Here is a 144,179-nt window from a genome sequence, read left to right on the forward strand (position 1 = left end):
TGAAGCCTTTGCAGTCTTGCATACCAAACTTCTTCAGGCAATCTTTGAGATACTTCTCTTGGGATATGAAGATGCCGTTGCGTTGTTGTCGTATTTGAAGACCGAGGAAGAACTTCAGCTCCCCCATCATGGACATCTGATATTGCTCTTGCATCATATATCTAAACTCTTCACTGTACTTCTAATTGGTGCAACCGAAGATAATGTCATCCACATATATTTGGCACACAAACAGTTTACCATCATATGTCTTCGTGAAGAGAGTGGGGTCTAAGGAACCAGGTATGAAGCCTTTGCTCTTCAGGAAGTATTTGAGTGTGTCATACCAGGCCCGAGGGGCTTGTTTGAGGCCATACAGTGCCTTGTTGAGCTTGTATACCATGTCAGGATGTTTTGGATCTTCAAAGCCAGGCGGTTGTGCAACATACACTTCTTCTTCAATCTTGCCATTGAGAAAAGCACTCTTCACATCCATTTGATATAGAAGTATGTTATGATGATTTGCATAGGCCAGTAGTATGTGTATGGCTTCAAGTCTATCCACATGAGCAAATGTTTCATCGAAGTCAATGCCTTCCACTTGAGTATATCCTTGAGCAACGAGACGAGCTTTGTTTCTGACAACTTGACCATGCTCATCTTGCTTGTTGCGGTATATCCATTTGGTGCCTATTATATTGTGCTTCCATGGATCAGGACGCTTAACTAGTTCCCATACATTATTCAGCTCAAACTGTTGAAGCTCTTCTTGCATAGCTTGAATCCATTCAGGTTCCATGAAGGCTTCTTCAACTTTCTTGGGTTCTGTTATTGAGACGAATGCGAAGTGCCCACAGAAATTTGCTAGCTGAGTTGCCCTTGAATGAGTGAGTGGACCGGGTGCATTGATGCTATCAATTATTCTTTCAATCTGCACTTCATTGGCAACGCGAGGATGTACAGGGCGAAGATTTTGCTCTTGCTGATCATTGTCGTTGTTAAAAGGAATGTCTTCAGGCTGAGCATTGTCTTCATGTTGATCAGGTGCTGAGATGATAAGTTCTTCTTCAGGATGAGCTTCAGGAGGTATAATTTCTCCAATTCCCATTAGCTTGATTGATTCACTAGATGGAACTTCATCTAGCACATTTGGCAGTTGCTCTCTTTGTGAACCGTTGGTCTCATCGAACCGCACATCCACTATTTCAACCACTTTGTAATGAAAGAGATTGAAGACTCTGTAGGAGTGTGAATCCTTTCCATATCCAAGCATAAAACCCTCATGTGCTTTTGGTGCAAACTTTGAGGTGTGATGTGGGTCCTTGAGCCAGCACCTTGAGCCAAATACTCTGAAGTAACTGACATTTGGCTTCTTGCCAGTAAGGAGCTCATAAGATGTCTTGTTCAGAAGCTTGTGAAGATAAACACGATTGTTTGTATGGCATGCAGTATCAATGGCTTCAGGCCAGAATTTTCTTGGGGTCTTGTATTCATCTAGCATCGTTCTGGCCATCTCAATGAGTGTTCTGTTCTTGCGTTCGACGACGCCATTCTGCTGTGGCGTGTACGGGGCTGTGGATTCATGTGTGATGCCCAAGGTATCAAGATATGTATCAAGGCCAGTGTTCTTGAATTCAGTGCCATTGTCACTTCTGATGTGCTTTATCTTGGCGCCATAATTGTTCATAGCTCGATTTGCGAAGCGTCTGAAGACATCCTGCACTTCAGTCTTGTAAAGGATTATGTGCACCCAAGTATATCTAGAATAATCATCAACAATAACGAAGCCATAGAGGCAAGTAGTAGTAGTAAGAGTTGAGTAATGAGTGGGACCGAAAAGATCCATGTGAAGTAGTTCGAAGGGTCGAGTAGTGGTCATGATTGTCTTCGAGGCATGTTTGGCCCTCGTCATCTTCCCTGCTTCACAGGCACCGCATAAGTGATCTTTCTTGAACTTGACGCCCTCGATGCCTATGACATGCTTCTTCTTTGCCAGGGTGTGGAGGTTCCTCATGCCAGCATGCCCAAGCCTCTGATGCCAGAGCCAGCATTCTGAAGCTTTTGCTAGAAGACATACGGCAAGCTGTGGTCCTGCTGAGAAATCTACTACGTACAGATCATCTTTTCGATACCCTTCAAACACTAGAGACTTGTCAGATTCCATTAGTACAAGGCAACGATATTTTCCAAATATTACGATCATGTTCAAATCACAAAGCATTGAGACAGACATTAAGTTGAAGTCAAGGGATTCAACAAGCATGACTTTATCCATGTGTTGATCCCTTGAGATTGCAACTCTACCTAGACCCAATACCTTACTTTTACCAGTGTCAGCAAATGTAATGTGGCTCTTGTCGGATGGACGTAAGGTTGAGTCCATAAGAAGACTTCTTTTGCCAGTCATGTGATTTGTACACCAACTATCAATAATCCATTCTGAAGACGCTGGTGTCGTACCCTACAGTGCAGTTAGGGGGATAGGCTTCACCAAGAGCATTGTGAAGCAAAATCATTTGACGAACCAATGGGTTATGAAAGCTTAGATCTAGATTAGGACTAATAGGGAGAGTAGCAAGCGATTCAGGAACGAAGTACATAGTAAGACCATTCGGGCATTTGATCTTGTGCCCTACAAGATGTTTAAGGTCCCCAGCAATGGCGTCAGACGATTTTGGTTTTCTGCTGGAGACCTTTCCCTGCAAAAGAGAGTTAAGCTTTCTTAGCCACCCACATCTTCAAGGGTGGCTGAGAAGCAATAAGTCTAAGTGCAGCATCTGAGAATTTTGGCTTTGGAGCCCTAGCAAACAGTCTTGTAGGCGGACAATAGTACTCATAAGAATAAGCAGAATAGTTCTTGGTCTTATGAACATGGCGGTTTGATGAACCGCTCTCATATTCATATGCCTGAGTATGGTTTCCCTGCAAAACATTTGCGTTAGTGTGACTCAGGTGAGTCCTCTGTCTGTATGAAGCCTTTGGACCATATGAAGCCTTTGGTCTGAGTTTTGTCTTCTTCACGTGAGGTGTCATGATGACATTCACAGGAAGATTCTCCAGACACCTTTTCGGAACCCAGATCTTCTTCATAGGCGGTCCATTCCTGCAGTTAGTGCCAATGTACCTGGCAAACACTTCACCATTTTGATTCTTAAACAGTATATAGTTTGCATCAAAGGATTCATCAATGATAATGGGGTTAGCACAAGTGAAGCCAGATAGATTGGATGGGTCTTCTGAAGGTTCCTTTGCAGCAACCCACATGGTTTTGGGGTACTGCTCAGGTTTCCAGTAAGAGCCATCAGCATTCATTTTCCTTACGAACCCAACACCCTCTTTCCTCGGGTTTCGGTTCAATATCTGCTTTTTGAGGACATCACATAGTGAATGATGCCCTTTAAGACTTTTGTACATCCCTGTTTCAAGCAATGTCTTCAACCTAGCATTCTCATCAGCAATAGCAGTGGTATCCTCAGCAGAGGGGTTAGTTACCACATCAACAGTTGAAGATATTGCAACAGTAGTAGCAGTAGAACATTCAGCAAAAGAAGTAGCATTATCACGTTCAATGCATTTAAGACATGGTGGTTCAAATCCTTCCTGAGCGGGACTGATCTGTTTGGCGCGAAGTGACTTGTTTTCCTTTTGAAGATCTTCATGAACCACTCTCAATTTCTCAAGATCTTGTTTCCTTTGAAGATAATCATAGGAAAGCTTTTCATGAGTTGTTGAGAGAGTTTCATGACGACTTTCAAGTTCCTGATACTTAACGTGAAGATTTTTTATGTCTTCAATTAAGGATTCAGATCGAGTCATTTCAGCACCTAACAGATCATCGCTTCTGTCTAACAGTTTTTGAATATGTTCCATAGCTTTCTGTTGTTCAGTTGCAATTTTAGCAAGTGTTTTGTAGCTGGGTTTTGAATCACAATCAGAGTCATCGTCACTAGATGTTTGATAGTGAGTAGTGCGTGTGTTTACCTTGGCACCGCGTGCCATGAAGCAGTAGGTAGAAGCGGAGTAGTCCTTGTCATTTGCATCGGTGTCGGTGACGAGGTCATTGTCTTCAGTATTGAAGATGGACTTGGCAACGTATGCTGTAGCCAGACTTGCGACGCCTGAATCGGACTCCTCCTCAGACTCCACCTCCGCCTCCTCAGAAGCGAACTCCTCCTCTGAATCCATTTCCTTGCCAACAAACGCACGTGCCTTGCCAGATGAGCTCTTCTTGTGTGATGAAGACTTTGAGGAAGACTTGGAAGAAGACTTTGAGTATTTCTTCTTCTTCTTGTCGTCAGAGTCATATTCCTTGCTCTTATTCTTCTTTTTGTTCTCATTGTCCCACTGTGGACACTCAGAGATGAAGTGGCCAAGTTTCTTGCACTTGTGACATGTTTTCTTCTTGTAGTCATGAGCAGAAGCTTCATCATTCCTTGAGCTTGATCGGGAAGACCTTCTTAAACCTTTCTTCTTGGTGAATTTTTGGAACTTCTTCACAAGCATAGCAAGTTCCCTTCCAATGTCTTCGGGATCATCAGAACTGCTGTCAGATTCTTCTTCAGATGAGGAGACAACTTTTGCCTTCAAGGCACGAGTTCGCCCATAGTTTGGACCGTAGATATCTCTTTTCTCAGAAAGCTGAAACTCATGTGTGTTGGGCCTCTCAAGTATGTCAGATGGATCGAGTGTCTTGAAATCAGGACGTTCTTGAATCATCAGGGCTAGGATGTCAAACGAACTATCAAGTGATCTCAGTAGTGTCTTGACGACTTCATGTTTGGTGATCTCAGTAGCGCCGAGGGCTTGAAGCTCATTTGTGATGTTAGTGAGTCGGTCAAATGTGTGCTGGACATTCTCATTGTCATTTCGCTTGAAGCGGTTGAAGAGGTTGCGAAGGACACTGATTCTCTGATCTCTCTGGGTTGAGATGCCTTCATTGACCTTGGAGAGCCAGTCCCAGACCAGCTTAGATGTCTTCAAAGCACTCACACGGCCATACTGTCCTTTGGTCAGGTGACCACAGATGATATTCTTGGCAGTAGAGTCCAGTTGAACAAATTTCTTGACATCAGCAGCAGTGACACCTTCTCCAGCCTTGGGGACGCCGTTTTCGACGACATACCATAGGTCGACATCAATGGCTTCAAGATGCATGCGCATCTTATTCTTCCAGTAGGGATATTCAGTTCCATCGAAGACGGGGCACGCAGCGGAGACTTTAATTATCCCTGTAGTCGACATAGCTAAAACTCCAGGTGGTTAAACCGAATCACACAGAACAAGGCAGCACCTTGCTCTGATACCAATTGAAAGTGCGTTATATTGACTAGAGGGGGGTGAATAGGTGATTTTTATGAAAGTCTTCAAAACATGGGAGTTATGAAAACAAACGATAGAAATAAACCTAATACCCTGCAGCGGAAGGTAGACTACACTAGGCAAGCCATAGTCAAGTATTCAATAGAGTGAGAGCACAATGACTAATAGCAGCAATGTAGTAAGGATCAGGTAGGAAGATATTGTGAAGCCAGACAGAACACGCAGTCACTCAGTGAAGACAAAAGATAGTGCAAACATACAATGACTTCACAAGGAGTAACAGTAAGTAAAGGGAAGGGAAGATGAAACCAGTGACTCGTTGAAGACAATGATTTGTTGGACCAGTTCCAGTTGCTGTGACAAATGTACGTCTGGTTGGGGCGGCTAGGTATTTAAACCTTAGGACACACAGTCCCGGACACCCAGTCCTGAACACGCAGCTCAGGACACCCAGTCCTCACCGTATTCCCCTTGAGCTAAGGTCACACAGACCTCGCCCAATCACTCTAGTAAGTCTTCAAGGTATACTCCCAAACCTTCACAGACTTCATTCACCGGCAAACCATAATGTCTCTTGGATGCTCAGAACGCGACGCCTAACCGGCTGGAGGATGCACAGTCCTCAAGTGTAATAAGTCTTCAGATCACACAAACAAGAAGACTTAAGTGATGCCCAATTCTCTTTGGCTATGGGTGGTTAGGGCTTTATCCTCGCAAGGAATTCTCTCTCAAAGGCTTCGAGGTGGGTTGCTCTCAAACGACAAAAGTCGTACTCTCAATCTAAGCAGCCAACCGTTTATGGTTGTAGGGGGTGGGCTATTTATAGCCACTTGGCAACCCGACCTGATTTGTCCGAAATGACCCTGGGTCACTAAGGAACTGACACGTGTTCCAATGGTCAGATTTCAAACTCACACGGCAACTTTACTTGGGCTGCAAGCAAAGCTGACTTGTCCGACTCTGGACAAGATTCGCTCTCATAGTCTTCAATCGAAGACATAGGTTTTGGTTAGGCATCACTTCAGTCATTCTGACTGGTTCTCTTGGACCCCACTTAACAGTACGGTGGTTCCTATGACTCAACACAAAAGAAAAAGAACTACGAAAGATCTAAGTCTTCGAGCTCCATAGGCTTCATGTGGTGTCTTCTCTTGTCATAGTCTTCAATGTGAATATCTTCATATACCACCTTTGACTTCAATGTCTTCATACATTTTTAGGGGTCATCTCTGGTAGGAAAACCGAATCAATGAGGGACTTCTACCTGTGTTATCCTGCAATTCTCACAAACACATTAGTCCCTCAACTAGGTTTGTCGTCAATACTCCAAAACCAACTAGGGGTGGCACTAGATGCACTTACACTTATGTTCTATTACGGGCTGGATTTCCATGATCTGGCCCCGGACTCCCTTCTTCACATCTCGTCATTTATTGTCGTCTGTGAGGCCTTCCTCCACATTACCCCTCACTTCGGCTTGTGGCTCAAGACCTTCGATGTGAAGCCGAAGATGGTCGAGGGACAGTACGCAGCGTGCAGAGGTGCTTTAATAAGCAAAATTGTTGATGCTCCGTGGCCAAAGGGTTCCTTTCCAGAGGTGTCTGGATTATGGCAACGGGAGTGGTTCTACGTCACAGCTCCCCGAAGTGCCAAGTGGGTGGCCGCCCCCACCTTTCGCTCAGGCCCTCCACCACAAATGATGTCATGGATCAGCAGGGGGCTGAGCTAGGGTCCATCCAAGGACGTGCCGATATTGCAGAGCCGCATCCGAGATCTCTTCAAGGGAGATTTCAGTTTGGTTATGGTAATGCAAGTCATGCTGGTTCGTCGAGTCCAGCCTTGCAAACGCCGGCCCCTCCGCATGTGGGAATTCAACCCAGAAGGACCGCGCACCATTCAGAATTTCTTCGGCCTGACGCACGAGGAGATGTACAAATCGTTCTTCGGACCTCAAATAGAGTGTCCGGACACTACCGAGGATGTGGGCCTGAGCAGAAACCACACCGCGGCCCAAGTAAGTAATCCCATGGCCGAACACACTGTCCTTTTTATTTATCATGACATCATTCTGAAGAATCGCTCTTTGACCAGGACTGGATAACAAAGGCAAAGATGATCCGGTGTCCGGCCCCCCTTCCTGAAGGCTTGGACAATCCGGTGCTGGAAAAGATGCTCAAGCTAGCACCTTGCCTGGTGCCCTCAAAGGAAGATGAAGGGGGGAATAAAGAGGGCGAAAGCGGGCCTCCACCGCTACCTATTCCAACCGAGGGAATGAGCGCCTCCCTGAAGGAGGATAACCCAGGGGAAGAATCTGACATTCGCTCGCCCCGGGGAAGGAAGAGAACTACCTCTGAAGATTTGGAAACCAAGGTTTCCAAGCGGGAGAAGAAATCTCCACTAGAGGGTCCCGCCTCGGAGGGTACTTTAACCGTACAATGCCTGCGCGGGGATCAGCCCTCTAACGAGCTGTAAGTAATCAAAAAGTACTTGATAGTGAAGATATCCTACCTTACTTCTGAGGAAAATAACCGAAGCATTTACCTTGCAGTTTGGATCTTAGCCCTTCTCAGCTAAGCTCGTCTTCAGGGGATCTTCTTCTGGAGATGATGGAGAGCGAAACGCCTCCCCCGGACTCCCCAGCTCAAGAAGCGGGCGACCTTGAAGTGTCGTCACGGAAAGTTTCTCATGATCCGGTAAGGCCAGAAGGTAATCCTATGACCACCTGAAGTCCCCAGTATCCGGCTCTTGAAGAGAGCAATCAAAAGAGTCCGACACCATCTGGTATGCGGTCAGATGTATGGAGGGGTCTGCTGGAGAGGGCGGTTATCTCAGAAGAGCACCGCACCTTGATGGGTACGGTTATTGAAAGGATTTCGTCCGCTGAAAGCGGGCTGCATGAAGCCTTTATGAGTCTACTGACGGGTTTTGAGGTACGTGAAATGATGTATATTTTTTTGAAAGTACCGCACATTTTTAGATGTGCCCTATGTAGATAGTAGCCCCTAAGACTCTGGTTGTCGTTGAAAACGGCGGCAAACAGATGATCATAGTCTCAGGCAATTACCAGACTGCCTTTATGTGCAGGTGGTGGAGGCGTCGGTGGCTAGCCGGACTGATAGGGTTGCCGAACTAAAGCAGCAACTGGATGCGGCCGATGCCGACATCGTGCTTGTTAACAAGCGGCTTGACGAGGTGCAGGGTAGGTGAATTTTCTGGAGAAGTCACATAGTAAGAGCAGCATGATGCCAGTATCTTTAATATGTTGTGACTGTAGATGGAGCTGCCGCCGTGGAGATCCTTCGGGCGGAGCTTGCCCTAGCCAAGGAGAAAGCGAGGAGTAGTAATGCGGCCGCTTTAAAGGCGGCCAAAGAGTTAAGAGCCAAAAAGGCCGCGCATTGCGAGAGCAAAGAGAAAATGGCCAAGATGGCTGTAAAGTTAAAATACACTGCCGACCGTTGGCAGCTTCTTGAAGAGGAAAACCTGGAGAAGGCGATGGACCTGGAAAAGGCCACGACGGCGACCAAAGACGCTCGCTCTGTGATGAGAGCGAAGAAGGAGGAGCTGCGTCAAGCTGGGGATATCGCGGCTGGGAAACCCTTCCTGCTGCGGAGAAAGTTTGGAGTTCCTCAGTATGCCCCTCTGGACCGGCAGTGGAGTTCAGCGGACGCATATATGGACTTGGCGGCGAGTGCTCTCGATGCGGCCGAATACTTCTGAGACCAAACAGATCGTGAAGTGGACAAGCTATTCTGGTCACAATTTCATGTTCCAGAGCATCCGCTTCCATTGGCTGATCGGCTTGCCGAATGGGCCAAGCTGAATAAATTGTCCGGACTTGCCATGAGGTCTGTTGTGGATCACCTGTGGCCGGAAAGGCCAAAGCCTAACAACTATTTTAGTTTAGTGCAGCGGTTCCTTGGTGTGGTGCCGTGCATTAATGTGATGAAGAGGTCGGCGTGCATAGAAGGCTCGCAGATGGCCCTTGCCCGTGTCAAAACATACTGGGCGGAGATGGATGCCACAACTGTCGCGGCGCAGGGTTCGGCCATAGGCCGAGTGGCTGCCGAGCACTATTTTGAAGAAGTTCTTGAAGGCGCTCGTTCGATAGAGGCCCAGTGCTCGAAGAATATTATGTTTGAATGACATGCATTCCCATTGTAAAAACAATGTTTTATTAAGTTTATCAAGGCTGTATTTATACTTTTGCCCGAAAGTATTATGATGCCTCTTGTGCGGCCGTTTATGTATATATGTATATAACCTGAAAGATTGCAGTCGTCGGCTTCAGCCCCCACGCATATAATGCGGGGGTGTTCGCAGAAGACGCATTTTCACACTTAACCCAACGTCTTGGTCCATTAAGGAGGTGATAGCGCAGCGAACGAGGCAACCGGACTATAATGCTTTAACACTTTCACTTAGCCAGAGGAGTTTGACAGTGGGGCTACTATATAGCCCCTGGTGGCTCCGCACTCATCCGAATTCGGGGTGCGTACATGCCTGGTCGGGAAGCGGCCCTTTGTTAAGGCGGAGGAATCTCGAAGATTCCGATGGGTCATCGAGTGGTTGAACAGTCTCACGCTATATCATGACAGTCAGTTTTCGGCTTTCTCTACTGAGGTGCTCGTCCGGATGAACCAGGGCACAATTGCAGTAGTTCTCCTGGTGCCGCCTTAGCCGATAGAGCGGAACGTAAGGCAGCAAAACGCAGGAGCCGGGCAAACCCAACATTTGACCAAAGACATGATTCAGATCTGATGCATATAAGGCCAAACTCGCGACGCCGAACACTCCCTAAGGTATTCGGTCTTTATGGTGTAAACCGGGCCTAAACAGTGCCCTTTGTAATAAGCCCCTGGTGTCCAGGTATGTGCGTCATTCTGACGTGGCCACATGCCAAGACTCCAGCATCCTTCTCAGTTGTACTGAGAATCCGAGGGATGTGTATCAACAAGAGACAGTAAAAAAGGTTTTCGCATGGTCTTAATCTAAAAAGAATCCTTGGAACGGGTCCCTGCTGCACGTATGCGCCTGTGTCTCCATTGTGCCGTATTCTGGATGGGTGTAGCACGATGGTCATCTGAAAAAGAGAGGAACTTTAATTGAAAAGTTGCCATGCAAAAGGTAAATTATACTAAATAAACAATATATAGTTCAAAATGAGTAAGATTGAGCCTAATTGCCACTTGTTTGCGCACGTTGAGCCCCTTGTATTGTACTAGGGGTATGGCCATCAAACCTGTATTAATTACATAGAGTTGCGCCGGACTCGTCTAACCGCGTCTGTGGTCTTAACGACCTGTCAAATGCTTTAGTTGGTGAGGCCGTTTGGTGTGCGGCTGCCAAGGCGGCCGCGTTGTCTTCGGCGCGCAAGGAGCGCTCAATATTTCCATTGACTGTAATGATGCCGCGTGGACCAGGCATCTTAAGCACGAGGGAAGCATAATGCGGTATTGCGTTAAAGCGAGCGAAAGCTTCGCGTCCGAGTAGTGGTTGATAGCCACTTTGGAACGGAGCGATTTGGAAGGTTAAATTTTCGCTACAGAAGTTATCAGGGAAGCTGAATATAACCTCTAGTAATAGGGAGCCCGTGCAATGAGCCTCTGGGCCTGGCGTTACTCTTTTAAAGGAAGTATTGCTATGGCTAATTTTTGTTGGGTCTATCCCCATCTTGCGTACTGTGTCCTGATATATCAGGTTTAAACTGCTGCCGCCGTCCATCAGAATTCGTGTGAAGTGGTGTCCGTCAATTATTGGGTCTAATACCAAGGCAGCCCATCCTGCCCGCCGGACACTTGCTGAGTAATCCCGATGGTCAAAAGTGATCGGTTGGGACGACCAGTGGCAAAACTCTATGGTGATAGGCCCTGGGGCATATTTCTCTAGGGGTGCCGCTTTGTTTCTCCCCTTTATCATGTGTAACACGTTTACTGTTTTGACTTCTAGTGGGAATTTCTTCTGTTCCCCAGTGCTTTGCTTGCGAGACTCGTCCTCGTCTTCGCTTGGTGACTCCTACCCCTTGTGTTCGGCGTTGAGCTTGCCGGACTGCTTGAAGAACCAACATTATCTGTGGGTATGATTGGCAGGTTTACCGGGGGTGCTATGGATCTGACATGTTTGGTCCAGAATTTTGTTTAGGCTGGACAGTTCGTCTCTGTTGCCTTTGGAGGGCGACTTTTGCTGACCCGGCCGAGAGCTTCTTAATCCGGCATTTACCGCCGTGCTCTTCGGGTTGTCTTCTTTATTCCGGCGCTTATTTTTGCTGTGTCATGATTTCCCGTTTCCATCCCTGACTTCGGATGTACTTGGGTCGCTGGTGCTGCATCGGGCTAACCAGCTATCCTCGCCCGCATAAAAGCGGGTCATGAGTCTTGTTAATGCTGCCATTGTTCTCGGCTTTTCTTGGCCGAGGTGTCTGGTGACCCATTCGTCGCGAACGCTATGCTTGAAAGCTGCTAAGGCTTCGGCGTCCGGACAGTCGACTATTTGGTTCTTTTTAGTAAGAAACCTGTTCCAAAGCTTTCGGGCTGACTCTCCGGGCTGTTGAGTTATATGACTCAAATCTTCTGCATCCGGTGGTCGAACATAAGTCCCTTGAAAATTTGCCCGAAAAGCGTCTTCAAGCTCTTCCCAGCTTCCAATGGAGTTTTCGGGGAGGCTTTTAAGCCAGTGCCGAGCTGGCCCTTTGAGCTTGAGGGGTAAGTACTTGACGGCATGGAGATCGTCTCCTCGAGCCATATGGATATGGAGGATGTAGTCCTCAATCCAGACCCCAGGGTCTGTTATTCCGTCATACGCCTCTATGTTTACGGGTTTGAATCCCTCTGGAAATTCATGGTCCAGCACCTCGTCGGTGAAACATATAGGGGGTGTGCGGCACCCCTGTATTTGGGTGTGCTGTGGTGTTCGGATGTTTGTTGTGTTGCAGTGTATGTTGGAGCACGCTTGCGTGGTCCATAGATGAATCTGGTTGCGCCATCCTTTTGATGCGAGCCCTTACGCGGATCACGTACTGGTTTATGTGCGGCGTCGTTTGCCACTTTATGTTGGCTATGAGGTCGTCTATCCGACCAGATGGCCGTTTTATTTTTTAATTGCGGAGGATCTAAGGCCTCCTCATCGAATTCAGGTAGCAACTTTCGCTTCGGATAGCTCTTGGTGTGGCGATTACTGCCGTACTTTGCTGCAGTGTCGAGTACTTCACTCCATCTGATTTTGAGTGTGTCTTGTGCAGCCCTGAGCCTTTGCTTCTACTTTTTCAAACTCCTCGCAGTGGCAACTAGCCTTTGATGGGCATTCTGTTGCTCCGGGTGCCTGTCCGGTGTGATGTCGTCCGGACTGTTATCTTCAACGGGGTTGGGTTGTTCGGCTTGATTTTCCTTGTTGCCGTGGTTGGGCGATGGTTCACCCTGCTCTAATGCTGGGTCTATATGATCGTTGTTTCTGCCGAGGAGGGATTTGGAGCGGCGTTTACGCTGCTGCTTTGACTGCTTCTCGAGGGAACAACCCTTCGCTGCGTCCTTCCGTTCCTCGTCGTCGTTTTCTTTGGGTGTGTCCACCATGTATACATCATATGATGAAGTGGGCGTCCAGTGCCTTGTGGGCAGTGGTTCTTGTTCGTCTCCTGCATCGTCGTCCATATCGTCGATGTCTTCAGAGTCAAGGTCCAGCATGTCGGTTACGTCGTCGACTGTGGCTATTAAGTGGGTGGTGGGTGGGCGGTGAGCTTCTTCGTCATCCGCATCCCAATCCTGCCGAACGTAGTTCGACTAGGTTTCTCCTGACAAGGAGAGAGACCTTAATGAGTTCACTATGTCGCCAAGGGGCGAGTGCTGAAAAATATCCGCGGAGGTAAACTCTATGATCGGCACCGAGCCGGATTCGATAGGCACGGGCGCAGGCAGTTCAGAGTCCGTGGCCAGAGAAGGATCTGGTAGTTCGGCAACACGGCTCTCGTGGAAGGTAAGGTCGATCCTCGGCTCGATCACCGTTGAGAGTGCGGCCTCCATGGCGGAGTCTATCCGCCCGTCTATGGATAGCGCGATTGGCTCCAAATTGAGGGCCGGAGCGGTTGCCGGTGCGATATCCTGAGCACTGTCCGACGGCAGAGCTAAATCATGCTCATCAAGACCGTGCAACGCACTTGGTAGGGGCTCGAATCCATCGAAGATCAAGTCTCCGCGGATATCAGTCGTGTAGTTTAAGCTTCCAAACCTGACCTAGTGGCCACGGGCGTAACTTTTGATCTGCTCCAGATGGCCAAGTGAGTTGGCCCGCGGTGCGAAGCCGCCGAATACGAAGATCCGTCCTGGGAGAAAGGCCTCACCCTGGACCGCATCGCTATCGATGATTAAAGGAGCCATCAAGCCTAATGGCGACGACACAAAGGAACTCTCAATGAAAGCACCAATGTCGGTGTCAAAACCGGTGGATCTCGGGTAGGGGGTCCCGAACTATGCGTCTAAGGCGGATGGTAACAGGAGGCAGGGGACACGATGTTTTACCCAGGTTCGGGCCCTCTTGATGGAGGTAAAACCTTACGTCCTGCTTGATTTATTCTTGATGATATGAGTATTACAAGAGTTGATCTACCACGAGATTGGAGAGGCTAAACCCTAGAAGCTAGCCTATGGTATGATTGTATGTTGTCCTACGGACTAAACCCTCTGGTTTATATAGACACCGGAGGGGGCTAGGGTTACACAAGGTTGGTTACAAAGGAGGAGATATACATATCCGTACTGCCTAGCTTGCCTTCTACGCCAAGTAGAGTCCCATCCGGACACGGGACGAAGTCTTCAATCTTGTATCTTCATAGTCCAACAGTCCGGCCAAAGGATATAGTCCGGCTGTCCAGAGACCCCTAATCCAGGACTCCCTCAGATACCCTAAAAGAATTGAACAAGATTCACAAAGAGCTAACACTAGTGCACCTAGTCCTGCTAGAAAGAAAAAGAAAAAGAAAAATGATAGGACTTTGCACACTTCTAGTGAACCTGAAATAGAAAAACCTCCTGACAATGAAAATGAAACGTCTATCTCTAATGCTGAAACCCAATATGGTAATGAAAACTCACCTAGTAATAATGAAAAAGATAATGATGAGGTTCATGAAGACTCTCAACCAACCGATGATAAAGAACCAAATAATGATGTTGAGATAGAACCACATGTTGATCTTGATAACCCATAACCTAAAAATAAATTTTTTTGACAAAAGAGACTTTGTTGCTAGAAAACACGGTAAAGAAAGAGAACTGTGGGTTCAAAAATCTATGCATTTTCCACCCAATTCAACTGAAAAGAATGATGATGAAGAATTTGAGCGCTTTGCTGAAATGCTACGGCCAGTCTTTTTGCGTACTCGCTTGACTGATATCTTGAAAATGCCTCCTTATGCAAAGTATATGAAAGACATCATCACAAATAAGAGAAAAATACCGGAAGCGGAAATCTCCACTATGCTTGCTAAAAAACTTGGAGATCCGGGAATACCAACTATACCTTGCTCTATCAAAAAGAATTATGTGAAAACTGCTTTGTGTGATTTAGGAGCTGGTGTTAGTGTTATACCTTTCTCTTTATATAAAAGACTTGACTTGAATAAACTCACACCTACTGAAATATCTTTGCAAATGGCTAACAAATCAATTGCCATACCTATCGGTATCTGTGAGGATGTGCCCATTGTTGTTGCTAATGTTACTATTTTGACTGACTTTGTTATACTTGAGATGCCCGAGGACAACAACATGTCGATTATCCTTGGTAGACCCTTCTTGAATACTGCAGGGGTTGTTATTGATTGCAATAAAAGCAAGGTCACTTTTCATATCAATGGTAATGAGCATACGGTGCATTTTCCAAAGAAACAATTCCAAATGAATGGTATTAATGTTATAAAATCTCCGACAATCACTATTGGATGTTTTCAAATACCTCTACCTACTGTCAAAAAGAAATATGAAATACTTATTGTTGGAGAAATGCAAATCCCCATTGAGGCAACTTAGTAATTTACGAATGTTCTTCGGTTTCATACTAATCGAAAGTGGTTGTTAATAAGACTTGATCAACCTTATTAATAAATCATTTTTGAAAGGTATGAAGTTGATGAATTTAGTAAGCACTACTTTCTATCCCTATTTGTTATTCTCTGTTTTTATTAGTTTAATAAAAGGCCATGTTTTGTCTGTTTTCTGAATTTCCCGTGCAATAAAAAATGACCCAAAAATAAAAGTTCTCAGACTGCCCTGAAAATTTTATATGATTTTTTCCTGAATATTTAAGAATTTTTGGTGTAAAAATAACCAGAGGGGGGTGCACCAGGTGGGCACAAACCACCTGGGCGCGCTAACACCCCCTGGCGCGCCCTGGGGGGTTGTGGTCCCCACATGGGCCCCCTCACTTATCTCTTCGTCCCACATTGTCACCTACCTCCAGAAAAAAATACTCTCCTTCTCTCTCCTGAGTTCTTGCTCATTTTGCTGCCAAATTCGATCTCTTTGCTCGAAGCTCCATTTCCGAAACTGTTTCGGGAGATTGTTGCTTGGTATGTGACTCCACCATTTGTCCAATTAGTTTTTGTTTTAGTGGATTATACTTTGAATAATTAGCTACTCTTGGTTCTACTATAGATGTGCTTGCATGTTGAATTCTTAGTGTTCTAAGTTGTTTGAATGCTTGCTATGGCCTCTATGTATCCCTATGAGTAGTTGCTATTAGTTTTGTGAAGTTTTGTTGGAAATTTTTTGTGAACTAAAAATTCAGATTTTTGTTCATAGAAAAAATTGTACGCGGACATGATGAACCTTTTTGGAAGGATTTCTTTGAGGAGACGATCCTCAGGGACATCCTCTAGTGATAGTTCTGCCCGCCGGTCTTACGTTGAAGCAAGTGAAAGTTCCACGTGGGATGCAGCCACCAAAACATGCTTATGGCCTTGCGATGAATATATGATGCAGGTGGGCATTAAGGAGGAATTTGAGAAATATGTTCACAATGCCGGTCTCGGTCCCTACCTATCAGATAAGTGTGCACAACACCATCTTCTCACTGAATCATTTGTCAAAGGATTATATTTTCCACGTGAGTCTAGGGTGTCGTTTATGCTTTATGATGAACCATATACCATTTCACTAGAGAACTTTGCTTACCATTGCAAACTTCCATTTTGGGGTTCGCTTGATGAGTCAGCAAAGGCTGAGTATGAGACCTTCTTAACTAGCCTTTGCTACGGTGAAAATAGGGGAGTAAGGCAAGGAAGAATAAATAGCATTCACTTTCCCGCAATTCAGTACCTTGCATTATTTAATGGGAAATGCATAGTAGGCAAGCAAGATTGTAGCATACTTTGTTCGCCAGACTTGAGCCTCATTCACACCGCTCTCACTGGTGAAAGGAATTATAACCTTGGAGCGATTGTTGCACGTAGACTTCAAAATAACTCCAAAAGTGGTTTGTTCTATGGTGGAATTTATGCCACACATTTAACACGAGGACTGGGTGTTTCACCTTTGCCCTTTGACCCTGACTTACCCACTAGATATTTAGATTTTGATGCTCTAAAAGAGCATAAGATTCTCTCGGGAAGGGTTAATAATTTCACTTATAATTTGTTGTTTAACCAATCACATGTTGTGGACACATATTTGCCTGCGCCTGCTCTCTTTGGTTGTCACAGCAAGGGGAGATATTTTGTTCTTGAGAGCGAGGACCGAGCCCACAACGCAGTAGTGGTGGCAGCCCGGCAGGCCGAGGCATCCGCACCAAGAGCCTTCATGAGCTACCACGCTGACTACTACCCTCCAGGCTACTAATTCACTACCAAGTTAGGCCAAAAGCCTAAGCTTGGGGGAGTACGTATTTCTCACCGACATTATATTCATGTTCACATATCATTCCATTTGTCGGTGTTGACACTTTTTCATTGTATTATCCATGCTTAGATTTATTTTTCTTGCTTTCTTCTTGTGTGGTTGAAAAACTTTAGAAAAACCAAAAAAAATTAGTTGTAGTAATTTACTTTCTATGCATGCTTAGTAGTAGCACTAAAAAGAAAACCCAAAAAGATTTCTTTGTTCTTCTTTTGCTTGTTGGGAGCTTTCCCGTGTAAATAGTTTTTCTCATTTTTGCTTATTATTTGCTTGTTGAATAAAAACCAAAAACTCCAAAAATATTTCAGTGTGTTCCTCTGAATTTCTTTTCTTGTATTCGAGTTATACCGAGGAGAAGACCACGATGAAAATGTTGAGTGGCTCTCACATGAATAACTGTTAAACTAATAAGAGCCCATTTTTACATTGTCTTCTCCTGTTGAATAAAATGTTTGCAGATTCTAGCTTAGTCCATGGCACAATTGCACTATTATTATTTTCATATCATTCGGTCGTGCAAGTGAAAGGCAATAATGACGATATTCGATGAGCTGGCCGTGTCAAAGAGAAACTGGTATGAACTCAACTTGTCTTGTCTGTGTAAATATGTTTAACCTAGTGCCCATGCTTCAGCCCATTATGATTAAACATGTTTGCAATGACAATTAGAGATTATAGTTTCTCATACCATGCATAAGTAGCTGGGAGCTAATAATGATTTATCTTGGATATCAACATAGCGTTAAAATGATTGTGATGTGGTATGATGATATGGTATCCTCCTCTGAATGTTCGAGTGGCTTGACTTGGTCCATGTTCATGCATGTAGTTGAATCAAAACCAACATAGCCTCTATAATGTTTATGTTCATGGTGTTCATATCCTACTCATGCTATGTCCAATGTTACTTATGCATAATGCCTGGTCATGATCGTTGTTGCTCTCTAGCTGGCCGCTTCCCAATCTTAAATTGCTAGCCTTCACCTGTACTAAGTGGGGATTCTGCTTGTACATCAAAAACCCTGAACCTAAAGTTATTCCAGATGAGTCAACCATACCTACCTATATAAGGTATTACCCTGCCGTCCTAAGTAAATTTGCATGTGCCACCTCTAAGAACTTCTAAAAAATATCCGTTTTGTGTGCCTGGATCGTTCATGGAACGACAGGAGGTGGTCGATATCTTCCGTGCTAAGCATGTTATCCTCAGGTCGAGTGTTTATTCACTTGCCATCGCACGAGGAAATGGGCGGTAATAAGGATGCCTAGTCCAAAACTGCAAAATACAAAAAGAGTTCATCTCTTACATAATCAAACAAGAACTCCCAATGGAGTCAAAACCTTTACTTTCCACTTGGGGACCGTCACTAGCGTGCTTAGCATGGAAGATGTTGATAACTGATGGTCGTGAAGTGAATGAGAAAGGTGCATGTCTCAAAATATCATCTATCTCTATTTTAAAAACTGAGCTCTCGCACCTCTGCAAATCACTGCTTCCCTCTGCAAAGGGACTTTCTATTTACTTTTATGTTGTGTCATCACCTTCTATAAACAAGCGCCAGAAACTAAGTAGAGCACAACAGTCACGATTTATGCATTGTGTATAGCTAATGTTGGGTGCATCATGATTGGATCTTTTCTACCATGAATTACAATGTTTAGTCGTTGCTTGAACTTCGGAGGTGCTCTGCATTTATGTTTTGCGATCTCAGAAAGGGCTAGCGAGATACCATTATTGTCATATTATATCATGATTGTTTTGACAACGTGTTGCTGTTTGAGATATCTTATTATTGCTCGCTAGTTGATTATGTCATTGATATGAATCATTATAATCTTTAAGAGTTATTGTCGACATGGTTAGTTATAATGTTGGCTGAAAACCCGGGTGTTGTTTAAGCTTATTTATGCAAATGAGTTCGTAAAAGTTTTTTTTTCTCACTTTCAATTTATCAACTGAATTGCTTGAGGACAAGCAAAGGTTTAAGCTTGGGGGATTTGATACGTCTCCAACGTATCTACTTTTTCTCACACTTTTCCTCTTGTTTTGGACTCTAATTTGCATGATTTGAATGAAACTAACCCCGGACTGACGCTGTTTTCAGCAGAACTACCATGGTGTTGTTTTTGTGCAGAAATAAAAGTTCTCGAAATGGAACGAAACTTTTTGAGGATTTTGTATACCAATAATAAGAATTTCTGGAGAGGGGCCCCTGGGTGGGCACAACCCACCAGGGTGCACCCCCTCTCCTGGCGCGCCCAGGTGGGTTGTACCCACTTGGTGGCCCCGCTGATGACCCCCCTGATACTGTAAATTCACATTATTCCAGAAAAAAATCAGGGAGAAAAATTATCGCGATCCACGAGATGGAGCCGCCGCCAAGCCCTGTTCTTCCTCTGGAGGGCAGATCTAGAGTCCGTTTGGGGCTCCGAAGAGGGGGATCTTCGATCTTCGTCATCACCAACCTATCTCCATCACCAATTCCATGATGCTCCCCACCGGGAGTGAGTAATTCCTTCGTAGGCTCGCTGGTTGGTGAGGAGTTGGATGAGATTCACCATGTAATCGAGTTAGTTTTGTTAGCGCCTGATCCCTAGTATCCACTATGTTCTTAGATTGATGTTGCTATGACTTTGCCATGCTTAATGCTTGTCACTTTAGGCCCGGGTGCCATGATTTCAGATCTGAACCGTTTATGAATTCATCATTATATCCATGTTTTAGATCCAATCTTGCAAGTTATAGTCACCTACTACGGTGATGATCCGGCAACCCCGGAGTGACAACAACCGGGCCCACTCCCGGTGATGACCATAATTTGAGGAGTTCATGTATTCACCATGTGTTAATGCTTTGTTCCGGTTCTCTATTAAAAGGAGGTCTTAATATCCCTTAGTTTTCAATATGGACCCCGCTACCATGGGAGGGTAGGACAAAAGATGTCATGCAAGTTCTTTTAATAAAGCACGTATGACCATTTACGAAGTACATGCCTACATTATATCGATGAACTGGAGCTAGTACCGTATCGCCCTAGGTTATAATTGTCTCATGATGAATATCATCCAACAAGTCACCGATCCAATGCCTACGAATTTATCCTTATTGATCTTGCTGCGTTACTATGGCTATCATCACTGTTACACTTGCTACAAATTACTGCTATCACCGTTACTGTTGTCACTACTATCAAAACTATCAAACTACTTTGCTACGGATCATATTGCTGCAGATAATTAATCTCCAGGTGTAGTTGAATTGACAACTTAGCTGCTAATACCTTCAAATATTCTTTGGCTCCCCTTGTGTCAAATCTATAAATTTGGGTTGAATACTCTACCCTCAAAAACTGTTGCGATCCCCTATACTTGTGGGTTATCACACTTGGATGCTCAGAACCGACACTTCACTGTCTACTGGATGCATAAACCACAATGAATAATAGGTTAAATTAAGCCACGATCTAGTTCTTAAGTGGTGCTCAATCACTTGGTAGTTTTTAGGCTATGGTTTTTTTTCCTCTCTTTGGATTCTCACAATATTTTCAAGAGGATGTACTACTACAGGATGCTGCTAACGCGACACTACAATCAGAGACCCTTCGAGAAACTGTGTGCGATGCAATAATCGCGAACGGTGGTGTAGGAAAACCGTCAGAAATGTATACAATATTTGCGATGACGGATGCATCAAACACGGTTCAGGTTTTAGTTGTGTGTGCGATGAAGGGCATACAGTTTAGTTCAATTAACCGTTTGCTATGAGGAGGAACAGAAGAAATGGGAAGCCAGATGAAGGTGTGTGCGATGTACATCATACGGTTCACTTGGATGAACTGTTTGTGATTAGGCAACACAAAAGAAATGGACAGCCTGTTCAAGGTGTGTGCGATGTACAACATACGATTCACTCGGATGAACTGTTTGTGATTAGGCAAGAGAACAGAAATGGTTCAATATAACAAGATGTGTGTGATATGCGGCAAACAGATCTGTAATCAGAAATGTGTGTGAAGACCGATAATAACACGGACGATTGCTTCTAATAAGACATATGTGATATGCTCTGTCTACACAACATATATTGGCCATTGTGGGACGGGCGGTCATCCGGATACGTGGCATACAGTTGATCCATCCGACCTATTTGTGATGGAATAGGCCGTGTGTGTTGTGGGCAAACACTTGCTAGTATTCAACCATTTGGGATTGATGAATTCATCACCGATGGGATCCCTAGTGTGGTCCGTGTTCCTCTGATCATCATCTACTTCTTGTGCTAGCTCAATGCTAAGTTTTCATTAATTGATGGCGTTTTATGAACACGCCATAGTTTCCCACCATTTCCTCACCTGTTTCTCGCCACCCTGCTATATTGCGCATAGGGGGGCGCGACGCACGGAGGCGACAAGCGCAGCCTATAGCACATCCACCTTTTCCAAGCATGCCAACCCACCATAGCGTCGCCTCTGCCATCAACCTCGTTGACGAGGAAAACGAGCAGGCGCCACGGCCCGTCGAGGCTGAGGCGCTCCCCGGCAATGCGATGGACGACGCTGTGATGCGCGTCATCGCCAGGGTTGAGCAAACCTTTGGCGCATGGCGCTTGAGCGCCACGGATCAAGATAGGCATGTTAGCGCCGACACGCTGCAGCTCGCCGCACAACATGATCGATGGCGCGCCGCAGAGAAAGTTAGGCACGTCCACGCCGATAGGCTGCAGCTCGCGGCACGGCGAGACCGTTGGAGCACCGCAGAGCGAGAGGCGCGGCGCGCCGCATAGCAAGAGCAGATCCATCGGCGCTTGCCTGTTGTCGACACGGCGTCGCAGCTGGGTACACATCCCGTCAGTACCCCCATTCCTTGCCAGGAGTGGGCAGAGGCCCTCATCGCCGTACTTGCACCAGATGTCGGCCACGTCGTACTTGCACCGAACGCCCGCCACGCCGTTCGCATGGGTGCCGCCGTCCGCCTTGTCCGCGACCCACTGGATGCCAACGCGTTGGTCCGTAGGCTCGACCGCTCCTTGGCCCAGGTGTCCACCTGGGCGCAATAGAGGAACATGGCCGTTGCATCCTTGAGCTGGTGATCTCCGATGAGATAGCCAACTTGGAGCTCCAGATCGCGCTCCAGATGTACCGCGAGTGTGTCGACCACTTGGATGAACGCCTGCACAAGTTTAGGAAGAGCCAAGAGCTACCCTAGGCAAGGGCTGCTGGTCATGGTCTCTTGGATGCGTTTTATTTTGAAAAAATTGTTTTGACGTGGATAGCTTTGTATTCACAGTAATCATAGTATTGCTCTGTTTCAATATGTGTATATACGCTTTCCATTTTGTATATATGGATGATAACAACTAGATTCAAATTAGTATACAAAAATAGATAGAAAACGGGATTATTAGTTTTAGTTGTTCATTAGATCATCACAAAATATATATATATAATATCATCACATATACGTGATGATACTTAACTACTAGGTACAATGCATAAAATTGAAAACGAACAATACTAAAATTAATAATCCCACCCGGGGCCAGTATTCCGGCAGCCCCTCGCCAGCATCTCCCTGGTGCGCGGCATCTTCCCAGTGCGGAGGCAGTACTCCGACTCCTCCACCTCGCAGCACTTGACGTACCGATCTGCCTCTTGCTGGCGGACACGCGCGGCCGATCTTGCCATTTCGTTGGGCGCCCACCGGCTCCTCGTCGGTGGCACGCTGGAGCTTATTGACCCACTTCCACGCAGCGACGAGGCGCCCATCGCCTATGACCTTCCTTGCGAAGTAACCGTCTTCGTACACCTCCTCGGCACGACGACACGCCCACCCCCAAAGCTCCGCCGCCTCCTTTTTCCAGGCGGCATCACGGGCTTCACAGGCCGCCTGGTACCTGGCTTCCTCATCCGCCATCTCCTTCTTGAACGCCACTTGCTTGGCTTTCTCAGCCGGTGGCAGCGACTTCCACAGACAAAGATTGTACTGGCCCCAAAACCAATCCAAAGTTGGGGGGTCCGGCGCAACCTCGTCAAGCGACGCGTAGGGGTCCTCGTCGCTGCTAATCGAGTGAGCATCCTCGGGGGGCGGCGACTCCTTGTCGGCGTGTGGGCAGACCGACGGCGCCATGGCAGAGATTTGAGAGAGAGAGAGAGAGGGCGAGCGAGGGGAGGATGTAGAAGAGAATGCAGGCGGGACAACATGAGCAAGGTAGTATTTATTGGTGACCGGAATATAGATTGACGGGGACGGTACAAACGCCGGTCACCGGAATTTATGAGTACTGTAGTTTAAATTACACACGATTTCCGCAGCAAAATCCGTGTGTGAACATAATAGCCAAAATCCGTGTGTGAACATAATAGATGACCGTTTCCTATGCAGAACCGTGTATGATTAATGATCCCCGCCATTCACCTACCAAACCTCGAGCTGCGAGATAGACTGTCAATCATGTGGGGGCCGGTTGTCTTGCCAGATCTCTACATTTTCTTTTTTGAACACCAGATATTTACATCATCTGATGATTTTTTAACTCATACACAAGTAGACAAAAAATGATTTTTCAAACCATTTATGTTAGGCGTTGCATGTAGATGTAGTTCAAATTTGATTTATGGTCATTAAATGGTTATAAAATCACTTAAATGTCTTTAAAAGGTCAAATGACCCCTGCAAATTTTCAAATTTTCACATGACAGTTGTATTAGTGCACATTAAATGTAGGAAAAAACTTGAAGGCCATAAGAGGAAGCTATCTCCCGTTGATACGTCTCCAACGTATATATAATTTTTGATTGCTCCATGCTATATTATCTACTGTTTTGGACATCATTGGGCTTTATTATCCACTTTTATATTATTTTTGGGACTAACCTATTAACCGGAGGCCCAGCCCAAAATTGCTGTTTTTTGCCTGTTTTAGGGTTTCGAAGAAAAGGAATATCAAACGGAGTCCAAACGGAATGAAACCTTCGGGAGCGTGATTTTCTCACCGAGCACAACTCAGGAGACTTGGACCCTACGTCAAGACACATAACAGGAGGCCACGAGGTATGCGGGCGCACCTACCCCCCCCCCAGGCGCGCCCTCCACCCTCGTGGCCCCCCTGTTGCTCCACCGACGTACTTCTTCCTCCTATATATACCCACGTACCCCCAAACGATCGAGGCAGGAGCCAAAAACCTAATTCCACCGCCACAACTTTCTGTATCCACGAGATCCCATCTTGGGGCCTATTCCGGAGCTCCGCCAGAGGGGGCATCGATCACGGAGGGCTTCTACATCAACACCCTAGCCCTCCGATGAAGTGTGAGTAGTTTACCTCAGACCTACGGGTCCATAGTTAGTAGCTTGATGGCTTATTCTCTCTTTTTGGATCTCAATACAATGTTCTCCCCCTCTCTTGTGGAGAACTATTCGATGTAATCTTCTTTTTGCGGTGTGTTTGTTGAGACCGATGAATTGTGGGTTTATGATCAAGTCTATCTATGAACAATATTTGAATCTTCTCTTAATTCTTCTATGTATGATTGGTTATCTTTGCAAGTCTCTTTGAATTATCAGTTTGGTTTGGCCTACTAGATTGATCTTTCTTGTAATGGGAGAAGTGCTTAGCTTTGGGTTCAATCTTGCGGTGTCCTTTCCCGGTGACAGTAAGGGCAGCAAGGCACGTATTGTATTGTTGCCATCGAGGATAACAAGATGGGGTTTTCTTCATATTGCATGAGTCTATCCCTCTACATCATGTCATCTTGCTTGAGGCATTACTCTGTTTTTAACTTAATACTCTAGATGCATGTTGGATAGCGGTCGATGAGTGGAGTAATAGTAGTAGATGCGGGCAGGAGTCGGTCTACTTGTCTCAGACGTGATGCCTATATACATGATCATACCTAGATATTCTCATAACTATGCTCAATTCTGTCAATTTCTCAACATTAATTTGTTCACCCACTGTAGAATACTTATGCTCTTGAGATAAGCCACAAGTGAAACCTATGGCCCCCGGGTCTATCTTTATCATATCAATCTCCTACTACTTTATTATTTACTTTACCTTTATTTTACTTTGCATCTTTATCATAAAAAATACCAAAAATATTATCTTATCATATCTATCAGATCTCAGTCTCGTAAGTGGCCCTATAGGGATTGACAACCCCTATTTGCGTTGGTTGCGAGGATTTATTTGTTTTGTGCAGGTGCGAGGGACTCGCGCGTAGCCTCCTACTGGATTGATACCTTGGTTCTCAAAAACTGAGGGAAATACTTACGCTACTTTACTGCATCATCCCTTCCTCTTCGGGGAAAACCAACGCAGTGCTAAAAGAGGTAGCACCTGTTCGTCGGCAAACATGCATTGTTCCCTCTCGGAACCACGAACCTTCTAGTGAGTTGCTCTGGTTTGTGAGGGGTGTGTGTCCAAACTTTCGTCAAACAGGCCAATTTTTTACCACATCATCTTGGTGGCATGACATTAAATTAAGCAAGGTTTCATGTTTTTCCAATTATTTTAATTTTTTGGAATTAAAATGCCATGGCATGCACTCCATGCATGTGCCCATGCCTTAACATCAATATGTTTGAAAATTCATTCGAATTTACTGCACATGGAATTAACTCGCACACAAGTACACAAAAATATGATTTTTCAAACCATTTTGGTTAGGCGTTGCATGTAGATGTAGTTCAAATTTGAATTACGGTCATTAAATGGTTAGAAAAATCACTTAAATGTCTTTAGAAGGTCAAACGACCCCTGAAATTTACCAATTTTCACATGACAGTTGTATTAGTGCACGTTAAGCGTAGGGAAAAATTGAAGGCCGTAAGAGGAAGCTATCTCCCGTTCGTCATCAAACATACATTGTTCCCTCTCGGAACCACGAACCTTCTAGCAAGTTGCTCCGGTTTGTGAGGGGCGTGTGTCCAAACGTTCGTCAAACATGCCAATTTCTTTACCACATCATCTTGGTGGCCTGACATTACATCAACCAAGGTTTCATGTGTTTCTGATTATTTTTCTATTTTTTGGAATTAAAATGCCATGTCACTCCATGCATACGTATGCATGTGTCCATGTCGTGAGACCAATATGTTTGAAAATTCCTTCTAATTTACTGCACATGGAATTAACTCGCACACAAGTACACAAAAATATGATTTTTCAAACCGTTATGGTTAGGCGTTGCATGTAGATGTAGTTCAAATTTGAATTACGGTCATTAAATGGTTAGAAAATCACTTAAATGTCTTTGAAAGGTCAAATGACCCTTAGAATTTTCCAAAACTTCACATTACAGTTGTAGTAGTGCACTTTAGACGTTGAAAAATTTTGAAGGCCGTAAGAGGAAGCTATCTCCCGTTTGTCATCAAACATGCATTGTTCCCTCTCGGAACCACGAACCTTCTAGCGAGTTGCTCCGATTTGTGAGGGGTGTGTGTCCAAATTTTTGTCAAACATGCCAATTTCTTTGCCACATCATCTTGGTGGCATGAAATTAAATCAAGCAAGGTTTCATGTTTTTCTGATCATTTTTTAATTTTTTTGGAATTAAAATGCCATGGCATGCACCCCATGCATGTGCCCATACCTTGATACCAATATGTTTGAAAATTACTTCGAATTTACTGCACATGGAATTAACTCGCACACAAGTACACAAAAATATGAATTTTTTTTCAAACCGTTATGGTTAGGCGTTGCATGTAGATGTAGATCAAATTTGAATTACTGTCATTAAATGATTAGAAAATCACTTAAATGTCTTTAAAAGGTCAAATGACCCTTGAAATTTACCAAATTTTCACATGACGGTTGTATTAGTGCACGTTAAATGTAGGAAAAAAATTTGAAGGTTGTAAGAGAAAGCTATCTCCCGTTCGTCATCAAACATGCATTGTTCCCTTTCGGAACCATGAACCTTCTAGCGACTTGCTCCGGTTTATGAGCGGTGTGTGTCCAAACGTCTGTCAAACATGCCAATTTCTTTACCACATCATCTTGGTGGTATGGCATTACATTAACCAAGGTTTCATGTGTTTCTCATCATTTTTCTATTTTTTGAATTAAAATGCCATGTCACTCCATGCATACGTATGAATGTGTCCTTGTCGTGAGACCAATATTTTTGAAAATTCCTTCTAATTTACTGCACATGGAATTAACCCGCACACAAGTACACATATATGATTTTTCAAAATGTTTTGGTTAGGCGTTGCATGTAGATGTAGTTCAAATTTGAATTGCGGTCATTAAATGGTTAGAAAATCATTTAAATGTCTTTAAAAGGTCAAGTGACCCCTAGAATTTTCCAAAATTGCACATTACAGTTGTAGTAGTTCACGTCAGACATAGAAAAATTTGAAGGCCGTAAGAGGAAGCTATCTCCCGTTCGTCATCAAACATGCATTGTTTCCTCTCGGCACCACGAACCTTCTAGCGAGTTGCTCCGGTTTGTGAGGGGTGTGTGTCCAAACTTTCGTCAAACATGCCAATTTCTTTACCACATCATCTTGGTGGCATGACATTACATCAACCAAGGTTTCATGTGTTTCTCATCATTTTTCTATTTTTTTAATTAAAATGCCATGTCACTCCATGCATAGGTATGCATGTGACCATGTCGTGAGACCAATATTTTTGAAAATTCCTTCTAATTTACTGCACATGGAATTAACTCGCACACAAGTACACATATATGATTTTTCAAAATGTTTTGGTTAGGCGTTGCATGTAGATGTAGTTCAAATTTGAATTACGGTCATTAAATGGTTAGAAAATCATTTAAATGTCTTTAAAAGGTCAAGTGACCCCTAGAATTTTCCAAATTTTCACATTACAGTTGTTGTAGTGCACGTCAGACATAGAAAAATTTGAAGGCCATAAGAGGAAGCTATCTCCCGTTCGTCATCAAACATGCATTGTTCCCTCTCGGAACCACGAACCTTCTAGCGAATTGCTCCAGTTTGTGAGGGGTGTGTGTCCAAACGTTCGTCAAACATGCCAATTTCTTTACCACATAATCTTGGTGGCATGACATTACATCAACCAAGGTTTCATGTGTTTCTGATTTTTTTTGGAATTAAAATGTCATGCCACTCCATGCGTACGTATTCATGCATATGTGTACATGTCGTGATACAAATATGTTTGAAAATTCCTTTTAGTTTACTGCACATGGAATTAACTTGCACACAAATACACAAATATGATTTTCAAACTGTTTCGGTTATGCGTTGCATGTAGATGCAGTTCAAATTTGAATTACGGTCATTAAATGGATAGAAAATCACTTAAATGTCTTTAAAAGGTCAAATGACCCCTAGAATTTTCAAAAAAATTCATATTACAGTTGTAGTAGTGCACGTTAGACGTAGAAATAAATTTGAAGGCCGTAAGAGGAAGCTATCTCCTGTTCGTCATCAAACATGCATTGTTCCCTCTCGGAACCACGAGCCTTCTGGTGAGTTGCTCCGGTTTGTGAGGGGTGTGTGTCCAAACTTTGGTCAAACATGCCAATTTTTTACCACATCATCTTGGTGGCATGACATTACATCAACCAAGTTTTCATGTGTTTCTGATTTTTTTGGAATTTAAATGTCATGTCACACCGTGCTTAATTGTGTCATAGCTGTTAGACCAATATGTTTGAAAATTCCTTCCAATTTACTGCACATGGAATTAAATCGCACACAAGTACACGAAATATGAGTTTTTAAACCATTATGGTTAGCTGTTGCATGTACATGTAGTTCATTTTTCAATTACGGTCATTAAATGGCTAAAAAATCACTTAAATGCCTTAGAAGGTCAAATGACCCTTGAAATTTTCCAAAATTTGCCATGACAGTTGTATTAGTACTATAAAATTTCTCATTCATTTAAAACACCATCTGTTGGCACTTTATTCCAAATTCGTCTTTCACAGCTAATAAAAAATAACAACATCACACACAGTTGTTTTCTAGGAACCGTTTGCGGTGAAAATATCTAGGTCTATTTAAGTCTCCCTCCTTAAGCTTCACCGACTCGTCTGCTCTAGTGCCGGCAACCTCCGAATCCACGAATCCTGATCCCCAATGCCACACCCGCTTCTTGCAAAGATGAAGCCATGGAAACACTTCGTGAAGGCCCGTACAATGGTCGCGTCCCCCCAAGCGCCGCCGCCTGCGCCGAGAGCGCGACCGCCTACGCCGAGAGTGTCGCCGCATCCACATTGAGTGTGGCCGCTTCCACCGAGAGGGCGTATGCGGAAGCCGACAGGGCAGCTGCAGCAGCTGAGACGGCTACAGCTACTGCTGCGATGATGGCTGCAAACGCCGAGAGCGCTCGAGCTGCCGTCCGTGCCGCTGATGTCGCCCTGGCCCGGGTCGAGGCCATCCATGCCAAGATCGAGGATGCACACGCCAAGATATTCCAGGCCACCTCGGACTCCAACATGCAACCCACGTCTGAAAAGGCGGCGGTGGCCATGGAGCACGTGCTTCCTCATGAGGTCGCCGAGCGGGAGCTAGAGATGCAGGAGGCGGTGGAGATCGAGGAGCGCCGGGAGGAGGAGTTGCGCGTGGCCGAGGTCGAGGTAGAGAAGAGTCTGTCTGTCGAGGAATCGGCGGTGGAGTACCAACGCGAGCTCTATCGCAACCACTACTACGAGACTACAACCTTGAGGCGGCGCCGAGGACGAGGACGAGGACGTGGTTGACTTCAACAGGGGGGGCGTGGAGTCCACCAACGGTGGCATGTCGCCAGGACAAGTCATCGATGTCTCATCTCACACCGGCGATGCATAGGCCGGCGTGGCGGTGGATTTTTAATTATGCGTACTTAGGCTTTGTTTTTAATGCTGTTTTTTTTTGGTAGAGCAATTTAGGTCAACTGGCTCTGTGTAATTACTGAAATTGCTCGATTTAGTAAGTGTGGTCTGTCTACTGTACGCTCTTTTGTGTGCCGAAATTAGCAAGCGATGTTAAATTATGCAATGACGTACCTGGGGAAATTTCTACCAAAATTTGAATTATCAAATTCATCCCATGCGCGTAAAGCAGAAGAATCGTTTGGTACACACAATCATTCAAAGTGAATGGTCCGGCGGCACCGCGCACGTTCAAAGTGAATGTGCCCATACCTTGAGACCAAAATTTGAATTATCAAACTCATCCCATACGCGTAAAGCAGAAGAATCGTTTGCGATGCACACAATCATTCAAAGTGAATGGCCCGGCGGCACCGCGTGGAAAGTTTGCCTCCACATTTCCAAAATTTTGGCCTACCGCCAAAATATCTACCCCCGCCCACTTCCCGACCCTCTTTTCTCCCCGACCACAAGTCACATTTCCCCTATTTCCTCCTTCCTTCCTTCCTTGCTAAGCTATAGCCGCTTCCTCGCTCTCGCTGTCTCGCATCCTACCGCCGGGGTCACCATGGTCTTCTTCAAAGACATCTCCAGCGGTTCCTCCTCCGGCGACTACCCCTTCACCACCCGTATATGCCTCTCTTCTCTCTCTCGGGCTATGACTTGGAATGAAGTATTTTTACCCGGAGGTCGATTTGAGTCATTTCTTCCTGTTATAGCTCCCTAAGACCATCAGTGGCAACGAATGGAGCGGGGTGGCTAAAGATCTATCTGCTCGTTGTCACCATCAATCTCCATGCGTGAAGCTACTTGCGTTTGATTCTGTGGACACTGGGAGGAAGTTTCTGGCATGTGTAGAGAAGGTTAGACCCTCTTCCGTTGTTACAAATCATTTGTTAGATGTGATTCAGACACTGTCACGGTCCCAACCCATTCATACCACACCTTCAACCAAACGCATCCTAATACAGTGTCACAGTTTGTACCTAGTATCTTAAATTGTTGCCATCTCATTAGCAGTGCCATTAGAAAATTATTTGACACCGCTTCAGCAGTTTGTGCAGCCAACTTTGGTCCACACATCCGAGCAGCCAAGCAATAAAATACTAAATCTTTATGGCATGAAGGAACTGGGCATCGGAGCAACTACATGCTCCGGAGTCCGGGTCCCTGGTTTTTTTCTGCTGCATCGAATCGCCAGTTCAGGGCATCGGTGCGAGATGTAGCAACAGTTGTCTTTACACCAGTTTTGGCATACATAGTGGATGGCCTTAGTGCTATTAGTTCTATATTACTAAATTTGTGCATGTACACACCTGTTAGTATCGATTTGTTGTCATCCAAACACTATCGCTATGCTGTTGCAGTTATATTTACCTTCCTCATAAAATGTTCAATTTGTTATTTATTGTACATGAGTAAGAACTTGTAGCATCGTTGTAGTTAATTATAGCTTCTGATGTTCCAGAATTTGGTTGTTGTCTCAGTACCAATTATTTCATTTGCACATTGATCTTTTTGAGAAGATATGTCATAATTAACATGTTTCTTCAGTTTTTCAAAATAAGCATTGATGATTTTCTATGTTGCTATAAACCCATTTCCCGTACAATTGTTACTGATCTAGTTTTAAATATTATAGCATGATTGGAAGTGTTCTTACTTGGAGTGGGTTGATCAAGAGTGGCCACAGTCTTTCAAGATGTGCCTAACGAAGCTCTGGAGCATGTATGAGGAAGTGAACACAGCTAGGCTTAAAGAAAGTCTTGTCAACGCTGAAGCATATTTCAAGATGCAGGATAAAAATTTGAAGATGGAGAATGAGCTCAGATTTTTTTTAAAGATTTTGCTAAGATGGTGTTGGCGAAGAAGGAGGCACTTTCCCAGTTGGCCCGTGCAAAACAGGTTCTTACTTAAACTGAAAGCAGAGGTGGATAAGACGAGTCTGGATGATCTCGATTAGGAAAATGAATATATTGTTCTTATGAAGTTGAACTAGCTATATGTTGTACTGTATTGTTTTCATGTAGCTACCGTACTGTGATGTTATAATATATTTATGTGCCTGATATGAAATTGGCAAACAGCTGTTTGATATAAAATGTGAATTTGCGTAATGCTGGAATTATTAATTGTAAACTAATAAACCTACTAAATGTGTCATGAACCTTTGCAAACGGTTCTAGCAGTAAAAGCGGTTGTGATGGATAGCGCAATGCCACACAATTTTCTTCATCAAATCGTGTGTGATATAGTTGATAAAATCAAATAGTTAACCAAGGAAGACCGTGTGTGATAGTTACACCTTTCACACACGAGCGTACACATAAAACTGTGTGGGATTTACGTCCGAACGGAAACGTTTTCCCTAGATTGACTGTATGGGATGTACATAAGAACGGAAACGTATTCCTTGGATTGACTGTGTGATATACATATGAACGGAAATGTTTTTCTGGGATTCACCGTGTGGGATGTACATACCTACATAAATGATTTTATCGGATTACCGTGTGGGATGTACATACCTACGGAAATGATTTCTGGGATTTACCGTGTGGGATGTACATACCTACGGAAATGATTTCCGGGATTCACCGTGTGGGATGTACATACCTACGGAAATGATTGGGTTTCGATGCCTCGCCCGATCGCACACGGCCCCAGCTTGGGTCCCACGAGGGCCTATCCCCGATGATTTCTGGGTCGTGTGGGAAGGACATCCTATCGCACATGCTCACTTAGCGACGATTCCAAATGCTGTCGCGGAAAGGGGTAAAAAACGTTTGTTTAGGACCGATGCGCACCAGTGATAGTTGCTCAAACAAACTCTTGCCTTCTAAGGTCGAAGTTGGTTGGTTATTTATAAACGGGAGCAACCCCGAGGGCTGGTATGATCATTGGAGGAACTGGCCAAGCAACGAGCGCATGAAGCATGGTGCAATGGTCATATTTCAAAAGCAACCAATGGACTGACTTGTGAAACAAGTCATCTGACTCTTATGCGAGGAATTTCACCAATGGTGTCTTGAAAAAATATTTGTATCGGACACCCAAGAGAAATGAACCATATCAAAGATATTTCAAAGTCTTCGCTTGAAGAAGTAGGTTTTGGATTGAGCACACACCAGAGACCTAAATATCAACTTTCACTTAGACCCCTCTAAATATCTACTTCCACTCAAAAGCAAAATAACTTAGAAAAAACGAAGTCTTCACCACCGCTTCGTTTTCCTCGAAAAAAGTCTTCACCACGGCTCCATTTTCCTCGTTGCGAGTTGATTATTCCTTGAAGAGGCATTCCGAAGATATTCATTGACACCACAATTTTTAGGATCATAACCCTAATATTAGACAAAATCATGAGGGACTTTCACGTGTGTATACTCACAAACACATTGGTCCCCTCGATTTTTTGTCATTAATCTTCCAATCTCCTTTAGGGCGCAGTAGATGCAGTTAGAGTAGATCACCCTTAGATTAGCATAAGAGTTCACCATGGTAAAGATCGTTAGAGAATGGAGGAATAGGCTCTACCCATCCAGGCGGCAAGAGGAGAATAAAACCCTGTCGAAAGGGAAAATATGAACCCATGTGTTAGAGAACTCTTGCTTACTTCCCCTTCCGCAAACTAACCCGATCATAGGATGCAACACATATATAATAAACAATTTAAAGTGTGATAACCCCCCTCCTCATGCAAACCTACCGCATGCCATTTGTTACGATTGCTTTGAACCCATGTACGATCGATCAATCAATCTGCACATCTTATGTTCCTTCCTAGAAGATACCAAAATCGATGGCATATGACATATAGTTCCAAGAGTAGTAACGAGATGAATGAAACGGGTACAAATTGTGTATACTTCAAATTACTTACCCATAACAACATACACTGGCATGCGTTGACCGATGAGCGACCTAACTAAAATGTTCCTAATGGAGTATGCTTCTTGTCGCAGCGGTTCCTATTTGACGCATATTCCGCCAAGAAGTCGGCTATTCACATATGGGAGCGAAAAGCAGAGTAGAGTAGGTCGACCCATTTAGTGCTAGGTAGATTGGGTGCTGGTTCTGGTGTTCCTGCCGGATGTACCAGTTCTGCGAGCCTTTTAGAAGGTTTTTGTTGCTATTCTTTTTTGCTTTTATTGTTTTTCTCTTTGGTTTCTTTTCTTTCTTAAAAATATTAATCAACTTCAAAATTTATTCCAAATTTAAAAAAAAAATCTATTTCTAATCAATGTTACAAATTTAAATATTTTTAGAAAAAACTATTCACAAAAGTTCAGATTTAAAAAAAGTGTCCATGTCTTTCAAAAAGAAATGTTCACAATGTTAAAAAAATTTCACAATTTAGAAACAAAAAATGTTGGCAGTTTTTTTAAATGTTTTTGGATGTTTTTAAAAATCACTTTAAAATAACCATATCGTGTTTTGAAAATGACTCAAACTAAAGAAACCAATTACCTACAAAACTAAAAAACTGTAAAAAGCCAAGCCAATAGGAAAAAAGTCGCTTGTACAAGATGGGCCAGCCCAGCCATTGCATGCCATGCGCGAGTGCCCTCCTATTTAGTGCAGTAATAAGCGTCAAACAGGAAGTCCCCTACCGGGAAACCCTAACACTCTCGTGGCATGTCGAGTACTCCTGGCGCAATACCTTTCATATGGGCCGACCCAATGTTTCTCTTTTTTCCATTGGTTCTTGGAAGGTTCTAGAACCTTCTTTGACCAGTTAATTTATCTATGTTTTTCTTTTGGTTATCTTCTTGTTTGTTGTTTTTCCTTTTTTCATTCCATTTTTAGTTTTGTGAGCATGTTTTGAAATCAAGTAGTGTTTTCTAAACTTCGGGAACATTATTCAAATTCAGGAAAAAAATTAATAATTCAGAAAGATTTCTGAAATCCCAAAACACTTTTTGAACATATGTTTTTAATTCATGAACATATTTTAAATTCATGGAATGTTTATAAAATTCATGAAGATTTTTTGAAATTCAGGAGCATTATTTAAATTCGCGAATATACATATAAATTTATGAATAATCTTTAAATTCTTTGAAAGTCCTGAACTTGTTTTAAAATTCAGAAAGTATTTCAGTAGAAAACCTCCGAAATTAAAGAAAAATCACCAGCACCAAGTATCGGCATATGGGCTGGCCCACACGGGCGTTGCGCGCCGTGCAGGGTGAGCGATTGGCACTTACCAAGCGCGTTTTTTTAGCATCAATATAGACACAAGCGGTCATATACATGCGCATACACTCACTTCTATGAACACACACGCACACTCTACCCTTATGAGCACCTACGAGAGCATCGTCGGAAAATCTTGAAATAAATTCAAAAATAATGCGAGCACCAGAATTTGAACCCTGATGAGTTGAGAATACCACTGTCCATCTAACCATTTTAATTATAGGTTGGTTCGCTTACCCAACGCATTACGGGCGCGCCGTAACGCGCGCTGTAGGAGATCCCGGTCGTGTACCAGACGTAAATCCCGTAGGTAACGCGCGCTATGCATGAGCGTGATAATAACAGTTCAAAAGAGAAACCTACGTCCCCTCAAAAAAAAGAGAGAGAAACCTACGTCCAACTATAATAAAAAAATAAAGAGAGAAACCTACGTGATAACTGGAGATGAGACGAAGCGGATACGGAGATTCAGCTTCAGGCCGACCGAGCAAGCAAGCGGATACGTGATTAACTACTGTATACGCACGTGCCAAACTAGCAGACCAACCAAAGCGAAGGAAATTTAGTAGACCAACCAATTGAGATCTTGGTCGAGGTGGGATCGATGGCCGACGTCGAGCAGCAGCTGGAGCTGGAGCAGGTGATCGCGGAGGCCGACGAGCGTAGCAGGTGGGCATTCACGTGCCTTTTGGGCAGCGCCGGTGTCTCGCTTTTCTGCATATCCTGCATCCTGCTTCGAAAATCTGGAGACGTTGACGCAAGCTTACCGCCTAACGTCGCATTCACCCTTGGGTTTCTGCTATCCTTTCCGGCCGTCTTCCTTTTCGTCTTTGCTGCAATCGTGGTTACTGAGTGGTACTGCGGCAATTTTAATCCAGGGGACCAAAAGTTTGTGGATACATTGTTGTCGCTCTGAATACATAGTTCATTAATCTATATATCTATCTTCTATGTATATCTAAATAATATTATTAATCGTACATGCGGTGATTCAAATAGATCAGTTTTTTTTTGAACACTTCAAATAGATCAGTTGATCGGTGTGTATGTATGTTCTTTCTTTTCTAAGTAATGTTATTAATTGTATATATACGGTGGTTGAAATACATGAGAAAAGTATACCTTTCATCCCTGAACTTTTGTTGTGCTCCTCGCCCCCCTTCGCTCCCGCGGGCGGCGGCTGGGCGAAACCCTAGACCCAGCCAACCCCCTCCCTCCCTCGTCTCCTTCCTCCTCGCCGCCGCTGGGCAAAGCCCGGGCGGCGTCGGCGGCGGCGGGGCCTCTCTTCCCCCTCGGATGCAGGCCTCAACGCAGGCTGCGGCGTTGTCTTGGGGGCGCGACGGTGGCGAGGCGCGCGGCTGTGGCGGAGGCTAGGGCGCGTGATGGAGCTGCGGCGGCTGCGTGGGGTGGGGCACGCAGGGGTGTGGTGTGGTGTTGCCTTGGCGGTGGATCTGGATCCCGGCGGCGCGGGCCGCGGGCGGCGAGGGTGGCGGCTGGGGTCCGGCTCCGGTTCCTGGCGGCTATGGGGTCCTTCCCCGTCGCGGGCGCGCGGCGGAGCTTCTCGGGCGGCGGCGGTTCCAGCAGCAGCGCGCTACATCGGGTGGCGCGACTCTGGGTGGTGAGGAGGTGGTGGCACGACCACTTGGCTGCGGGCTGCTACGGAGGCCGGCGGCAGCACCCTCCTGGCCCAGATCTTGGCCCTTTGGGGCCCCATCTGGGTCTGGGCGGGCCTGGCTCGGCTTCGCTTGCGACGGCTCTGGCGGACAGAGGTGCGACTCGTGCGAGGGGTTGCGAAGACAGCGGCGCGCCCACTGTAGCGCGGCGACGGGAGCTTCACGAGCCATTCACGCTTGCCCGAGCCAATGTGTCTGGTGTGCTCCCCTTGCCGCATCTGGTCGGTGACCGTCGCTGGCGGTGGAGGTTGTCCCCCCCTCCCCGCGTGGCTGCTGACGCTGCCGCTCCTCGTTCCCGGCTACTCCCTCTCGGACCCGCCGGTCCCGCTTCGATCTCTGTGGTGAGACGGCGGTGGTAACCCCAATACCGTGGTGGCGCATGTTGGCGGGCGGCAAGTGTGGTGTAGCGCGACGGGTCGGTCGGGATGGCAGGTGTGTGGCGCACGGGAGAAATCCCTGTTGGCTTGGCCGACACTGACGCGACGACGCCCGTGGGCGCCATCGTTCCTTCTTGAAGGGCGTCGGGTATCCCCCTCACCCATGCCCTTCCGCGTACCGGGGGAAACCCTAGGACCAGTCCGGGCAGCAGCGTCGTCATCGTCGCGTTCCTTCATGAAGGTGTTGCTTGTTATGCGGTGATCTGAAGTGCCAGGAGTCTAATGAAAATCTCTGGAAGGCACGGATTATCATCGTTTTCGTCGATCCGACTCTATTGTCATTAGTCTTTTTCCTTTTTTTATTTCTTTTTGCGTGTTTGTGTTGTCTGCCCCAGCAATGGATTCTGAGATGTACCAAGTCGTTGCTATATCTATATAGTAGGGTGAAAGCCTATTTCAAAAACTTTTGTTATGCTTGAAATAAATCAACCCATCATTATTATGTATGCGTCTATCGTTTTGCAGAGCCATATGCACGTCTTATTAATTGTGAAATTTTCAAAAATCCCTACTTATAAATTTATGAAACTTTTAAGTATTTTGTTAACAAATGAATGGAGGCAACAAAGCGCGCCTCCGATGATTTAGTAATTTCAGGAAGTCATATCTCTGCCTCCCTCTCTCTCATCATACGCAGTTGGCCAGCTCAAAAAAGCAAACAGTTTATCTAATTCACATCTAGATGTTTTTTTAAGGATATCGCATCTAAACTCCCATAAATATATAATGCATCAATAAGAAACAAAGAAAACTAGGACAAAAAAATAGATCACAAACAGAGTGGAAATTAGCTTAAATGTGACATAACTATGTGACATAACCATGTCATATCTAGATATGTCCTAGACAGACCCCAAAAAAAATACACACAGTTGAACACGAAAAAGAATTAATATGGCGAGTGGGTGATGGGTCTCTGATCCGTACTTGGAGAGACCCATGGATTCCTCGTGGTAAAGGCTGTCGTCCTATTACTCTTAAGCGAAACTGCCGATTTAATTGGGTTACGGATTTCCTAGACGAATATGGTGCCTGGAACATGCAACGGCTCCAAGAACATTTTTGGCATATGGTTATACTGGAAATTGTAAAAATCAGAACCTCCCCTAGAAACCGGCAGGATTTCTTGGCTTGGTTCCTTGAGAGGAACGGTTGTTTCACTGTTAAGAGTGCGTATAAACTAGCATTTGCTGAACATGATGATCTATTTGTTGGGGGCGCATCGAGCAATTTTCCAGAGGGAGACCGCTCTTTATGGCGCTGCATTTGGAGTTCATCAGTACCACAAAAAATGAAAAAAATGGCGTGGAAAACTGTTTCAGGGGCGCTGGCAACAAATCAATGCAAATCCTACCGGCACTTGCCCGTGCGTAGTTCATGTCCGATGTGTGCTCTGGAGGTGGAGACATCATTCCACGCGCTTGTTACATGCAATCACGCTGCAGTACTATGGGACTTAATGCATAGGATCTGGCCGCTGCCCGGCCGTGACTTGTTGATTGATACGGGAAGAGATTGGCTTCTGAGTTTGCTTTCTTCATGCAACGGCACCGTTCGGGATATGATAATCATGTTGATTTGGAGGATCTGGAACTTACGTACAGACATGGTTCATGGTAAAGAAGCTCCTCCATCTCAAACATCTGTTGATTTTCTGCAGAGTTACTTTAATTCGTTGCGGCTGTTGAGGATATATACTATAGAGGAAATCATTAAGGGGAAAATGACATGTGAAGATTTACTTTCATCTCCTGTGATCAAAGTCTCACCGCCGCCCCCGCCATGGCCACAACCCCCTGTAGATCATGTGGCCCTCTCGATGGACGGAGCACTTTCAGAGGCCGACGGGTCGGCGGCCGCCGGTATGGTCCTATGAAGACATGATGGAAGTGTTATTTTCACGGCATACAGGTTCTTATTTAACTGTAATGATGCGTTGGAGCACGAGATTCACGCTTTGATGCAAGGTATGGCACTAGCGAAACAACACTCTGAAGGCCCGATCATTGTGCAGTCTGATTCCTCGACAGCATTAGCTTCTCTCAAAGGCGATAATCTGGACCACTCTACGTATGGTCATCTAATTGCTGAGATAAAGTTTTTGATGATTGATAGGGAGTTTATTTCCCAGAAAATTTCCCGTGAACCAAATATGGTAGTAGATCGTTTGGCTAGTTATAGTCGATATGAATGTACTACTGCTATATGGCTACACCATGGTCCTCCGTGTATTGATGCACTACTGCCACTGGACTGTAACCCTATCATTATGGAATAAAACTCCTGTACTATTCCAAATCTGATTCGGACGGGCGCAAGCCGCAGGCCATATCGGAATCCACCGAGGGCGCGTCGAGTAATAAATGCACCCGAGCCTGGCTGCGTTGATTACAATTTACTCCACAAACAAGCCAGCTCGTTTCGAAAGAAGTGCGACAGGGGTTTTGCAAGGAAGAATAAGAACACGATAAGACCCACAAAAGAAAAGAAAAAAGGAAGAACACGAGAATAACCGCGATGGATCGTCAGTCGGAGTGGATCAATCTGCGGCGCGTGCACGCGTTCATCAAATCGAGGGGCCTCAAGGCGACGGCCTACGAGGTGGAGGAGGAGGCGCGGCTCAAGTTGGACTACCCCGCGTGCGCGGCCTGCTGTCGCGCGGCCGCTGGCGGGCGGCAGACGTCTACGTGTCGTCGTTCCTGGGGGATAGCCTCACGCCTGAGGCATCCGACACGCTGTTCGTCATAAGGTTCGAGTGCTTCGTCCGCGCACTCAAGAGGGGCGACAGGGCATGGGCCGCGCGCTATTACGACCGCAGCGTGAGGCCCCTGCTGGCGAACCACCCTTACAAGACCACAGTGATCACCGACGTCCTCAATGCTCTGCTCGCAAGCGCTAGATCGCTCCGCCGGGACCACCCGGACAACGCCTGGTACAGGGAACGATGCGTTATCAAATTCATGTGCCGCATCCACTGCAACAAGCAGCTCCACCGTTGCAAGAAAAGTTTCCTTCACGATAGATTTATGCGCTACAAGATGAAGGGAGCCCTTGGCTTGCGCCGGCACGCGCCAAGAAGATCCACGGCCAGATAGACGGGACCAGCTCAGAGCATCTCCAGCAGTGGTTGGCGGCCGCGGCGGCGGAGGCGGTGGCTCGGTGATGCGGCATAGACCCCTCGCTATAAAAGGGGAATTCAAGTGTTCTTTTATCATCGAACATTTATTAATCAAGGGGTGTATCGGAGTGTGTGTTTTGGCGAACTATTGAAAAAGAGAGCTGCAAAGATACTATTTTTTTTGCATGGTTGCGGAGATGCTTTTATCCGTGTCACCAATCCATACCAGTTTAACTGTCATATTTTCCACTAAATAAAAATCAACTAAGGTGTAGTGTTCTCTACGAATATGATCACCCCCTGTATGTATCATAAAGTATTTAGTTCCCCAATTACTTATGAGGGGAAGAAAAGAAAAAGTAGCTAGGGACCTTGGCTGCAGTGGCCAACACATGTTGCTCGGAGCTCTCGCGAGTCTAGCCCCTCCTCTTACCTGTGTATACTCACAAACACATTAGTTCCCTCATTTTTTTGACATTAATCTTCCAAACTCCTTTAGGGCACGTTAGATGCACTCACAGCAGATCACCCCTAGATTAGCATAAGAGATCACCATGGTAAAGATCGTTAGAGAATCGGGGAATAGGCTCTACACCGTCCAGGCAGGAGAGGAGAATAAAACCCCGCCGAGAAGGAAAATTGGAACCCATGTGTTAGAGAACTCTTTCTTACTTCACCTTTCGCAAACTAGCCCGATCATAGGATGCAACACATATATAATAAACAACTTAAAGTGTGATGAGTCCCCACCTCATGCACACCTACTCCATGCCATATGTTACTATTGCCTTTGGACCCATGTACAATTGATCGATCGATCTGCACATCTTATGTTCCTTCATAGAAGATGCCAAAATCAATGGCATATGTCATATAGTTTCAAGAGTAGTAATGAGATTGAACGAAACGGGTACAAATTGTGTATACTCCAAGTTGCTTACCCATAACAACACACACTGGCTTGCGTTGATCGATGTGCAACCTAACTAAAATGTTCCTAATGGACTATGCTTCTTGTCGTAGCGGTTCCTATTTGACGCATATTGCGCCAAATAGTCGGCTATTTACATATGGGAGCGAAAAGCAGAGTAGACTAGGTAAAATGATTGTAAAACATCTAAAAATGATAATATAACAGCATGAATACTTCGTAAATTATAGATACGTTGGAGACGTATCAGTTAGCATTTCTTGCTTCGCAACGAATGTTACCGTTGTGCTAAATTTCTGACCGTTGGAATCGTGTCGTTCGGCCATTGGCTGGTCCGCATGTTCAATTGTTCATTTCCCATGAAGGAAGGCTGCCTCTATAAATAGCCACCCCACTCCAACATTGTCCATTTGCCGTGAAGTTTCACGTAAGATTTCTGAGAAGATCGATTGAGCATCCCCTCTCTGAGAGATTTGAGTTTAAAATCCACTGAGAGAAAAAACAAGAGCCGAAACTTAGACAGTGGTTGATCATAATAGTAGTTCTAAACTAGGGTTCTTGTACCTATTACTCTTGAGAGCTGCACATTCTCTAGATGGGTAGGTGTCGGTTTGAGTGACGAAGAGTAATTGTCTTCACCAAGCAAAGTCTTCAGCAACCAAGAGTTGTTGTGGTTCATGAAGAAGTTTGTCGAAGGTTTGGAGATCGCCGACAAGTATCTACCACATGTGAAATCAACTAGAGTTTGATCAGCTCCCAGTTGAAGGAGAATAGGATGGAGACATGTTTGCTCCTGTGTTCAATTAGACGTAGTCCTTTGGTAGAAGGGCGAACTGGTCTACCAAATCCATCTGTCGCCATCGAGCACCACTGGTTCACCTTTCTTTACTACAATTCATTTAGTAGTTTACTTCCGTGCTCTGTGTCGATTGCTTCATCTGATCCATTAACACATCTGTTTAGTCTGTGTATTTTCAGTGTGTTCGTATTTATCTTTTCGCTCATATATCTACTATCTCGTCTTCCCGTGCTACTTCATTGGATAGCTTACAACATCACCATTGTTATCATTAAGCCTATGATCTATTATGCTCGAATAATTATATCATATTTCCTCGAAAGATTTGCTCATCACTGAAGTGCTCGTTTATTATTCTCTCATCCAAATGTTTTCCGCATTCAGTTCAAATCATTCGCAAGAATTTTTGAATCTCCCATTCACCCCCTCTAGTCGATACACTCTCAATCCTAACAATTGGTATCAGAGCAGGTTATTCCTCTCTGTTTATTAAAGGTCTAGCAACCTTGGAGTTTTGAGTATGTCGTATGCAGGTAGATTCCCGCGCTCTGATTGATATACTATCGGGCCTAACACTATTACTACAGTGCAACCCAATCCTCCTAGTGTCTCCTTCCTCATGTTCAGAAAACGGAGAGCACACCGTGTCGCCCATCCACGGCGCCATGACGATGTCTGGCAGGTACAGGAGTCTGAGGAGAGGATAAGGCCACCCTGTTGGTGTCCTGGACTAGTGGACTAGGGGGTGCTTGCCACTTCGGTCCGCCCGTTATGGGCCAGGTCGAGGACCCACCGAAGACTGGTGAATGGGCCATGCCAGCCATGGTGCTCGATGTAATCAATATGAAGATCTCCTGTAGGCTTGGCGTACACTTCAAGCATATTTGAAATATTAGCGTTTTATCCCTAAATTGTAACTAGCCATGTGTAAACCCTAGGTACCCCCGACGTCTATATAAGCAGTGGGGTTTAGTCTGTAGAGACACATTCGCAAGGTTTAGAGTTTAGACCATCTTCATACCATCTCGAGATAGATCATCTTGTACCTTGTACCCCATCACAATCAATATATAAGAAGTAGGAAATAGGGTTTTACCGCATCAAGAGGGCCCAAACCTAGGGAAAACATCGTGTCCCTACTTCCCCTGTTACCATCTAGCTCAGATCACCAAGCTTAGGACCCCCTACCCTAGATCTGTTGGGGAACGTAGTAATTTCAAAAAAATTCTTACGCACACACAAGATCATGGTGATGCATAACAACGAGAGGGGAGAGTGTTGTCCACGTACCCTCGTAGACCGAAAGCGGAAGCTAAGGATGGCAATTTTATCCATGGACATGGATATCCAACCCGAATGGATAGGGTTTGGATATGCTTTTGTATCCATGGGCGACGCCCAAACCTGACCGATTGTTCGTGGATAGGGCATGGATATAATCTTGTACCCATGGATATACCCAAACCCGACCCGATAGTATGACTTAATGAGGGAAAATCTGCTATCCTTGCCCCACGGTCATATGTCCCACAAAAATTTTACACTTTTTTTTATCTAAAACATGCATAAGAAATTACACAATCCCCATCGTAACTTTTTTAGTTGACATTCAATCCCCTCTGTAACATAATCCAACACCCCTTCCCTTATTTTTACCTCCTCCTTAAATGACTCGTCATTCTCATCCATTAGAAAAATACTAAATGATCTTAGGTTGTTAGTGGATGTTGATTTACCATAAGTGAAGCCTAGCCTACCATGAGGTGAAGAATGGAAGAGTTTATGTTAATATTGTGTTATGTCTTATTTATATGTCTCGAGAGGACCCAATGGATATCCAATGGGTATGGATATCCATCGGATTTGGACATGGACACAATTTTTCACCCATGGATTTTTTCATGGGCGGGAAAAAACTATATTCATGGACATGGATATGGATTTGAGATTATTCAACCCGATCCAAACCCGACCCATTGCCATCCTTAGCGGAAGCGTTAGCACAACGCGGTTGATGTAGTCGTACGTCTTCACGATCCGACCGATCAAGTACCGGACGTACGACACCTCCGAGTTCAGCACATGTTCAGCCCGATGACGTTCCTCGAACTCCGATCCAGCCGAGTGTTGAGGGAGAGTTTCGTCAGCACGACGGCATGGTGACGATGATGATGTTCTACCGACGCAGGGCTTCACCTAAGCACCGCTACAGTATTATCGAGGTGGACTATGGTGGAGGGGGGCACCGCACACGGCTAAAAGATCAAACGATCAATTGTTGTGTCTCTAGGGTGCCCCCTACCCCCGTATATAAAGGAGCAAGGGGGGAGGTGTGGCCGGCTAGGAGGGGCACGCCAGGAGGAGTCCTACTCCCACCGGGAGTAGGACTCCCTCCCTTTTCCTTGTTGGATTAGGAGTGGAGGGGGAAAGAGGAGGGAGAGAGGAAGGAAAGGGGGGGTGCCGCCCCCCTCTCCTTGTCCTATTCTGACTAGGGGGGAGGGGCGTGCGGCCCTGCACTGGCCACCTCTCCTCTTCTCCACAAAGGCCCACTATGGCCCATTAAGCCCCCCCGGGGGGGGGGTTCCGGTAACCCCTCAGCACTCCGGTGAAATCCCGATTTCACCCGGAACACTTCTGATATCCAAATATAGGTTTCTAATATATCAATATTCATGTCTTGACCATTTCGAGACTCCTCGTCATGTCCGTGATCACATCCGGAACTCCGAACAACCTTCGGTACATCAAAACTCATAAACTCACAATATAACTGTCATCGAAACTTTAAGCGTGCGGACCCTACGGGTTCGAGAACTATGTAGACATGACCGAGACACGTCTCCGGTCAATAACCAATAGCGGAACCTGGATGCTCATATTGGCTCCCACATATTCTACGAAGATCTTTATCGGTCAGACCGCATAACAACATACGTTGTTCCCTTTGTCATCGGTATGTTACTTGCCCGAGATTCGATCATCGGTATCTCAATACCTAGTTCAATCTCGTTACCGGCAAGTCTCTTTACTCATTCTGTAATACATCATCCCGCAACTAACTCATTAGTTGCAATGCTTGCATGGCTTAAGTGATGTGCATTACCGAGAGGGCCCAGAGATACCTCTCCGACAATCGGAGTGACAAATCCTAATCTCAAAATACGCAACCCAACAAGTACCTTCGGAGACACCTGTAGAGCACCTTTATAATCACCGAGTTACGTTGTGATGTTTGGTAGCACACAAAGCGTTCCTCCGGTAAAAGAGAGTTGCATAGTCATAGGAACATGTATAAGTCATGAAGAAAGCAATAGCAACATACTAAACGATCGAGTGCTAAGCTAACGGAATGGGTCAAGTCAATCACATCATTCTCCTAATGATGTGATCCCGTTAATAAAATGACAACTCATGTCAATGGCTAGTTAACATAACCATCTTTGATCAACGAGCTAGTCAAGTAGAGGCATACTAGTGACACTCTGTTTGTCTATGTATTTACACAAGTATTATGTTTCCGGTCAATACAATTCTAGCATGAATAATAAACATTTATCATGATATAAGGAAATAAATAATAACTTTATTATTGCCTCTAGGGCATATTTCCTTCAGTCTCCCACTTGCACTAGAGTCAATAATCTAGATTACACAGTAATGATTCTAACACCCATGCAGCTTTGGTGCTGATCATGTTTTGCTCGTGGAAGAGGCTTAGTCAACGGGTCTGCAACATTCAGATCCATATGTATCTTGCAAATTTCTATATCTCGCACCTGGACTAGATCCCGGATGGAATTGAAGCATCTCTTGATGTGCTTGGTTCTCTTATGAAATCTGGATTCCTTCGCCAAGGCAATTGCACCAGTATTGTCACAAAAGATTTTCATTGGACCCGATGCACTAGGTATGACACCTAGATCGGATATGAACTCCTTCATCCAGACTCCTTCATTTGCTACTTCCAAAGCAGCTATGTACTCCGATTCACACATAGATCCCGCCACGACGCTTTGTTTAGAACTGCACCAACTGACAGCTCCACCGTTCAATGTAAACACGTATCCGGTTTGCGATTTAGAATCATCCGGATCAGTGTCAAAGCTTGCATCGATGTAACCATTTACGACTAGCTCTTTGTCACCTCCATAAACGAGAAACATATCCTTAGTCCTTTTCAGGTATTTCAGGATGTTCTTGACCGCTGTCCAGTGATCCACTCCTGGATTACTTTGGTACCTCCCTGCTAAACTTATAGCAAGGCACACATCAGGTCAGGTAAACAGCATTGCATACATGATAGAGCCTATGGCTGAAGAATAGGGAACATCTTTCATCTTCTCTCTATCTTCTGCAGTGGTTGGGCATTGAGTTTTACTCAACTTCACACCTTGTAACACAGGCAAGAACCCTTTCTTTGCTTGATCCATTTTAAACTTCTTCAAAACTTTGTCAAGGTATGTGCTTTGTGAAAGTCCAATTAAGCGTCTTGATCTATCTCTATAGATCTTGATGCCCAATATATAAGCAGCTTCACCGAGGTCTTTCACTGAAAAACTCTTATTCAAGTATCCCTTTATGCTATCCAAAAATTCTATATCATTTCCAATCAACAATATTCCATCCACATATAATATCAGAAATGCTACAGAGCTCCCACTCACTTTCTTGTAAATACAGGCTTCTCCAAAAGTCTGTATAAAACCAAATGCTTTGATCACACTATCAAAGCGTTTATTCGAACTCCGAGAGGCTTGCACCAGTCCATAAATGGATCGCTGGAGCTTGCACACTTTGTTAGCTCCCTTTGGATCGACAAAACCTTCTGGTTGCATCATATACAACTCTTCTTCCAGAAATCCATTCAGGAATGCAGTTTTCACATCCATTTGCCAAATTTCATAATCATAAAATGCGGCAATTGCTAACATGATTCGAACAGACTTAAGCATCGCTACGGGTGAGAAAGTCTCATCGTAGTCAATCCCTTGAACTTGTCGAAAACCTTTTGCAACAAGTCGAGCTTTATAGACAGTAATATTACCGTCAGCGTCAGTCTTCTTCTTGAAGATCCATTTATTCTCAATGGCTTGCCAATCATTGGGAAAGTCAACCAAAGTCCACACTTTGTTCTCATACATGGATCCCATCTCAGATTTCATGGCCTCAAGCCATTTTGCGGAATCTGGGCTCACCATCGCTTCTTCATAGTTCGTAGGTTCGTCATGGTCTAGTAACATAACCTCCAGAACAGGATTACTGTACCACTCTGGTGCGGATCTTACTCTGGTTGACCTACGAGGTTCAGTAACAACTTGAACTGAAGTTCCATGATCATCATCATTAACTTCCTCACTAATTGGTGTAGGCGTTACAGGAACCGGTTTCTGTGATGAACTACTTTCCAATAAGGGAGCAGGTACAGTTACCTCATCAAGTTCTACTTTCCTCCCACTCACTTCTTTCGAGAGAAACTCCTTCTCTAGAAAGGATCCATTCTTAGCAACGAATGTCTTGCCTTCGGATCTGTTATAGAAGGTGTACCCAACAGTTTCCTTTGGGTATCCTATGAAGACACATTTCTCCGATTTGGGTTCGAGCTTATCAGGTTGAAGCTTTTTCACATAAGCATCGCAGCCCCAAACTTTAAGAAACGACAACTTTGGTTTCTTGCCAAACCACAGCTCATAAGGTGTCATCTCAACGGATTTAGATGGTGCCCTATTTAACGTGAATGCAACTATCTCTAAAGCATAACCCCAAAATGATAGCGGTAAATTAGTAAGAGACATCATAGACCGTACCATATCTAGTAAAGTACGATTACGACGTTCGGACACACCATTACGCTATGGTGTTCCAGGTGGCGTGAGTTGCGAAACTATTCCGCATTGTTTCAAATGTAGACCAAACTCGTAACTCAAATATTCTCCTCCACGATCAGATCGTAGAAACTTTATTTTCTTGTTACGATGATTTTCAACTTCACTCTGAAATTCTTTGAACTTTTCAAATGTTTCAGACTTACGTTTCATTAAGTAGATATACCCATATCTGCTTAAATCATCTGTGAAGGTGAGAAAATAACGATACCCGCCGCAAGCCTCAATATTCATTGGTCCACATACATCAGTATGTATGATCTCCAATAAATCAGTTGCTTGCTCCATAGTTCCGGAGAATGGCGTTTTAGTCATCTTGCCCATGAGGCACGGTTCGTGAGTACCGAGTGATTCATAATCAAGTGGTTCCAAAAGTCCATCAGTATGGAGTTTCTTCATGCGCTTTACACCGATATGACCTAAACGGCAGTGCCACAAATAAGTTGCACTATCATTATCAACTCTGCATCTTTTGGCTTCAACATTATGAATATGTGTATCACTACTATCGAGATTCATCAAAAATAGACCACTCTTCAAGGGTGCATGACCATAAAAGATATTACTCATATAAATAGAACAACCATTATTCTCTGATTTAAATGAACAACCGTCTCGTATCAAACAAGATCCAGATATCATGTTCATGCTCAACGCTGGCACCAAATAACAATTATTTAGGTCTAAAACTAATCCCGAAGGTAGATGTAGAGGTAGCGTGCCGACGGCGATCACATCGACTTTGGAACCGTTTCCCACGCGCATCGTAACCTCGTCCTTGGCCAGTGTTTGCTTAATCCGTAGTCCCTGTTTTGAGTTGCAAATATTAGCAACAAAACCAGTATCAAATACCCAGGTGCTACTGCGAGCTCTGGTAAGGTACACATCAATAACATTTATATCACATATACCTTTGTTCACCTTGCCATCCTTCTTATCCGCCAAATACTTGGGGCAGTTCCGCTTCCAGTGACCAGTCTACTTGCAGTAGAAGCACTCCATCTCAGGCTTAGGTCCAGACTTGGGTTTCTTCTCTTGAACAACAACTTGTTTGCTGTTCTTCTTAAAGTTCCCCTTCTTTTTCCCTTTGCCCTTTTTCTTAAAACTGGTGGTCTTATTGACCATCAACACTTGATGCTCCTTCTTGATTTCTACCTCCGCGGCCTTTAGCATTGCGAAGAGCTCGGGAATCGTTTATCCATCCCTTGCATGTTATAGTTCATCACGAAGCTTTTATAGCTTGGTGGCAGTGATTGAAGAATTCTGTCAATGACGCTATCATCCGGAAGATTAACTCCCAGTTGAATCAAGTGATTGCAGTACCTAGACATCTTGAGTATATGCTCACTGACAGAACTATTCTCCTCCATCTTGCAGCTGTTGAACTTATTGGAGACTTCATATCTCTCAATCCGGGCATTCTTTTGAAATATTAACTTCAACTCCTGGAACATCTCATATGCTCCATGACGTTCAAAACGTCGTTGAAGTCCTGGTTCTAAGCCGTAAAGCATGGCACACTGAACTATCGAGTAGTCATCAGCTTTGCTCTGCCAGACGTTCATAACATCTGGTGTTGCTCCTGCAGCAGGTTTGGCACCTAGCGGTGCTTCCAGGACGTAATTCTTTTGTGCAGCAATGAGGATAATCCTCAAGTTACGGACCCAGTCCGTGTAATTGCTACCATCATCTTTCAACTTTGCTTTCTCAAGGAATGCATTAAAATTCAACAGAACAACAGCACGGGCCATCTATCTACAAATAACATAGACAAGCAAGATACTATCAGGCACTAAGTTCATGATAAATTTAAGTTCGATTAATCATATTACTTAAGAACTTCCACTTAGGTAGAAATCTCTCTAATCCTCTAAGTGATCACGTGATCCATATCAACTAAACCATAACCGATCATCACGTGAAATGGAGTAGCTTTCAATGGTGAACATCACTATGTTGATCATATCTACTATATGATTCACGCTCGACCTTTCGGTCTCAGTGTTCCGAGGCCATATCTCCATATGCTAGGCTCGTCAAGTTTAACCTGAGTATTCTGCGTGTGCAAAACTGGCTTGCACCCGTTGTAGATGGACGTAGAGCTTATCACACTCGATCATCACGTGGTGTCTGGGCACGACGAACTTTGGCAACGGTGCATACTCAGGGAGAACACTTTTATCTTGAAATTTAGTGAGAGATCATCTTATAATGCTACCGTCAATCAAAGCAAGATAAGATGCATAAAAGATAAACCTCACATGCGATCAGTATAAGTTATATGATATGGCCATCATCATCTTGTGCTTGTGATCTCCATCTCCGAAGCACCGTCATGATCACCATCGTTACCGGCGCGACACCTTGATCTCCATCGTAGCATCGTTGTCGTCTCGCCAATCTTATGCTTCTACGACTATTGCTACCGCTTAGTGATAAAGTAAAGCATTACAGGGCGATTGCATTGCATACAATAAAGCGACAACCATATGGCTCATGCCAGTTGCCGATAACTCGGTTACAAAACATGATCATCTCATACAATAAAATTTAGCATCATGCTTCGACCATATCACATCACAACATGCCCTGCAAAAACAAGTTAGACGTCCTCTACTTTGTTGTTGCAAGTTTTACGTGGCTACTACGGGCTGAGCAAGAACCGTTCTTACCTACGCATCAAAACCACAACGATAGTTTGTCAAGTTCGTGTTGTTTTAACCTTCGCAAGGACCGGGCGTAGCCACACTCGGTTCAACTAAAGTTGGAGAAACTGACACCCGCCAACCACCTATGTGCAAAGCACGTTGGTAGAACCAGTCTCGCGTAAGCGTACGCGTAATGTCGGTCCGGGACGCCTCATCCAAAAATACCGCCGAACCAAAGTATGACATGCTGGTAAGCAGTATGACTTATATTGCCCACAACTCACTTGTGTTCTACTCGTGCATACGACATTGATACGTCTCCAACGTATCTATAATTTTTGATTGCTCCATGCTATATTATTTACTATTTTGAATGTTTATGGGCTTTATTATACACTTTTATACCATTTTTGGGACTAATCTATTAACCCAGAGCCCAGTGCCAGTTTCTGTTTTTACCCTGTTTTAGGGTTTTGAAGAAAAGGAAAACCAAACGGAGTCCAATTGAACTGAAACTTGACGGAACTCATTTTTGGAAGGAAAGAAGCCCAGAAGACTTGGAGTGCATGTCGGGGGATCTGCGAGGAGGTCACGAGGCAGGGGGGCGCGCCCTCCACCCTCGTGAGCCCCTCGTGGCCCCCCTGACGTACTTCTTCCGCCTATATATCTCCATATACCCTAAAAACATCCGACAGCACAATAGATCGGGAGTTCCGCCGCCAGAAGCCTCTGTAGCCACCGAAAACCAATCTAGACCCGTTCCGGCACCCTGCCGGAGGGGGAATCCTTCTCCGGTGGCCATCTTCATCATCCCGGTGCTCTCCATGACGAGGAGGGAGTAGTTCTCCTTCGGGGCTGAGGGTATGTACAAGTAGCTATGTGTTTGATCTCTCTCTCTCTCTCGTGTTCTTGAGGTGATACGATCTTGATGTATCGCGAGCTTTGCTATTATATTTGGATCCTATGATGTTTCTTCCCCCCCCTCTACTCTCTTGTAATGAATTGAGTTTCCCCTTTGAAGTTATCTTATCGGATTGAGTCTTTAAAGATTTGAGAACACTTGATGTATGTCTTGCCGTGGATATCTGTGGTGACAATGGGATATCACGTGATTCACTTGATGTATGTTTTGGTGATCAACTTGCGGGTTCTGCCCATGAACCTATGCATAGGGGTTGACACACATTTTCGTCGTGATTCTCCGGTAGAACTTTGGGGCACTCTTTGAGGTCCTTTGTGTTGGTTGAATAGATGAATCTGAGATTGTGTGATGCATATCGTATAATCATACCCACGGATACTTGAGGTGACATTGGAGTATCTAGGTGACATTAGGGTTTTGGTTAATTTGTGTCTTAAGGTGTTATTCTAGTACGAACTCTAGGGCTGTTTGTGACACTTATAGGAATAGCCCAACGGATTGATTGGAAAGAATAACTTTGAGGTGGTTTCGTACCCTACCATAATCTCTTCGTTCGTTCTCCGCTATTAGTGACTTTGGAGTGACTCTTTGTTGCATGTTGAGGGATAGTTATATGATCCAATTATGTTATTATTGTTGAGGGAACTTACACTAGCGAAAGTATGAACCCTAGGCCTTGTTTCAACGCATTGCAATACCGTTTACGCTCACTTTTATCACTTGCTACCTTGCTGTTTTTATTATTTCAGATTACAAATACCTTTATCTACTATCCATATTGCACTTGTATCACCATCTCTTCGCCGAACTAGTGCACCTATACAATTTACCATTGTATTGGGTGTGTTGGGGTCACAATAGACTCTATGTTATTTGGTTGTAGGGTTTCTTGAGAGAGACCATCTTCATCCTACGCCTCCTACGGATTGATAAACCTTAGGTCATCCACTTGAGGGAAATTTGCTACTGTCCTACAAACCTCTGCACTTGGAGGCCCAACAAAGTCTACAAGAAGAAGGTTGTGTAGTAGACATCAAGCTCTTTTCTGGCGCCGTTGCCGGGGAGGTTAGCGCTTGAAGGTATATCTTTAGATCTTGCAATCAAATCTTTTTGTTTCTTGTTTTATCACTAGTTTAGTTTATAAAAGAAAATTACAAAAAAATGGAATTGAGTTTGTCTCATACGCTTCACCTTCTTAATATCTTTCGTGAGTATGATGGAAAGGATAATTGTGCTCATGTGCTAGAAGAAGAAATCTATAAAATGTTTGGCACTAAATATTTGAATGATGAGCATGATTGCAATGTTGTTAGTATGAATTCCTTGAATATCCATGATGCTAATGATATGCAAAGCCACAAGCTTGGGGAAGCTATGTTTGATGAAGATGATATTTTTTGTCCCCCAAGTTTTGATGAGCAAATCTATTATGATGAAAGCATGCCTCCTATTTATGTTGATTATATTGATGAAAGTGGATTTGGAGAAGTCATGACTTTATTTTGTGATGAATCCACTATTCCGGAAGAGGTTCCAATTGATTATGAGAACAAAGTTGCTATCTATGATGATTATTGTGATGACTTGTAAGCTATTAAAAATAATGATATCCATGAAACTTGTCATCATGATTTTAGTTTTCAATTGGATTATGCCTCACATGATAATTATTTTGTTGAGTTTGCTCCCACTATTATTCATGAGAAGAATTTTGCTTATGTGGAGAGTAATAAAATTTCTATGCTTGTAGATCATGAAAAGAATGCTTTAGGTGCCGGTTATATTGTTGAATTCATTCATGATGCTACTAAAAATTATTATGAGGGAGGAATATATGCTTGTAGGAATTGCAATAATACCAAGTTTCCTCTCTATGTGCTTAAAGTTTTGATGTTATGCTTGTTTTACCTTTCTATGCTAGTTGATTATTGTTCTCACAAGTTGTTTGCTCACAAAATACCTATTGAAAGTGCAACTATCCCTAGGTGGTTTTGGTAATTCATAACAACATATAGATCATTGAGCTAATGCTATTCCAAGATGATTATTTCAGGAAAGCTCAATGATTGGCATGGCATGGATGTGAAAGTGGAACCCTCAAAATGCTAAGGACAAAGGATTGGCTCAAGCTCAAAAGCTCAAGACTCTTCATTTTATATTTTAGTGATCCAAGATCACATTGAGTCTTTAGGAAAAGCCAATACTATCAAGGAGGGATGAGGTGTTGCTTAATGAGACTCTTGCTTCATGTGCTTAGTGATATGCTCCCAAAACCCTCAACTACTTTCCCATATCCACATATGACCTAAACCCTAAGCCAAACTCGGTCCTACCGATTCTTCCTATCCGGCGCCACCGAGTTTCACTTGTCATTAGCCACTGCCAAACCCTAGCAATTCGGTCGTACCGATAGGGATCTCGGTCTCACCGAGATGGGGTTGCAAACTCTCTGTTTCCCTTTCGTAACTTTTCGGTCTCACCGAAAGAGCGAATCGGTCCCACCGAGATTGCAATGTAAACTCAGTGTTTCCCCTTAGTAACTTTTCGGTCTCACCGAGTTCCACTCGGTCTCACCGAAAGAGAAAATCGGTCCCACCGAGTTTGCCTGACCAACTCTCTGGTTAGCTAATTACCAAATTTGGTCTCACCGAGTTTGTGTAATCGGTCTCACCGAGATTACGTTATGCCCAAACCCTAACCATATCGGTCCTACCGAGTTGCATGTCAGTCACACCGAAAATCTGTAACGGTCAGTAGGTTTACATTTTCTGTCCGACCGAGTTTATTGATTCGGTCCCACCGAGATTGGAAAACTGTGTAACGGTTGGATTTTAAGTGGAGGCTATATATACCCCTCCACCTCCTTCTCATTCGAAGAGAGAGCCATCAGAACACATACACCATTCCAACTCATATGTTCTGAGAGAGAACCACCTACTCATGTGTTGAGACCAAGACATTCCATTCCTACCATATGAATCTTGATCTCTAGCCTTCCCAAGTTGCTTTCCACTCAAATCTTCTTTCCACCAAATACAAATCCTATGAGAGAGAGTTGAGTGTTGGGGAGACTATCATTTGAAGCACAAGAGCAAGGAGTTCATTACCTACACACCATTTGTTACTTCTTGGAGAGTGGTGTCTCCTAGATTGGCTAGGTGTCACTTGGGAGCCTCCGACAAGATTGTGGAGTTGAACCAAGGAGTTTGTAAGGGCAAGGAGATCGCCTACTTCGTGAAGATCTACCGCTAGTGAGGCAAGTCCTGTGTGGGCGATGGCCATGGTGGGATAGACAAGGTCGCTTCTTCGTGGACCCTTTGTGGGTGGTTGCTTCTTCGTGGACCCTTCGTGGGTGGAGCCCTGTGTGGACTCGCGCAACCGTTACCCTTGGGTGGAGCCCTGTGTGGACTCGCGCAACCATTACCCTTCGTGGGTTGAAGTCTCCATCAACGTGGATGTAGGATAGCACCACCTATCCGAACCACGGGAAAAACATCCGTGTCTCCAATTGCGTTTGATTTCTCCAAACCCTTCCCTTTACATTCTTGCAAGTTGCATGCTTTACTTTCCGCTGCCTATATACTCTTTGCATGCTTGCTTGAATTATGTGATGATTGCTTGACTTGTCCTAAATTAGCTAAAATCTGCCAAGAACTAAAATTGGGAAAAGGTTAAGTTTTTATTTGGTCAAGTAGTCTAATCACCCCCTCTAGACATACTTTCGATGCTACAAGTGGTATCAGAGCTTTGGTCTCCATTTGCTTGATCTCCATAGCTTTTGGTGGTCATAGCCTTGGTTTCACAACCTAGGAGAGTATGGCATCTAGCGAGGGAAATTATCACCGTAGAGGTCCTTACTTTGATGGTACTAATTTTGCTAGTTGGAAGCATAAAATGAAAATGCATATTCTTGGGCATAACCCCGCCGTTTGGGCTATTGTGTGTGTTGGTTTGCAAGGTGACTTCTTTGATGGGAGAGAACCAAACCGTGAAGCTACCGCGGATGAGTTGAAGATGTTGCAATACAATGCTCAAGCTTGTGATATTCTCTTCAACGGATTGTGCCCCAAAGAATTCAACAAAATCAGCCGTCTTGAGAATGCAAAGGAAATTTGGGACACTTTGATTGATATGCACGAAGGTACCGACTCCGTCAAGGAATCCAAGTTGGATGTGCTTCAAAGCCAACTTGACAAGTTCAAGATGAAGGATGGTGAAGGTGTTGCTGAAATGTACTCTAGGCTTTCTCTCATCACAAATGAGATTGCCGGCTTAGGAAGTGAAGAGATGACCGATAGATTCATCATCAAGAAGATTCTAAGAGCCTTGGATGGAAAATATGATACCGTGTGCACATTGATCCAAATGATGCCCAATTACAAAGATCTCAAGCCAACGGAGGTGATTGGAAGAATTGTTGCTCATGAGATGTCACTTAAGGATAAAGAGGAACTTCACAACAAATCAAGTCGTGCCTATAAAGCCTCATGTGAAGCCCCTACATCATCAAGTGAGAAACAAGACTTCAATGAAGAATTGAGCTTAATGGTGAAGAACTTCAACAAGTTCTACAAGAGTAGAAGCAAAGATAGAAGCTTCAAGTCAAGGTCCTACAATGACAAAAGATCTTCTAGTCGAGAGCGAAACTGCTACAATTGTGGAAGACCCGGACACTATTCCAATGAGTGTATGGCTCCCTACAAGAGAAGAGAAGATTCTCCAAGAAGAAGAAGCAAAGAATCACCACCAAGAGAGAGAAGGAGTAGAGATGATCGTTATGAATGAAGATACTCACGGAGAAGCAAGGATTTGGAAAGGAAGGAAAAATCATCAAGGAGCTACACGAGACGAAGACATCAAGCTCATGTTGGTGAATGGGTATCCGGCTCTGACTCCGACAGCCACTCCGAGAGAAGTTATCACTCCGACTCCGAAGATACTCAAGATGAAGGTGTTGCCGGTCTAGCACTTGTGTCAACCAACTCCTATGACATATTTGACTCACCAAATGAAGGAATTGGAAGATGCTTCATGGCCAAAGGTCCTAAGGTAACACACCCCGAGTATGTTGATTTCAATAGTGATGAAGATGACTTGTTAGGTGATGATTTGCTTGTTGACAACTCTAGTGATGAATACTACGATGAAACATCAATTAATCATGCTAATCAAGATAAAACGAATGACAATGATAAGGAGAAAATTGAGGCTCTAACTAAAGAACTAAACACTCTTAAGTTAGCTCATGAAACTATCTTCGAAGATCATCGAGAACTTTTAAGAGTTCATGAGAAATTACGCTTTGAAAAGCTCAATCTTGAGCAAGAGCATGAGTTCTTAAAGGCAATCAATGATGATCTCCGCAAGAAAAGTTCTTCTTACATTGCCAAGCGTTTACTCTTATCCACTTACATGCCTCAAGTCAAGTCTAGTAACAAGAACAAGAAAGATTCTTCCTCTAGCAGTAACAATGATCATGTTAAATCCAATATTTTTGCTTCTAGTAGTTCTCTTGATTCCACTAATGGTTCTCTTAGCCAAGTTACACTTGAGCAAGAAAATAGTTTATTGAAGGAATTATAGAGAAAGGAGTGTACAAAAGCCTTGCCGGGAGTAAGCAATTCGAGGAAATTGTGCGCAAGCAAGGAATGCACCGGAAGAATCAAGGCGTTGGTTTTGAACGAAAGTTCAATGCCAATGGAGTTGAGTGGGAAGAAGATCAATACCCCAAGACAAAGTTTGTTCCTCAACAAGAGAAGTATGATACTTCTTTCAAGGGGACACAAGCTCAATATGATCTTCCACCACAAGACTACAAGGAAAAAGGTAAGGACAAGCTTCAAGAGGAGATTGACGCATTTGAAGAAGATCCTAAGACCTTAGTCAAGTGGATTCCCAAGACTACTTAAAGTTCCACTTCATCAAGTACGACTACAACTCCAAGGATTCCCATCAAGATGATGTGGATCCAAAAGAAGAAGAACTAGAGAGTTCTTGAGGGTGACTCCGCCAACATACTTCACTCTTATCATTTTGGCAAGGACAAGTGCAATCAACTTCCACATCTTGCACTAGTTCAAGGAGTCACAAACCCTCTTGTTGGTAAGACAAGGGACAAGGTAACCTAAAAGTTTTCATGGACATCATCTTGCGTGTGCATCACTCTATGTCTATGGATATCCTTGTTTGTTCCTTGTGGGACTAACCCATGTAGGTATTGAAAGTGCAATTCACTCAAATGGATAGCTCCAAGTGATCTACATCAACATTGAGCATCCACATCTTCGACATCTACATGAAGTTATCATCGACAAAACCCAAGGTTAGTTCATCCCTCTTAGGGGGGATATCACATCTAGGGGGAGCTTTACTCTAAGACCTGAGCTAAAGCAACTCTAAAGATGTGAACAAAACAATGCTTTATGTAAAAGTGGTAACCCCACTTGAGCTTAAACGATGAGTATGACCTATGATCAAGTGTTCTCACTTGACTCCTAAGTCAATATACTCATATATAGATGACCCAGTCATCGCAAATTGCTTGATAGATGCTAGAATTGGTTGTGCATGCCTTGTCACATATTTCATTTGCCATCTTATTGTGTGAGCATGCTGGTTGCATATTTTACTCATTCGAGGACATCCACTTGTTGTTTTGATTGTTCGGCTTTATTTCTTTTTGCCAAGTGGATGGACAAGAATGCCTAAGAACCTCCTCTAGCTATCTATGCTTTTCTTGTCTCAAATTCTATTCATGCTGCATCACAAAATTTGATCAAGTCAGATTCGAACCACTCTGTGTGAGGAGCGCTCGGAGTCCCCGATTCGTCATAGACTTAAACTTCCAAAACCTCTTTATGATTCTCGGTCTGACCGATACTCCACTTTCGGTCCTACCGAGATCATTAAGTTGATCTAGGTTTTCGATCTCGGTGCAACCGATTTGAACCTTTCGGTCACACCGAGTTTCAGTAACTGCCTGCAGTTATGAATCTCGGTGCCACCGAGTTGTTCCACTCGGTCACACCGACAGGGTCGGGCTATATATAGTCACGGGCAAAATTTTGGAAATTTCTCCGAACCCCTTCGCCCGCGCGATAGCCTGCTCTGCCCTTGTGGTCTCCGGATCGTCTTCTCGCCGCCAGCCGCCTCCAGTAGCTGGTCTCCGTCGCCGTCAACGGGAATTCTGCCCCGCCGTTGCCGCCGTAGCAAGTCCCCGCCGAACTAGGGTATGGACTTGGTCTTTATGCTATTCTCCAATCTGATTCCTAGCACATTGTGTTCTTCATGATTCTTGCCACGATTGAAACACTCCTATCCAGTCAAAACGCCCGTAGATTAGCTTTGATTCGAAAATTTTAGGGTTAGGTTTCCGCCGAAACCATCTTGGACCCACCGAGTTGAAAAACTCGGTCCCACCGATTTGGCTTATGCCATTGCACAAGTGAGACTCGGTCTGACCGAGAATTACTTATCGGTGTGACCGATTTTGGAACTCTGTGAAACCCTAGCAGTCTCGGTGCCACCGAACTGTGACTCGGTCCAACCGAGTTCACCAGTTCAGGTGCCAAAACTGCTTCGGTATCACCGAGTTTGAAAATCGGTAGATCCGAGATGATTTCAGTGGGAAACTAAAACTAAGTTTTTGGATCATTCTTTTGCAAAAATCTTTGCATTTTGTGATGCTCATCCTTTCTACCTCATCTATAATCTGTTCACAGGGTCAGCAGTCAGAGTGCAGCATGTCAGACCAAAGTGATAGCCAGAACATGTCAGAGCAGCAGGTGCACATGAGTGAGGGCACTAGTCCCTCCAGTTCTTCTGATGAAGGCAGCAGGAGCACTCCTAGCAACCTTCCAAAAGCTGCCATGAGACAGAGGAAGAAGAGGACTTCAGATTCCGAAGATGAAGACTATGTGGCAGAGGAAGAGGCCACTTCCAAGAGAGTTGAGCCAGCTCAAGGCACTAAGCCAGGCCTGAAAATCAAAAGGCCAGCAGGCAGGCAGCCAATGTCAAAGTCCAGAATGTCAACTGAGAAGCCCATAGAGCCAGTTGCAGCTGAGGGCAAGAAAAGAAAGGAAAGGGTGAAGAAGACTGTGGCTAGAGTGCTTGGCAAAGCTTCCATCATGGAAGAGGAAGAAGAAGAAGAGGTAGCTGCACCAGCACCCAAGGCACCCAAGCTAATGGGAGATGCCATAAAATCAGGGGGAGATGCTTCCAAGGCCAAGCCAGCTCCAAAGCCAAAGCCAAAGAGGAACACAAGAAGCATCCCAGCTGCTGAAAAGAACAAGGCCCCAGTGCCTGAAGCTGCAGAAGAAGAGGAAGAGAATGTCCTAAGGAAGCTAAAGCCCAAGATCCCAGACCACAACGATGCTCATCCTGTGGCTGAGGATATGAAGCTCAGGAGAGATTCAGGGCTGAGGAAGTGGAGAGAAGCAGACCCATATGCTTCAAGGAGGAGGACTGCTGTGGACTACAGATTTCACACCAAGGAGCAGCAGGATTTTTATGAGACAGTGCTGCTAGATAAGAAGCCCATTGTCTGTGATATGCGATGGGTTGATTGGAAATACATTAAGGACAATGAGGAGCACTATCCTGGAGTGCAAGACAGCTTCATAGCTTGTGGAGTAGCTGACTTTGTTGGGCAAAAGCTCACAAAGTGGAACGAGGAGCTTATCATGCAGTTCTACTCCACGGCACACTTCTACCCAGATGGAAGGATCACATGGATGTCTGAGGGTACAAGGTACCAATCCACAGTTGCTGAGTGGGCACAGATCATTAATGCCCTAGAGGAGCAAGATGATGACTTGGATATCTATGCCAAGAAGAAGATGAACCACAACTCAATGTCAAATATGTACAAGGAGATCCCAAATGAAGCACTTGATACCTTCAAGTTTGGCTCAGTACATTACCTTCTGTCAGGGCTCCCGACTATCAATTGGATCTTGAGGCACACCATATTGCCCAAGTCAGGTGATCACAAGATGATCAGAGGCCATGCTATCAACTTGCTACATGTGTTTGATGTGCCTCAGAAGTTCAAAGTGATGAGCCTCATAGTGGAAACCATCAAAAGGACTGCAGCAGATCAGAAGAGGAGTTGCGGATATGCCCCTCAGATCCAGGAGCTCATTAACTGCAAGATGGGCACGGGCATATACTTATTGGACAAGGAAAATTTGCCCATCCTCCAGATTTTGAGGACAATGAAGTTGTCATGACTGAGAACGAGCCATCATCTGCCCAAGCATACGTGAAGAAGGAGAAGGCAAGGAAGGAGAAAGCTGCCAAGATGCCAACTCAAGAGGAGGCATCTGAATATTTCTTGAAGACCAAACAAGAGCAGCTTGGTTATCTGATTGCATCCACCCTGCGGATTAAGAAAGGACTAGCCACCCTAACTCAAAACCAGGCAAGCCTAGAGAGAATCATGGAACAAAAGTTCTATGACTTGGATGTCAAGGTAACGGAGATTCAGACTGCAGTGGAGCAGCTCCAAGATGACATGCAGGAGAGGAGAGGCAGGACTACCACTGCCTTTGCCAGAGTGCCAAGAGGTCCGAGGTCGTCTGTCGTGCCAGTTGCTGACACAAGAGCCACCACCTCAGCACCAGCCACAGCCTCAGTTCCACCAGCTCCAGCGTCTACTTCAGCTCCAACTCCAGCGTCTACTTCAGCATCTACCGAAGCCTTCGTCCTTGGAGTGATCCGGACTCCTCCACCACCTGAAGATCAAGCCTGAGCGTCGATCTAGTGCTATGCATTTTCTAGGAACTTTTTGGTAACTTGTTGCCAAAGGGGGAGAAGATGTATAGATCATAGGCTTCGAGAGAGAGTGTGTTGCTTTTGAGTGCTTGAGATACTACGTCATTATTTGTGAGACATTGATGATCATGTGTTTGATCATAAGCTACACTTAATGCTTGATGAATGCTATTATCTTATCTATCTTATGTGATCTTTCACTTTTCTTGGTGATGAGTGCATGTATTTCATTCTTATCATTTTAAGTGCTCCACCAAGATGTATGTGACATGGAAGAGTAACCCATGACTCTAACTCTTTGTGCATTTGTAGTCCAAAGCAAATTTTAAATATGCACAAATTTAGGGTGAGCTCTTACTTATCACATACTTCTCAAAGCGACGATATATTTCATGCTTATTATCATTTGTCGAAGCTTTGATCTATATGTTGTCATCAATTACCAAAAAGGGGGAGATTGAAAGTGCAACTATCCCTAGGTGGTTTTGGTAATTCATAACAACATATAGCTCATTGAGCTAATGCTATTCCAAGATGATTATTTCAGGAAAGCTCAATGATTGGCATGGCATGGATGTGAAAGTGGAACCCTCAAAATGCTAAGGACAAAGGATTGGCTCAAGCTTAAAAGCTCAAGACTCTTCATTTTATATTTTAGTGATCCAAGATCACATTGAGTCTTTAGGAAAAGCCAATACTATCAAGGAGGGATGAGGTGTTGCTTAATGAGCCTCTTGCTTCATGTGCTTAGTGATATGCTCCAAAAACCCTCAACTACTTTCCCATATCCACATATGACCTAAACCCTAAGCCAAACTCGGTCCTACCGATTCTTCCTATCCGGCGCCACCGAGTTTCACTTGTCATTAGCCACTGCCAAACCCTAGCAATTCGGTCGTACCGATAGGGATCTCGGTCTCACCGAGATGGGGTTGCAAACTCTCTGTTTCCCTTTCGTAACTTTTCGGTCTCACCGAAAGAGCGAATCGGTCCCACCGAGATTGCAATGTAAACTCAGTGTTTCCCCTTTGTAACTTTTCGGTCTCACCGAGTTCCACTCGGTCTCACCGAAAGAGAAAATCGGTCCCACCGAGTTTGCCTGACCAACTCTCTGGTTAGCTAATTACCAAATTTGGTCTCACCGAGTTTGTGTAATTGGTCTCACCGAGATTACGTTATGCCCAAACCCTAACCATATCGGTCCTACCGAGTTGCATGTCAGTCACACCGAAAATCTGTAACGGTCAGTAGGTTTACATTTTCTGTCCGACCGAGTTTATTGATTCGGTCCCACCGAGATTGGAAAACTGTGTAACGGTTGGATTTTAAGTGGAGGCTATATATACCCCTCCACCTCCTTCTCATTCGAAGAGAGAGCCATCAGAACACATACACCATTCCAACTCATATGTTCTGAGAGAGAACCACCTACTCATGTGTTGAGACCAAGACATTCCATTCCTACCATATGAATCTTGATCTCTAGCCTTCCCAAGTTGCTTTCCACTCAAATCTTCTTTCCACCAAATCCAAATCCTATGAGAGAGAGTTGAGTGTTGGGGAGACTATCATTTGAAGCACAAGAGCAAGGAGTTCATTACCTACACACCATTTGTTACTTCTTGGAGAGTGGTGTCTCCTAGATTGGCCAGGTGTCACTTGGGAGCCTCCGACAAGATTGTGGAGTTGAACCAAGGAGTTTGTAAGGGCAAGGAGATCGCCTACTTCGTGAAGATCTACCGCTAGTGAGGCAAGTCCTGTGTGGGCGATGGCCATGGTGGGATAGACAAGGTCGCTTCTTCGTGGACCCTTTGTGGGTGGTTGCTTCTTCGTGGACCCTTCGTGGGTGGAGCCCTGTGTGGACTCGCGCAACCGTTACCCTTGGGTGGAGCCCTGTGTGGACTCGCGCAACCGTTACCCTTCGTGGGTTGAAGTCTCCATCAACGTGGATGTAGGATAGCACCACCTATCCGAACCACGGGAAAAACATCCGTGTCTCCAATTGCGTTTGATTTCTCCAAACCCTTCCCTTTACATTCTTGCAAGTTGCATGCTTTACTTTCCGCTGCCTATATACTCTTTGCATGCTTGCTTGAATTATGTGATGATTGCTTGACTTGTCCTAAATTAGCTAAAATCTGCCAAGAACTAAAATTGGGAAAAGGTTAAGTTTTTATTTGGTCAAGTAGTCTAATCACCCCCTCTAGACATACTTTCGATCCTACACCTATGCATAGTAAGAGGGTTAGACTTAAATGTGCTAGTCATATTCTTTATGATGCTCTCTTTAAGTTACAATTCTTATCCTTCATGTGAGCATCATTGAAATCATCGTGCCTAGCTAGGGGCGTTAAAACGATAGCGCTTGTTGGGAGGCAACCCAATTTTATTTTTATTCCTTGCTTTTTGCTCCTGTTTAGTAATAAATAATTCATCTAGCCTTTGTTTAGATGTGGTTTTATGCTTTTAATTAGTGTTTGTGCCAAGTAGAACCTTTGGGAAGACTTGGGGAAAGTCTTGTTGATCATGCTGTGAAAAACAGAAACTTTAGCGCTCACGAGAATTCCTGCCATTTTTATTTGGAGAGTTCTGTTTAGTTAATTATTTTTGCAGATGATTAATAGATAAATTCCTCACGTCCAGCAATTTATTTTAGAATTTTTGGGGTTCCAGATCTTGCGCTAGCTACAGATTACTACAGACTGTTCTGTTTTTGACAGATTCTATTTTTCGTGTGTTGTTTGCTTATTTTGATGAATCTATGGCTAGTAAATTAGTTTATAAACCATAGAGAAGTTGGAATAAAGTTGGTATAACACCCGTATAAATAAAGAATGAGTTCATTACAGTACCTTGAAGTGGTCTTTTGTTTTCTTTCGCTAACGGAGCTTACAAGTTTTCTGTTAAGTTTTGTGTTGTGAAGTTTTCAAGTTTTGGGTAAAGATTCGATGGACTATGGAATAAGGAGTGGAAAGAGCCTAAGCTTGGGGATTCCCGTGGCACCCCAATGTAATATTCAAGGACAACCAAGAGCCTAAGCTTGGGGATGCCCCGGAAGGCATCCCCTCTTTCGTCTTCGCTCATCGGTAACTTTATTTGAAGCTATATTTTTATTCACCACATGATATGTGTTTTGCTTGGAGTGTCAATTTATTTTGTTAGGATTTTCTTGCTGTTATTTAGAACAATGTTTTGTATATTTTATTTCAATAAAAGTGGCATTGATAGCCTTTACTATGCCTATGTTACAAGTATACATGTCGCTGTTTGAAAACAGAAAGTTTACCGCTGTTGCAATAATTTCCTAGAAAAGTCAGAATTTGATAAAATGTTGAAACATTTTGCATATTAAGCTCTGATAAATTTACTACAGTGGGAATTTTCTTTCATAGTTTTTGGAGCTAGGGAAGTATGGATGTTGCAGCATTCTTTACAGACTATCCTGTTTAGGCAGATTGCTGTTATGTTTGCATTGTTTGCATATGTTTGCTTCTTTAATAATTCTATTTGAGGATAGGACTATTAAATATGCAGAGGCATTTAGTATGCAATGTTGAATAATAATTTTAGTGATTTGCTACAGTAGAGTATGATAAGGTTTTTGCAATGGTTTATACTAACTTATCTCACGAGTCCTTGTTGAGTTTTGTGTGGATGAAGCTTTTGAGATTTAGGGAGACCATGATATGAGAGGAATTAAGGAGACACAAAAGCTCAAGCTTGGGGATGCCCAAGGCACCCCAAGATAATATTTCCAGAAGTCTCAAGCATCTAAGCTTGGGGATGCCCCGGTTGGCATCCCACCTTTCTTCTTCAACAACTATCGGTTAGTACCGGTTGATCCTAAGTTTTTGCTTCTTCACATGATGTTTGCTATTCTTAGATGTCATTTTATTTTGCTTTGCTTGCTGTTTGAATAAATTACCAAGATCTTAAATTATTAAATGTTAGAGAGTCTTCACATAGTTGCATAATTATTCGACTACTCATTGATCTTCACTTATATCTTTCGGAGTAGTTTGTCATTTCCTCTAGTGCTTCACTTATATCCTTTTAGAGCACGGTGGTGGTTTTATTTTATAGAAATAGATGAACTCTCATGCTTCACTTAGATTATTTTGAGAGTCTTAAATAGCATGGTAATTTTCTTAAAATCCTAATATGCTAGGTATTCAAGAATAATAAAATTCTCTTATGAGTGTGTTGAATACTAAGAGAAGTTTGATACTTGATGATTGTTTTGAGATATGAGGATGGTAATATTAGAGTCATGCTAGTTGAGTAGTTGTGAATTTGAGAAATACTTGTGTTGAAGTTTGTGATTCCCGTAGCATGCACGTATGGTGAATGCTACGTCTTGAGCTTGCGTTGGTTTTCCCCGAAGAGGAAGGGATGATGCAGCAGAGTAGCATAAGTATTTCCCTCAGTTTTTGAGAACCAAGGTATCAATCCAGTAGGAGGCCACGCTAAAGTCCCTCGTACCTACACAAAGCGATAGCTACTCGCAACCAACACGATTAGGGGTTGTCAAGCCCTTCACGGTTACTTACAAGAGTGAGATCTGATAGATAGAATATTTTTGGTATTTTTGATATAAAGATGCAAAGTAAAAAGTAAAAGCAAAGTAAATAGCAAAGCAATATTAAAGTGATGGATATTGATATGACAAGAATAGACCCGGGGGGCATAGGTTTCACTAGTGGCTTCTCTCAAGAGCATAAGTATTCTACGGTGGTTGAACAAATTACTGTTGAGCAATTGATAGAATTGTGCATAATTATGAGAATATCTAGGCATGATCATGCATATAGGCATCACGTCCGTGACAAGTAGATCGAAACGATTCTGCATTTACTACTATTACTCCACTCATCGACTGCTATCCAGCATGCATCTAGAGTATTAAGTTAAAAACAGAGTAACGCCTTAAGCAAGATGACATGATGTAGAGAGATAAATTCATGCAATATGAAATAAACCCCATCTTGTTATCCTCGATGGCAACGATACAATACGTGCCTTGCTGCCCCTTCTGTCACTGGGTAAGGACACCGCAAGATCGAACCCAAAGCCAAGCACTTCTCCCATGGCAAGAACTACCAATCTAGGTTGCCAAACCAAACGGATAATTCGAAGAGACTTGCAAAGATAACCAATCATGCATAAAAGAATTCAGAGAAGATTCAAATATTATTCATAGATTGGCTTGATCATAAACCCACAATTCATCGGTCTCAACAAACACACCGCAAAAAGAAGATTACATCGAATAGATCTCCACAAGAGAGGGGGAGAACTTTGTATTGAGATTCAAAGAGAGAGAAGAAGCCATCTAGCTACTAAATATGGACCCGAAGGTCTGAGGTAAACTACTCACACTTCATCGGAGAGGCTATGGTGATGTAGAAGCCCTCCGTGATGACGGCCCTCTTCCGGCGGAGCTTCGGAATAGGCCCCAAGATGGGATCTCGTGGATACAGAAAGTTGCGGCGGTGGAATTAGGTTTTTGGCTCTTGTTCTGATCGTTTGGGGGTACGTGTGTATATATAGGAGGAAGAAGTACGCCGGAGGAGCAACGAGGGGCCCACGAGGCAGGGGGCACGCCCTAGGGGGGCTCCCCCCACCCTCGTGACCGCCTCTTTTGTTCCTTGGAGCAGGGTCCATGTCTCCTGGATCACGTTCGGTGAGAAAATCACGTTCCCGAAGATTTTATTCCGTTTGGACTCCGTTTGATATTCCATTTCTTCGAAACACTGAAATAGGCAAAAAACAGCAATTCTGGGCTGGGCCTCCGGTTAATAGGTTAGTCCCAAAAATAATATGAAAGTGGAAAATAAAGCCCAATATAGTCCAAAACAGTAGATAATATAGCATGGAGCAATCAAAAATTATAGATACGTTGGAGACATATCAGGCATCCCCAAGCTTAATTCCTACTCGTCCTCGAGTAGGTAAATGACAAAAAGAGAATTTTTGATGCGGAGTGCTACTTGGCATAATTTCAATGCAAATCTTCTTAATTGTGGTATGAATATTCAGATTAGAAAGATTCAAGACAAAAGTTTATATTGACATAGAAAATAATAATACTTCAAGCATACTAACAAAGCAATTATGTCTTCTCAAAATAACATGGCTAAAGAAAGTTATCCCTACAAAATCATATAGTCTGGCTATGCTCCATCTTCCCCACACAAAGTATTTAAATCATGCACAACCCCGATGACAAGCCAAGCAATTGTTTCATACTCTAACTTTTTCAAAACTTTTTCAATCTTCACACAATACATGAGCGTGAGCCATGGATATAGCACTATGGGTGGAATAGAATGGTGTTTGTGGAGAAGACAAAAAGGGAGAAGATAGTCTCACATCAACTAGGCGTATCAACGGGCTATGGAGATGCCCATCAATAGATATCAATGTGAGTGAGTAGGGATTTCCATGCAACGGATGCACTAGAGCTATAAGTATATGAAAGCTCAAAAAGAAACTAAGTGGGTGTGCATCCAACTTGCTTGCTCATGAAGACCTAGGGCAATTTGAGGAAGCTCATCATTGGAATACAAAAGCCAAGTTCTATAATGAAAAATTCCCACTAGTATATGAAAGTGATAACATGAGAGACTCTCTACTATGAAGATCATGCTGCTACTTTGAAGCACAAGTGTGGTAAAAGGATAGTAACATTGTCCCTTCTCTCCTTTTCTCTCATTTTTTATATGGCCTTTCTTCTTTTTTATGGCTTTTCTCTTTTTTTATTTGGGCTTCTTTGGCCTCTTTTTTTTCGTCCGAGTCTCATCCCGACTTGTGGGGGAATCATAGTCTCCATCATTCTTTCCTCACTGGGACAATGCTCTAATAATGATTATCATCACACTTTTATTTTTTCTTACAACTCAACAATTACAACTCGATACTTATAACAAAATATGACTCTATGTGAATGCATCCGGCGGTGTACCGGGATATGCAATATGACAATGATGAATGTGTCATGATGAACTAGATGGTGGAAATTTGCATGGCAATATATCTCGGAATGGCTATGGAAATGCCATAATAGGTAGGTATGGTGGCTGTTTTGAGGAAGGTATATGGTAGGTGTATGATACCGGCGAAAGTTGCACGGTATTAGAGAGGCTAGCAAGGGTGGAAGGGTGAGAGTGCGTATAATCCATGGACTCAACATTAGTCATAAAGAACTCATATACTTATTGCAAAAATTTAGAAGCTATCAAAGCAAAGTACTACGCGCATGCTCCTAGGGGGATAGATTGGTAGGAAAAGACCACCGCTCGTCCCCGACCGCCACTCATAAGGAAGACAATCAATAAATAAATCGTGCTCCGACTTCATCACATAATGGTTCACCATACGTGCATGCTACGGGAATCACAAACTTTAACACAAGTATTCTTTAAATTCACAACTACTCAACTAGCATGACTTTAATATTATCACCTCCATATCTCAAAACAATTATCATGCTTCAATCTTTTCTTAGTATTCAACACACTCAAAAGAAATTTTCACAAATCTTGAATACCAAGCATATTATTATTAAGCAAATTACCATGCTATTAAGAGACTCTCAAAATAATTTAAGTGAAGCATGAGAGATCAATAGTTTCTTTAAAACGAATCCACCACCGTGCTCTAAAAGATCTAAGTGAAGCACATAGAGCAAAATTATAACGCTCAAATGATATAAGTGAAGCACATAGAGCAAAACTACTACGCTCAAAAGATATAAGTGAAGCACATAGAGCAAAACTACTTAGCTCAAAAGATATAAGTGAAGCACATAGAGTATTCTATCAAATTTTAATTCATGTATGGCTCTCTCAAAAGGTGTTTACAGAAAGGATGATTGTGGTATACTAGCAAACAAAGACACAAATAATACAAGACGCTCCAAGCAAAACACATATCATGTTGGTGAATAAAAATATAGCTTCAAGTAAATTACCGATGGAAGTGGACGAAAAGAGGGGATGCCTTCCGGGGCATCCCCAAGCTTTAATTTTTTGGTGTCCTTGGATTATCTTGGGGGTGACATGGGCATAACCAAGCTTAGGCTCTTGCCACTCCTTGTTCCATGATCCATCAAAAGAATTCACCCAAAACTTGAAAACTTCACAACACAAAACTCAAAATAGAAAACTCATGAGCTCCGTTAGCGAAAGAAAACAAAAGACCACTTCAAGGTACTGTAATGAACTAATTCTTTATTTATATTGGTGTTAAACCTAATTTATTCCAACTTCTCTATGGATTTTAAACTATTTTACTAGCCATAGATTCATCAAAATAAGCAAACAACACACGAAAAACAGAATCTGTCAAAAACAGAACAGTCTGTAGTAATATGTAGCTAGCGCAAGATCTGGAACCCCAAAAATTCTAAAATAAATTGATGGACGTGAGTAATTTATCTATTAATCATCTGCAAAAAGAATAAACTAAATATCACTCTTCAAATAAAAATGACAGCAGTTCTCGTGAGCGCTAAAGTTTCTGTTTTTTACAGCAAGTTCAACAAGACTTTCCCCAAGTCTTCCCAACGGTTCTACTTGGCATAAACACTAATTAAACACAAAAAACACAACCAAAACACAGGCTAAATAATTTATTTATTACTAAACAGGAGCAAATAACAAGGAATAAAAATAAAATTGGGTTGCCTCCCAACAAGCGCTATCGTTTAACGCCCCTAGCTAGGCATAACAAGCAAGAATAGATCTAGGTATTGCCATCTTTGGTGGGCAATCCATAAGTGGATCTTATGATAGTTTCATATGGTAATTTTATTTTCTTTCCTGGAAAGTGTTCCATGCCCTTTTTTAATGGAAATTGAAATCTAATATTCCCTTCCTTCATATCAATAATCGCACCAACCGTTCTAAGGAAAGGTCTACCAAGAATAATAGGGCAAGAAGGATTGTAATCTATATCAAGAACAATGAAATCTACGGGCACATAATTCCTATTTGCAACAATAAGAACATCATTAATTCTTCCCATAGGTTTCTTAATAGTGGAATCCGCAAGATGCAAGTTTAGAGAGCAATCATCAAAATTACGGAAATCTAGTAAATCACACAAAATCTTGGGAATAGTAGAGACACTAGCACCCAAATCACACAAAGCATAAAACTCATGATCTTTAATTTTAATTTTAATTGTTGGTTCCCACTCATCATAGAGTTTTCTAGGGATAGAAACTTTCAACTCAAGTTTTTCTTCATAAGATTGCATCAAGGCATCAACAATATGTTCGGTAAAGGCTTTATTTCGACTATAAGCATGTGGAGAATTTAGCATGAATTGCAACAAGGAAATACAATCAATCAAAGAGCAATTTTCATAATTAAATTCCTTGAAATCCAATATAGTGGGTTTAGCAACATCTAGATTTTTATTTCTTTCCATCCCACTTTCATCAATTTCATCATTAAGATCTAAACACTCCAAATTTTTAGAACGCCTTCTAGGTAAAGGAAGATCATATTCAGTTTCATCAAGATTCATATTGCAAAACAAAGATTTAATTGGAGACACATCAATAACTTTTAGATCTTCATCATTACTTCCATAGGAATTGGAAGAACACGCTTTAATAAAGGCATCTTTGGAAGCACGCATCCTAGCGGTTCTTTCTTTACACTCATCAATTGAAATTCTCATGGATTTTAGAGACTCATTAATATCATGCTTAGGTGGAATAGATCTAAGTTTCAAAGCATCAACATCAAGAGCAATTCTATCAACGTTCCTAGTCAAATCATCAATCTTAAGCAATTTTTCTTCAATCATAGCATTAAAATTATTTTGCGAATAAATAAATTCTTTAATATTAGATTCAAAATCAGAGGGTATCTTATTATAATTTCCATAAGAGTTGTTGTAGGAATTCCCATAATTATTAGAAGGATTACTAGGATATGGCCTAGGATTAAAATTCCCTTACCAAAATTATTCCTACCAACAAAATTCACATCCATATATTCATTGTTATTCTCAATCAAAGTAGACAAAGGCATATCATTAGGATCATAAGAAACACTCTTAGTAGCAAATAATTTCATAAGTTCATCCATCTTTCCACTCAACACATTAATTTCTTCTATTGCATGCACTTTTTTATTAGAAGTTCTTTCAGTATGCCATTGAGAATAATTAACCATAATATTATCTAGGAGTTTAGTAGCATATCCTAAAGTGATTTCCATAAAAGTGCCTCCCGCGGCCGAATCTAATAGATTTCTAGAAGCAAAATTCAATCCGGCATAATTTTTTGTATAATCATCCACAAATTCAAATCATGAGTGGGGCAATTACGTATCATTAATTTCATTCTCTCCCAAGCTTGTGCAACATGTTCATGATCAAGTTGTTTAAAGTTCATAATATCGTTTCTAAGAGAGATGATCTTAGCGGGAGGAAAATACTTAGGGATAAAAGCATCTTCGCACTTGTTCCATGAATCAATACTATTCTTAGGCAAAGACGAAAACCAAGCTTTAGCACGATCTCTAAGTGAAAAAGGAAATAGCTTCAATTTAACGACATCATTATTGACATCTTTTTTCTTTTGCATATGACATAAATCAACGGAGCTATTCAGATGAGTAGCGGCATCTTCACTAGGAAGGCCGGCGAATTGATCTTTCATAAAAAGATTCAACAAAGCAGTATTAATTTCACAAGATTCAGCATCGGTAAGAGGAGAAATTGGAGTGCTAAGGAAATCATTATTATTGGTATTGGTGAAGTCACATAATTTAGTGGTATCTTGAGCCATCGCGACAAACAAGCAAACAAACTAACACACGAGGAAACAAAAGCAAACGAGCAAAAAGAGGCAAACAGAGAGGGAGGATAGGGAGAGAGGGCAAATAAAACGGCAAGGGTGAATTGGGGGGAGAGGAAAACGAGAGGCAAATGGCAAATAATGTAATGCGAGAGATAGGGATTGTGATGGGTACTTGGTATATTGACTTTTTGCGTAGACTCCCCGGCAACGGCGCTAGAAATCCTTCTTGCTACTTCTTGAGATTGCGTTGGTTTTCCCCGAAGAGGAAGGGATGATGTAGCAGAGTAGCGTAAGTATTTCCCTCAGTTTTTGAGAACCAAGGTATCAATCTAGTAGGAGGCCACGCTCAAGTCCCTCGTACCTGCACAAAGCAATAGCTACTCGCAACCAACGCGATTAGGGGTTGTCAAGCCCTTCACGGTCACTTACGAGAGTGAGATCTAATAGATAGAATATTTTTGGTATTTTTGATATAAAGATGCAAAGTAAAAATGAAAAGCAAAGTAAATAGCAAAGCAATATTAAAGTGATGGAGATTGATATGATGAGAATAGACCCGGGGGCCATAGGTTTCACTGGTGGCTTCTCTCAAGAGCATAAGTATTCTACGGTGGGTGAACGAATTACTGTTGAGCAATTGATAGAATTGTGCATAATTATGAGAATATCTAGGCATGATCATGTATATAGGCATCACGTCCGTGACAAGTAGATTGAAACGATTCTGCATCTACTACTATTACTCCACTCATCGACCGCTATCCAGCATGCATCTAGAGTATTAAGTTAAAAACAGAGTAACGCCTTAAGCAAGATGACATGATGTAGAGAGATAAATTCATGCAATATGAAATAAACCCCATCTTGTTATCCTCGATGGCAACGATACAATACGTGCCTTGCTGCCCCTTCTGTCACTAGGTAAGGACACCGCAAGATCGAACCCAAAGCCAAGCACTTCTCCCATGGCAAGAACTACCAATCTAGGTTGCCAAACCAAACGGATAATTCGAAGAGACTTGCAAAGATAACCAATCATGCATAAAAGAATTCAGAGAAGATTCAAATATTATTCATAGATAGACTTGATCATAAACCCACAATTCATCGGTCTCAACAAACACACCGCAAAAAGAAGATTACATTGAATAGATCTCCACAAGAGAGGGGGAGAACTTTGTATTGAGATTCAAAGAGAGAGAAGAAGCCATCTAGCTACTAACTATGGACCCGAAGGTCTGAGGTAAACTACTCACACTTCATCGGAGAGGCTATGGTGATGTAGAAGCCCTCCGTGATGACGACCCTCTTCCGGCGGAGCTCCGGAACAGGCCCCAAGATGGGATCTCATGGATAAAGAAAGTTGCGGCGGTGGAATTAGGTTTTTGGCTCCTGTTCTGATCGTTTGGGGTTACGTGTGTATATATAGGAGGAAGAAGTACGTCGGAGGAGCAACGAGGGGCCCACAAGACAGGGGCGCGCCCTGGGGGGGGGGGCGCCCCCACCCTCGTGACCGCCTCTTTTGTTCCTTGGAGCAGGGTCCAAGTCTCCTCGATCACGTTCGGTGAGAAAATCACGTTCCCGAAGATTTTATTCCGTTTGGACTCCGTTTGATATACCATTTCTTCGAAACACTGAAATAGGCAAAAAACAGCAATTCTGGGCTGGGCCTCCGGTTAATAGGTTAGTCCCAAAAATAATATAAAAGTGGAAAATAAAGCCCAATATTGTCCAAAACAGTAGATAATATAGCATGGAGCAATCAAAAATTATAGATACGTTGGAGACGTATCAGTGAACCGTTATGTGATGAAGTCGGAGCATGATTTATTTATTGATTGTCCTCCTTATGAGTGGCGGTCGGGGACGAGCGATGGTCTTTTCCTACCAATCTATCCCCTAGGAGCATGCGCGTAGTACTTTGTTTCGATAACTAATAGATTTTTGCAATAAGTATGTGAGTTCTTTATGACTAATGTTGAGTCCATGGATTATACGCACTCTCACCCTTCCACCTTTGCTAGCCTCTCTAGTACCGCGCAACTTTCGCCGGTACCATAAACCCACCGTATACCTTCCTCAAAACAGCCACCATACCTACCTATTATGGCATTCTATAGCCATTACGAGATATATTGCCATGCAACTTTCCACCATTCCGTTTATTATGACACACTCCATCATTGTCATATTGCTTAGCATGATCATGTAGTTGACATTGTATTTGTGGCAAAGCCACCGTTCATAATTCTTTCATACATGTCACTTATGCATCATTGCACATCCCGGTACACCGCCGAAGGCATTCATATAGAGTCATATCTTGTTCTAAGTATCGAGTTGTAATTCTTGAGTTGTAAGTAAATAAAAGTGTGATGATCATCATTATTAGAGCATTGTCCTAGTGAGGAAAGGATGATGGAGACTATGATTCCCCCACAAGTCAGGATGAGACTCCGGACGAAAAACAAATAAAAGAGGCCAAAGAAGCCCAAATAAAAAAAAGGAGAAAAGAGGCCATAAAAAAAGAGAAAAGGCCTAAATAAAAAAAATAAAAAATGAGAGAAAAAGAGAGAAGGGACAATGCTACTATCCTTTTACCACACTTGTGCTTCAAAGTAGCACCATGATCTTCATGATAGAGAGTCTCCTATGTTGTCACTTTCATATACTAGTGGGAATCTTTCATTATAGAACTTGGCTTGTATATTCCAATGATGGGCTTCCTCAAAATGCCCTAGGTCTTCGTGAGCAAGCGAGTTGGATGCACACCCACTAGTTTCTTTTGTTGAGCTTTCATACAGTTATAGCTCTAGTGCATCCGTTGCATGGCAATCCCTACTCACTCACATTGATATCTATTAATGGGCATCTCCATAGCCCGTTGATACGCATAGTTGATGTGAGACTATCTTCTCCTTTTTGTCTTCTCCACAACCACCACTCTATTCCACCTATAGTGCTATATCCATGGCTCACGCTCATGTATTGCATGAAGATTGAAAAAGTTTGAGAACATCAAAAGTATGAAACAATTGTTTGGCTTGTCATCGGGGTTGTGCATGATTTAAATATTTTGTGTGGTGAAGATAGAGCATAGCCAGACTATATGATTTTGTAGGGATAGCTTTATTTGGCCATGTTATTTTGAGAAGACATAATTGCTTTATTAGTATGCTTGAAGTATTATTATTTTTATGTCTATATTAAACTTTTGTCTTGAATCTTATGGATCTGAATATTCATGCCACAATTAAGAAGAACCACATTGAAATTATGCCTAGTAGCATTCCGCATCAAAAATTCTGTTTTTATCATTTACCTCCTCAAGGACGAGCAGGATTTAAGCTTGGGGATGCTGATACGTCTCCAACGTATCTATAATTTTTGATTGCTCCATGCTATATTATTTACTGTTTTGAATGTTTATGGGCTTTATCATACACTTTTATATCATTTTTGGGACTAACCTATTAACCCAGAGCCCAGTGCCAGTTTCTGTTTTTACCCTGTTTTAGGATTTCAAAGAAAAGGAAAACCAAACGGAGTCCAATTGACCTGAAACTTCACGGAACTCATTTTTGGAAGGAAAGAAGCCCACAAGACTTGGAGTGCACGTCGGGGGATCTGCGAGGAGGTCACGAGTCAGGGGGGCGCGCCCACCCCCCTGGGCGCGCCCTCCACCCTCGTGAGCCCCTCGTGGCCCCCCTGACGTACTTCTTCCGCCTATATATCTCCATATACCCTAAAAACATCCGAGAGAACAATAGATCTGGAGTTCAGCCGCCAGAAGCCTTCGTAGCCACCGAAAACCAATCTAAACCCGTTCCGGCACCCTGCCAGAGGGGGAATCCTTATCCGGTGGCCATCTTCATCATCCCGGTGCTCTCCATGACGAGGAGGGAGTAGTTCTCCCTCGGGGCTGAGGGTATGTACAAGTAGCTATGTGTTTGATCTCTCTCTCTCTCTCTCGTGTTCTTGAGGTGATACGATCTTGATGTATCGAGAGCTTTGTTATTATATTTGGATCCTATGATGTTTCTTCCCCCCTCTACTCTCTTGTAATGAATTGAGTTTACCCTTTGATGTTATCTTATCAGATTGAGTCTTTAAAGATTTGAGAACACTTGATGTATGTCTTGCCGTGGATATCTGTGGTGACAATGGGATATCACGTGATTCACTTGATGTATGTTTTGGTGATCAACTTGCGGGTTCCGCCCATGAACCTATGCATAGGGGTTGGCACACGTTTTTGTCGTGATTCTCCGGTAGAACTTTGGGGCACTCTTTGAGGTCCTTTGTGTTGGTTGAATAGATGAATCTGAGATTGTGTGATGCATATCGTATAATCATACCCATGGATACATGAGGTGCCATTGGAGTATCTAGGTGACATTAGGGTTTTGGTTGATTTGTATCTTAAGGTGTTATTCTAGTACGAACTCTAGGGCTGTTTGTGACACTTACAGGAATAGCCCAACGGATTGATTGGAAAGAATAACTTTGAGGTGGTTTCGTACCCTACCATAATCTCTTCGTTCGTTCTCCGCTATTAGTGACTTTGGAGTGACTCTTTGTTGCATGTTGAGGGATAGTTATATGATCCAATTATGTTATTATTGTTGAGGGAACTTACACTAGCGAAAGTATGAACCCTAGGCCTTGTTTCAACACATTGCAATACCGTTTAAGCTCACTTTTATCACTTGCTACCTTGCTGTTTTTATTATTTCAGATTACAAATACCTTTATCTACTATCCATATTGCACTTGTATCACCATCTCTTCGCCGAACTAGTGCACCTATACAATTTACCATTGTATTGGGTGTGTTGGGGACACAAGAGACTCTTTGTTATTTGGTTGCAGGGTTGCTTGAGAGAGACCATCTTCATCCTACGCCTCCTATGGATTGATAAACGTTAGGTCATCCACTTGAGGGAAATTTGCTACTGTCCTACAAACCTCTGCACTTGGAGGCCCAACAACGTCTACAAGAAGAAGGTTGTTAGTAGACATCAGACATCTACGCATAAAACCTGGCTCGGATGCCACTGTTGGGGAACGTAGTAATTTCAAAAAAATTCCTACACACACACAAGATCATGGTGATGCATAGCAACGAAAGGGGAGAGTGTTGTTCACGTACCCTCGTACACCGAAAGCGGAAGCATTAGCACAACGCGGTTGATGTAGTCATACGTCTTCACGATCCGACCGATCAAGTACCAAACGTACGGCACCTCTGAGTTCTGCACACGTTCAGCCCGATGACGTCCCTCGAACTCCGATCCAGCCGAGTGTTGAGGGAGAGTTTCGTCAGCACGACAGCGTGGCGACGATGATGATGTTCTACCGACGCAGGGCTTCGCCTAAGCACCGCTACAGTATTATCGAGGTGGACTATGGTGGAGGGGGGCACCGCACACGGCTAAAAGATCAAACGATCAATTGTTGTGTCTCTTGGGTGCCCCTTGCCCCCGTATATAAAGGAGCAAGGGGGGAGGTGCGGCCGGCCAGGAGGGGCGCGCCAGGAGGAGTCCTACTCCCACCAGGAGTAGGACTCCCTCCCTTTTCCTTGTTGGATTAGGAGTGGAGGGGGAAAGAGGAGGGAGAGAGGAAGGAAAGGGGGGGGGCGCCGCTCCCCTCTCCTTGTCCTATTCGGACTAGGGGGAGGGGCGCGCGGCCCTGCCCTGGCCGCCTCTCATCTTCTCCACAAAGGCCCACTATGGACCATTAAGCCCCCGGGGGGTTCCGGTAACCCCTCGGTACTCCGGTGAAATCCCGATTTCACCCGGAACACTTCCGATATCCAAATATAGGCTTCCAATATATTAATCTTCATGTCTCGATCATTTCGAGACTCCTTGTCATGTCCGTGATCACATCCGGAACTCCAAACAACCTTTGGTACATCAAAACTCATAAACTCACAATATATCTGTCATCAAAACTTTAAGCGTGCGGACCCTACGGGTTCGAGAACTATGTAGACATGACCGAGACACGTCTCCGGTCAATAACCAATAGCGGAACCTAGATTCTCATATTGGCTCCCACATATTCTACGAAGATCTTTATCGGTCAGACCGCATAACAACATACGTTGTTCCCTTTGTCATAGGTATGTTACTTGCCCGAGATTCGATCGTCGGTATCTCAATACCTAGTTCAATCTCGTTACCGGCAAGTCTCTTTACTCGTTCTGTAATACATCATCCTGAAACTAACTCATTAGTTGCAATGCTTGCAAGGCTTAAGTGATGTGCATTACCGAGAGGGCCCAGAGATACCTCTCCGACAATCGGAGTGACAAATCCTAATCTCGAAATACGCCAACCCAACAAGTACCTTCGGAGACACCTGTAGAGCACCTTTATAATCACCCAGTTATGTTGTGACGTTTGGTAGCACACAAAGCATTCCTCCGGTAAACGGGAGTTGCATAATCTCATAGTCATAGGAACATGTATAAGTCATGAAGAAAGCAATAGCAACATACTAAACGATCGAGTGCTAAGCTAACGGAATGGGTCAAGTCAATCACATCATTCTCCTAATTATGTTATCCCGTTAATCAAATGACAACTCATGTCAATGGCTAGGAAACATAACCATCTTTGATCAATGAGCTAGTCAAGTAGAGGCATACTAGTGACACTCTGTTTGTCTATGTATTCACACAAGTATTATGTTTCCGGTTAATACAATTCTAGCATGAATAATAAACATTTATCATGATATAAGGAAATAAATAATAACTTTACTATTGCCTCTAGGGCATATTTCCTTCAAGATCTACCGGTTTTAGCACCGACATTTGTGGCCCATGCAGGTCCTGCCAGGTGATCACAAGAGCTCGATCGCGAGTCTTCCGATCGATCATAGCATTGGCTGAGGGGACATGTTCGTCCCTGGCTAGCTTTTTGCCTTCAGCAGCATTGTACCACTCACCGACCCCGCGGGCCATCTCGGCTAAGTGGAGAACCTTCCCCTAGACCAAGATCTCTGGTTTAACAATCTGGAATATGTCGTTGTCACGGCAAACTCGTTTTGTCGGGCTTGGTATCAGATCGCCTCTAGGACTCTACGGATGTCATCACCCACAAGCCAGATTCGATCTTAGAGCAAGCCCATGATGAGATTTGTTCCCCGGACCCGGCTTCAAGCTCGGGTCGGAGCACCACCCAACCAGTCTAGGCAACAAACCTCTCTAGCAAAAACTTCGAGGTGGCGTCATGCCACGCCTCGGCTCAACTACGGGTTGGCTCCCCCTATCGTCAAGAGATGGGAGAGGGCAACATCTCGGCTCTAAACGAGATGCTAAATCAAATCCAAAACCTTAGCCTCTCGGACGGCCAGACCTTTGTCTACGGTAGGATCAAAGGTGAATCCAAAGGCATGAAACATTCTGTCCCGCTCACCACCCACGTAGTTGCTATTGTCGAGGAATTAATCAACATATCAAACTACTCCTTGGAAAACACATGAACTCAAACGAAGTTTCCGACAATGTCTTGTCGGCAACCGCTAATGATACCGAAAGCCGAGCGACTACCTCCACCTATGATGTCTGCATTGTAGACACTCCACGGGATTATGAAGGAGATAATGAGTGATATGCCCATTTTGCACCATACTTTTGTACTGTTATTTATAATATTTAGGATGAATATTTCACTTTGTGATGCAATTCTAATGCCTTTTTGCTCTTATTTTGTAAGACTTACATAACGGGGGTACTCGCCGGCACCTGGAATTCTGGACCTAAAAAGAGCTACAATAGAGATAGCTATTCTCCGATGCTCCAAATGACCTAAAAATTTATGGAGATTTATTTTGGAATTAATAAAAAATAGTGGAAGAAGAAATAACAGGAGGGGACCCACCAGTGAGCCACAAGCTCAAGTGGCGCACCCCTTCCCTAGGGCGCGCCATGTGAGCTCGTGGGCCCACCAGTAGGACTCTATGGCCCTCCTCCTATATGAAGCCATTTTCCCTAGAAAAAATAGAGGAAGACTTTCGGGACGAAGCGCCACCATCTCGAGGAATAACCCGGGTAGGAAGACTTTTGCTCTTCAGTGGAGTGATTCCGCTAGGGATACTTTCCTCCGGGGGCAAGAAATTGAAGCCGTCGTCATCACCAATGATCCTTATATCGTGGGAGGACTCATCTCCATCAACATCTTCGCCAGCACCATCTCATCTCAAACCCTAGTTCATCTCTCGCATTCAATCTTTGTCTCACAACCTCAGATTGGTACCTGTGGGTTACTAGTAGTGTTGATTACATCTTGTAGTTGATGCTAATTGGTTTATTTGGTGGAAGATCATATGATCAGATCCTTAAACATATATTATACTACTCTAAACTTGAACATGAAAATAATTTGTGAGTAGTTATGTTTGTTCTTGAGAAAATGAGAGAAGTCTTGTTATAACACTAGTACATCGAGGTGTTATACAAACAGTTTTTAACCCCTTTCCACGATGGCATTTGGAACCTTCGCCTAGTGAGTGACTGCGTTAGGGGGTCCTTCCCACACGACCTAGAAACCGTCGGGGATATGCCTTCCTGGCACACACGCTTGGCAAAATGAGGTCGTGTATGACTGGCGAGCGATCAAATACAGTTATACATACAGTAGTGCTAATTTTTTTTAATTATACAGGTGAAATCATTTCCGGTCGTAAGTTCATCCCGCACAGTCAGTCCCTGCTAAACGTTTCTATTCGTATATACATCCCACACAGTCGCTCCAAGGAAAATGTTTCTGTTCGCAGGTACATCACACACAATTCTCCCCGTTAAATCGTTTGTGATAGCATTTCCATTGCACACGATATTAAAAATTTTATCGTTTGCATTATTGAATGCATCACACACGATGCGTAGAAGAAACTGTCTGGCAAAGGCTGTCCATCACACACAGTTTTTATGTTGTAAACGTTTGCGCCAGGTGGCCTAACGCAAGCAGTTTTCAAGAGGATGTCGTGTGTGATTGTTCATTAATCCAACACGGTTTCCTAGAAACAGTGTGCGTTGCTTGAGGTCATCATCCATGGTGTTTTCTCAATAACCGTTTGCAGTAGAAACACCCAATTAGCAGGCTAATTATCCTATTATTAATAATCTATTTATTAATCTAATTGACATTTCATATTAAGCACACAATATATTTTGTTTTCATAATTGAAATACATAAGAGTACAACATCGTATAGCTTTAGCACTCAGCTACCCCATTACACAACTGCACCAGCACCAAGTTTCACATGCAACATCTATAACCTTTCAAAATTAGCATCATAGATAGTACATACACAGATGTATCTCATCTGGAAAACTGCTGAAGCAGAAGGTGAATATTGAGCCTTCATTGATGTTGAAGGTCTTTGCAACTTTAGGCCAGTGCCTGTGGATGATTGACCGTCCATCCTTCATCCTCTTCAGGAACACTTCAATATTGAACCGTGGGTGTTGTATGAATACCTTCCTCGCCTCTTGACCATACAGGTGGTTTGAGAGGTAATCATTAGTGAACTGCTTTGGAAAGGCCTGAAAACAAAGATGTGCATAAATATATTCTCTATATTGGAAATGGGGCAAAGGAATAAAAAGGCAAGGTATAATAGTTAATACCATCCTGTAGTGAACTGATGTCTTCTTCATTGTGCAGCCAAAGATCTTGTTGTTTTTTGTCGCTAATTTCTTTATCCTAACAATCTTTCTGAGTTTCTTGACTTGACTGATATTAATGGCAACTCATTTCCCCATATGAAAAAAGCATCGAACAGTGGGTCAAAACCTCTGACAGCAGGACCTACATGTGTAAGACCAAATTGTTAAAAACCTAAATATTAGAATGGTTCTTGCAATTGCACAATAATGTGCTATTAGACAAAGGACCATGCATGTGCAAACCTCGATTGTAAACCTTAGTGCTTCCCATTGTTTCCCTGCAACACATATAAGGTAGTTAGTGATCAGGTTAAGTGAGGGTTCGCATGCTATTAGTAAAATATGTTGATGAAAAATAAGCATATTGTAGATTCATCACATTAATTCAAGCCACATGGAAAACCCATTTATCCAAACCAAGCATGAGTAAGAACTAGGAAATATAGCAATTGTATATGTTTCTCATGTATTAAGTGCAGCCAAATTTGATTATTCCTCACATGCACAACAATAAAGAAAATCTATCCATGACAATTGGACATCGCATTGCAGAATTGAACCAATCAGTTAACTAAACACCACAACAACTGAACCAAATATTAACTGAGCACCACATTGCACAATATAACATACTCCTAATAGAAGATCAGACAGTTAACCAAACCAATCATGCTTAACAACTTGGGAATATAGCAATTGTATTTGTCTCTCATGTATTTAATACAACCAAATTTGATTTATTTCTCACATGGTATACAATAACAGAATGCACCCACGACAATTGAACATCACATTGCAGAATTGAACCAAATAGTTAACTAAACACCACAACAAATGTGTAACACCCCGGATGTAACTTGCCATATTTGTAACTCCGACTCTTGCCATTTCCGGCTTTAAGTTATGAGATTTCCCTTCGTGGTTGGGTTTTGTCTTCGTTTTGCATTTTGTTCATGTCATGCATTTCATATCATGTCATCATGTGCATCGCATTTGCATTCGTGTTTGTCTCATGCATCCGAGCATTTTCCCAGTTGTCCGTTTCGCAACCTGACACTCCTACATGCACCGGCGCACCCCTCTTGTCTCTTTTCGTGAGCGGGTGTTAAACTTTCTCGGAATGGACTGAGATTTGCCAAGTGGCCTTGGTACACCACCGGTAGACCGCCTGTCAAATTCCGTTCCATTTGGAGCCCGTTTGATGCTCCAATGGTTGACCGGGTAACCGCAAAAGCCTCTTTGGTGTTGCAGCCCAACGTCCCTCCAAAACAGCCCAATAACCCATCTAAACCACATCCATGTCCTCCGTCATCGGATCACGATCGTGTGGGTGAAAACTACACCTCATTTGGACACTGCAAACTCCCTCTACCTGTAAATATGTGATCCCCTTCACAATTTCGTGTCCAAAAACCGTAGCCCCGCTCCTCCTCGCCGCGGGACGCGTCCGGACCGCGCCGGACACGTCCGCGCCGCCGCTTCCCTCCAATCCGCCGCCGCCACGTGGCGCACCCGCGCCCACATTGCCGCCGCTGCCCAGATCCGGCCCGCCCCGGGCTGAACCGGGCCCCGTGCCGCAGCCTCCTCTCGCCACGACGCCCACGCCCGTCCTCCGCCGGGCGCCGCCGCGCCCTTGCCGGCGTCGCAGGCCTCAACCGCCGGCCGCCGCGGACCCCGCGTTGTTCCAGCCGGAGCCGCGCCGCTCGAGCTCTGGTCTCTGGCGAACGCCTCCGCCACGACAGATCCGGAGACATCTCCGGCGATCCTCGCAGAGCGTGCAAACCCTAGATCCAAAAGGTTGACCCCGAAAATTCCACCAAGTCCTTTTCTGTCATATTTTGGTGCTACCACTGTCATGCCATATCTATATGCTTCGTGCTCTGATTCATGCATATGATATGTCGAATTGTTCGTCTCATTGAGCTCTCCATGATAGAAGCATTTCCACGCATGTTCATGTTCATTATGATGCCATTTTCATTGATGCAAGAGTGCTATAAAATGTTAACTGCTGGTACTTGTCAGTTTATGAGGTTTTTTCATTTTTGTTGCATTTGATGTGTGCATCATATGAGCTTGAGGTATACATGTGTTTTGAACTACTTCATGCCATCTTTACCGGGGTGCTTGTCTTGTATTTTTGTGATATATGTGGTGACTAGCACAAGCATGCAAACTAGGCTTCATGGTGTTGCTGTTTTCAGGGACTTAGGACTTTGCTAACTTTTTGCCTGCTGTTATTTTGATGCCATGTAAACTTGATGCTACAGGGAGATACATGCTTATTTTGAGATACTTCAGTAAGGATGTTTTGAACATGGTGTCATGCTCTATCCATCCATGCCCCTGTTTGCAATTATGGAGTTGTCTAGCATGTCTTGTTCTTGCTCTACTTTTGCTATAAAATGTTGCTGGCAGATTGTTTACATGTTAATCAATTTTGCCATGGTTGTTGCTAGTGATGCATGCATCCTATGGACTTGCTCTTGCCATTTTTAGCTTCATGTACTTGTAATCTTGCTGTTGGTATGCTTGTTTTTTCATGAAATGCTTTGTGGTGAGTGATTTGAGCTCGCAAAGTTGCTATCATAATTCTGTTTTTGCCATGCTCTATTTTTCTGCTAAGTCTAAAACTTCTAATAAAACTTGCTATGTTTACATGGGTGCCATCATATTTTCTGTGCCTTTTTGGCTCATGATCAGTAAGGGACATTTAATCTATGCTTTTAGTAGAATCATTCCATGCCTTGGTTTGCTATGTTATATTCCTTTAGCATGATGTTTGCTTGCTCTAAACATTTCTTCCTGATGTTGTTTTTGACATGTTAGTATTTTTACTAAGTCTGTGATGCTGATAACTTTTGCACTTTTGCCATGCTTGTTTGAATCTGTTCTAGTGTGATTTAGCCATAGCTCAGTGTTCATGTTTTGTCAAGCATCTCTTGTACATCACTGCCATATGCTTTGTTTCTATGTTGGAGTGCAGTAGCTTAGTTTCTTGTTGCATTCTAAGTGGCATCTTGCTGTTAATCGCAGTTTTGCGTCATTCTTGTGATGCTTGCCATTTGCAAACCTTGCATCCGTTTCCGGTGATCTTTATATCGATTTCAACCGAAATCGTCTCATCTTTCCAGCGGCATACTTGGTTTGCCAAGTTGATGCCTTTTTCATTCTTTCCCTTCCGGAGCACGCATATGCATTGCATATCATGTCTTGCATATATTGCATCATGTTGTTTGTGCATTGCACTGTGATTGATTGTTGATCCTTTGCTTGTGTTCTTTCTTTGGGTAGAGTCCGGAGATGAGTATGTGAACTAGGAACCTGTTGAGTACGCTTACGAGGATCAAGCTTTCGACAACTCTGAGAATATTGCAGGCAAAATGACCATACCCTCGAAATCACTTCTATCTTTGCTTGCTAGTTGTTCGCTCTATTGCTATGTCGCGCTACCTACCACTTGCTATTTCATGCCTCCCATATTACCATGTCAATCCTCTAACCCACCTTTCCTAGCAAACCATTGTTTGGCTATGTTACCGCTTTTGCTTAGCCCCTCTTATAGCGTTGCTAGTTGCAGGTGAAGATGAAGTTTGTTCCATGTTGGAACATGGATATTGTTGGGATATCATTATTATATATTATTTACTTTAATGCATCTATATACTTGGTAAAGGGTGGAAGGCTCGGCCTTATGCCTGGTGTTTTGTTCCATTCTTGCTGCCCTAGTTTCCGTCATACCAGTGTTATGTTCCTTGATTTTTCGTTCCTTACGCGGTTGGGTGTTATGGGAACCCCTTGACAGTTTGCCTTGAATAAAACTCCTCCAGCAAGGCCCAACCTTGGTTTTACCATTTTCCTACCTACCACCATATACTTTTCCCTTGGGTTCTGCAGACTCAAGGGTCATCTTTATTTTAAACCCCCCGGGCCAGTGCTCCTCTGAGTGTTGGTCCGAACCGAGCTGCCTGCGGGGCCCCTCGGGGAAACTTGAGGGTTGGTTTTACTCGTAGCTAGTCTCATCTGGTGTGCCCTGAGAACGAGATACATGCGACTCCTATCGGGATTTGTCGGTACATCGGGCGGCTTTGCTGGTCTTGTTTTACCATGGTCGAAATGTCTTGTAACCGGGATTCCGAGACTGATCGGGTCTTCTCGGGAGAAGGAATATCATTCTTTGACCGTGAGAGCTTGTGATGGGCTAAGTTGGGACACCCCTGCAGGGTATAAACTTTCGAGAGCCGTGCCCGCGGTTATGTGGCAAATGGGAATTTGTTAATATCCAGTTGTAGAGAACTTGACACTTAACTTAATTAAAATGAATCAACCGCGTGTGTAGCCGTGATGGTCTTTTTTTGGCGGAGTCTGGGAAGAGAACACGACCTTGTGTTATGCTTGAACGTAAGTAGTTTTCAGGATCACTTCTTGGTCACTTATAGCTTCTCGACCATGCGTTGCTTCTCTTCTCGCTCTTATTTGCGTATGTTAGCCACCATATATGCTTAGTGCTTGCTACAACTCCACCTCACTACCTTCTCCTACCCATAAGCTTAAATAGTCTTGATCTCGCGGGTGTGAGATTGCTGAGTCCTCGTGACTCACGGATACTTACAAACAGTTGCAGGTGCCGAGGATTTCATTGCAGGTGACGATACCAAACTCACGTGGGAGTTCAACGAGGATTCGGGCCGTTACTATGTTTCTTTTCCTGATGATCAGTAGTGGAGCCCAGTTGGGACGACCGGGGATCTAGCATTTGGGGTTGTATTCTTTTATTTTGGTTCTGTAGTCGGACCTTTGATTGTACTTTGGATGATGTATGGATTATTTGTGTATTGTGTGAAGTGGAGATTGTAAGACAACTCTTTATCCCTTTCTTATTCATTACACAGGATGTGTGAAGATTTCCCCTCTTGCGACAAGCCTACCATGCGGCTATGAATCTAAGTCCTGCCCCGGCACGTGGGAGATATAGCTGCATTGTGGGTGTTACAAAATGAAACAAACATTAACGGAGCACCACATTGCACAATGTATAACATACTAGAAGATCAGACAGTTAACGAAACCAAGCATGCTTGACAACTTGGAAATATAACAACTGTATTTGTTTCTCATGTATTTTGTAAAGAAAAATTCGATTTATTTCTCACATAGAATACAATACAAAATTGCACCTTGAAGAATTGAACATCACATTTGCAGAATTGAACCAAACAGTTAACTCGACACGACAACTAATTAACCAAACATGTCGTGTAATTGTCACGGCAGATGTCCTAGCAAAAGGACTTAGTCATAGGTCCATCTCAACTAGGAAGCTTAAAGGGGTTAATCGGGACAAAGGACACGAGAGGTTTTATACTAGTTCAGCCCCTTACGATGAAGGTAAAAGCCTACGTCTAGTTGTGTTGGAATTGCTGAGGTTTCGATCACCAAGAGGCTAATCCGCCGGCTTGGTTATCGATCTCTTGTTTCTTGCCCTAAGCCTCCACCGGGTTGTCCCCTTATATACACGGGTTGACGCCTGTCGGCCTACAGAGTCCCAGCCGGTTCATAAAATGTGCCCGGCTCGGTGACTTCTTCGTATGCCTTTCTTTACAAGTCTTTCTTTACATACGGTGGTTTACAATATCGGGCCTTAAGCCGCCTCTGGGCTTAAGCCTTCTACAAGTCTTGATAAACTGTAGCCTTGAATACTATTGGGCTTCTTTCGTAACCCGTCGTTGGGGTTGACCCGGCCCCACCTGGGCGGGTCTTACCTGGTAGCTATATTCCCAACATTAGGCCCCAGGTTGACTTTGAACTTTGTTCCTTGTCAATCTTCAATACTTAGATGAAATCCATCTTCCTATCTCTGTAAAAATTCTGTAACCCGCCGTGACATCATCTTCTGAAAACACAAAAAACTATTATGACGTCATCCTCAATGGATCTTTATCTTTTAATGTCTTTCGAGAATCGAGGCGTTCGTTTAGTTGGATAGTCATTATTTGGGTCTTCCTCGATTTCCACGCCCGCCTGTTTGCTTATCCCCTTATAAATAGACACGCCCCGGTCTTTCTCATTCTTCTCTCTTCTTCGTCTTCTTCCTCTCGCAACCCTCCCACTGCTCGAGCACCGCCGCCATCGCGCTTCACCTTTGTCTCCGTCGACCTTGGCCGCTGCATCAACCTGAATCGGTCCAGAGAACTGCGGCGACCTCCGCAGAAGATCTGTGGTTGCAAGTGCTCACCTTCCTGCTCCTTAGATCCGCATTAGGGTTTCTAAGTTTCTGCGTGTTCTTCATAGTTCATCACGGTTTCCTTGTATTTCTTCCACTACGGCTTGTTCTTGATCCAAAGAGAACATGTGTTCGTGCGGTAGTTGTTTTGTGACCATTCTCAATACCAACAGATCCCTTTCTTTGGTTCAAAGGCCTCATTAGAGCTCATGAACTCATCTGTGCTAGATTTTTAGGTCTAGAATATTTTCCATTTTGAACGACCCTTTTGATCCAGAATAATATCAAGAAATTAGGAAACTTGTTTGCTTGAACACTTAGCCAACTCTGTCTCTGGTTTCCTTCAAATGTCTTTAGTCATGGCGGCTTATGACGCCGGCTCACTTTTCCCTTATATGACATTAGCCCTTACTTAAGCCGCCATTACTTATTTGCGCCATCATCATTTAACTCTTAATTTCACCATTGAATTTGAGTCGGCATGTTACTTTATTTTTAGTTCGTCTTTTGATCATCATGCCGTCAAAAGCACCGACCGTCTGCAACTGGGTCCCTTCCACAGTAACTAAGGACAATTTGAAGGAATTCTTCACCATAGGATTTTTGCCAGGGAAGAATGTTATGTCTTACCGTGCACCTGACCCGGACGAGGAACGGCCCAATCCCAAAGATGGTGAGGTCATTGTCTTTTTTGACCACATGAATCAAGGCTTTTCACCACCCGGCTCAAAGTTCTTCAGAGATGTTCTCCATTTTTTCAACCTCCACCCTCAAGATCTCGGGCCCAATTCCATATTCAATATCTGCAATTTCCAAGTTCTCTATGAGGTGTACCTTGAAGAAGAACCGAATGTGGAACTCTTTAGAGAGTATTTTTATCTGAACCACCAGAACGAGTGTACCAATGGCCCTAGCTTGGAACTTGGAGGCATCTCAATTCAGAGTCGACAGGGCGCCATCTTCCCCCTAATAGTCTTGCCGAGTCATCCCAAAGACTGGAATTAGACCTGGTTCTACTGTCAAGACACTTCACCAGCCAATGAGAAACCACTTCCGGGTTATCGCGCGGATCGTCTAGATTCCAAGTTTGCGCTCCCTGACAAGCTTACTACCGCCGAACGCAAAAAGCTTATTCCATCAATTAAAAGGATTAACGCCTTACTGGGGAACGGCTTAACCGGAGTTGATTTGACTCGTTGCTGGGACGCGTGGCGGGTCATCCCTCTAAGCCGCTGATCCAAATTGATGTATGAATATGGTGGAGGCCCAGATGACTCTCTTCGTCATAGCTCCGTTCAACTAACTGAAGAATATATTGTTTCAATGTCGACCCTTCTGGTGAACGGCAAATATGAAGACTGCAGTAAAGTTGGGTTAAACCCCTTCTGCAAACTTAACCCGGCGCCAGAGGTAAAAAACTCCTGACCTCTTTCTCTTTGTATTTTTCTCAGCAGTTTTAAATGCTTGCCTGACCTTCCATCTTGTTTTACTTGTTCCAGGCCAAATATGACTTCTGGAAAGCCAAGTATGATCATGAAGCCGCCAAGAAGGCCAGAGCCGCCACCATAGCCGCCAAGAAGACGACCCAGAGGTCCAAGAAGAAAAAGAGCACTGCTAAGGACCTGTTGAAACTTGACGATGATTCTGAGTCAGAGGTAGCCCTTGACTCCCTTGGCCAGTTTTTTAATAACCTTATTAAGACTGACTATTGCAAGGACGACACGGGGGCCAGTCATGCTGTAGAAGAAGAGGTAACTATTTCCTCCGACTCAGCCCATTTGCCAAGACAGAAAGTTCGACTGGTAACCCGGAAAGTAAGGTTTTCGCACCCATTAGCTTATTTGGTCCCTCATTTTCTTTTGAAAAAACAGCAACATGAGAGCCGCCGTCAGGCCCGGAACGATGATGAATCGCCTTCCATTGTACAACAAACTCCTCAAAAACGTCAGAATGAGGTCTCTTTTATCTTTATCCTCTGCTTTTATTAATGAGTCTATTCTCTTGCATTACTAACCTTATTTTACCTTTGCGGGAGGTTTCTCGCTCTTCTGGCGACTCATCTCAGACTCAATTTCCGGCCTTCAAGACTGCCCCTGGGTAAGGAAAAATTCATCTTTCCTCCGTGTCTTTCCAATTGCATCTTTGTACTAACTGTCTCATAACCTCTTTCTTAGTGGTCAAGCCAAGTCCAAGAAGGCCAAGGTGACTAAACCGGCAGAAGACCCGTCAGTCCTTGCACCTGAACCAACCATGCCAACTTCTCCCCCTCGAACTGAAGCACCAGAAGACCCGGCTGCCAATGCTCAATTGGATCCTCCCGAGCCGTCAGCTGATGATACTATTGTTAATCCCTCTACTGCCAGACCATCTGGTTTAGCTAACCCGCCATCATCTTCTGATCATGACGTTCTGGTCACTGGTAGCTGTTATGTTGAACCGGGGACTCCTACTGTGTTATCCCGGCACACTGCTAAACAAGAAGCCCTGGAGAGACAGAAAGTGCGTTTTGATATCTCTCACTACAGTCATCTGAATGCTAATGACATATTGTCCGGCTATCTCAGCCATGTTCATTCCAGCCGTGAATCAGAGATTGAGATGGTCAAGCAGCTTCAGCTGAAATATGAGGTATGTTCTCCAGTTTACTTATACTCTGCCAGCCCCCAAGTCTTCAGATGATGATCCTGAATGATCTGGAGACTTTATGATATAGATGGATATTTTCTCTCTAAGTATTTCAAAAGTCCAATAAAATAGTGTAAACTTCACCTGTAGTCCCCAAGTGCCGGCTCAATTTACCATAAATGAACCGGTACTTTAACTTCATAGCTGTCTTTTGCCGAACCCAACAAATATTGTAATCCGGCTTAATCTTGAGAGACTTTCTGAATATCATGCATTAGCCCCCAAGTGCCAAGTGTTGTTACTTTGTAAGGTACTTGGGACTTGAAATATATTAGAGTCATTAGAAATTGTTTTGGCAGACATTAGCCCCCAAGTGTCAAGTGGTATTGCAGTGCAAAGTACTTGAGACTTGAATCTTGAACTTTAGTTTAAGCCTTGACACACCTGTGTATGTTTTGTAGAATGCCCTATCTGAATTGCGTTCCAAATTAACTGATGCAAAGACCTGGCTGGCGGATCAAGAGGCAGAAATCAAGTCTGCTGATTCTAAACTTCAATTGAGTCTTGCTGAGACGGAAAAATTGAAAACCAGCTTGACTGCCAAAAAGAAATCCTGGGCTGAAGAAAAGATGCTGTTGACACAACGCGCCGAAAAAGCTGAAGAGGCTCTTGAGGAGGTTACCACGGAGCTGACCGGCTTAAAGAACCGGGTGTCTCAAATGGTTTCCGCCATATTTGGTAAGCCATCTGTACTGATATTTTATACCTTCTTTTGACCCGAAATATAAGCCGCCGCTGAGCCTTAGTTTAATACTCACAGGTCCATGCAGCAAAAATCTGAGCCAAGACAGTGTGACCAAACTGAAGGCGGTTTATACCTTGGTGGAGCAATTGTACACTGGCACTCAACGAGCACTTGCCACCATCTCACCTGCTAACCAAGGACCCAATCGGCTGAGTGATGTTTTGAAAAAACTGTCAATCTTACCTGCCAGGTTTCAAGAGGTTAAACGATCCTGTGCCAGAGCCGGAGCCTTGACTGCCCTGAGCTGCTCCAAAGCCTGGGTGCCAGATCTAGACCCGGTGGATGTAGCTAGGGGGTACCTGACTGTGAAGGAAGACGGGTCTCTATTTGAGAAGGATGACTTCATTGCCTGCGTGAGGGGAGTTCGACCTCAAGTTACTATTCTTGGAGATGAGACCAATATTGACAAATATCAGCCGAGTTTTGATTTGGAGAATAAGAAGATGGCGACTCCCTCTTATAAGGTGACAGATCTTATCCCGCCGGTTCGTCAACATACGTTTGCCCCAGAAGTTGACCCGGCTGGCCTAATTGATGATGAAGCAGAGTTCATTGCCGTGAATGGTTTTGACTGGTCCAATCCCAGCTTCCAATCAGCAGAAGGAGGTGAACCGGCGAGGGAGAGTGATAACCATCTTGTGGGCTCTTTAAAGCCTTGTAATAGATTTAGCTTGAAACAACTTCATATTTTGCCTATGCCATCGTGCATAAGATGCCGTGTGTGACTCTTTGCTTCCCGGTGTCAATATATGCGTCACATTTATGGTTATCTCTATCATGTTTCGGCTCTGTTCCTGTAGAAAAAAGAAAAAACTGGCTTGGCGGTTTAGCACCGAACGGGTCAGAACATCCGGTACATGACCAATGGTTTTATCATAGTAGAAAAAACAGAAACAAATGTAAAAAATAAACAAGGTTGAAATATCCTTTGATTAACAAAAAACACAGAAAAAACTATTCATAAATAACAGTCATACCTGTATTCTTTGCATCGGACCACCGGTTTATATGACCCAGGTAATGAGGTTGATGATCCAATCCTTTTTTGAGAAGTCAATGCTTCTTCATGCCTGATGACCATTATGCCTTGGCAGCTTATTGTCAAATAATCAAGCCGGTGAAAATACCGTGCCGACCGTTTAAAATTGAGAAAATAAAAGACCAGTAAGGCAAATAGCAGTTTGCAAATAATATAAATTAACTTTGTAACTAAAAGTTGGGGGTTTCTGATTCGAATACGATCAGTAAACCGGACCAAAGGGGTTAAGCTAAGATTCGAATACGATCATATAGCCCCTAGTGGCTTTGGCGTTGCGCCGATCAAGAGGGTACCGACAGCTATGTTCTCTTTGGTTCGAATACAACCTATGTTTGAACAGGAAGCCCCCAAACGACCTTGAGAGGTTTTTAACGACCCTGATTCGAATACGATCCAAGTCGGACCAAAAGGGGTTAAGCTAAGATTCGGATACAATCAAGAAGCCCCCTAGTGAGTTTTGGCTTTGAGCCGATCAAGAGGGTTACGACAGCTATGTTCTCTTTGGTTCGAATACGACCTATGTTTGAACAGGAAGCCCCCAAGCGATCATGCGGTTTACAGCTGGATTCGAATATGATCATAAGCCGGACCAAAAAGGTTAAACTTGATTCTGATATGATCAGCTCCTTAATAGTCATTTAAATAGTGAAAAAGAGTAGAGGTATATAACCTTTGAAAAGGAAAAGGACAGAGGTCCTGCTTTATTACTTATCATAGTATATACAACATCAAAGTATGTACATGATGAGAGCCGGTGGCTCAGGTGTAGTATGGCCAAAGTTGAGAAATGTTCCACGGCCGGCGGGTCTCCTCCTCCGACTTACGTGAGTCTTTGTGCTCTCAAACATCAATGAGGTAATATGACCCGTTGTTTAAGTTATTACTAACCACAAAGGGTCCTTCCCAAGGTGGGGATAGCTTGTGTGCATCTGACAGATCCTGGATGAGCCGGAGCACTAGGTCACCTTCTTGAAAAGTCCCGGACTGAACCCGGCGGCTGTGATAACGGCGCAGGTCCTGTTGATAAATTGCTGATTGGGCCGCTGCTAAGTCTCTCTCCTCATCTAACAAGTCAAGTGCATCCTTTCTGGCTTGTTCGTTATTAGCTTCAACATAACCCGCCACACGAGGCGAGTCATGACGGATGTCACTAGGCATCACCGCTTCTGCTCCATAAACCATGAAGATGGGTGTATAACCTGTGGACCTGTTAGGAGTGGTGTTGATACTCCACAACACCGAGGGTAACTCCTCTACCCAGCAACCCGGCATCCATTGTAAGGGAACCATGAGCCGGGGCTTGAGACCTTTTAAAATTTCCTGATTTGCTCTCTCAGCCTGCCCATTAGATTGAGGGTGAGCTACAGAAGAAACATCCAGCTGGGTGTGCTCTCTTTGACAAAACTCCTCCATAACCCCTTGGGACAAATTAGTGCCATTGTCAGTGATAATGCTGTGTGGAAAACCAAAGCAAAAAATCACCTTTTTCATGAACTGAACCGCTGTGGCTGCATCACACTTACTCACTGGCTCTGCCTCCACCCATTTTGTGAATTTGTCAACTGCCACTAAAAGATGTGTCTTTTTATCCTTGGACCTTTTGAAAGGTCCAACCATGTCAAGCCCCCAGACTGCAAACGGCCAAGTGATTGGAATCATCCGCAATTCCTGAGCCGACACATGCGCTCGTCGTGCAAATTTTTGACATCCATCACATCTACTGACCAGATCCTCTGCATCAGCGTGAGCCATCAACCAGTAAAAACCATGACGAAAAGCTTTTGCCACAAGAGAGGTTGACCCGGCGTGATGACCACAATCCCCTTCATGGATCTCACGAAGTATTTCTTGGCCTTCTTCAGGAGAAACACATCGCTGAAACGCTCCAGTGACGTTGCGATGGTATAACTCTCCGTCAGAAATCGTCATTGACTTGGACCGCTGGGTTATCTGTCGGGCCAGGGTCTCATCCTTTGGCAACTTGCCCCAGGTCATGTAAGCCAAGAACGGTACTATCCAATCTGGGATGACGTGAAGAGCCGCCACCAACTGTGCCTCCGGGTCAGGAACGACCAAATCTTCCTCTGTAGGTAACTTAACAGACGGGTTATGCAAAACATCCAAAAAGGTGTTAGGTGGCACCGGCTTAAGGCATCGGCCGCTTCATTCTTTCTACGGTCAATGTGTTCCACTTGATAACCTTTAAAATGTCTTGCACAGCGTCGACTTCACGGCGATAAGCCGCCATGAGAGGATCCTTGGAATCCCACTTGCCTGACACTTGTTGAGCCACCAAATCTGAATCGCGAAGGCACCGGACCCGGCTCAGACTCCTTTCTTTAGCCATTCGAAGACCATGGAGCAAGGCTTCATATTCTGCTGCGTTGTTAGTACAAGGAAACATCAATCGCAACACATAACAAAACTTGTCACCTCGAGGGGAAGTAAACACAACTCCAACCCCCGAGCCTTCCAACTGTCTGGACCCATCAAAGTGAATCGTCCAATATGTGTTGTCTGGTTTCTCCTATGGCATCTGCATCTCTATCCAGTCATTAATAAAATCAACCAGCGATTGAGATTTGATCGCAGTACGTGGCACATACTTCAACCCATGAGACCCAAGTTCAATGGCCCACTTGGCGACTTGTCCAGTAGCTTCTCTATTTTGAATGATGTCTCCCAAAGGAGCAGAGCTAACCACAGTGATTGGGTGACCCTGAAAGTAATGTTTGAGCTTCTGGCTTGCGATGAACACCCCATACACGAGCTTCTACCAATGTGGATATCTTTGTTTAGATTCAATCAACACCTCACTGACGTAGTAAACCGTCCATTGGACCGGATGCTCCTTGCCGGCGTCCTTGCGTTCCACCACAATGGCCACACTAACAGCTCGTGAGTTAGCAGCTACATATAACAATAATGGCTCTTTCTCAATCGGAGCAGCAAGAATCGGTGGCTCAGCAAGCTGTTTCTTCAGATCCTCAAAGGAAGAATTTGCAGCTTCACTCCAAACAAAGTCATCTGTCTTTTTCATCATATGATACAAAGGCATCGCCTTCTCCCCTAACCGGCTTATGAACCGGCTCAGAGTAGCAACACAACCCGCCAGCCGTTGAACATCATTGATGCACGCTGGTTTGGCCAGGGATGTGATTGCCTTAATTTTCTCTGGGTTAGCTTCAATACCTCTGTTGGACACCAAAAAACTCAAGAGTTTGCCAGCTGGGACTCCAAAAACACAGTTGGCCGGGTTAAGCATCATCTTGTAGACCCGGAGGTTATCAAAGGTCTCCTTTAGATCTGTTACCAAGGTTTCCTCTTTTCTGGACTTCACCACTGAGGGAGTCCTGGATTAGGGGGTGTTCGGGTAGCTGGACTATACCTTCAGCCGGACTCCTGGACTATGAAGATACAAGATTGAAGACTTCGTCCTGTGTCCGGATGGGACTTTCCTTGGCGTGGAAGGCAAGCTTGGCGTTGCGGATATTCAAGATCTCCTACCATTGTAACCGACTCTATGTAACCCTAACCCTATCCGGTGTCTATATAAACCGGAGGGTTGTAGTCCGTAGGACATTAACTCCATAGATAACAATCATACCATAGGCTAGCTTCTAGGGTTTAGCCTCCTTGATCTCGTGGTATATCTACTCTTGTACTACCCATATCATCAATATTAATCAAGCAGGACGTAGGGTTTTACCTCCATCAAGAGGGCCCGAACCTGGGTAAAACATCGTGTTCCCTGCCTCCTGTTACCATCCGGCCTAGACGCACAGTTCGGGACCCCCTACTCGAGATCCGCCGGTTTTGACACCGACATTGGTGCTTTCATTGAGAGTTCCTCCGTGTCGTCGCCTTTAGGCCTGATGGCTCCTTTGATCATCAACAACGATGCGGTCCAGGGTGAGACCTTTCTCCCCGGACAGATCTTCGTCTTCGGCGGCTTCGCTCTGCGGGCCAATTCGCTTGGCCACTTGGAGCAGATCGAAAGCTATGCCCCTGGCCATCAAGTCAGGTTTGGAAGCTTAAACTACACGACTGACATCCGCGGAGACTTGATCTTCGATGGGTTCGAGCCATGGCCAAGCGCGCCGCACTATCTCGAGGGGCATGATCTAGCTCTGCCTCCGGACAGTGTCCTGGAGGCCGCACACGCATCGGTTTCGACCCCTAACTCGGAGCCTATTGCACCAATCGAGGACGAGCGGTTGGACGTCACCTCGGGGGCTGCGATCTCAAAGGCGATTGAGCCGAACGCTAGCCCCGCACTCTGCACGACCCGTGACTCTGAGGATCCGGACTCCTCCCCGGACTCCGAACCCTCGCGCCCCTGCCAATCGAATCCGATTGGGCGCCGATAATGGAGTTCACCGCCGCAGACATCTTTCAGCACTCGCCTTTTGGCGATATCCTGAATTCTCTCAAGTCTCTCTCCGTATCAGGAGAGCCCTGGCCGAACTACGGTCAGCGAGGATGGGATACGGATGATGAAGAAATTCAAAACCCACCCACCACCCACTTGGTAGCCACTATCGACAATTTAAACGACGTGCTCAACTTCGACTCCGGAGACATCGACAGCATGGATGACGATGCAGGAGATACCGACGAACCAACGCCCATAGGGCATTGGATAGCCACCTCATCTCATGATGTGTACATGGTGGATACCCCTAAAGGAAGCGATAACGAGGAAAAAGGGGATGGAACGGGAGATCGACCCCCCGAAAAGCAATCAAAGCGTCGGCATAAACACCGACCCAAGCCTCGCCTCGATAAAAACCCAGCCATAGAGCAGGACGAGCCGGTAGACGACGAGCAGGCCTTAGAGCAACCGTCCGAACAGGGCAACACAGATAGAGAAACCGAACATCCCTTCTCCGGCGAAAACGGCATTCCGGACGACCTCACGCCGGATAAACCCACAGAGCAGAAGAATCTCCACGAGAGGCTCGTTGCAACTGCACATAGCCTAAAAAAGCAGAAGCGAAAGCGAAAAACAGCGGAAGATGCACTCCGGATTAGATGGAGCAAAGTAATCAATACCGCAGATAAATACGGCGACGGTCGCCACACTAAAAGCTATCGGAAAAGAAAGCTACTGCCTGAATTCGACGAAGAGGCCCTAGAGCCCTCGCATTCAAAAAATGAGAAAGCCACACGGTCGGATAGACGACCCCATAAAGCGGCAAGCGGCGCCGCACTTAAATCGGCATGCGACCCACTTAAGGATTCGCATCATGGCCTAGTCAGGTCCATTTATGGGCCAAGAAAGCAAGCTCTCGTAAGCAATGCTATGAAGCCATCATGAGAATCCGGCACACCCAAATACAGGGGCGCCGCACACCCCCTATGTATCACCAATGAGGTCCTGGACTATGAATTTCCAGAGGGATTCAAACCCGTAAACATAGAGGCATATGATGGAACAACAGGCCCTGGAGTTTGGATCGAGGATTATATCCTCCACATACACATGGCTAGAGGAGATGATCTCCACGCCATAAAATATTTACCCCTTAAGCTTAAAGGGCCAGCCCGGCATTGGCTTAAAAGCCTTCCCGAAAACACAATTGGAAGCTGGGAAGAGCTCGAGGATGCTTTCCGAGCAAACTTTCAAGGGACCTATGTCCGCCCTCCGGATGCAGACGATCTTAGTCACATAACTCAACAACCCGGAGAATCAGCTCGGTAGTTCTGGAATAGATTCCTCACTAAAAAGAATCAGATAGTCGACTGTCCGGACGCCGAAGCCTTAGCAACTTTCAGGCATAACGTCCGAGATGAATGGCTCGCCAGACACCTCGGCCAAGAAAAGCCAAGAACAATGGCCGCACTAACAAACCTCATGACTTGCTTTTGTGCAGGGGAGGACAGCTGGTTGGCAAGGTGCAGCCCCAGCGACCCAAGTACATCCGAAACTAGGGATGGAAACGGAAAACCACGACGCAACAAGGACCGTCGCCGGACTAAGGACAAAAGTCCGAAGAGCACGGCAGTCAATGCCGGATTCAAAGGCTCACGACAAAATCAGGCAAAATCGCCCCCCAGGATAACAGGGATGATCCATCCAACCTAAATAAAATCCTGGACAGGATATGTCAGATACACAGTACTCCCGGGAAGCCTGCTAACCATACCCACAGAGACTGTTGGGTTTTCAAACAATTCGGCAGACTCAATGCCGAACACAAGGGGCTCGACACACCAAGCAAAGACGAGGACGAACCCCAAAAGCAGAGCACCGGGAAACAAAAGAACTTCCCACAAGAAGTAAAAATAGTGAACTTACTTCACATAACAAAACATGCAGCGCCCGTAAAGGTACGCACCACACGGCCCATCCCCAAAGGGTCCTGCCACAGGTTGTCAAAACCGATCATCTTCGATCAGCTAGATTATTCTAGAAATATCAAGAATGCAGGCTGGACTGCCTTGATACTCGATCCAATAATTGGCGGACTCCAGTTTTCAAATGTCCTTATGGACGGCGGCAGTGGACTAAACCTGATATATCAGGATACAATCCAGCACATGGGGATAAACCCAGCAAGAATCCGCCGCAGCAAAACCTCCTTTCAAGGGGTAATACCTGGTCCGGACACCCATTGTATGGGTTTTCTCCGGCTCGAAGTCATATTCGGCTCTGCCGATAACTTCCGCCGCAAAAAGCTGACCTTCCATATCGTCCTGTTCTCAAGTCGCTATCAAGCACTACTGGGACGCGAAGCTTTCGCTCGCTTTAACGCAATACCGCATTATGCATCTCTTACGCTTAAGATGCCCGGTCCACGAGGCATCATCTCTTTGAAGGGGAAGCACTAAAGTGCGCCTCCCCAAGTGGAGGACTGTGCGGCCGCTTTGACAGCCCCACAGCAAAATGGCCTCACCGGCCAAAAAACTTCGAAATAGGTCATTCAAGACCACGAACGCGGATAGACGAGTTCGGTGCAAATTCATCATTGATGCAGGCTTAGTGGCCATATACCCCCGCACTAGGGGATCCACGCATATACAATAAGAGACAATAAAGCTCAATCTTATATATTTTACTTTATACTTTGTTTATTTTAAACTTTTTCGGCACGACCCGTTTTCAACTCAGTTCCTCTCTTTTACAGATGAACGTCGTGCGGCGCCCATCCAGGATACGGCACAACGGAGACACAGGCGCAGACGTGCAGTAGGGACCCGTCCTAAAGGATTCTTTTTAGATTAAGACCCTGCGTAAACCTTTTTTACTGTCTCTTGTTGCTACATCCGCTGGTTTTTTCTGATATAACCAAGGAGGAGGATGGCTTCTTGGCATGTGGCCACGTCAGAATTTTTGCACGTACCTGGACACTAGGGGCTTTTTCAATAAAGAGTGTTGTTTCGCCCGCACTCATAAATACCGAACACCTTAGGGAGTGTTCGGCGTCGCGAGTTTTGGCATTATATGCATCAACTCCGAATCATGTCTTTGGTCAAATGTTGGGTTGCCTGGCTCCTGAGTTCGGGTACCTTACGTTCCGCTCTATCGGCTAAGGTAGCACCAGGAGAACTACTGCAATTGTGCCCTGGTTCGACCGGGCGAGCACCTCAGTAGAGAAAGTCGAAAACTGACTGTCATGATGTAGCGTGAGACTGGTCAGCCACTCGATGACCTATCGGAATCTATCGGATTCCTCCGCTTTAACGAAGGGCCGCTTCTCGGTCAGGCACATACGCGCCCCGAACTCGGACGAGCGCAGTCGCCACCAAGGGGCTACCTAAATAGTCTCACTGTCAAACTCCTATGGCTAAGTGAAAGTGTTAAAGCATTATAGTCTGGTTGCCTGGCCGCTGCACTATCACCTCCTTTGTAGGACCAAGACATTGGGTTAAGTGTGAAAATGCGTCTTCTGCGAGCACCCCCGCATTATGTGCGTGGGGGCTGAAGCCAACGACTGCCATCTTTCAGATTTTGTATATATATATATTAAAACGGCCGCACAGGAGGTGTTCCCAATACTTGAAGGCACAAGTATAAAAAAGGCCACTACAGTTTATCAAAATATTACTTTATAATTACATATGCTATCATAACATAGCATCTTTCGAGCACTGCGTCTCTATTACACGAGCGCCTTCAAGAACTTCCTGAAAATAGTGCTCGGAGGGTACTCGGCTTTTGTCTGAATCTCGGGACGCAACAACGGTGGTCTCCATCTCTGCCCAGTATGTCTTAACACGGGCAAGAGCCATCCTAGCGCCCTCTATGCATGCTGACCTCTTCATTGCATTTATACGCGGCACCGCGTCAAGGAATTGCTGCACCAAGCTGAAATAACTCTTCGGCTCCGATCTCCCCGGCCACAGGTGACCCATGACGTACTTCATGGCGAGTCCAGACAACCTATTCAGTTCGGCCCATTGAGCCAAACGATCGTCCACTACCAGTGGACGCTCTGGATTGTGAAACTGCGACCAGAAAAGCTTTTCCACTTCGCGATCTTTCTGATCTCGAAAGTGTTCGGTCGCATCAGCAGCACTCGCTGCCAAGTCCAGATAGGTATCCTCCACACTCCACATCTGGTCCAACGGAGCAAACTTCGGATCGCAAAATTTCCTTCGCAGCATAAAGGGCTTTCCAGCCACAATCTGTTCGGCCTGACGCAACTCCTCCTTCGCAGATCTCATCGCAGAGCGCGCATCCTTGGCATTGGCAACGGCCTTCTCTAAGTCCGTCTGTTTCGCCTGGTCTTCTTTTTCAAGAAGTCTGCAATGGTTTGTAGTGCTTTTTAACTTTTCGGCCATCTCGGCCATCTCTTCCTTGCTTCGGCAATGAGCAGCCTGTTCGGCTCTCAGCTCTTCAAGGGCTTTCTTGGTGGCCGCATCACTTTCTCTGGCTTGTTCTTCCGCTCGGGCAAGTTCTGCCCTAAGACTCTCCACGGCGGCCGCACCATCTGCGTCAAGCACACACATCGTAAGACACAGGCATAAAACTATTCTTACCTGATGCCGCCTGAGGAATTACATACCTTGAGCCTCATCAAGCCGCTTGTTGATAAGCGTGATGTCGGCATCTGCCACGTCCAGTTGCCGCTTTAGTTCGGCAAAATCGTCAGTTCGGCTCGATTCCGGACACCCTGCCGCCTACATTCAAAGGCGACATCTTAGACCTGGGATTATGATCCTCTGCGTGCCGTCATTTCTTGACGACGCGCAGAGTCTCAGGGGCTACTATCTACACAGGGCACATCTTATTCATGCGCAACTGACAAAAGCGTACATTATGTAATGTACCTCGAAACCCGTCAGTAAACTTTTGATGGCCTCATGCAATCCGCTCTCGGCGGATGAAATCCTTTCAATCACCGTGCCCATCAATGCACGGTGCTCCTCTGAGATAGAAGCTCGCCCCAGCAGAATCTTTAGCTCCTCCGACCGAGCACTAGACGGTGCCGGGCTTGTCCCATGACCTCTTTTGAAGGCCGGACGCGGAGAACCTCGGGGGGGCGCATAGCTACCTTCCGCCCCTGCCGGATTCGGAGAAACCCTCGGCGACAACACCTCAGGGTCGCCTGCCTCGCTAGGCGGCACGGCAGGGGGAGGCGTCCCGCTCTCCATCATCTCCGGAAGGAGATCCCCCGAAGACGAGCTCTGCTGAGAAGGGCTGAGGTCCGAGCTACAAGGTAAAGGTTTGGTTAATCTTCTCAGATATAAATCAAGGATTTCCCTCATCCCTCAAAAGGAAAATCTTTCTCCACTTACGGCTCGCTAGAGGGCTGATCCCCTTGAGGGCGTAGTCCGGCCGAGGAACTCCCCGGCGTCGGACCCTCTGACGAGGATTTTCTCCCCCGCTTCAAGGCCATGGTTTCCGGGTCGTCAGAGGCGGCTCCCTTCTTCCCCTTAGGAGAAGAATTGTCGGTTCCTCCCTTTGGAGCAGCCTCCTTCGAGGAGGCCATAGCTTCCTTGTCCTCCCCCTCCAAAGGCATTATCTCCAGCATCCTGACCAGCACGGGATCCGGCCTGGTTTCAGGAAGGGGAGCCGGACACCTGATCAGCTTTGCCTTTGCTATCCACTCCTGTTTAAAAGGACGGCTCTTTTAGGGGCAAGTTTATGACAATTATACGGATAGAAGGTCCGGGCACAAGGTTGCTTACTTGAGTATCCGGGCGATTGCAGCTTAGGCCTGCGTCCTCGGTTAAATCCGGACACATCTCTTGTGATCCAAAGAACAGTTTATACATCTCCACGGGCATTGCGCCCATAAAGTTCTGGAGAGCTCGCGGTCCCTCTGGATTAAACTCCCACAGGCGAAGGGGGCGACGTTTGCCGGGTAATATTCGGCGAATCAGCATGACCTGCGTCACCTTGACCAAGTTGAGGTCTCCTTCCAAGAGATCCTTAATTCGGCCCTGTAACAAGGGCACGTCTTTGGGCAAACCCCAATCTAACCCTCTGTTGACCCATGACGCTAGCCGTGGTGGGGTACCCGAGCGAATGGCAGGAGGCGCCACCCACTTGGTGCTCCGGGGAGCGGTGATATAAAACCACTCTCGTGGCCACAAACCTAGCTCCTGTTGAAAAGAGCCCTCGGGCCATGGAGCATCAACATTTTTGCTTATAACAGCGCCTCCGCACTCTGCGTGCCGTCCCTTGATCATCTTCGGCTCCACTTTGAAGGTCTTGAGCCATAATTTGAAGTGATGGGTAACACGGAGGAACGCTTCACATACAACGATAAACAAGGAGATATGGAGGATGGACTCCGGAGCTAAGTCGTGGAATTCCAGCCCGTAATAAAACAGCAGTCCCCTCACAAAGGGATCCATCGGGAAGCCTAACCCCCGAAGGAAGTGAGACATGAACACTACGCTCTCACCGGGCTGGGGACTGGGGATAGCCTGCCTTTGAGCAGGCAACCTGTGTGAAATTTCGGCGGTCAAGAACTTAGCCTCTCTCAACTTTAGCACGTCCTCCTCCGTGACGGAGGAGGGCATCCATCGGCCTTGAAGGTCGGAACCGGACATTGTCGAAGGTCCGAGGCACCCGGAATCTGGAGCCTAGGGTGTTGGAATTCGAGGCGACGGGCGAACATGTTTTGGGATTGGAGAAAAGGAGTAAGGCCCTGGTCTCTTTATAAGAGGTTGAATACCAGGAGCCCTCCCCGTAACCGTTTGGGACTCGCCTTTAATCGAGAAAACATGCTAACAGGCACGATTGGGTTACCCACGTCCGTATTGATGAGAATCCCGTAAAAGGGGGGTGCACGATCTCCGCTTTGACAAGACGTGCCAAGGAAACCGCCTCACAAAACACGCTGAGGTGGAAAAGTGAAAATGATTTGAGTAAAGGACTTGGTCGTAGTGTGATGACGCACTGTGGAATACGTTAGCAAATTTGATTTGTGTTAATATTATTCTCTCTATGGCAATATGTGGAAGCTTATTTTGCAGAGCCGGACACTACTCTTGGTGTTTACAATCTTCTATGAAGGACTTGGAGGAGGAACCCGCCTTGCAATGCCAAAGACAATTTGCACGCCGGACTCGTCGTCATTGAAGCCTGGTTCAGGGGCTACTGAGGGAGTCCTGGATTAGGGGGTGTTCGGGTAGCAGGACTATACCTTTAGCCGGACTCCTGGACTATGAAGATACAAGATTGAAGACTTTGTCCCGTGTCCGGATGGGACTTTCCTTGGCGTGGAAGGCAAGCTTGGCGTTGCGGATATTCAAGATCTCCTACCATTGTAACCGACTCTATGTAACCCTAACCCTATCCGGTGTCTATATAAACCGGAGGGTTGTAGTCCGTAGGACATCAACTCCATAGATAACAATCATACCATAGGCTAGCTTCTAGGGTTTAGCCTCCTTGATCTCGTGGTATATCTACTCTTGTACTACCCATATCATCAATATTAATCAAGCAGGACGTAGGGTTTTACCTCCATCAAGAGGGCCCGAACCTGGGTAAAACATCGTGTTCCCTGCCTCCTGTTACCATCTGGCCTAGACGCACAGTTCGGGACCCCCTACTCGAGATCCGCCGGTTTTGACACCGACAACCACCATATCATCCACATAAGCATGAACATTACGCCCAATCTGATTTTGAATGCAATTCTGCACACACCGTTGATAAGTCGCCTGTGCACTCTTAAGCCCAAAAGGCATAGACACATAGCAGAAGGCTCCAAATGGAGTGATGAAAGATGTCTTCTCCTGGTCCTTGACTGCCATCTTGTTCTGATGATAACCTGAATAAGCATCCAGAAAACTCAAACGCTCACAACCCGCCGTAGCATCAATGATCTGATCAATACAAGGGAAAGCAAAAAAGGGTCAGCCGGACAAGCTTTGTTTAAATTGGTGTAATCCACACACATACGCCAGGTGCCGTTCTTCTTGAGTATGAGCACTGGGTTAGCCAACCACTCTAGGTGAATAACTTCCACAATGAACCCGGCCGCCAAGAGCCGGGCCACCTCTTCTCCTATGGCCTTGCGTCGTTCCTCGTTAAACCGCCGAAGGAACTGCCTGACCGGCTCAAACTTCGGATCAATGTTAAGAGTGTGCTCAGCGAGTTCTCTCGGGACACCCGGCATGTCAGAAGGCTTCCATGCATAAATGTCCCGATTCTCATGGATGAACTTGATGAACGTGCTTTCCTATTTTGGATCCAAGTTGGCACTGATGATGAACTGTTTGGATGAATCGCCTGGCACAAAATCAACCATTTTGGTGTCATCAGCCGACTTGAATTTCAGTACCGGTTCATGCTCCGTAGTTGGCTTCTTCAGAGACGTCATGTCTGCCGGGTCAACATTATCTTTATAAAACTTCAACTCCTCTGTCGCGCAAACAGACTCAGCATAAGCGGCATCACCTTATTCACATTCCAGGGCTATTTTACGGCTTCCATGTACGGTAATGGTGCCTTTATAACCCGACATCTTGAGCTATAGATATACATAACACAGCCGAGCCATGAATTTGGCATAAGCCGGCCGTCCAAATAGAGCATGATATGGGCTTTTGATCTTAACCACTTCAAAAGTTAACTTCTCAGCCCTGGAATCATATTCATCCCCAAAGGCCACTTGTAGTTCAATCTTACCAACTGGGTATGCCGACTTGCCAGGGACAACACCATGAAAAATAGTGTTGGATTGCTTAAGACTTTTATCAGTCAACCCCATCCGACGAAATGTCTCATAATAGAGGATGTTGATGCTACTGCCTCCATCCATGAGCACCTTAGTGAACTTATATCCACCAACCTGGGGTGCCACCACCAAGGCCAAGTGACCCGGATTATCAACCCGGGAGGGTGATCTTCTCTGCTCCACACAATAGGCTGTTCTGACCACCTCAAATAACGTGCGATTGCCGGCTCAACAGCATTGACAGCCCTCTTATGAAGCTTCTGATCCCGCTTGCATAAACTAGTGGTAAACACGTGGTACTGCCAACTATTCAACTGTTTTGGGTTACTCTGATACCCAGATTGTTGTTGCTGATTATTTTGGTCGGGTTGCTGATTATAACCACCCTGGTTACCCAGATGGCCTTGACCGTGAAAACCGCCTCCGCTTGACCCGGCGCCCGGGCCCTGAAAGCCGCCTCCGCCTGAACTGCCGCCAGGTCCGTGGCTACCATCAAACATGTTGGAATTTTTAAATGCCTTCATGATTGTACAGTCCTTCCACAGATGGGTAGCTGGCTTCTCCCAGGTGCCATGCCTTGGACAAGGTTCATTCAGTAGTTGCTCGAGAGTGGGACCTGACCCGCCTGACCGAGGGGGTTGCCTACCCTTGCGCCGTTGGTTGTTGCCCTATGCATTGGTGTTAGCCACAAACTCATCAGCCTTACGTTTATTACCTCCTTGATTTGTCGGGTTATGCTGGTGCCCCTTGCCGTTGCCGTTCTTCTTTCCCTTCCCTGTTTTTTCTTCATTAGACAAGGGATCCTTGCTACTGTCAGAATCAACATATTTGACTAGGGCCGCCATCAACTAGCCCATGTCATTGCAGTCACGCTTGAGCCGCCGCAGCTTCTGCTTCAGAGGTTCAAAACGGCAATTTTTCTCCAACATTAAGACTGCCAAGCCAGCATCCATTTTATCAGATGAATGTATTATCTCCTTGACCCGGCGCACCCAATGGGTTGTGGAGTTCCCTTCCTCTTGCTTACAATTAGTCAGGTCCATGATTGACATAGGTTGCTTACATGTGTCTTTGAAGTTCTGGATGAACCAGGCCTTCAACTCCGCCCATGAGCCGATGGAATTGGGTGGTAACCCTTTCAACCAAGTGCGAGCTGTTCCATCCAACATCATGCTGAAATACTTAGCCATCGCTGCATCGTTGACTTCCAACAGCTCCATTGCCATCTCATAACTTTCAATCCATGCCCCAGGCTGCAAGTCAGCCGTGTAATTAGGCACTTTACGAGGCCCCTTAAAGTCTTTAGGTAAGCGCTCATTACGTATAGCCGACACCAGGCAAGGAACACCTTCTGTTCTCGTGGCTACTCCTGCCTCAACAGAGGTTGCTGGATAAGCCGGAAAAATTTGATGAGCCACCTGCTCAGCTGCCAGTTGAACCGCCCACTCAGCCTCTTGACAGATCCTCCCCTGATCCACTAAGTTAAGGGCTCCAGCCTGTACCGGCTCATGCCTGCATGGTTGGTTATGGCGTTGAGCGTTGATTGACATATCAGCTAAGTCCATATGCCTGCTATAGCTCGGGCTCCGGCTCGGGCGAGGGGTTGAATGGATTCTGTCTCGACTGTAAGAGTACGCATCCTGCTGCGCTAGAGCCGTCTGAAGAAGTTCTCTCACCCTTCGTGTTTCGATTGCGGTCGGAGAGTCGCCTTCCATCGGGAGAGCCGCCAAACAAGCCAACACAGCAATGAGGTTTTCCAAAGGATTGGAGAAGTGACCCGATGGTGTTGGCGCATAATGAGGCAGAGCGGTACTCATACGAGGTGGTTCCATGGCCCACGGCTGAACCCCGGCTCCGTGTGTCGTGACCCAATTTGCCTCCGGCGGGTTACTTAGATCGGCCCCGGGTGTGTGGAAAAGGTTCCTAGGATCGAGCGTCAGAGGTAGACGTGACTGAGTTTTCTGATGCCTTCTCCTCATGACCTCGTTTGATGCATTCAGATCCACCGAGAGCCGGAAAGTCTCCGCTTGAAGCTGCTGAGCACGAGCGTGCAAAGCTGCCCGTTCCGTGGCCATCCTGACCTCTTCTGCTGCTAAATTTTCCTTGGCTTGTGCCTTCTCTTCGCGTACCCGTCCCACCTCTGCGTCATGCTGAGCTTTATCCGCTGGCTCTACCACGATAGTCAACAGAGCCGTCAGCTTATCCATGAGGTCCATTAGCATCTGAGCCGGGGGGCGCGCGGGGTCTCTTGACTCGGCTGCTACCGACCCGGTGGTTGTTGTTGCTGCAGCCGTGGAGTTCTGCCCGGGCTGAGTGCCTGCCATGCAGACTCCGGCTCGATTCGGCGGCTCAAAGGGGTCCGGAATAATGCTGCCATCGGAACAGCCCCCAAGCATGCCATCCTGCAGCTGATACAAAGAATTTGTCTCGCCTGTTGATGACGTAGCCTCAGAACATATGGTCGTCTCACCGCCATCCACTGATCCTTCCGAGTATTCACCTCCATGGATGCAACCCACAAAGGCAAGCTTTACGGCGGGTCGGGCCCGGGCGGGTCTCGCGCGCTGAGCCATCTCGATGATGTTGGTGCAGACGTCCGGCTCAGGGCCCGATTCGCCGATCCGGCCGATGAAGACATGAATCCCGTCGAAGGGGACCCGGTACCCGTACTCAATTGAGTCGGCCTCGGGGCCCCAACCTTCATCGTCGATGTAGAGCTTGCCGCGACGACTCTTGGTCATCCGGCCCACAACATATCCCTTGAGCCCTTCGAAGTTGCCCTTCAAGAACTCAAATCCACCATGCGCTGGCCCCACGGTGGGCGCCAACTGTCGTGGAATTGTCATGGCAGATGTCCTAGCAAAAGGACTTAGTCATAGGGCCATCGCAACTAGGAAGCTTAAAGGGGTTAATCGAGACAAAGGACACGAGAGGTTTTATACTAGTTCGCCCCCTTACGATGAAGGTAAAAGCCTACGTCTAGTTGTGTTGGAATTGCTGGGGTTTCGATCACCAAGAGGCTAATCCGCCGGCTTGGTTACCGATCTCTTGTTTTTTGCCCTAAGCCGCCACCGGGTCGTCGCCTTATATACACGGGTTGACGCCTGGCGGCCTACAGAGTCCCGGCCGGTTCATAAATGTGTCCGGCTCGGTGACTTCTTCGTATGCCTTTCTTTACAAGTCTTTCTTTACATACGACGGTTTACAATATTGGGCCTTAAGCCGCCTCTGGGCTTAAGGCTTCTACAAGTCTTAATAAACTGTAGCCTTTAATACTATTGGGCTTCTTTCGTAACCCGTCATTGGGGTTGACCCGACCACATTGCACGACATATAGAACATATACACTAGAGCAACAGATTGCATGGTAATAGTAGATAGCACAATTCACTAGACTTGGCGTAGATCTCCTCGGCAACGGCGCCAGAAATCCTTCTTGCTACCTCTTCAGCATGCGTTGGTTTTCCCTTGAAGAGGAAAGGGTGATGCAGCAAAGTAGCGTAAGTATTTCCCTCAGTTTTTGAGAACCAAGGTATCAATCCAGTAGGAGACAATGCACAAGTCACCTAGTGCCTGCACAAACAATTAAGAACCTTGCAACCAATGCGATAAAGGGGTTGTCAATCCCTTCACGGTCACTCGCAAACCGATAAAGATAGTAAAGTAAATATTTTTGGTATTTTTGTTGTATAGATTGAAAAGTAAAGATTGCAAAATAGTAAACGAGATGCGATGTAAATAAAAGAGATGCAATATAATAAGAAAGAGACCCGGGGGCCATAGGTTTCACTAGTGGCTTCTCTCACGATAGCATGTATTACAGTGGGTGAACAAATTACTATCGAGCAATTGATAGAAAAGCGCATAGTTATGAGAATATCTAGGCAATGATCATGAATATATGCATCACCTCCGTGTCAAGTAGATCGAAATGATTCTGCATCTACTACTATTATTCCACACATCGACTGCTATCCAACATGCATCTAGAGTATTAAGTTCATAAGAACAGAGTAACGCTTTAACCAAGATGACATGATGTAGAGGGATAAACTCAAGAAATATGATATAAACCCCATCTTTTTATCCTCGATGGCAACAATACAATACGTGCCTTGCTGCCCCTACTGTCACTGGGAAAGGACACCGCAAGATTGAACCCAAAGCAAGGCACTTCTCCCATTGCAAGAAAGATCAATCAAGTAGGCCAAACTAAACCGATAATTCGAAGAGACTTGCAAAGATATCAAATCATGCATATAAGAATTCAGAGAAGAACCAAATAATATTCATAGAGAATCTTGTTCTTAAACCCACAATTCATCGGATCTCGGCAAACACTCCGCAAAAGAGTATTACATCGAATAGATCTCCAAGAACATCGAGGAGAACTTTGTATTGAGAATCAAATAGAGAGAAGAAGCCATCTAGCTAATAACTATGAACCCGAAGGTCTATGGTAAACTACTCAAGCTTCATCGGAGAGGCTATGGTGTTGATGTAGAAGCCCTCCGTGATCGATTCCCCCTCCGGCAGATCGCCGGAAAAGGCCCCAAGATGGGATCTCACGGGTACAGAAGGTTGCGGTGGTGGAAAAGTGGTTTCGTGGCTCTCTGCGGTCGATCTAGGGTATAAGAGTATATATAGGTGGAAGAAGTACGTCGGTGGAGCTACGAGGGGCCCGTGAGGGTGGGGGCGCGCCCTCCTGCCTCGGGGCCGCCTCGTGGCATTCCAGACTTCAACTCCATGTCTTCTGGTTTGCTTTTTGTCCAAGAAATATCATCGCGAAGGTTTCATTCCGTTTGGATTCCTTTTGGTATTCCTTTTCCGTGAAACTCTAAAATAGGCAAAAAACAAAAACTGACACTGGCCTCCGGTTAATAGGTTAGTCCCAAAAATAATATAAAAGAGCATGTTAAAGCCCATTAAACATCCAAAACAGATAATATAATAGCATGGAACAATAAAAATTATAGATACGTTGGAGACGTATCATAGTGCTCATCCACGTCATTGCATAATTTGCATACACAAAGGAGACTACAGCACACCCACACTTCTTAATCGAGCAATTTCAACAATTAAACAGAGCTAGCTGACCTAAACATGACTCTAACAAATCAAAGATCGACGCTCTTAATCAAACAAAACAAAGAGTACTACTACGACTGGTGCTCGTTGATCTCCGCCCCCTCCTCCATGTCCAGCTCACGCCTAACGATCTCCCGGGGAAGGGGTGTGGCACCCCGATCCGAATGGAGCAGGGGGCCTTCGCACGTCAGCCCAAGATAACACCTGACGCACAACATGTCCATAATACAGCATTCCAGGTACAAGAATATTCATCAAATACATGTATAGAAGATTACATCATTGATGAATACAATTATCTGGCATAGCCCTAAGGCTTTTTAAATGGCGGCGGAAGTCTTGGTTTGGCGGCTCATCAACTCTGGCTGGGCTCCATAACTCACAGGACTGGCAAGGTTATGACCTAGCACGATGGAACAAGCGAATGTTTTGGGCTCGACCTACAAAACTGGCATGACACGCCAGGTCAGTACATTGAATGTACTTGCAAGACAACCAAATACATAGCCTCCAAGGAAGCAGAAGCCAAAGCAAGAACCAAGTGTATGCAACAACCTATCTCATAACAATGACTAAACATGGCATGGTAAAGATCAGCTAAGCCTGAACAACATCATAGCGTCTACTAACATGGTAATCACATGGCATATCAAACTTCTAACATGGCAATAGTAAAACATGGCATATCATCTCAATCATGGCATAATCAATCCAAGCATGGCATGGCACAAGTACTACAACCTTGAGGGCGGCGCCGAGGACGAGGACGCGGTCGACTTCAGCAGGGGGGACGCAGAGTCCACCAACGGCGGCATGTCGCCAGGACAAGTCATGGACGTCTCATCTCACACCGGCGATGCATAGGCCGGCACGACGGCGGATTTTTAATTATGCGTACTTAGGCTTTGTTTTTAATGCTGGTCTTTTGTTAGAGCAATGTTTAGGTCAACTGGCTCTGTGTAATTACTAAAATTTCTTGATTCAATAAGTGTGGTCTGCTTGGTGTACACTCTTTTGTGTGCCCAAATTAGCAAGCGATGTTAAATTATGCAATGACGTACCCGGGGAAATTTCCACCAAAATTTGAATTATCAAAATCATCCCATGCGTGTAAAGCAGAAGAATCATTTGCGATGCACACAATCATTCAAAGTGAATGGTCCGGCGGCACCATGCGCGTTCAAAGTGAATGTACCCATGCCTTGAGACCAAAATTTGAATTATCAAACTCATCCCATGCGCGTAAAGCAGAAGAATCGTTTGCGATGCACACAATCGTTCAAAGTGAATGGTCTGGCGGCACCGCGCGCAAAGTTTCCCTCCACATTTCCAAAATTTCGGCCTACCGCCAAAATATCTACCCCCGCCCACTCCCCCCTTCCCCACCCCCTTTTCTCCCCGACTACAAGTCACATTTCCCCTGTTTTCTCCCTCCTTCCTTCCTTGCTAAGCTATAGCCGCTTCCACACTCTCGTCATCTCGCATCCTACCGCCGGGGTCGCCATGGTCTTCTTCAAAGACATCTCCAGCGGTTCCTCCTCCGGTGACTACTCCTTCACCACCCGGGTATGCCTCTCTTCTCTCTCTCTCTCGGGCTATGACTTGGAATGAAGGATTTCTACCCGGAGTTTGATTTGAATCGTTTCTTGCTCTTGTAGCTCCCTAAGACCATCAGTGGCAACGAATGGAGCGGGGTGGCTGAAGATCTATCTGCTCGTTGTCACCATCAATCTCCATGCATGAAGCTAATTGCGTTTGATTCTATGGACAGTGGGAGGAAGTTTTTGGCATGTGCAAAGAAGGTTAGACCCTCTTTCGTTGTTACAAATCATTTGTTAGATGTGATTCAGACACTGTCACAGTCCCAACCCATTCATACCACACCTTCAACCAAATGCATCCTAAGACAATGTCACGGTTTGTACCTAGTATCTTAAATTGTTGCCATCTCATCAGTGGTGCCATTAGAACATTATTTGGCACTGCTTCAGCAGTTTGTGCAGCCAACTTTGGTCCACACATCCGAGCAGCCAAGCAGTAAAATACTAAATCTTTATGGCATGAAGGAACTGGGCATCAGAGCAACTACGTGCTCTGGAGTCCGGGTCCCTGATTTTTTTTCTGCTGCATCGGCTCGCTAGTGCAGGGCACCGGTGCGAGATGTAGGAACAGTTGTCTTTACCCCAGTTTTGGCATACATAGTGGACGGCCTTAGTGCTATTAGTTCTATGTTACTAAATTTGTGCATGTACACACCTGTTAGTATCAATTTGCTGTCATCCAAACACTATCGCTATGCTGTTGCAGTTATATTTACCTTCCTCATAAAATTTTCAATTTGTTATTTATTGTACATGAGTAAGAACTTGTAGCGTCGTTGTAGTTAATTATAGCTTCCGATGTTCCAGAATTTGGTTGTTGTCTCATTACCAATTATTTCATTTGCACATTGATCTTTTTGAGAAGATATGTCATAATTAACATGTTTCTTCAGTTTTTCAAAATAAGCATTGGTGATTTTCTATGTTGCTATAAACCCATTTCCCCTACAATTGTTACTGATCTAGTTTTAAATATTATAGGATGAACGGAAGTGTTCTTACTTGGAGTGGGTTGATCAAGAGTGGCCACAGTCTTTGAAGATGTGCCTAACAAAGCTCTGGAGCATGTATGAGGAAGAGAACACACGAGGCTTAGAGAAAGTCTTGTCAATGCTGAAGCATATTTCAAGATGCGGGATAAAAAGTTGAAGGTGGAGAATGAGCTCAGATTTTTTAAATCAGACTTTGCTAGGATGGTGTTGGCGAAGGAGGAGGCACTTTTCCAGTTGGCCCGTGCAAAACGGGTTCTTACTGAACTGAAAGAAGAGGTGGATAAGACGATCCTGGATGATCTCGATTAGGGAAATGAATATATTGTTCTTATGAAGTTGAACTAGCTATATGTTGTACTGTGATGTTATAATATATTTATGTGCCTGATATGAAATTGGCCAACAACTGTTCGATATGAAATGTGAATTTGTGTAATACTGGAATTATTAATTGTAAACTAATAAACCTGCTAAATGTGTCATGGATCTTTGCAAATGGTTCTAGCAGTAAAAGTGCTTGCGATGGATAGCCCAATGCCACACAGTTTTCTTCATCAAATCGTGTGTGATATAGTTGATAAAAGCAAACAGTTAACCAAGGAAGACCGTGTGTGATAGTTACACCTTTCAGACACGAGCCTACATATAAAATTGTGTGGGATGTACGTCCGAACGGAAATGTTTTCCCTGGATTGACTGTGTGGGATGTATATAAGAACGGAAACGTATTCCTTGGATTGACTGTGTGTGATATACATACGAACGGAAATGTTTTTCTGGGATTCACCATGTGGGGTGTACATACCTATGGAAATGATTTTCTCGGATTACCCTGTGGGATGTACATACCTAAGGAAATGATTTTCTCGGATTACCATTTGGGGTGTACATACCTACGGAAATGATTTTCTCGGATTACCCTGTGGGATGTACATACCTACGGAAATGATTGGGTTTCGATGCCTCGCCCGATGGCACACGGCCCCAGCCTGGGTCCCAGGAGGGCCTATCCCCGATGATTTATGGGTCGTGTGGGAAGGACACCCTATCGCACACACTCACTTGGCGACGGTTCCAAATGCCATCGCGGAAAGGGGTAAAAAACCGTTTGTTTAGGACCGACACGCACCAGTGTACTATGAGTTTCATGTTGGGCGCAAACAAACATTAAAGGAGCCATTATCTGTATTTTTAACTAAAGCTATTATCAGCCTGCCATCATTGGTTTTGGGTCTATCCATAGTTTGCTACCATCACTCTGGATTTGTGCATGCACTCCTTACATAATCTCACTATGTTTTATTACTATGCATGTCAGTTATTGTACACAATGGAACTGAACATGTAGAGAAAAAGAGACGAGCCTTGAGTGGCAATAAAATTTCATGCAGACGTCGCTCCATGGTGGGCGCAAAGGCAGCCCCCCTCCACCCATTTCGGATCGTAATCAAGAGGAAGATAACTGTTCTGAAGGGGATTCAGAAGGAGAAGACCACTCCTATTTACCCCCTGAGGTCTTCGCTCTAACTTGGCATGCTGATGTTGGTAATATCATGCATATGGTGCCTCGCATTGCTTAATGTATACATCAAATATGTCATCTTCTTAGTGTCAATGCCATCTGTTTAGTTTCTTTATCGTATATGTGAATCATGCAATGCCATCTTGTTTAGCCAGGCATCATATATGTGAATTTTGCAATGCCACCCTGGTTAGCCAGTCATCTTATATGTGAATTATATCATGCCATAATTTTTTATTACGTGTTAAACTTAACAACAATTTTAGTACATTCAATTACTCTTCCTGTGCATCAGCCATTCGGCACGGTCATAGAAAAATCTGAAGTGGAAACAAGGTCTTCAGAGTAGACAATGTTATCTGACGAAGCACATGTCTTGATGGTTACGGGTAGCTCCTCAGAGGAGGATTCAGAGACAGATGACCAGTCCTATCCCCCTCCCCCCGAGGTGCATGCTCTAACTTGGCATGGTTATGTTGCTCATATCATGCGTATGGTATCTTGCATTGCTATGTCATTTGCTTAGTTTAGACATGCTTTGTGTGAATGCCACCTATTTAGTGTCTAATTACCATATATTTGAATTATGCGATGCCATCTTGTTGCAAGACATTATATATGTGAATTATGCAATGCTATCTTGTTGCAAGGCATTATATATGTGAATTATGCAATGCCATGTTGTTTAGCCAAGCGTCATATATTTGAATTATATAATGCTGTCCTTTTTTTGTATTTCTCATTGCATTTGTCGACAATGTTTGTATATTCAACTGCTCTTCCTATGCATCAGCCATTTGAATTGGTGATGGAGAAATCTCGAGTGAAAACAAGGTCTTCAGAGCAGACAATGCTACCTGCTGAAGCAGATATCTTGTTGGTTACAAATAGCTCTTCAGAGGAGGATTCAGAGGCAGATGACCAGTCCTATCATCCCCCTGAGGTGTGTGCTCAAACTTGGCAGGGTTATATTACTCATATCATGCATATGTTGTATTGCAATGCTTAGTTTTTACATCATATACACAATATTGAATGCCATCTCCTTAGTTTACACATCATATATGTGATTGTCCTCTGCTCACTTGCTTAGTATATAAATCATATATTTGAATTATATCATGCCAAGATGTTTACATAGACAACATGTATCTGAAATATGGCATGCCAACCCATTTTCTAAAGACATAATATAGTTATATCGTCTCATCCTGTTTACATAGTCATCATATTTTGAATTATGTCATTCTATCCGTGAATTATATCATGCCATCATGTTTCCATCGACGACATGTTTGTGATTTATGGCATGCCAACCACTTTAATAGACACATCGTATAGTTATATCATGTCATCCTGTTTACATAGTCAGCATATTTTTAAGTATGTCATTCTATCATGTTTAGTTAGCCATCATACATGTGAAATTGTGTCATGCTATCATGTTTAATTAGCCATCATATATGTGAAATTATGTCCTGCTATTCTGTTTGGTTAGACAACATAAATGTGAATTATTTCATGCCCTGTTTTCTTCCCTACTATCCATTGCACCTGTCCCTTAGAATGTTTGTACATTCAATTACTTTTCTTGTTTATCAGCCATTTCAATTGAAGGGGGTAATAGCAGTATCTGTGGGAGTAAAAACACGGTCTTCAGAAAAGATCATTGAGGGAGTCCTGGATTAGGGGGTCTCCGGACAGCCGGACTATCTCCATTAGCCGGACTGTTAGACTATGAAGATACAAGATTGAAGACTTCGTCTCGTGTCCGGATGGGACTCTACTTGGCGTGGAAGGCAAGCTAGGCAATACGTATATGGATATTTCCTCCTTTGTAACCAACCTTGTGTAACCCTAACCCTCTCCGGTGTCTATATAAACCGAAGGGTTTTAGTCCGTAGGACAACAATCATAACAAACAATCATACCATAGGCTAGCTTCTAGGGTTTAGCCTCTTTGATCTCGTGGTAGATCTACTATTGTACTACCCATATCATCAATATTAATAAAGCAGGACGTAGGGTTTTACCTCCATCAAGAGGGCCCAAACCTGGGTAAAACATCATGTCCCCTGCCTCCTGTTACCATCCGGCCTAGACGCATAGTTCAGGACCCCCTACCCGAGATCCGCCGGTTTTGACACCGACATTGGTGCTTTCATTGAGAGTTCTGTTGCACCGTCGCCACCAGGAAGGATGCCTCATCCCGTCTTTAAAGACGGCACTATTGCTGAGGGAGCTTTGGCTATCGGCCAAACTCTCCGGCTATGTGGTTTCCTTATGACCGCCTGTTCGGCCGCTGCGCCGACGATGACTTCTCGGGTCATCGAAAGCAATCTTCACGTCAACTCGGAACTCATCGAGCAGTTAGATCCAATGGAGCTCTCTTCCCTGAACGAGCTCTTGGATCGCATCGCCGCCCTGGGAGTCGCTATAGACTACGATCAGATTGGGCCTAAACCTGATCTGAGAGAGATCAACTCTCCCCATGTCACCCATCACGTTGCAGTGGTGGAGGAACAATGCGGCAATCGTTCATCTATCTTAAGGACTAGCTATGTCCGGATTCCCGATCCCTCCAAGCCGGATACCCGCGGAGGGGAGGATGTCACTCAAGGCCTGAACCTAGAATCAGGCAGCGGGCTAGACTTATCGGAAAAAAAAATCCAAGAATCCAAACTTTCGAGTTTGGAAACTCCTTGGCCCCTGAGTCTCAGATTGGGTAAGGATTCGGATTCAATTCCACCCACCCACCCAAACATACTCGATCTATCCCAAATTAGGCAAGAGCCCGAAGAAACAGTACACCATTACTGGGCCAGATTCCTCCTGGTCATGAACAGGATAAAGGACTGCCGCAAGGAAGACACAATTTCATTCTTTTGCAATAATTGTACGGACAAGGGAATCCTCAACGCCATAAGTCGCCGCGAAATTACATGCTTTACCGACTTGGTGTCCATAGTACGAAAGTACTATGCGATGGAAAGCGCCTAGAAAACTAAAATAAAGTTTTGGGATAATCCGGCCCTGAATACAAACCCAGTCCGAAATAAAAGGGTGCATTATCACAATACACCTGGGTTAACTACCAAAAAGCAAAAGCCCTCTACGGGGCAAGGAACCGTACTGGAGGGATGGCTCAACGGACCCTGCAAAAATTCATAGTACAGCGGATGCAATACCAACGCACAGCCTTAGAGCATGTTGGATACTCTGGCAGGTGGCCAAAAGTGGTGAGGATCTACTCCTCCCAAAAACCACAGAGCACCATCCCGTGGACAACAATACGGTGTTAACGGTCTTTGAGACCTTCGCATCAAATAATAGACGCAAGCGAACACTCCGCAGCATGGCCGAAATCTGCCATATAGCAGAAATAAATCCTTGGAGTGACATGGCTATTACCTTCAATGCCAGTGACAAACCCAAATTCTGAACAGCCCGAGCACCAGCCGCACTGGTCCTCAGTCCAATCATGGACGGCTTTCGACTCACCAAGGTACTCATGGACGGCGGCAGCGGATTAAACCTCATCTATGAGGAAACTCTTCAAAAGATGGAAATAGACTGAAGCCGCATTGAGGAAATTTGCACAACCTTTAGAGGAATCATCCCCAGTGGGGAAGCACGTCGTGCTGGAAAAATCACACTAGACGTGGTATTCGGCACGCCGGATAATTAGAGGTCCGAAGAAATTACATTCCAAGTGGCCCCGTTCAGCAGCGGATACCACGCTCTATTAGGGCGGGAGGCGTTTACAATCTTCCAAGCCATACCCCATTACGGGTACATGAAGCTCAAAATGCCCGGGCCCAAAGGAATCATCACTCTTGCTAGTGATTCGGACATAGCACTCCGCGCTGAAAATAAGACAACTGCATTGGCCCTTGAGGCACTATCCGAAGCCCTAGCGGCCGAGGAATTGACTGCGCTGCGCACCATAGTGAATAGGGACGACGTGATACTCGATAAAAGATCCAAGTCCACCTCCTTTAAACCAGCGGACGAAATAGTCAAATTCCAAGTCCATCCAACGGACCCTACAAAAACAGCTTCCATCGGGGCACAATTAAACCCTGATGTCGACACCGCACTGCGAGAGTTCCTACGAGGGAATTGGGATATTTTTGCCTGGCACCCTTCAGACATGCCAGGAATCCCAGGCAGGCTGGCTGAGCACAGCCTAAATATCCTAAAAAGATTCAAGCCAGTCAAGCAGGCTCTTCGACGTTTCTCCGAGCCTAAGAGACAAGCCATGGGAGAGGAACTAGCCAAGCTATTGGAGGCCGGATTCATAAGAGACATAAAACATCCGGACTGGCGCTAGCAAACCTAGAGATGGTACCAAAGAAGGACAAATCCTGGCGCTTGTGCGTCGATTTTAAGGACCTTAACAAGGCCTGCCCAAAGGATCCCTTCCCCCTCCCCCGCATCGATCAAATCATCGATGCTACCGCAGGACACGATTCATTGTGTTTCCTCAATGCATACTCCGGATACCATCAAATAAAAATGGCGGAGCCAGACCAAGCCGCAACGGCATTCATCACACCATATGGCCCATTCTGCTTCAACACAATGCCCTTCGGGCTCAAAAACACCGGCGCAACATATCAGCGCATGATTCAGACATGTCTGGCAAACCAGATCGGCAAAACAGTGGAGGCATACGTGGATGATGTGGTCGTAAAACCAAGCATGTCGAAACTCTAGTAGACGACTTGAGGCTCACATTCGACAACCTCCGAACATATGACATCAAGCTCAATCCGGAAAAATGCGTTTTTGGCGTACCAGCCAGAAAGCTCCTGGGATTCATTGTCTCCAGTAGAGGTATTGAAACTAATCCGGCCAAAATCCGAGCGTTGTCATAGTTGGCTACCCCAACAGACCTCAAACAAATAAAAAATTGACTGGATGTGTGGCGGCTCTAAGCCGCTTTATCTCCCGCTTGGGAGAAAAGGCATTACCCCTTTATCGCCTCCTCCGGCGCACCGAACACTTCGAGTGGACGGATGCCGCCTCGGCCGGACTCAACGAAATAAAAGCCATATTGGCAACAAACCCAGTCCTGGCCACGCCAAACATTGGCGAACCAATGCTATTATACATTGCGGCAACTCATCAAGTAGTAAGCGCAGTTCTCGTCGTCGAGCGAGAGGTGGACGGACACAAATTCCCCCTTCAAAATCCGGTCTACTATGTGTCCACTGTCCTTACTCCATGCAAATCACGGTACCCGCATTATCAAAAGTTAGCGTACGTGGTATTTATGGCATCCCGGAAGCTGTGACACTACTTTCAAGAGTGTTCGATAATGGTAGCCTCGGAAGTACCACTTAACGATATTATATACAACCGTGATGCGATGGGCTGGATTGCCAAATGGGCCATTGAGCTCCTCCCGTTCGACATAACTTACAAGCCACGGCGAGCTATTAAGTCGCAAGTTTTGGCTGACTTCGTCGCTGAGTGGACGGAAGCCGAACTCCCTAAAGAGTACGACCCATATTCAAACTGGATCATGCACTTCGACAGCTCCAAAATGTTAGCTGGTCTGGGGGCTGGCATCGTTTGACGTCCCCAACAGGAGATACGGTTCAATACGTACTACAGATTATGTATACGGACTCTAACAACGCAGCCGAATACGAGGCCCTTCTACATGGTCTCCGGATGGCAGTATCCATGGGCATTCAACGCCTAGAGGTGCGCGGGGATTCGAACCTCGCGATATCCCAGATAAATGGAGACTTCGATGCCAAGGATCCGAAAATGGCAGCTTATCGCAATGTCGTCCTAAAAATGTCAGCTCGGTTCGAGGGGCTCGAATTTCATCATGTGGCTCGGGAAAACAATCAGGCGGCGGATATCCTCGCCCGCATCGACACAAAACACGACGCGGTGCCTCCCAACATATTTCTAGAACGGCTCTTCAAGCCATCCGTAGCATGGGAAGGGGACACCGGTAACAACAGTCCGGAACCGGCCAAAATACCTGATACCGAACTCTCTGACATAATTGGAGGCTCCGCCACAGAAATAACACAATCAGCCCACGAAATAATGGCCATTATTGCCCCGTGGACAGAACCATTCCTGGCCTACCTAACTAGACAGGAACTTCCAAAGAACCAAAATGAGGCACGCTGCATAGTGTGGCGATCCAAGGCCTACAGGGTCCATGAGGGAGAATTGTACAAAAAAGCGCTACCAGAGTCCTTCAAAGATGCATCTCCGAAGAGGAAGGGCGGAACCTTTTGGCAGAAATTCACGCCGGACTCGGCGGTCATCACGCCGCAGCCCGGGCTCTTGTAAGCAAGGCCTTCCGTACAGGATTCTATTGGCCAACGGCCCGGGCAGATGCACAGGACTTGGTCCAACGTTGCGCCGGTTGCCAGCTCTTTGCAAATCAAAGCCACATGCCACCCACCACCCTCCAAACAATCCCCATTACATGGCCCTTTGCGGTCTGGGGGCTCGACATGGTTGGACCCCTTAAAGGGGGAACCCACAAGAAAAAATACTTATTGGTCATGGTGGATAAATTCACCAAATGGATAGAGGCCAAACCAGTTAAAACAGCCGAATCCGGACCGGTGATAGATTTCATATCCAGGGTTGTACACAGTTATGGCGTCCCCCATAGCATCATCACTGATAATGGCACGAACTTCACGGCCGACGAGGTAAAATTCTGGTATAGCAAAATGGGCATCAAGCTCGATTATGCCTCAGTCTATCACCCACAAACCAACGGTCAAGTCAAGCGAGCAAACGGTCTTATAATGAGCGGCATTAAACCCAGATTAGTGCATTCCTTAACGGAGTCTAACACGCACTGGGTAGAGGAGCTCGACTCCGTACTGTGGGGGCTGCGGACCACGCCGAATCGTAGTACCGGATATACACCGTTTTTTATGGTGTACGGCGCAGAGGCAGTCCTGCCCTGTGACATAATTCATGACTCACCTCGAGTGCGCATGTACAAAGAAAGAGAAGCCGAGCTCGATCGGCAGGACAGTCTGGACACTCTGGAGGAAGAGCGCGACGTAGCCAAAGCCCGTTCCGCATTTTACCAGCAACAGGCTCGCAGATACCAAAGCGGAGAAGTACGGGCCAAAACTTATAACGTTGGCGAACTAGTTCTATGGCTGCCGGATAAGAAAAAGAACAAGCTCGAGCCCAAATGGGAAGGTCCCTTCATTATCGACCAAGTTCTGACCAGTGGAGCGTACCGACTGCGGGATGCATCGACTAGTCGACTCGAGCCGAACCCATGGAACGCAGCCAGGCTTCGAAGATTCTACGCTTAGCACCAGACTCTATGTTAGTCCCCTCCCTTTGTCCATTTTCTGCATATGCATCATCTGTCTTGTTTCCTTTCTTTCTTTTATTTCTCTAGGCCTTCAAGGGTCACCTTGTGCCTCACTCGTACATTACAGATGCGCTAGCCGCAGTCTTCATACCCGGGGGCTTCTTTCACAGAATCTTTAATTATTTTCCTGGGCCTCATGCCCAACACATGTGTTATACTTCCACATGTACCTTTTTTCACCATTATATGCATCGATATGACTTAAGTTTTGGCCAAGCTGGGTTGCCTGGCTCTTGTATTTATGTCCTACGTTCCCGTTAATTCGGCTAGGGCATAAGGGGAGCACCTCTGCGATTGTTACCGCCGGGTCAGCCGGACGTGTACCTCAGAATGGGTGAAGCCGAAAGCTAGCGTTCTTAAGGGAATATTCGGTCGGTGAACAAAAGATGAATTTTGTTATTCATATCTGCCCCCAGATGATTTTTCTATGCTTCTTACCGCAGTCCGGACATGCACTTTAGGGCATGCTTACCCAGGGAAAGGAACCCTTAACGGAACTATTCTCCCTGGAAGATGTTTCTTACTACCCATGTAATATAACATAACTAGTTGGGCACTTGTCTGATAAAGCACTAATGACCCCCACGCCTGGTCTCCACGCATGCCCCGGTTCTTACATAACCGAGAGGTATTCGGATACACTCCGGACTGTCGGGTCCCGAGGTTGAAGCGAAAAGGTCCGCCACGACAAACGATCTACAATCTGGCTAGAAGGCATTATACATGTCACTTTAAAATTACATTGTCAATTTGACTAGTTGAATTCCTCTTCAATACCATCCAATAAGCTGTCTAGTCTACAGTCCTGTTGGGAATACTTTGCGGCCAATTCTACTTGGCCGTACACTAAGCTCACAGGGATCTCCTTCCCATCAGGCCCCATAGGTCCGACTTCGGCCATGTGGTTCGGGTCAGCCTTCGTGTACCGTATCTTCACCATTGCCCAGGCTTCCCTGGCGCCCTAATGGCAGGCCGATATCTTCCATAATCGGAAGCGCCGCCATGCTCCCTTCAGCTTTTCTGCAAGCTCTCCAAGGCCTTCGGGTATGGAGACGGATGGCCACAAGGCCTGGGTGACGCCTCGCATCGCCTGCCGAACTCGTTCGTGCAGCTGTGAGAGCTCGGGAAGAAGATCACCCGTTGAATCAGGCATCTCCTCGGCAGGACGACCTGTTAGCATACCTACAGACATAACTCTGTCAGCCAGCTTCCTCGCTGAACTCTTTTTCAATGTTCGTTCAAGCACTTACTAAATATGCCGCGTCGAAGCCGCCGATTCTCCTTAACAGAGTCCGACAGTTGGGCACGAACATCTTTTAGTTCCATGCCCATCTTGGTGTTGGCATCTAGGAGATCATTCTTCTCCTGCCTCACCCTCGTAAGCACGCTCTCACCGGCCTTCAGCTGGCGTATGAGTTGTTGCTTATCCGGAGATACTCCAGCGTCATCTGCAATTTTATCATAAGATCTGCATATACGCTGCATTCTAATATGATACCAGAGGGGGTCTCTTTGGGCTCCCCTGCTACGGCCAGTGCGGCCTGAAGTTGGGCTTTGCACTCTTCCAGCTCCTAGGACAGTTGAGTATTCTTTTCTGTAAGAACCTGCATAACAAATGATCCTTAAATCAGTTATCCTAACTGTTTCAAGTCTCAGGGGCTACCGATATATATAATCATCAAATTTTCTCACCCGTATGTCTTTTACATACTACTCAGTGGCTCTGGCTAGACCATTTTGAGCGGCACGGAGGTGCGCATCTCCCGAGTTGAAGGCATCCAATGCCTCTTGGGAGAAACAAGCGTCACGAAGAACAGTCCGGCGACGCCTGTGGTTCATGGCACTTTCCACCTCGAAACGGGTGGCGGACAGTCTATCCGCATCCTCTGTCGGAGGAGCACCCGGTGCATGCCTTGTATTTGTTCCCGCCTCCGAATCCGGTCTTGGAGCCTGGCTTGTGGAGGCACGATTGGTAGCCTCTCTGGGTATAGTCCGGCGAGCGCTCTTTTTCCTGAAAAGAAGGCATGGGCGTTAATATGCCTCTGAGAATAATGTCTTGTAATAAGGACGGCGCGCCATACCGCTGCGCCGGTGTCTCGATCCGGACTGCGGGTCTTTTTAGCCTGCCTGGCTTCGCGGCCCCTTGTTGGCCAGTCGCCGCAGGCTCGGCCTTCGGCCTCGAGGACCTCCCCTGCCAAACACGACTGTTATACGACGATCCAAAACATGCAAGGACGGATCCCTTTTTGAACTGCTGGGACTTCGGTCTCAGTCACCTGCAAGGATGGAACTAGCCCAGGGTAATCGGCCGTAATGGCCACCAAAGCATTGTCATTACTCGATTGGTAAAATACCCCATCGATCAGCTCCACAGATATGTCCGGATCCTCCTGGGAGGCCGGGTCAAGGGACCTTCCAGGGTCCTCAGGTTGTGGAGGAGGGCTGTTTATCTCCTTTACGGCCTGGCGCAGCTCCTGCGATGAAATCGCTAGAATAAATACTTAACTACGGGAATACGAAATGGATGGGCGATAAAAAGTCTCCGCTTACCCAGCTCGGAGGATTGTACATAGAAAATCTGCCCTGCAGGTTGACACGAAGGAATTCCTCCTCTTCTCCCTTATACAAAGTGGATAAGATCTTTATTAGATCATCAGCCGATCCCGACCCTTTGCGGCCGTGGCGGGTGGAGTCATCCTCCCCGTTGAAATCCCACATGGGGTGGCCTCTATACTGAAGCGGCTGCACCCCCCGCATGATGCATATGGCCATAACCTCGATCATGGTCAATCTGGATCGAGCTAAAAAACTTATCCGGCTCATCAGGTAAAGAATGTCCCTGTCATCTTCCTCCAGGGGGCTCCATGGACGCCAGCTCCGGCGCTTCTTCAAAGGGGCATTGTCAAACTCAGGAAGGCCGATCCAAATAGGATCCGGGAGGGGGACGTCTTCTATATAAAACCATTCTGAAGGCCAGTCTTTGGACGTCTTCTTTGGGGTCCCGGACAGGTATCCGGTCCCGGCAATATGCCACACTTCGGCTCCGCCCACTTGATATATTGACCCCTTCTGAGAACGGGGCACAAGGCAGAACAGCTTCTTCCACAGAGCGAAATGAGCCTCACAGCCCAAAAACAACTCGCAAAGGGCTACGAATCCCGCGATATGCAGCAGGGAGGCAGGCGTAAGGTTGTGCAACTGGAGGCCGTAGAACTCCAGAAGCCCCCGGAGAAACGGATGAATTGGGAATCCGAGCCCTCTTACCAAATAAGGGACAAGGCATACCCGCTCTCCCTTGGAGGGATTGGGAAGGCTCTCCGCTTGCTCTCCGCCATTGTAGGTGGCAAGCCCGGCTCGAACCGGGACCAGGTACGCTGGGGGAAGAAATCCCTTGGACTGAAGCATCACGCTGTGCGGGATGGAACATCTCTCCCAATCTCCAGGCTTGGAGCTAGGGGTGCGAGAGGAGGAGCTGCGTCGACCGGCCATGATGGAATGGATCTCTGTCGGGTGCGCTCCGATGAAGGCTCGCCAAGGGAGGATGGGGTGATTTGGATCTGAATCCTCGTCTTTCTAAATAGGCGGCTCATTCACACAGCTAACACCCTGGCTCTTCACATTCGCTCGACACATGGAAAGTGGCCATTATTGGGCGTGGAAGCCGAGGAGTACAAACATTCACAAGAAACCGAACATTATTTCGACAGGTACATAGAATTTGGAGAGGAACCCGCCTTGCAATGCCGAAGACAATACTGCGCGCTGGACTCATCGTCATTGAAGCCTGGTTCGGGGGCTACTGAGGGAGTCCTGGATTAGGGGGTCTCCGGACAGCCGGACTATCTCCATTGGCCGGACTGTTAGACTATGAAGATACAAGATTGAAGACTTCGTCTCTTGTCCAGATGGGACTCTACTTGGCATGGAAGGCAAGCTAGGCAATACGTATATGGATATTTCCTCCTTTGTAACCGACCTTGTGTAACCCTAACCCTCTCCGGTGTCTATATAAACCGAAGGGTTTTAGTCCGTAGGACAACAATCATAACATACAATCATACCATAGGCTAGCTTCTAGGGTTTAGCCTCTTTGATCTCGTGGTAGATCTACTATTGTACTACCCATATCATCAATATTAATCAAGCAGGACGTAGGGTTTTACCTCCATCAAGAGGGCCCGAACCTGGGTAAAACATCGTGTCCCCTGCCTCCTGTTACCATCCGGCCTAGACGCACAGTTCGGGACCCCCTACCCGAGATCCGCCGGTTTTAACACTGACAATCATGCTACATGTCGATGCAGATAGAACCACGATTGTACTTGCCCAAGAACCAGCCCCACCACACATAACCCAGACTCATGCAGATTGTACCCCTACCCAGTTGGACAGAGAACGAGCTACACCCCTTCTTACCCCAACCCCAGCAGATAGTAACCCAGCTCCAATTGACACAACACCGTCTCCACCACAGAGCACCCGAACACCAGCATTTAGTAAGGCAACTGCAGTGCCCAAAGCACGAGGACCACCACTTTGAACCCCAAGTCAGCGCTTAAAGCAGAAGAAGAATTGTTCTCTAGTCAGGTTCCGTAGCTATGGTTCATACTACTTTGCTCTTGCATCACTGCATTTACTCATACCAACTAATTTCAAATTTGAATGATGCAATTGAAACTCCAATGGCGCAACGGGTATGTTTCAAACCTGTTTATTTAACGTGTTTGCTGTTGTAACTTGCTCTATGTTGATTTCAGTTTCAATTGAATAAACAGTTATGTTCTCGTGCCATGCACATTACAAGTGTTGTTATTGCCGTGTAGTTTCCCACACTTATATTCTGCATATGCTGCTTTATCTTAAATAGATATGATTCAAACTGTATCTATCTTGATTTGGCAACATAAACTAGAATGATATAGACCATACAGTGACCATACTACATAGATATATGTTTGTTTCATGATATTATCCTGTCCACCTTACTACTGAACTGGTTTACCAAAATGAGTTTCATATACTGCATTGTAAACCTGTGATGTGTTTGTTTGTTTCTATTTTAGAACGCAGATAAAATATTGGAGAAGAGTACCCTGTTATGCAATGGTAAAGGAAGTAATGCAGATAAGGTTCAAGATAGTGAGACATCCCTGTTGGTCTCCAAGAAAGCTGATAAAAACTATATTGAAGACGCTGAGACAACTCCAAAGTCCTGTCTTGATGTAGTGTTCGAGTTACTGGCTACTACTTCTGGCACCAGCTCTTCGAACTCGCAGCCTGAATCAGTTCGGCTTCTTTGAAAGACATCGATCAGATGTTATGCGACAGGAAGCCGAAGGACTGAGGAAGTCCATGCAGAATTCATATGCATACTTCCTAGTGCAACATCAAGTGCTGGAGGATTTAAGCGCAAACAAGAGAAAGTTAATAAGCTTGCTAAGCATCTTGCCAGCATTATGGGTACCCAGGATATTGTTTCTTGAGATCTTCTGAAGTGGTTTCAGTTCTGGACTTCTTTTGCTTCGGCATTTATTTGCACTAGTCGCCAACTTTGACAACCAGTGTATATGATATGCTGCTTTGTTCCCTATATTTGCACTGGTGGCGAACTTTGATGCCAAGTGGATGTAATATGTGTAATAGCCGTGATAGCATAGCGTAAGTTGCTTTCTTATTTATTTCCTTGTTGTCTTGTTTATTTGTTTGCTTGTAGTCAGTGCAGTTCTTTTTCCGCGGTTTGCTAGTGGCCGCAATAACCTATTTGTTTAAACTAGGCCACAATAACCATGGGCTACATATTTACTATAGTTACCATGGGCCTCGTACGGGCTATAGAAACAATGGGCCTTCTAAGGGCCGTAGAAACAATGGGCCTTCTACGGGCCATAGCATCAATGGGCCTTCTACGTGCCGTATGATGGATAGGCCAAACATGGGCCAATAACAGACCGCATTATGGGTCGTAAACGGGCTAGATTTGGAATCTTCTGTTCATGGGCCGACAATAATTGGTCGTTGTTAATCGACCGTATTTGATGACACTATGAAAACGGCCCAACGGATTAACAGGCTGAAAACGGGCCGATTGTAACCACGGGCTGAATTTGGCCCACAAGCAGAAAAGGCCAATAACAGGCCGTAAGTAACTGAATGCTGGAAATGAGCCCAAGAATAAATGGGCCCTGAGAAGGCCGAAAGATAACACGGGTTGGAAATGGCCCAATGGAATAATGGGCCGTTAATGGGTATAAAGGGGTACACTGTTCATTGTGGGCAAGATTCACCACGGTCGTTAATGGGCCAAGAGTTACAAATGGCCTCGTATGGGCCGAAAGACATCATGGGCCATACATGGGCCGGAAGTTACAATGGGCTGGAATCATATTGGATGGCCCAGATGAAGCTACTGGGCTTAATTCTGTGTAACGCCCACGATGCGACTATATCTCCCACGTGTCGAAGCACGACTTAGAGGCATAACCGCATTGTAAGCACTGTCGCAAGAGGGGTAATCTTTACACATCCCATGTACTGAATAAGGAAAGAGATACATAGATGGCTTACAATCGCCACTTCACACAATACATGAATAAAGCATTACAACATCCAGATACAATCAAGGTCCGACTATGGAACCAAAATAAAAGAGGACCACCCCTAATGCTACAGATCCCCGATCATCCCAACTGGGCTCCACTACTGATCCACTGGAAACAGAACAACAGAACAGACAAGGTCTTCATCGAGCTCCTCCTTGAGCTTGGTTGCGTCACCTGCACGATATCATCGGCACCTGCAAGCTAGTTTTTGGAAGTATCTGTGAGTCACGGGGACTCAGCAATCTCACACCCTCACGATCAAGACTATTTAAGCTTATAGGTAGGTAAAAGGTATGAGGTGGAGCTATGGCAAGCACTAGCATATATGGTGGCTAACATACGCAGAGGAGAGCGAGAAGAGAAGGCAAAGCATGATCGAGAAACTATGATAAAGAAGTGATCCTAGAACAACCTATGTTCAAGCATAACTCCAACACCGTGTTCACTTCCCGAACTCCGCCAGAAAGAGACCATCACGGCTACACACGCTGTTGATTCATTTTAATAAAGTTAAGTGTCAAGTTCTCTACAACCGGACATTAACAATTCCCATCTGCCCATAACCGCGAGCACGGCTTTCGAAAGTTCATAACCCTGCAGGGGTGTCCCAACTTAGCCCATCACAAGCTCTCACGGCCAACGAAGGATATTCCTTCTCCCAAGACAACCCGATCAGACTCGGAATCCCGGTTACAAGACATCTTGACAATGTAAAACTAAACCAGCAAAGCCGCCCGATGCACCGACATTCTGAAAGTAGCTGCACATATCTCATTCTCAGGGCAACACCGGATGAGCAATCCGTACAACTAAAACCAGCCCTCAAGTTTCCCCGAGGTGGCGCCGCAAGGGGCTCTAGTTCGGACCAACTCTTAGACAAGCACTGGCCCAGGGGGGTTAAATAAAGATGACCCTTGAGTCTGCAGAACCCAAGGGAAGGTGGTAGGTTGTTAGTGCAAATGGTAAAACCAAGGTTGGGCCTTGCTGGAGCAGTTTTATTCAAAGCAAACTGTCAAGGGGTTCCCATTATAACCCAACCGTGTAAGGAACACAAAATCAAGGAACATAACACCAGTATGACGGAAACTAGGGCGGCAAGAGTGGAACAAAACACCAGGCATAAGGCCGAGCCTTCCACCCTTTACCAAGTATATAGATGCATTAATTACATAAGAGATATTGTGATATCCCAACAAATATCCATGTTCCAACAAGGAACAAACTCCAAACTTCACCTACAACTAGCAACGCTATAAGAGGGGCTGAGCAAAGCGGTAACATAGCCAAACAACGGTTTGCTAGGACAAGGTGGGTTAGAGGCTTTGCTTAGCAAAATGGGAGGCATGATATAGTAAGTGGTAGGTATCGCAGCATAGGCATAGCAAAAGAGCGAGCATCTAGCAAGCAAAGATAGAAGTGATTTCGAGGGTATGGTCATCTTACCTGCAAAGTTCTCCGAGAAGACGAAAGCTTGATCCTCGTAAACGTACTCAACGGGCTCCTCGATCACGTACTCGTCTCCCGGCTCTACCCAAAGCAAGAACAACAAGCAAAGGGAGACACAATCAACCACGTGCAATGCACAAACAACATGATGCAAAACATGGCATGATATGCGGGATGCGATATGCGATGCATATGCATGATTTGGAAAGGAATGATTGAACCTGGCCTCAACATGGAAATCCAAGAGTGCCACTAGAAAGATGAGTTGATTTTGGTCGAAATCGATATAAAGATCACCGGAATCAGATGCACGGTTTGGAAATGACAAGCAAAACAAATATGGCACCGGTCTGCGATTAACAGCACGAGGTCATCTAAATGCATCAAGAACAACAAGCTACAGCACTCCAACATAGCAACAAAATACATGGCAGGGATCCACTCAAGATGCTTGACAAAAGATGAACGCTGAGCTACGGCTAATTCACTCAATAGCAGGTTCAAACAAGCATGGCGAAAGTGCAAAAGATATCAGGTTACAGACTTAGTGAAAATAACATCAAGTCAGGAATTTAACATCAGGAAGCAATGTTTAGAGCATGATAACAACATGCTACAGGAACATATCATGGCAAAGCAATACATGGCATGAAACTACTCAAAGCATACAACAAAAGTCCCTTACTGACCATAAGCCAAAAGGGGTCAGAAAATACAATGGCAGCCATGTGAACATAGCAATTATCGCTAACACATTCAGACTTAGCAGAAAACTGGAACATGGCAAAACAAATATCAAGTAGGCATGTTTACGAGCTCGATGCACTCACCACAAGGAATTGCATGACCAACTAAGCATACACACAACTAGTAGACATGGCATAGAAGCTAAACATGGCAAGAACAACAACATAGCATGCATGGATAAACTACAACAACCTCGGCAAAAATGCTTAACACGTAAATATTCTGCCAGGAACATTTTATAGCAAAAGTAGAGCTCGATTGAGTCATACTGGGGTGCTCCATAATTGCAAACAAAGAAATGGATGGATAGAGCACAACAATATCTACAAAACATCCTTACTAAGCATGCTCAAAAGAGGCATGGATCACTCTGTAGCAACAAGAATACATGGCATAAAAATATTAATAGGACAAAGACTTAGAAGATTTCTAAGTCCCTGAAATCAACAACATTACTAGAGCTACTTTGCATGCTTGTGCTAGTCACCACAGAGATCACAAAAATACATGGCATACACCCCTGTAAAGATGGTATGGCATACTTCAAAACACATGTAGGGCTCAAGTTCATAGGAGGCACACAACAATCATGGCAAAAATGACAAATGACCAATTACTGATATGAATCTGAAACTAACAGAAACTAGCGCTCTTGCAATAGCATTTAGGGAAACAAGATGAACTCAAATGAACATGGTGCAATGGAATTAAATGAGATACTCGTCGAGACGAACAATTTGATATGTTACACGCCCGAAACAGAGCCACAGATGCAAAGTTATGATGCGATGAACAGGGACATATAATATGTATACCTGGGGACTTAGTCGAAATATACCCTCGCGAAAAGTCAACCCGGGACGGGACGGAGCGGGACGACGAGATCCGGGACGCGGGACACCGTTTGGTTTGGTGAGGTGGTGGATCTCGTCCATCTTCTCTGGATCTGACCGGAGAGGAGCTCCGACGAGTCCGACGAACGGCGACGCGGAGGCGTGGGGATGGCGGAGGAAGCAACGGCACGGGGCGGATCCGGCCGCGGGAAGCTCTCCGGTGGACTGGTGGTGGTGTGGCTGGCCGGGCCGAGCGGAGAGGAGGAGTCCGGCCAACCCGAGGCGTGGCTGCGGTGGTCCAGCAAGAGGGGCGGCGACGCGCGAGGGGGCGAAGTGGCGCTGGGCGGCGGAATTCTCGGGTGACGCGGTGGCGGTCACCAGCGTCGACCGGGCGACGAGGTAGCGGTAGCCGGCGTCGGGGTCGGTGAAGGCGGCAGCGGTGAGGCACGCTGCAGGCGGCGGGGATGGACGGTGCGCGGGGCGCGGCTCGGGCCCAGCGCGAGCGCGGGCGGGCCGGCCGTGGGCCTCGTGGGCCGCGGCGGCGGTGGAACGGCGACGCGACAGGTGGCGGTCCCTGAGTGGCGCGGGAGGAGGCGGACGTGTCCGGCCACCGGGCGGACATGTCCGGCGGCGCGAGGAAGATGTATCTAGGGTTTCGTCCGCAAAAATGGACGGGGAGGGCATATATATAGGTAGAGGGAGCTAGGAAGCTCCAAATGAGGTGCGGTTTTCGGCCACGTGATCGTGATTGAAAGACCAAGATGATGGAGGAGGTTTCGGTGGGTTTTGGGCCACTTTGGATGGGTGTTGGGGTGCAACACACACGAGGCCTTTACGGTTCCTCGGTTAACCGTTGGAGTTTCAAACGAAGTCCAAATGGCACGAAACTTGACAGGCGGTCTACTGGTAGTAAACCAAGTCCGCATGGCAAGTGTCGGTCCAATCCGAAAACGTTTACCACCCGCACACGAAAATAGGTAAAAGGGGACACCGGATGACATAGGAGCGCCGGATTGCAAAACGGACAACGGGGAAAATGCTCGGATGCATGAGACGAACATGTATGCAAATGTGATGCACATGATGACATGATATGAAATGCATGACACGCAAGCAAATGACAAGGCAACAACAGCGAATAACTGGAAGACACCTGGCACATCGGTCTCGGGGCGTTACATTCTGATAGGCCATAACGGGCCGTGAGTTAGCGGGCCGTAAATGGGCTATATACGAATAGGTCGTTAACAGGCTTTCCGTGGGCTGGTGTGACGCCCCCGATTTAATCGTACACTAATCATACACGCAAACATGTACGATCAAGATCAGGGACTCACGGGAAGATATCACAACACAACTCTACAAATAAAATAAGTCATACAAGCATCATATTACAAGCCAGGGGCCTCGAGGGCTCGAATACAAGAGCTCGATCATAGACGAGTCAGCGGAAGCAACAATATCTGAGTACAGACATAAGTTAAACAAGTTTGCCTTAAGAAAGCTAGCACAAACTGGGATACAGATCGAAAGAGGCGCAGGCCTCCTGCCTGGGATCCTCCTAACTACTCCTGGTCGTCGTCAGTGGGCAGCACGTAGTAGTAGGCACCTCCAGTGTAGTAGGAGTCGTCGTCGAAGGTGGCGTCTGGCTCCTGGGCTCCAACATCTGGTTGCGACAACCAGGTAGAAGGGATAGGGGGGAAAGAGGGAGAAAGCAACCGTGAGTACTCATCCAAAGTACTCGCAAGTAAGGAGCTACACTACATATGCATGGGTATCAAATGGAATAAGGGTATCATATGTGGACTGAACTGCAGAATGCCAGAATAAGAGGGGGATAACTAATCCTTTCGAAGACTACGCTTCTAGCAGCCTCCGTCTTGTAACATGTAGAAGAGAGTAGACTGAAGTCCTCCAAGTAGCATCGTATAGCATAATCCTAACCGATGATCCTCCCCTTGGCGCCCTGTGAGAGAGCGATCACCGGTTGTATCTGGCACTTGGAAGGGTGTGTTTTATTAAGTATCCGGTTCTAGTTGTCATAAGGTCAAGGTACAACTCCAAGTCGTCCTGTTACCGAAGATCACGACTATTCGAATAGATTAACTTCCCTACAGGGGTGCACCACATTCCCCAACACGCTTGATCCCATTTGGCTGGACACACTTTCCTGGGTCATGCCCGGCCTCGGAAGATCAACACGTCGCAGCCCCACCTAGACCAACAGAGAGGTCAGCACGCCGGTCTAAACCTAAGCGCCCAGGGGTCTGGGCCCATCGCCCTTAGCACACTTGCATGTTGCAAACGCGGCCGGGAGCAGAACTAGCCCCCTTAATACAAGAGCAGGCTTACGTTCCAACCCGGCGCGCGCCGCTCAGTCGCTGACGTCACGAAGGCTTCGGCTGATACCACGACGCCGGGATACCCATAACTACTCCCGCGTAGATGGTTAGTGCGTATAGACCAAATGGCTAGACTCAGATCAAATACCCAGATCTCGTTAAGCGTGTTAAGTGTCCACGAACGCCGACCAGGGCCATGTCACCTCTCTCCTAGGTGGTCTCAACCTGCCCTATCGCTCCGACACAAGGTAACAGTCGGGGGCCGTCGGAAACCTAGGCCCACCACTACCTGGGTGGAACCACCTGCCCCTTCAGCCCCCATCTCCGAACAGTACCACAGGTAATGTAACAGTGTAAAGTATATAGCATATGCCCGTGATCACCTCCCGAAGTGATCACGGCCCAGTAGTATAGCATGGCAGACGGACAAGAGTGTAGGGCCACTGATGGAACACTAGCATCCTATACTAGGCATGTAGGATTGCAGGTAAAGGTAACAACAGTAGTAACAAGGACAGGCTATGCATCAGGATAGGAATAACGGAAAGCAGTATCATGCTACACTACTCTAATGCAAGCAGTATAGAAGAGAGTAGGCGATATCTGGTGATCAAGGGGGGGGGGCTTGCCTGGTTGCTCAGACAAGAAGGAGGGGCCGTCAACACCGTAGTCGACCGGGGCATCAGCGGCGTCGGTCTCGTAGTCTACCGGAAAGAAGTAACGGAGGGGGAACACAATAAATAACAGAGCAATCAAATCATAACATGACAAACGTGGTGCTAGAGGTGATCTAACGCAGGGATAGGTGATACCGGCGAAGGGGGGAAACATCCGGGAAAGTATCCCCGGGGTTCCGCGTTTTCGGACAGATGAACCGGAGGTGAAATGTTGCAGGTTCACTATGCTAGGGATGCGTGGCGGACGAACGGGCTGCGTATCCGAATTCGTCTCGTCGTTCTGAGTAACTTTCATGTACAAAGTTTTTTCATCCGAGCTACGAATTCTTTTATATGAATTTACAAAATTTAAAACAATATTTGGAATTTATTATTAATTCGAAATAAAAAGGGGATTTTTCTATGTGTACCCACTATTGTACCCAGCCACATAGGCTGAGAGGCTGACAGTGGGACACCTGGGAGCTGACTTAGCAGTCAATAGTCAAAGTGTTGACTGGAGTCAAACGTGAACAGTGTTGTGGATCCCACATGTCATTGACTATAGTTAAATTAAAAGGTTATTTAGATGGGGGCCCACTGTCATTGTGCCATTAGGCTAATTAACACCTAACAAACCTAATTACTACTAGCAAATTAGAACGGGGCCGGCCTTAGTGGACAGAACCCAGCCGGCCTCATGGTGGCTATGCATACACGCACAAGCACACAGCGGCTACGGCCAGTAGCTCGAGCGGCCGGGGTTTCAGGGAGGCGACGGGCAGCGGCGCAGGCGGGCGCGGCGAGGCTGCGGCCGGCACACGCGCAGTAGGGCGCCAGGCAAGCGGCGGCAGCAGCGACAGTGTAGCGCAACAGCAGCAGCACAACAATGCATGGAGCAGCAGGCTACAGGAGCAGGGAGCAACAGCCAAGAACAGCACGTACGCGTACATGGAAGCAGAGCTCCGGCCATGGCGGTGTTTGACACGTAGGGGCATGGATCGAGGGGGGGAAAGTAGGTGAATCAACAGAGAAGCTCACGGGGAGGCTCGTGGACATGGTCAAGGAAGCCGGGGTGGTCCGTTGGGGTGGCAAACGATGGCGCGATGCGGCGACCGTGGGAGAAGATGAGGACGATGTCGAGGCTACGGGCCATTCTAGCTCGAGCCCTTCGGCGTGGTGATGGAGCCGACCACGACGGAGCTCCCAGTCATCTTCGCGCGACGAGGGGAGGCCGGTAGCTGCCAGATCGATGCGGCGCGGCCATGGATGTAGATGGTCGAGATCGGGATCGAGCGTGGGGGACGATGTAGAAGAGGGGAAGTGGCTAGGGTTCGGCAGGGGGTCATGGGTGTCCTCCTTATCCTCTCTAGGGCACCCGAGAGGAGCAGGTGTCGGTCATCCGGCCGTGGCGCCGTGGGATGGCCGCCACGCCATGGCCTCTGCCTTCTCCTCTGTACAGGAGAAAGAGGAAAGGCCTGTGGTGGGCTGGGCTGTGCACTATAGCACTGGGCCTGTAGTGTACAGTGTGCACTTAGCCCCTGTTCCTTCTTCTAATTTTCTGTTTTGTATTTTCTCCACCGTTTTGTATTTTAATTTAATCCAAATAAGTTTTGTTGAACACAAAACTTGTCACATAAATAATAGGCAATGTTTTGAGCTAGCACACACGATTTCAAGTGGTTTGTAAATACATAAACACCCATTTATTTTGAAATGGCTAATTTATTTGCTATTGGACCACTTATTAATTTCCTAGGGATTTACCTGTGAGCCAAATGAAGTTGGTACCATCATGGCAATGATTAGGGGAATTTATAGAATAGTGTGAACATATTAGTTTTATTGTTTGAATTTTTTTTTGTTTGCCAATAATTCAAATTAGAATTTTAATTGTTTTGAAGTAATGCGTGATTAGCAACAGCAACCGAGGTGACGTGCCATCAATAGCAGGGGATTACTGTAGCTTAATTATCCGGCCGTCACAGCTGGTCCGTTATCTTTGGACCAAGTCAAACGGGCCGGCCGTTTCACCCGAATGGGCCTCTGTTGGGTCGTGCCACGTGTCGAAGTATCATAGGTGCCTCCTGTCCAATGAATGGATGACATCTATCCCAACGGCAAGCCAACACGTGTTTCCTCCGGCCAATGAGAATTTTACACGTGGAAAATCCTCATTAATCCGGGCTGTTAGCGGGTTATCGGATCCAAAACCGGACCTGATAGCTTAACAGCGACCCGTTACGGTGGATGCCATGTGCCGGTCACCCTTGACGAAAGCACTTCCATGACGCGTGATTTATCATCATGGAAGTGGACACTTCCGTGATGATAATTTTGGTAATGTCATGGAACACTTCTATGACAGCACAGGTATGACTATCTTGATTCTGTCATAAAATTTTCATGGATGTACATGCATGACAGAAAACGTGACCTACTGTGACAAACACGTATCATCACGGAAGTGTCTTTTTTTGTAGTGTATAAAGCTTATTTTCTCCACACTAATAGATCATTCATATTTAGAGAGCAATTTTTATTGCTTGCAACAATGACAACTTACTTGAAGGATCTTATTCAATCCATAGGTAGATATGGTGGACTCTCATGGCAAATCTGGTTTTAAGGATATTTGGAAGCACAAGTAGTATCTCTACTTGGTGCAAAGAATTTGGCTAGCATGAGGGGGAAAGGCAAGCTCAACATGTTGGATGATCCATGATAATATAATTTATTTCGGATATAAGAAAACATACCCATTACGTTATCTTCCTTGTCCAACATCAACTTTTTAGCATGTCATATTTTAGTGAGTCCTCACAATCATAAAATATGTCCAAGATAATATATTTATATGTGAAAACCTCTCTTTCTTTATTACTTCCTATTAATTGCAACAATGACCAAAACTATGTTTGTCAACTCTCAACAACTTTTATTCATCATACTCTTTATATGTGAAGTCATTACTCTCCATAAGATCAATATGATCTCTTTATTTCTTTTTATTCTTTCTTTTTTCTTTTATTCCCTCAAGATCATATCAAGATAACCAAGCCCTCGACTCAAGACTTATCTTTATTATATATAGCTCACAGACTCGATTACATAGATAAGGATCAACACAAAAACTCAAAGCTAGATCATACTAAACTTTATTCTACTAGATCAAGATATAACCAAAAGGATCAAACTAAGAAAAATGGTAAAGATAGAAGTGTGATGGTGATATGATACCGGGGCACCTCCCCCAAGCTTGGCAGTTGCCAAGGGGAGTGCCCAAACCCATGTGTTTATGTCTCTTTCTTCGGAGGTGGTGATGATGGAGTTGTTGATGATGTAGGCTTCTTCCTTAATTTGCGCTTGAGGATAGAATTTAGCTCCCTTTGGTCATCGATCTCCTGCTCAAGGCTTAATATCTTTTTCCATAGTTCCTGTTTGTTCTCCTGCAAGAGGCGAAAAGGGATAAACTCAATCTTAGGTTTCTTTGCTCTATCAGGGAGGCTTGACTTTTTGAACTCCACATGCATGTCCCCAGGTTGAGGTAATGGGACTTCATCTTCATCTGAGCTCGTCCCCTCCTTTCCCCTAGGATCATAGTCTTCTTCTTCCTCCATGGTCCAACCACAATGCTACAAGTCCCCGTAGACCTTAGGGTCTGCAAGGTAATCAGCCACATAGCTTTCTCCCTCCGAATCCTGGGACGACATATTGCTCTAATCTGTGGCAGAAACGACTCAAAACAAAAATAGAGGATTTTGTCATGGTACGGTGGTCAAAACTTTCGAGAGATTATATAATGATTGTTTACCGACCAGAAGAAGTATCATGCAAGAAAACGGAGTCTGTAGGGCACACGAGGTGCCCACGACGCAGGGGCACGCCCAGGGGGTAGGGCGCGCCCTCCACCCTCGTGGATGCCTTGTGTCCTTTCCGGACTACTTCTTATTTTCCTATTTTCGTAAGTATTCCAAAATGGAGAAAAATTAATGTTAGAACTGTTTTGGAGTCGGTTTACTTAGCATACCACATACCTATTCCATTTTGGAGTCTGGAACGTTCTAGAAAGTGTCCCTTATGTACTCCTCCGAGGTTACGGTGTTAATAACATTGGTTTCAACATTTCTCAGATTACCTGAGATATAATGTTTGACTCTTTAACCGTGCACCACCTTCGGATTTGTGCCTTCGAAGTTGTTGATTTTTATGGCACCGGAACGATATACCTCCTCAATAACGTAAGGACCTTCCCATTTAGGGAGGAGTTTTCCTACAAAAAATCTTAAACGAGAGTTGTATAACAAAACATAATCACCTACATTAAACTCACGCTTTTGTATCCTTTTGTCATGCCATCTTTTAACTTTTTCTTTAAACGGTTTGGCATTCTCATAGGCCTAGGTTCTCCACTCATCAAGTGAGCTAAGGTCAAATAGTCTCTTCTCACCGGCAAGTTTGAAATCATAATTGAGCTCTTTAATGGCCCAATATGCCTTATGTTCTAGTTTGAGAGGTAAGTGACATGCTTTTCCATAAACCATTTTATATGGAGACATACCCATAGGATTTTTATATGCAGTTCTATAGGCCCATAATGCATCATCAAGTTTCTTGGACCAATTCTTTCTAGATCTATTAACAGTCTTTTGCAAAATTAATTTAATCTCTCTATTACTCAATTCTCACTACTGCAGGATGGTCCAAACACGACAGTCAAATCAGAGACCCTTCGACGAAACTGTGTGGGATGCCATAATCGCAAACGGTGGTGTAAGAAACTGTCAAAAAAGGTGCAAAACGTTTGCGATGATAGATGCATCAAACACGGTTCAGAATTTAGTTGCGTGTGCGATGCAGGGCATACGGTTCAGCTCAATGAACTGTTTGTGATGAGGAGGCACAAAAGAAATAGGCAGCCAGATGAAGGCGTGTGCGATATACAACATACGGTTCACGGGGATGAACTGTGTGTGATTAGGCAACACAATGGAAACGGTTCAACTGAATAAGATGTGTGTGATACGCGGCAAACATGTTCGTAATCTGAAATGTGTGCGAAGACCAATAATAACACAGACGATTGTTGCTAATAAACCGTGTGAATTGCTCTGTCTACAGTAGAATAACATATATATATATATAACTAAAATAACATCCTATTACATAAGTGACTATACAGATCATTCGCACACACCTCAATAAACAATTACATGCATTCTAAAGTAGGAGAAACGATCGTCTAGTCATCTACTTCTTGTGACGCTCCCACCCCTGATATGTGGCCTGATCCCTCGTCTGGGTCAGGAAGAAGACAGTTCCTCATGGCAACGATCCGCCTGTACATCTCGTAGCTTGTGTACGCTTCCATGGCCGCGTACTTGACATGTTGTTCATCCATTCTCTTATGCCACACATTGTGCCAGGCGTTCTTGTCCTTATTGCTCTCTTGCTTCATCTTCACGTAGTAGGGGTCGATGATGGCTGGGGTGAGGTTAACCAGGGAGTTCAGTTTGCTTTTGTCGGTGCCCCATACCATCTAGTGGTGCTGGATGTTGACAAGATTCAGGCATTTCAAGTCCGAAACCTTGAGCACTTTTAGATCGTTGGTGGTGCCCACCATAGCGAAACTGTAGTCGGAGCTCTTGATAAACCTGGAGAAAATCTCGCAAGGCCTTGTGGCAAGATGGAAGTGGTAGACGAGGACATCATGTCGCACGCACAACTGGGCGGCGACAACCTTCTGACCGTGCCTGGCACGACCGATGGTGTACTCGAGGTTGAAGGCGACCACTCGGTACTTGTCCTCGGCAAGGAACTGCTCCATAGTTTGGATGGAGCTATCCATCGAGACCGGATCGTTCGTGTACACCACCGAGAGGGCCTTCCCCCTCATGTGGTTGTCCACTACGTGATGTGTGGTGAACTGCCCGCCGTTGTTGTCGCTGCCCACGGGGAGCGTCATTGGAACCGCTGGATGTCCTCTCTGTATGTGTCCTCGTGGGTGTGCTTATTGTGACGTGTGAGACAAGATATGAAGGTAAATGGCCGCAGGAATAAAAGGGGGTCGGGCGGCGCGGATTCTCAGAGCGTTCGCACGGCAATTTTTGCAGCAGGCAACTACATCGTCGCGCTGCGCCCGGCGCAACCGCTTGCACACAAACGTGCGTGATCATGCGCCGGCCCAAAACACTGGCAGCGCATGAAGGGACGAGGGCAGAGCACCCGGAGGGATGCGAGAGCAGAGCGCGCGTGGTGGGACGCGAGCAGAGCGCACCACGGCCGCTTGAACCGCAAGCAACCACACGCATGGAGCAGTTGAACACGCAGCAAATGGTCGCGTACAAGCCAGCCGACAGTTGTGTCACTGCGTAGAAAGCGGGCGTGTGGTACCACCTCCGTCTAGTCTATAGTCTCCTTTATATTTCGTGTCATACTTTGCCCTCAAATTTAACCAACAAAATGTTAATGCATGTTTTAAAAATTATATAATTGGAAACTATGTTCAAATACAAATCCAACTATATAATCTTTGGCGACATGCATTTGTATTTTATTAGTTAAATCATACTTATAAACCAGGACGGTTGTATAGTAGGTAATTAAATCGCAAATGTTTTTTTATTAACCGTATGTGTATGTGGCCTTTCGTCCTTCTCTCGCACGTCTTGTCACCCCGCTGTCGTAGAGGGCTTACAGCGCAAGCTTGCGCAGCACGCGGGGGCGTTCTTTTTGCCAAACGGTGGTGCCAATGAATCGTCGGTGAGCCTGTTCTCGCGCAACCTCGCAGGTTCCCGCACAAGCTTCCCGCCCAACTCGGTGAAATCCCCCAAAATCCCAATGCTTACTGGCTAGCTATAAAAACCCTCACGGCTGGCTAGTCTTGCGTCACATTTTCCCCTCCATCCCTGTAGCTTATCTCGTCTGCTTCTCCCACATTCACCAATGGCACTAGTCCGTCGTCGTCGCTCAGCCACTCCGCCGTCATCAAAGGACGGCTCCAGCTGGGAGGCTACATCGCGGTGGCGGCGCAGTCCCTGGCGTAGTGTAGTGCGCGTGGCGTCCCTGATGGGTGTGCACGGAACACCCACCACACGCTCCGCCGCCGGTGCCCATCGGCAGCTGTTGCCGGCCGCCGTTGCCGCCACACCACCGTTGAAATCCAGGGCCATCACTCGCTCCGCCGCCGCGGCCCGAAGGCGAGAGATGGCCGTCGTGACTGCCACCCCACTGCCGGCCACTGTGGCCATCGCCCGCTCCGCCACCGCGGCCCGAAGGCGGAGGTGGTGGTCGTGGCCGCCACCCCGTTGTCGGCCGCCGTGGCTGCCAGCCCACCCTAGACCACCTGGGTCATCACCCGCTCCGCCACCACCGCCCGAAGGCGGGAGGCGGAAGTGGATGCCCGCACGTGTTGTAGCGACCTTGCGCGCTCCACCGAGTTCCTGCGGGAGGAGGAGGAGGGCCTCGTCGAGCACGCAAAGAGCCTTACCGCCGTAGGCAGCGGCACACGCCGCCTCAGAGGCGAGGAATCAGGAGATCTACGAGGAGAACCACCGCTTCGAGAGGGGTCATCTCGAGCGGCAGATGGCGTTCGAGGCGAGCGTCGCTGAAGCTGCATTAGCGGCAGGCACCGCATTGCGTTTGCCCAACTCGTCGGTAGGCTCCTCCTCAGCCGCCTCTTATTGAGCGTGCTCGGCAGAGGAGAGGCAGCCGGAAGTAGTACAAAGTCCCTCCGCAGTAGTAGTATTTAGAGGCTATTTTGTTCAGTTCATCTGACTATAGATATGGTGGAACTGTACAACATACTTAAAATTAGCTAGTATATATAGTTGAACTAGCTATTTCAGTATGTGGTTGGCAACAATTGGGGAAAAGTTTGGTCGGTTCAGCTGTCGAGTTGAACTGTTTGTATAAATTAAGAACGTCTGCTTAATCTATGAATGAAATCTATGCTTAATTACTGAATTTTAGTTGCAAAAATTAGAAACTGTTAGTGATTTTTAGCTTCATATTTTGACAAATCGCAGTGTTACAAGGATTGACAAATCTTAGCGAATTGTTTGTACGTGGTTCCACACGGGTCATCCAAAACAACCGTTTGCATTGAAGGGATGCACAAATCCTGCACTTCTCTCACTTTTCATACGAGTGTTCTATCTAAAACGTTTGCAATCAAGAGCTGCAGAAATCCTGCTCGGCACATTTTCTCTTGGCTTCCTGGGGAAGCTGTCGGTTTGCATACAGGTGTTCTAACTAAAACGTTTGCGATGAGTGTTTTATATTTAAAAAGCGAATTAAACTGTGGCATGGGCGCCATTAATGGAGAGGATACGAGTAAGGCGGGCGACCATGGAAGTCAAAGGGCTCGCTTCCCCGTGAGCCTACGCAGCGTACAGCTCGCACGCTTCCCGGTGAGCCTGCACACTCAAGGACAGCTTGCATGCCTCTCGGTCAGCTTGCGCACCGGAAGACGCTCGCACGCCTCCCGTTCAGTCAAGATCAATCAGCTGTCCACACGGCACCTCCTACAGCCATTAAAAACCAAGACATGTGGCACCACGTGAACGGTTAACAGAATTTTGGATTTACTAGAATTTAAAAACCAGGCATCTCAATGTTTTGCCGGCAATCAATGGTGCCCTGGTGTTTGAAATTCATTCCCATTTCTTGCATGGGACCTAAGCATGCACCCAAGGACACATATTTGATTTTTCAACCAATTTATATGCACTGGAGCATGTGCATGTAGTTCAAATTTGAATTATGCACATAAATGCATTGAAAACTTAGTTAATGCATAAAAATGTCCAAACGAACCCCGAAAACTCACAAAAATTCAGACAACACTCTTTTTGTTCTATGTTGACACGAGAAAAAAAATTGAAAGCAATAAGAGGGAATGGATATCATTTCATCCACAAAGGTGGGACGTTCCCAACCGCAAACCATCATGCTTGTTGTGAGAAGCTCCGGTTTGTGAGAAGCATATACCTAAACCTGCCCCAAATGGGACAAAATTTGTACCATGGCATGTTGATGCCGCTCCATGATAGCATGCCAAGTTTCATGAATTTCAGACGAGTTTTGGATATATTAGAATTTAAAAACCATGCATCTCAATGTTTTGCCGGCAATCAACGGTGCCCAGTGTTGGAAATTCATTTCCATTTCTTGCATGGGACCTAAGCATGCACCCAAGGACACATATTTGA

Source organism: Triticum urartu, chromosome 5A (assembly GCF_056163025.1).
Source record: "Triticum urartu cultivar PI428250 chromosome 5A, HENAU_Tu73, whole genome shotgun sequence".
Taxonomy (NCBI): domain Eukaryota; kingdom Viridiplantae; phylum Streptophyta; class Magnoliopsida; order Poales; family Poaceae; genus Triticum; species Triticum urartu.